At 39.7% G+C, this 144,179-nt stretch overlaps 1 protein-coding gene across 2 annotated transcripts; it reads right to left on the bottom strand.

Moving 5' to 3' along the window:
- Window positions 1–25,069: 25,069 nt before the first annotated feature.
- LOC101466449 (E3 ubiquitin-protein ligase Midline-1) lies at window positions 25,070–116,193 on the bottom strand. Of its 2 annotated transcripts, none has more exons than XM_004552606.4 (10): window positions 116,020–116,193; window positions 65,791–66,584; window positions 50,153–50,248; window positions 43,610–43,717; window positions 36,207–36,355; window positions 35,406–35,533; window positions 32,939–33,082; window positions 28,496–28,657; window positions 27,996–28,203; window positions 25,070–27,379 (listed from the first exon to the last, which is right to left on the bottom strand). In XM_004552606.4, exons 2-10 carry the CDS (start codon window positions 66,514–66,516, stop codon window positions 27,031–27,033), a joined length of 2,070 nt encoding a protein of 689 aa, XP_004552663.2. In that variant the 5' UTR covers window positions 66,517–66,584; window positions 116,020–116,193; the 3' UTR covers window positions 25,070–27,030. The 2 variants fall into 2 exon arrangements, with proteins under 2 accessions (XP_004552663.2, XP_004552662.2); XM_004552605.4 differs by lacking the exon at window positions 116,020–116,193 and adding an exon at window positions 84,911–85,192.
- Between the last annotated feature and the right edge of the window lie 27,986 nt (window positions 116,194–144,179).

Genomic DNA, 144,179 nt, shown 5'->3' on the forward strand with positions numbered 1-144,179 from the left:
CATGGTATACATATTTTTTGCCCTGTGACAATTGGTTGCCAGCAGTTCACTAACAGGTCTCTAGGCCTGCGTGCCTGAGGTCTTATTTGGTAAGGTCAACACTTTAGTGCATAGTACAACTGTTGGATTGATTTATATGGAAATTTTATAAAGTTTCAACAAGGATAAACCAACTTTAATAACCTGAGTTTTACTTCAAGTATCTTCACATATTTGGTGAGTTTTTTTGGAATGTGTAAAGCCTTAGCGCCACTAGGGCTATATTCATATAAACTCATACAGCAAAAAGGTTGTTTTCAGGGATTCAAAGAAATATTTTTTGTTAATACCCTCCATAAGGATGTGCATCGACATCATATATATGTATAAAAGGATTTAGGGGAAAATAAGCATGAGGTTTGAACACTTGCACATTTTTGTGTCTAACATATACACATGGGGCAATCGTGGCTCAAGAGTTGGGCGTTCGTCTTGTAATCGGAAAGTTGCCGGTTCGAGCCCCGGCTCCAACAGTCTCGTTCGTTGTGTCCTTGGGCAAGACACTTCACCCGTTGCCTACTGGTGGTGGTCAGAGGGCCCGGTGGTGCCAGTGTCCGGCAGCCTCGCCTCTGTCAGTGCGCCCCAGGGTAGCTGTGGCTACACTGTAGCTTGCTATCACCAGTGTGTGAATGTATGGGTGGATGATTGTGTATAGTGCAAAGCGTTTTGGGGTCCTTAGGACCAAGTAAAGCGCTATACAAATACAGACCGTTTACCAATTACCATGAACAGTGCCAAGTGCTTCCCTTCATCCATAAGACGCTTATGTTCTCACTTTAATATTTAGATGCTAAATTGTCCCGCAAGTGTCTAAAGGAACTATTACTGTGAGCATCTTGAATTGGATCTAAGTTGAACCTCCATGCATCTCATCACCATCGGTGTGTCCGCTAGTTACATTTTGTGATCATAAGACAGTTGAACGTGCATCCCACCCATCATCCACCCCCACACACATACAGATTCAGTGTTATTACAGTGTTCGACACATCTAACCACAGTAATTGAAATCATAATATTCGGTTGCCTCTGACAGGATTTTTGATGGAGTTTCAGTAGAATAGCAGGCTAATGGCTTCCACATAGATTTGCTCATTACAGAGAATGAAAGCTTGCTTTTGTAGGGCGCTGGTGATTATCCACCTGCTCCATTTGGAGCTGAAGAAAAATTGAACCTCCAATTTCCATGGCTTGTACTCATTTAAAGGTCCACGGTGGCATCAAAGGGTGTGGAGTGGTGCTTGTTCTCCTGTGATGAGACACAAGAAAGCCAATCATACAACTACTCCTATGACACAATGCATGATGATGGTGGCTGATGAGCAATTTGTACAAACATAGGTTTTCAAATGCACTATCCTTTTTGCATCAGATGAACTGCATTAAGACAGAGCATTAGAATAATGGGTCTTTGGATCAATGAGGTAAAAGGCAAAAGAAATTATGGCTTGAAAAAATATTAGAGGTAAAAAAAAAAAACCCAAAAAAACCTGTTTGAAAATTTTCTAAGTTAAGTTTTCTAAGTTAAAAAAAATGTCAGGGGAGAAACAGAAAGCAGGATAAATGATCTATCCCAACAAGAAGTAGATTCCTGAACTTGGCTCACAGCAGTGTGTGTTTGGAGAATAACCAAGACCAGCAGCTAGCTGCTAGCTTCAAAGACATCGAAGCAGGAGGGTGGATGGTAGATAAACAAAGTTACGCTAGGGGTTATTTTTTTTTTGTTTTTTTTAAAGGGGGGGACGTGGACATGGGAGGGGGGGGGGAGACATAAAAGCTTTATTTACTATTAACCCCTTTCGTTTATTTAACTTAACTGTCACTATCTGCTTATCATGCTTGATCGGTATTCCAAAGGTGGTTAACTCCAGCAAGTTTTACAAGCTGCGAGGTATCCATGAGGGGTTGAAATCCCTGTATTTTCTTTGGCTCTTTAGAGTGGAATATAACAGGGCTCACGAGCTGTGCCTTTCCATCCACTGGGCTGATTGGAATAGAGAAGCTGATTCCCTCTGTTTCACTCTCAGCCTAACTAGTTCTCATAGCACTTTGAAGTGCCTCACCCAGAGCTCTGGCAGTCTGCAGGAGACTGATCTCAGACATGGTGAAAGAGGGGTGGGGGGCTGAAGAACAGAGGCATATGTTCGGCACGCGCTCACACTCACAGCTGTAGGATGTGTGGACATAGAAAAATACCCCACCTTGCCTTTTTATATGAAAGTATACTCTTCTGGACATTTTTACTTGCAAGTATTTGCACTTAGCTGCTTAAATAAGCGCCTTTGCTAAACAACCAAAATTTAACCGTTAATGCATATTAAACCCACAGTTCATTGGGATAATAATCACGACCATAATCAGTGTTGCATATTTTATTTGAATTTACTTAAACTCTGGAAAGAGCTGCAAATGAGAAAACTGCTTGCCAATTTTGGGCATTTTAAAGTTCCCGAATTGCCTGAAATGACTTTTAATTGACTCCCAATATGTTGGCGCCCTTGAAAATATACACTGATTCTCTGGCTTGAATTTCACTTCCAGTCGGCCTCATTGCAAATGAGCTTCGTTTCCCCCTAGTAATAATATTACCATCGTTACACAGATGACTACTCCCTCCACTTCTTAGCCTTAAATGCTCTGAAAATCCCCAAATCTCTACCTTGAAATGCACTTCCACAGTGCTACGAGCAATACGCCCCAAGCTACAATCCATCTGGGCAATAATTCCATTACTATATAGAGCTTAGCATATAAGGGCATCGCATCTACCTCAAAAACACACTGACTTACCAGACTGAAATGTGCCCTCAGTCTGCTTGACTTCCTCGGCATTCATCCCCATAGTAACATCTCAAAGGCTGAGCAGACATACACAGTCTGAGGTACAACATACAAGTACAGAGCAAGAGCAGCTGCTGCTTTCTCAGTTTAGGATTTAAAACTTTATTTTTATCTTTTATAGTTTATCTTTAGAATGGGACTTTTAGCATCATATCCATGTTAGATGGATTTTCCCCTACACTTTGGTGTTTGTTTAAACATTTTAATGGTCAAGACCCAACAAATGGAGGCAGGCATATGCTGTTGCTGTTAAATTTTCAAAGATGGGATAACCTAGTGTTAATTGCGCTCTTCAGTTCTGTCAACAGCCATTGTTTTGTCAGCAGTATTTTTAGAGGTAGTTACATTTCAGTTAATAATTCATGTTTAACCTCTCAGAGATCTGACACACCCATGAATAAAAATGAAACAATAAACACAAACTGGTAAAAAGCCACCTCGACCTTAAGTTCTTGAGGTTTTTTTGTTTTTTAGTCTCTTAAATCTACAACATTAACAGCATTCAAAAGCAGGGGACCCACAAAAATTAGTGAAAGTGCTTAGCTTAATCAAAACACAATGAATTATTGATTGTATAAGACAAGCACAACTATGATGGCATCCACTAGTTTAAGGATCCCATGTGTAAACTATTAACAATACTATTGTGGGTGTTGCCATGGAGACTCTTGGGAAGTGACCCGAAGTTACCAAATATAGACGTGCTAATGCTAGCAAGCTTGATTAGCAAGGTGGCTTGATAGACTGAATGGATGGAACACACAGATAAACAAATCTAGTGCTAACTAACATATGAACAATTACACACCATTCGATATCCCCGTGTTGATGTCATTTCTTAATCACCTTAATAATGTTCAGCATCAACGTCAAGACTGACCAATGACATTAGCTTAACATTCATTTAGCATTAGCCAAGAAGCTATCTTGTTTTGCTAGAGAAAGTTTTTAATAGCATTAGGGGAGTAACCTTAATTTAGATAACAGCAACCTAACTTGATAATATATTTGTAATATTGTATCACAATATAACATAATATAACAATTTTTTCCTCACAGTGTTGATCCTGGACCAACATTATTATATAGACACCTTTATGCTTCAGTTTTGGCGAGTGAATTTCAAGTAGCATTTAGACTTTCTTGATGGACTACTGGTAACTGAACACCCAACCATATTATATGTCAGATAATTGCTCCAAAAGACATTAACACCATAGACAGTGTGGAGAAATCCAATTCCACAATGCAAATTGACAGCTGTATCTTTAGACCCAACCGGTCACAGCAGATGGCTGCCTCTCCCCGTTAACAGGTTTCTTCCTGTTAAAAGGGAGTTTTTCCCTCCCACTGTTGCTATGTGTTTGTTCATAAGGGAACATCTGATTGTTGGGCTATTCTCTCTATAATTGTAGGGTCTTTAACTTAAAATATAAAGCCCCTTGAGCTGACTGCTCTTTTAATTTGTTGATATATAAATAAAAAGTAAATTGCTTTGTTTTACTTTTTCCCATCAGGGTCTATCGGGATTGACTTGCAAAAGGAGGCAACCTCTAGTGGCCATTCAGAAAATTACCATTTCTAGAAATTTCACATTGGGGTTAATTTTAATTAATTGTTATTCTACCTGAGGGTAGAATAACAATTAGGCACAAATAAAAACTTTGAAGATGAAAGGGGGGAATTTTTTATTTTTCACCCATAAAACAACAAAAAGTTCAGAAAGCGCCGACGTAAACATGGCAGTGTGTGAGCAATGCTAAAAGGACCATTGTAGCAGGGATTCTGTGTTAGCTGCAGCTATTTAAAGACGTGTAAGTGTGGTGTAGGAGGTTTTTGTTGAAAGAGCATTTTTATCATTCTTTAACAGTGGGAGGTTCATATTCACATTCACTTATTGTGGGTGTGTTGGGCAGCAGCAGTGCGATTAAAGCTAGACAGTCTGATTACCATTTGTGATCGAGTTGCTTAAAGTGTACATGTAAATAAAGGCCCAGAATTCTGCTGTCATGATCAGTGACAGAGCAAATCTAATTATAGTTAGGGGCGATTATTCAAACCCGCCAGTTAGCTGTTGTACTGTCAGCACAGATTTCCTCACAGCTCTGTGGAAATGAACCAGAAGACCTCCACTACAACACTGTCCATCTCACTCTCAGCTGCAGTTCCTCCTCAGAATTATACTATCACTACAGATAACCCTCCCATATGTTCTTTTACCTCCAAATACACTGTGAGTCACCTGAGTGAAACTGCAACTCACCTTTTTTCCCAGAATAATCCTTTCTGGCAATATTTCAGAAGTTTGCTGGGCAGATTGCTTGTTGATACAAATACGTTAACACATCAGCACACACAAGCACCCACATGCATACATGCATGAAATGTTTAGAGGATGCCCAGGGAACCTTACAATTCAAGGTGTTGCCTCCGTATTTATGTCCTTCCCCTGGTGTGCGTTTGACCCATAAAATTACTAAGCCAAATGGATGTTTGACTCAAAACATCACCCGTAGGATGTTTATGCAGCACTGCGAAGCGCAGTCGGCTTCAAATCGCCCTGAAGTAATTGCAGGGCTTTCCAAAAGCCCGTGATTGCTCTTCCAAGCTGTAGCGTTAACACATCTGATTGGGGGCTGAGATATAAAGGTGCTTTGAATGTGGGATGATTTGGGTAAAAGATGGTTGGAAAGGGATCTGTGTGGTTACATAAATCCACACCTTGGGCGATGTCTTATGCTGGAGCTGGAAGGAGTGAGGGTGGAGGAAGCATAAGCTTTGCAAGCTGTTGCACACGGGGACAGGGAAATGATCCCAGGCATCTTGTTTGCATTGTCTTGCGTGGCCATTGTTTGTGAATGTCACGCAGCAGCTTCCAGCTCTCAGCGTGATGGAGAGGGTTGAAGCTTAGTACTATGACACATACACACATGTACGGATATGTGCAGACACACACATACACACAAATACACAGTTTCAGTGTTGCAGAGGGTAGGACAGTAGATTTTTCCCCAAAGCCGCAGTCTGAAAAAGCTCCATTACAGTGTGTGTATCGCCCTCTTCTGTTCAACCACATGAACTGCACTCAGTTCCATTAGCTGACCCAGACTTTCTACTCTTAAATTTGCTTACTGTTTTTCCCTCTATTCGTGTTTCTCAGTCTGTTTTTTAGTCATTAATCCTTAATGGATGGGTGATTGAATGTTCAACTGTCAAAGAAAATGCTGCTTTATGGAGAACCACGCGCTGAATTTTGTCAGCTTTGTGTGTGTTAATTATAGAGGCGGTGACACATCTCGACAAGCATTGCCTGCTTTAGCAGCATACCCTTTTACCAGCAGTATTAGCCAAAGGTTTTAGGCACTCAAGGTTTAGAATCTTATCCAACATCAAATACCATCTGGGCTTCTGATGAGTCCCAAATACATTCTGTACCATGACAACAGGACTAAAAAAAAAAAAAAAAAACTACAAGAGCAAGGACTCCAGCTACAGATGGTGTGGCCTTCAGAGAGGCATGATCTTGACATCTTGGAGTACGGGATTACATGGAGGGACAGAAGGAAGAGAAAAGCAAAGTACTGTGGCAAATTCACCGAGATGCTTGGGAAGTACATGCCAAGTACTTTGGCAAAAGCTGTACCTCAGTAAATGCTAGTTTAAAGGCAAATTATAGTCACACTGCAGATAGTGATGTTTTATGTTTGCAACACTTACACATATAGATATTTAAGATATAAATGTATAGTTTTATGTCTCAGTACAACATAATGGTTACTTTGAGAGTTTGATTGATTGTTTTGTTTTGTAACATGTAAAAATATATATTAAAAAATATTCTAAAAGCATTTATTTTCCATGAATAACTCTACCGCACAATTTACATGCTCAACAAGGAGTAGGATGAAGTATACGCTTACTTAATTTCCCCCCCTAAAAAGTATTTAAGAATTTATAACTGCATAGAACTCCATACTAACTCAGTTCAATTTTATTTATATGGCATATATTGCAATTCAATACAAAACTTGCCTCAAGGAGATTTTATATGGTAAAGACTACAATAATATAGAGAAAACCCCAACAATCAGACGATCCCCTATTAGCAAGTATTTGACAACAGTGGGAAGGAAACACTCCATTTTAGCAGGAAGAAACCTCCAGCAGAGCCAGACTCAGGGAGGGGCAGCCATCTGCCATGACTGCTTGAGTGTGAGGACACACACACAGTCTGCACATAAAACAATATAAACTTCACAAACCAAAACAACAATCTCCATTTTTACATACACCCTGTGATTAAGAGCCATCTAAATTCCAGTACATTGGGAAAATAACCTTTATATATATATATATATATTTTAACTGAGTTCTGTTTGGACATGGCTGACATTTCACACTTAAACTGTTCCACAATTTTACACCATATATGACTATAGGGTAACATTATAAAACAGTTTCACTCAAAACTTTACCCGACACTTCTCAAACATTTTAGGTAAAGAAATGCAGGTAAAAAGTGTTAATGCCAAGGTATTACCATGGCTCTTGCAGAGCAAAAAATCATAACAATAGGGGGGGGGAAGACATGTAAGAACACTTGACTCTGGCAAGTCAACAAACAAACATTTTGACTGAGTTCAAAAATCAGAAAATGCTATCAACAGTCAGGAAAAAGGACTTTTTTTCTGAATGATATATGAACAAAACCCTCCATAGAAATCTTCAGAAGGCAAGACAAGAATAAAACTGGAAAATCTGATGTATGAAAGTTCTTCTGAAGTAGAGATATATGACATTCTGAGATTTCTGAGTGTATGTGGAGATTTCGCAAGAATAAAGAGGAAAAACTCGTTTTTAGACAACAGCATTTAATGAAATACCACCAACTAAGTATGTATAAACCAAAAGAGAATAAAACAAATGAAATAAGTAAAATGAAAATATATACTTTGGATATTTCCTGTATTTTGAGAAAAGAATGATATTTTGGTTCCTGCAGACTATCAAAATATGAGTATTTCTTGTAAATCAGCTATTCAGAACAGGTATCTTTGCATTGCTTTAATCCTGGATTAGCTCTACTGCTGTACTTTCAAAATATTGATTCTTTATAGGTCAGTCGAGTGCTTTGGGGAGCCTTGGTAAAAAAAAAAAAAAAGAGAAAATATACCTTTGTTTTTTTTTTCCGGTATTCACTGAAAAAAAAGTTTAAAAGCCTTTTTAAACCTTAATTAAATATTGATAGTATTTTCAAACTTCAAGTCAGCCTCAGAAGTTTTAGGCCTCATTTATATATCTGTTTTACCCAGTTGGCACAGACCACTGCATGAGCCACAGTGTGATTCAGTGCCACAGTGAAAATACAAGGACCACTGAATTTTCAGCTTATCCCTGTCACCCCTCATCTACTTCAGGCCCACCACGGTTCAATACATGCTGTGTGTATAGAGGTATGTAATTGAATGTTACCTATACCTTTCACTGCTCACAGGTTCTCAGTGAAACTGAAACTCTATCAAATACCCTTCTCAAAAACAAGCCCCCTCCGGTGTAAAGGCACCCATCGGTATGAAGTGAACACTGCAGCAGCAACTTTCTGGTTTTATCTGTGGTGATTCTGTGGAAACGTAAGTGAATCATGTGGCCTTAATTTCAGCGACAAAGATCATTTGTAGGTAACTGATGAATTTAAAGGAGATGTTTATGCTAATTTTAAAGTTGACATTATATCTATTAGACTCTACCGAGGCTCTTTTGCATGATTACAGTTCAAAATAATCTTTACGAATTTCATACTTCACATCAGTGCCACCCATGAGTTCATTCACAGCCTGAAACAAGTACTTGTAGCTTCCTTACCCCTTCACTTTAACCCCTCTGTCTTCTAACTGGCTACCTCTCTCAAACAGAAGGTTTGAACTTGCCTGAGAGGACCATAGTTCATAAAAGATGGGACTAGCTATCATGACATCACTCAATGGTTTCTGAAACCTCAAAATGCGCATTTTTACTGTCAGCATCTTGGTTGCAGAAAAGGGGCAGGTCTGGCTGACTGTAGATAATCCTCAAATTTAAAACATGACCAAGACCAAAAAAATTACAGAGCCTCACAAGGGACATTGGAGAAAAAATTACATGTACTTTTGCAAGATCCTGCAAAAGGGTTGCGAGATCGTGAGGAAGACTGTTTTTTCTTCCTGCATTTATCATATTTCCATCCGTACTTGTGAAGCTGTACTGCAGCTTGTTGTCAATGAATTCAACCAAGACTGCCAGGCACATCTTGCTATGACTCTGTCCCCTTACACTTCCTTTACACTGTCAAAATAAAAACCTATGAATCTTTCCCATGGGTGAGTGTTTTCCATTGCTATGTCGAGTCGCAAAAGCAACTCGACTTCTCGAAAAACGTTTTCAGAATCTTCCTTTTTTTTTTTTTTCTCCAATGTCCCTTGCAGGGCTCAATATGAATCAAAGTGAGTGTCAAAACAGAAAGTCATTTTTCTGTAGACTCTGATGGGGTCGGAAGCCTTTTTTTTTACCATAACTGTGGCCATCTGGTGGTCTTCTGATAAAATGCAGGTTAAGGCAACTTTGGACTGGCTTCCTTTTTCTGACATGGAAGCTAAATCCAGACTCTATACTTATGGTGATCATATTAGGAATGTCGACTATCAGTGACATCATACAGAGCCAAGAGCATAAAAAAACCATAAAACACAACGTGTTTAGAGCACTCTGAGCTGTTGACTCACATGGATTTATATCAGATATGTTGACCTGACTGTTAGAAACTTTGGCCGCATTTAATTAACCATCCAAAATAGTTTAAATACAATGTATGAATGTACTATTGCAATCCTTGTCCAAGTATGTCCACTGTCCTTGCTTTGCTTGCATATGTTCACCTTACTGTGTTCTGTGAATTTATATTTCATTTTGAAGGTTAGTTTCTCACATTACTCTTATTTTCACTCCCCTCCTTTGTTCCTTTCCCTACCCTCTTTATTGTCTCGATTGAGTCCCCTTGTGCCTTGTCATCCCTCTCCCAGGTGTGTGTGTGTGTGTGTGTGTGTGTGTGTGTGTGGGCTGACTCTTTGGAAATGCCATAGTATTTTTGCAACTGCTGTTCCTCCTCCTACACCGTTGACAGCTGGGTCTACACTTAATTATTACCTCAAAGTGTGACAGTAAAAGCATAATAGGTCCACTTTAAGACCTGTACAGTACCTTTTTGATTAGTTTTTATTTATTTATCTATTTTTGTAAGTGTTCGCTGGTATTTTGGAACCACTTTCTGTCCTGAAACAGGGATTTCTGCCAAAGCGCCTTGGCTTTTTATTTGACAATAAAAACATTTGTTGCCTAACATTTATCACCTCTCATTTGTTGCCCAGGTTCAGCTCTTTCAGTTTTTTAAAACAGTCGTACGTGCCAAGAAAGTCCTGGATTTTTCTTCAAAGTACCTTCAAATAAATGAGGGATGGTGTTTAATACAATTCTGGGACAACCTCACTGAGAATTACACATTGTCATTCACTTTCCTATCTCACCTTGCAGCTGAGGTTATATAAATCCAGTCAATTATGAGGAAGGCATTTGCAAAAGGACATATTTCACTATCAAATCAATAAATGTTCCAGCAAAAAGAGAACTCCATTCTCTACTTTCATAGCAAGTGGAATAACTTTTTTTTTAGTCATTACTGCAAAAATGTTTTATTTGAATCAGCGCAAAGACTTCTCTGTACTCTGCACATGGGGATATTGAAAACCCTCCTGGGGAGCAATTGTTGATGGAGGTAACTGTCACTCTTTGAAATCCTAATTTGCTGTAAGACAGAAAGCAAGCTTGTCAACTGAGAAAATTGCTACCTATATTTTCACACTATTCCCTTCTGTTTAACGTAAATGACATAAATGACAGTCTGTCGCAGCAGAGACAAGTAACAAAGCTTCACCACAATATCCATACCTTCAGTAGAACAATCTCCCTGTTTAGCTTGTACATGTGCAGTAATGTGCAAAAGTCTTGAGGCACCTGTCCTTTTTCTTTCTTTTTCTTGTTTATTTTAGAGCAAGACCTTATTTTTTATTTAGTTTTTATTTTGTCCTGATACCTAACAGGCTGTGCCATTGCATAGCCTGTAAAGGTCTTCGCGTCCCTCCATGGATAAGCTTCCTCAGACCATCACCCTCCCATCACCAAACCGGTCATGCTGAATGATGTACACAGGCAATATAACATCCTCCATGTTTTTTAGACCCGTGTACATCTGTCACATGTGCACAGGGTAAGCTGCGCTCATGCAGTGAGCACAGGGCCCACCAGAGGATGCCCTGCCCGTAGGCCACAGTCATAAAGTCCATTTCTCATTGTCTGATCAGAAACAAAGCCCTGTCCAGCTCTCTACAGTTACTGCCTGTCCCTTGAAATATCCTCCACGCTCTTGAAACTGTGCTGGCAGACACAGGAAACTTGTGTTAAGAACACATATAGATGTGCCATTCTGGAGGAAGTGGACTACCTGTGCAACCTCTGTAGGGTCCAGGTATCGCATCATGCTACTAGTAGTGACACTGACTCTAGCCAAATGCAAAACTAGTGAAAAAACAGTCAGAAAAGATGAGGAGGGAAGAATGTCAGTGGCCTCCAGCTGTAGAACCATTTCTTTTTTAGTAGTTCTCTCATTGTTGACCCTTCAGTGAACTTGTTAATTATATTAACACCAAAGCAGCTGAAACTGATTAACAACCTCCTCTGCTATTTAAGTAACCAGACCAATATCTGAGAAGTTTAACTGATTTAATGCTATACTCAAGTGTTTCCAAGTGTTTCTTTGGACATTGGCTGTTTTTTTTTTCTTTTTTATGTTTTAAGCCACTGAACACCAACCTTTGAATCATTCAAGCATTATTTTATAAAAAAGCACCTACCTCAAGGGATGAAGCAGCGTTGTCTACACATACCAGGTAACTTAGAAGAGCACCAATTTAAAATTGCATCTTTAGGCATTTTGCTGCTAGGAGCCTGCTGCGAAAACACAATTTGTTTCCCTCTACAGTTGAATTTATGAGGAAAATGCAAAAATAACACTGTTTGACACACATGAAATGTGTTTTGTTAAACCACCTGACAAGCAAAAAAATATTACCGGTCAGGTACTAGGGCTTTTATGTCTGCATTCTTGAGTCAGTAAGCATTGTTAATTTTGTGTTCATTGCTGTGTATTTGATAAGTATTCCTAACACAAACAATAGCTACTGTTTGGTGTTATGAATTTTATTGGTGCACATTATAGCTCTGTCGGGTATATTTGTCAAGCAAGCACAACCACGTGCTTTGAATAGGCAGACATGAAAAGATTTATTCTAATTGCCCAGTAAACACTTACACCCTCACATTCACATGGTTTGAGCTAGAAATTCAGGGCCCCTTGAGAACAACACAGCAGTTATTACACCTGAAATATATGTAATTGCAGCCATCCTCTGAGGCCTCTGTGCAAATTTCGGCCTCTCAAATCACTGATGCTACACACTTTGTGGAAAAGCCAGCTATATTAAATTGTTTGCAGCACACAATCCATCTGGATAGGATGTCAAGTTGCACAAAAATGTTCCTGGTTTTAGTTTGTCATCTGCGACCTCACGGAATTGAGCTGAATCATGGATGATAGACTTCAGGGTCTCGGTGTATCTGTGTTCAGGCTAAGTTTGTATGTGTGTGCAATGAACATCCCTGACGTCACAAGATTATTTCTTTGTGAGTCAGTTAGATGAAAGAGACAATGTATCCCCCTTGGATCTGTAAATGATTACGGACAACATATACAGATACAAAGGATGGCACACAAGGATGTGCACACAGGAGGCAGAGCAAAAATCAAACCCTCGCTCAGACCGGATATGAACATGATTCACCGAGTCACCTGGGAGTGTCATTTCTAAGTATCTCCAGTGGGACTCGCCTCAGGTAATCCATAAGCAATTATTCTGCGGAGACAACAGACAGGCCTGTCATATCCGTTCTCTTCTCTTGGCAAATGCACTCAGGCAAGAACAAACGGTGCCACGAGCCAGCGCACAAACACACCCACGCACGTACACACGCATCCATATACAAACGTGCATCTTCCTCTCACCTTCACACACAAATACACCTAATCTCACGCATACGCGATGCTCCTTTTTTTGCGTTTCCTGCACAAATTCATCAAATTCACCTTTTTATTTTTTCTGTTATCATATTTTCCCTGCTTCTCATCCTCACTTTTCTCTCCTTCATGCACTCTCACATAGCAGTTACATTTCAGACCTAATGAGGTCTTTTCAATGCTCTTATTCATTCCCCGTCAATGATTGTACGTGCAAGGTTCATATTACCCGTCACAAGAAGTAGTACTCAACCTGAACAACCGCTGTATAATGTTTTTAGCATCTCTGAAAGAAAGATGGGGCTTGTTTCAGATTATCTATAATACAGATGTTACTGATTTAATTTTATTTATTGGTGATGTGCACATTCAAAGTGGCTTTAAATCTGCAGTGTGTAGAGAAGAACTGGGTCTGCAACAACAGCAGCAGCCTCAATGTTGTCATCTTGTGGCCTTTTTTAGCCTCAGAGTAAGTCGAACCATAAATTGTAGTACTGTGATTTGATCCATTTGGCTGTGAAGCCTCAACATTCAAAAGTTTTCTTTTTGGAGCCAGAAGTTTCCAATGTTTGGACAGAAGAGACAGAAGAGGTGGAGTGCTAAGTCATTAGTCATCGATGCTAGCACACCCGGTTTCTAGCATTGATAGATTGATAGTTAGATGGTCTTCACAGGTATAGATACCAGCTAATTAGTGCTAAGCAACATCATAATGAACTACTAAAATTTATCTCACCAAAACTGGAGTATAGGCTTCTTGAACAGCCAGCTAGCATAATTAACTTCACAGCATGCTGTACTGACATGGCCAAATTTAATGCAGTTAGCAGCCAAAGAACTTCAGCACTACAGATCAAACCAAGAAGTGACACCTAGCAGACAGAAAAGGTCAATTACCTACAGAATCCAACCTAGTTTTTGCCCCAGGCTCTAAATATTCCTGCTATAAAGTTAGCTATTTTAACACGGGAGTTTATGGAGGTTGAGTAATTATTAGAGCCGCCATCAGGAACAGGAACTTTAGGCTCTTCCTCATAGGTTGGTACATAAGTTTAACAGGTTTTCGATCAATTCTGACACAGCTTAAACTAACCTTGACTTGGAACTGCGGTTAATGACTTGCCTTATCTTCCTTTATCTTCACCCATCTCTTTTCAGTGTATGTGTTTATGAACCACTCTACATTTAGTCATTACTCATTATTCATCTCTGGCTCTTCTTCATAGAAGAGTGATTTTTGAGGTTTTGTCTCTATTATTGTAATGTCTTTACCTTTCAATGTAAAGGGCCTTGAGGAGACTGTGATTTGGTGCTATATAAATAAAAATGAAGTGGGTTGAACTGAATGTGAAATGGAAGATTTGGTGCTTTTAAAGCATGATACCTTTTGGATATATCTATGCCCACATTTGCACAATTTTCCTATTAAACGTGTGAGGTCGGAGTCATCATCTTTGATGAACCAAACACTAGCATCAAACACTTAACCAGTATTAGAATTTGAGACAAGCAAAAAGTGTTTATTTAGAAAATAATGTCAGTAGTTTTTCATGTCTATCAGTTTGTTCCCCAATTGCAAAGAATTCGGAGAGCATTTTTTTAAAAGATCAAATTTAAATATTTTAATTGCATATGGTGGACCTGAAAGGACTGAAAGAGGGTACTAATCAACAACTAATATTGTTCAAAACCCTCAAGCTTTAACATAGTCAAATTACAGTATAATATGATCCTTTTATGACCTAATGGTCCCATTTTAGAACTTGTAATAATGTACTGTGATAATTACATCTGATTATGAGAATCTGAACTTTGTGATCGGATGTGCGTGTGCAAAATGTTTTGGAAATAAAGAGGAGGAAAGGTTTACCCTTATGAAGAAATGTCATCTTTCTGAAGACAAAAAGATGTATAACACAAACACATTTATTACATTTCTCAATATCAAGGAGAAAAGAGAAATGTGTACACATTACAGCAGGTATGGTCACTCAATTCTGAAATTCATCATTCTCCAGACTTCTCTGTTTAGCTGCTACCAGATAAGGTGAACCTCTCCACTATCACCAATCAGACAACCTGTCCTTGATGTAGTTCGTAGAGGCAAAACTCAGGTCATTGTGCTTATGACTCTTTCAGACTTCCTACCTCAATAAATGTGATCAACTTCAAAATATCCCTCACACAAATTATAATAGGTAGATTTATCAAAAAAACGTTGCACTTCCCAGGTCAGGGCAGGCCATTCTGCTTTATGGACTAGAAAATCTTTTTCTTGGTTGACCACAAGAGCTTTAACCCTGTGGTCAGTCATCAGCAATGACACTGTAACCCTAAGTCTAAGAGTATGCTATCAGAATGTGATTTTTCACCTTAAAAAGTATTCTTCCAAGTCTTTGAAATGAGGGGGAAACTTTCTAACTGACACACACACCAGGTCTTTGCCTTCATATTGTTGTTAGGACTTTTACAGAGATTCCTTTGGGTACACACAACACATGCCACGGCACACACGTTGAGTATTATCATTTGACCTATTCAAATTCATCTGTCTGATTGTTTAATGTTTTGACTCTTCATTCATTCTCTGTGACTTCTGGAAACTTTTAATTGTCTATTCTCCAACAAAATGATTGACCTGCACACGTTTTCAGCCTAACCTTAGAGTGCCATCGCTATTGTACCTCAGCTATTGTACCTCAGCCCCTGAAAGCCTGAGCAGGAGTAAACCTTGAAACTCTTACTGAACTGAGCAGTTTCTGTTATACTTCAAGCCTGCTTGACTGGGTTTGCTTCAGAAGTTAGTGAGGGTAGTCTCTACCCATGCATTTACCCTTGGAAAGACCCCAAATCTGTTTTAATGGTCGTCAAAACCATGTGTTTACTGATACATACTGAGGTGTCAAAACTCGTCGTTAAGGGTACTGGGGATTGTCAGAAGTTGCGTTTTGGGGGAAACGACAACTTCTCAAGACTTTTTTTATCTGCAGTGGTACTGAATTTACCCTTGACTGTAAGTCACTCACAGTACAAGTCAGACAAATCAGTGCCTGAAGTCGTCATACAGAGGTCAAAAGTCATCACCAAGTTAATAGTTACAAATTCCTTAAGACAAATTCCTGCTAATTTCAAATGACAAACAACATAGTACGGATATTTATTTTTATTATTATTTATATTTTTACAGCCTCCTCCAAAGTTAAACAGCCACCATTATGAGCTAAACAGTGATGGCAGTAATGGCAGACAGAGCTTTTAAAGGTGGCTTGGGGTAAAAACATAAAATATACGTTTTTATACATTTTCTCTACTCCTGATTTATTGTCAAGTGTTCTTTTTATTTAATATGTTAAATCTGTTAAAATACACTCAACAAAAATATAAACGCAACACCTTTGTTACTGCTCCCATTCCCCATGGGATGGACGTAGAGACCTAAAATTCATTCCAGATACACAATATAACCATCCCTCCCAAACAGTGGTCACAAATCAGTCCAAATGTGTGGTAGTGGGCACATCTGCTATATTGAGATAATCCATCCCACCTCACAGCTGTGCCACATCAGGATGCTGATCTGACATCATGAGTAGTGCACAGGTGTACCTCAGACTGCCCACAACAAAAGGCCACCCTGGAATGTGCAGTTTTTTGCGCTATTGGGGGTCTGGGGACCCAGAACCGGTCAGTATCTGGTGTGACCACCATTTGCCTCATGCAGTGCAACACATCGTCTTCGCATGGAGTCTATCAGATTGTCAATTGTGGCCTGTGGAATGTTGGTCCACTCCACGTCAATGGCTGTGCGAGGTTGTTGGATATTCGTGGGAACTGGTACACGCTGTCGTATACGCCGGTCAAGCACATCCCAAACATGCTCAATGGGTGACATGTCCGGTGAGTATGCTGGCCATGCAAGAACTGGGACATTCTCAGCTGCCATCTGCCCTGAACAATGTGAACCATGATTCATCCGTGAAGCGCACACCTCTCCAACGTGCCAGACGCCATCGAATGTGAGCATTTGCCCACACAAGTCTGTTATGGCGACGAGCTGGAGTCAGGTCAAGACCCCGATGAGGACGACGGGCATGCAGTTGAGCGTCCCTGAGACGGTTTCTGACAGTTTGTGCAGAAATTGTTTGGTTGTGCAAACCAATTGTTCCAGCAGCTGTCTGGGTGGCTGGTCTCAGACGATCTTGGAGGTGAACCTGCTGGATGTGGAGGTCCTGGGCTGGTGTGGTTACACGAGGTCTGCGGTTGTGAGGCCGGTTGGATGTGCTGCCATATTCTCTGAAACGCCTGTGGAGACGGCTTATGGTTGAGAAATGAACATTCAATGCACGGGCGACAGATCTGGTTGACATTCCTGCTGTCAGCATGCCAATTGCACGCTCCCTCATTGCTTGTGGCATCTGTGGCATTTTGCTGTGAGACAAAACTGCACATTCCAGGGTGGCCTTTTGTTGTGGGCAGTCTGAGGTACACCTGTGCACTACTCATGATGTCAGCTCAGCATCCTGATGTGGCACACCTGTGAGGTGGGATGGATTATCTCAATATAGCAGATGTGCCCACTACCACACATTTGGACTGATTTGTGACCACTGTTTGGGAGGGATGGTTATATTGTGTATCTGGAATGAATTTTAGGTCTCTACGTCCATCCCATGGGGAATGGGAGCAGTAACAAAGGTGTTGCGTTTATATTTTTGTTGAGTGTATAATGAGCAATAAAACTGCATTTATACACATATAGTAGTACAAACATGCCAACCGAGCAGTGGCCGTTATGAGGAACCGAGGGTTAATGCTATCTGAACTTTTACTACTACATTTAGTAACACCAAAGTCTACTCACATATGAGAAATGCTGTCACTCAAGCACATACAGTACACACAAGGAAGTGCAGCCTTGTTTATTCTTCTACTTTCCCGGGTCCGGTACTCCCTCTAGTACTTTTCCGATAAAAATAAAAGTTGATGTGTTGCTCTCCGGCATTTTAAAACCAGATGAGACACATTCTAGCTCTGAGCCAACTTCTGTTGCACATCGCCCCGCTGGGACTTCTTTTGCAAATGCCTGCCACTTAATTTGGCCTTATTCGAAAGAGAAATGAACAGAAATGGCTGAAACTAACACGCGGCCAGTGTCTGCTACCTTTTTAATTCATGCCTTTATCATTTCTTGTTGCTTGGTTGCTTCCCTCTCTTGTCTACCTTATTTTTTTCTGCCAATTACTTGAGTGCACAAAAGCCCTTCCCCATTTGGAGTGCAATAAATTATCGTCTCTTAATTAGGCAGCGAGGCGGTAAAAGCATGTCTGTCCAAGTTTGTTTCAACCCAACTGAAGATTTTATGATTGAGAGGTGCAAACTAATTGGATTCTTGACTGGCTGTCTGGATGAAATTGCAAGACTATTGAAGAGAGACTGAGTGAGTGAAGGTGGGAGAGAGAAGTTTTAAAGGAAAGAATCCCAGGAAAAGAAGAAGCGCTGAGAAAGACAGATTGTCAGTACCAAGAGAAAGGAGAGTTCAGAGGATGAAGGGAAATGAGAGGCAAGAAAAACCCAGGGTAAAGACATGTTTATTTAGAAACCGTGATAAAGAGGCATTATGATCAACCATGAGAGAGTGTGATTTCTTGTAGTCAAAATTACAGTCATAAAGATCACACTACTAATTCTCTTTTTTTTTAATCTTAATATTTGGGGCTTGATGACTGTGTTCAGCTTCCTTGCTAAAACTTTCCAAAACCCTATTATTTTTTAAACCAGTCACTCTTTTCTGTTGCCAATGGCCCTGCCTGATCAATAGATTAGATTGTTCATCACAAAATAATAATAATTTTTAAAAAAAAAACCACCCTTTTCCAACGCAGTAAGATTAGAATGCTAAGCTAGGGCATACATAACAGGTCTCAGATTAAAACCAAATGCATTGAAATAGAAATTAGGGTTTCTGTTCCAAAAAGATTTAAAAAGCGGGTTTTGGCAAGCGAGGGTACATTTGAATATTGTTCGTCAGGTGGCGGCTGGTAATAGGAGCCCTAATAAGATGCTGAGCTGGATTTGATTCTCATTAATGACCCTCCTGTCTGCTGTCCCTTCAGGAGGCTTAGGAATGAGACCAAAGCTTGTGAGAATAATGAGTAAGCCACAGAGATGTTTTGGGGTTTTTTTTTTAAAGAAGATAGAGTTGCTATTAAGTCATGAACTTTGTGGAAAAGGGAAAGAGAAATTTGTTCTTAGAGTAATTGCATTGATCTGCAACAAGGTTTAGCAATGCTGACAAGATGAAAAGCCTGCTACCTCCAAATTCCACAACTGCTAGCCTGCAATTAGTAATGAGAGTAGAAGGGCTAATTACAGGCTTAGGAAATGGAGTAGCCTGCTTTTTAGGGGTTTTCTAACACCAGCTTTTAATAAAGCCAGGCAATGAGTTCTGTGCTTTTAGAGGATTTTTTTGAGGCCATCAGTAGACATGCTTAGCTGGACAGCCTTTGGCTCCTTGTAGCTACCCTACCTCCTTACAGGTGAGACCCAACTAGCAGCCAAAAGCCTTGCAGCACCCTCCCAGATGTACTTAAGCCAAGTGCAGAGCCTCATTCTAGGCGTAAACCAAGCCCGGAAGCACAGTCTCCATTGCCAACAGTCTGGTCTTCGGGATGTCGGCCAATTCCTGGATTCTCAGAGTCTCCAGCTTTGGTGGTCATTAAGAAGCTCAACCGGTAGGTGGAAAACATAGGCAGCAGCACATCAAAAGATATGGTTGACTGCCTTTTGTTGCAAATCTCTGCTGTAAAGAAAAAAAAAGAGTGGGCCTTCCATTTGCTGTGAGAAACAATCAGAGCCAGCAGGGTTTGCAGCTGCCCACATCTCTCTTCACCTCTCTGCTAATGATTGACTTGGAACCTGTTAGCCACAGAAGCTAATAAGTTGTCCACAATAATTATAATTTTAACATCAAAACTAGCAATTATTTTGTCAGAGTGCGTGTTATTTCTCACAAATAGTGTTTATTTAGCAGGTAATGTATAATAACACATTACCAGTGGAATGATCACTTTAGAATAAAAAGCAAATCAAATCACACTGTGGCATCTCTAGATTTGGCAGGGATGGGGTATCTCACTGACAGACACATGATTTTGTTCACTTTTATGGTCTCTAGTCATTTAGAGATCTCAAGTCTCAGAAAGTGCTGCCACTGACTGACCTGAATGACATTCATCTTAGGACTCTATGCCAGACTATTGCATCAGTCCTCGTTTGTCTTTTCGTCGAAGAATGACCATAGCTGCATGCTAGTGTTTATTCCTGAATGAAGTTAGGACCACCCAGATGTAAAAATCTAAGGTGCGTTAATTTAAAAAAAGGAAGTGAGTGCAGGTTGAGCTACGTTTTTTAAAAACAAAGGTCTCCAGTTGGTGAAAAATGAATCCGGGCACCTGTTTTGCATCTATATGTGTATTGGATCTCTACCTGGGGCAGCACGGTTGCACGGTGGTTAGCACTGTTGCCGCACAGCAAGAAGGTCCTGGTGTTCAATTCCAACACCAGGCCGGGGTCTTTCTGTGTGGAGTTTGCATGTTCTCCCCGTGTTTGCGTGGGTTCCCTCCGGGTACTCCGGCTTCCTCCCACCGTCCAAAGACATGCAGCTTGTGGGGATAGGTTAATTGGATAATCCAAATTGTCACTAGGTGTGAATGTTCGAATGAATGTGAGTGCGAATGGTTGTCTGTCCCTGTGTGTTGGCCCTGCGACAGACTGGCTACCTGTCCAGGGTGTACCCTGCCTCTCGCCCTATGACAGCTGGGATAGGCTCCAGCGCCCCCCGCGACCCTGAAAAGGATAAGAGGAAGCGAATGGATGGATCTCTACCTGTATTATCACATTTTGAACGTCTTCTGATTTGAGGGAGGTAAACTTTTTTTTAAATTGTATTTCAAGGGCACTAGCCTTTTTTCCACTAGCCCTACTGAGCTCGAGTTAACTTGACTCTACTCTGGACCACAGTGTTGGTTTTTGTGTACCCATTTCCCTCATTGCTGGTTTTCAAAAACACGTTTCAAATGACTCGTTGAGTGACATCATTGACTAGCCAATCGGTGGCATGCAGTCTGTTTTAAAATATTTTCAAGCAGTTACTAAAAAGTGTCTGGTACGAGGTACTAACTCCTAACAGAACACTCTAAAAACATAGTTGAGTCCAACTGAACAGAGTGGAAAAGGGCTATTTGGTATTTTGAAGTGTAGAAAGGCAGTTTATTCAGAGATGAGTCAAAGATTAGTCAAGAGTTCCACAAGACCTGAAGATCAACACTTTGTCTCTGTGGTCAGCGGCAGGTATTTGGGAACGGTTTTGCTAAGCTAGGGCTGGAGTGGAAAATGTTAACACAAACACATTAAGCCTCCCAAATGAATCCATTTTTGTGAATAAGAAAATGACCGATAGGCTGGTGATTGCATATCGATTGCACAGTCAGACCGCTGCTACGACATTACGCCTGCAGTCAAGCCTCATGACGCAGTTTGTCTGTCCATACGCAAACATAGACACCTACAGCTTCTAATGGTGATACTATGACTTGTGAGGATTAAACAGTGGTTTGGAGTCACAGAGTGACCTGGTGGAGAGCCACACAAGTTACTTGCTCATGCATACAGGAACTTCATTTCATTTTTTGATTTCCTCATTTATGTTTAATGAAGTCTAAATCAGTGAGAAGATGTATTATTTTTTTGGTTTGTTTTCCACAGCTGGACCAGAGGTCTCACTGTATATGAAATACCTCAACTTCATACGCATGAATTCCTTATACATTATTATAAATGCCAATCAATCAATCGCCCTGATCGAGAATACCTTTTTCTTTAATGCCAGTAATGACTCACACACACTCATGTTTGCAAGACTTTACTACACTGCACTCATATATTCATTTCCTGAAAACTCACCTGGAAACTAAGTCTTTACCCATAAACTAAATCCCCAAAAAGGGAAGCTGTGTGAGTAAACATCTTTATGTCCTTGTGTCTGACACACGCACACAAAACACATATACACCAGGTCTAAGTACACAGGAATTCATCTGCATGGTTGCCATTACTGTCAATAATGAAGTGCCATTTCTGTGGAGGTACTTGTGTGTTTATTTTCTTCAATCCTAGCAGTGACATCTGCTGGTCATTACAAGTAAGAGCCCTGTTTGCAAGACTGCACAGAGAACAAAGCTTCTGTACAGCCAAGCCAAAGACCTACATTAGCAGTTAGACATTAAGAAAAAAGGAAAGCTATTGTACCTTTCTTTTTTTAAATTTAAGTGTGAAGTGTATTAGAATTTCTTCTGCACAGAGCTGGTGTATTAAAAGCCATTTTAACATGTTACAAATCAGAATGATGTGAAGTCACTAATGCTGTTGTTAGACTTGGGTTTGTTTTGTCTTTGTTGCTGCTGTGCCTCTGTAAGAAATGCTCTCTCATTTTGTACACCCACTCCTGAGGGAGTTGCTGGTATTGCTCATCTTGGAATTCTGCAGTTGCCTATTTGCTTAAAATGCCAGATTATCAGCAGCAAGCAGCCACCACTGCATGCCCACTACACACACACACACACACACACACACACACACACACACACACACCTCCTTGTATATTAGGATGGCAAAAGCCCATAGAGTACATGTACAGCTCCCCAGGGAAGACATAGGCTGTGTCTTTTTGTCTCTGTGTTGTGGTGTAGCCATGAGAAAAAAGATCCTCATGGGACTGCAAGGCCTCTGGACTCACCAGACAAGTACAGCTGCAGTGCACAAAAAGCAACCCACTGAACCGACTCTGGCCTGATGGCATGTGCAAAAATGGGACAGTGTTTGCCTAAAGGACAGTGAAGTGGTCTTGTGAAGGAAGGTCAGTGGTTCAACTTCCCACAGGGGGGGAGGGAATGAATGAGCAACAGTTTCCTTGTCTTGCTAAAGTATCATCAAGGTCCCCAACAGGCAGCAAAGAAAAGGCCTGAGCTGTTTAAGTACACTAGTTCACACTAGTTGTCATGTGTTAATACAGTGCGACATCACGAACCGAGGCTGTGGAGAAAAACAACACGAGCTCGGCAAAACCTTCCCTTGACAAAGGTTAATAAAATTGGGACTCAACCTTTTGAGGTACATTTGAGGCAAGCAGGAAAATCCCAAGACACATTAAGTTGCCGCATTGATTGTTTAAAATGTCACACAAACTCTTGTATGGCAACGCCAGAGGATGGGTAAGCGCTTTTGGACTTTGCTCAGATTGTATAAAATTAAAAGCTGGGGTCAGAATTTAAAAATTTTGATTTTGCTGAAAATAAAAAGTAGTTTTATTAATACAGAAATAATGAATCAGTTAGCCTATGTTGGCAGAAACATTTAGAATAGACCTCCACATAGAATATCAAGAAAATATCTTCTTACTAATTTTGCACCCCTTTGCATAAAATTATTAATCGATATTGACTAGAGCTATTTATCAATAGAAATAGATGGAATTACCATGAGCAAGCACTTGGCAAAAAGTGGAAAGGAAAAACTCCCTTTTAACAGGAAGAAACCTCCAGTAGAACCAGGCGCAATGAGAAGCAGCCATCTGCCACAGCCAGCTGGTTTGTTGTCCCTCCTTCAGATTGTTTCCTCTTTTATTTTGAAATTTAGAAGCTAGTTCCTTATATGGCTCATGGCGTTGTGCTTTGTTTCTTCCCCACCCTGTGGTATACTATCCTTTTTGCTTGGGTACATTTGGCTTCCTGTTGAGTATTCTCACTGTTGTTACATTCTCCCTGCTGGCGTTCAGAGTTTGGTTTCTTTCAAATTGTTTTTGGACATTCAGCTTACCTGGAGTGCTTTTCATGATCCATGTAAGCTTGGAATAAAATTCAATTATCTTACCTACCTGCTGTGTGCCTCCACAGGTGAGAGTAACATTTCAGTTCAATTCAGTTTTATTTATATAGCAACAAACCACAACAACAGTCACCTCAAGGTGCTTTATGTAGTAAAGTAAAGACCCTGCAATACAATTTTTCCTAAAAAAAAAAAAAAAAGACAAATAAAATGTAATAAAAAATTAAGAACTGTTGGTAAACAAAAAAACTCAGAGCTGCCTATAGTGACACATTATTAAATCTCAAAAATAAGGCTTAAGATACATAGTTACAATACCACAACCCATATTTCCAGCTTGTTTTTTAGTCATGGTGAATTTTATGAAAACAGGCAAAGAGCCATCCTAGCTGTGAATTACAAACATACACTCACACGCACATGCGTGACTCTGCCATTTGGTGACCTGAAAAATTGTCTTTGTGTCCCTTTTGTTGTTTGCTCAGTGGAGCGCTGGGTAAATTAATTTGGCGAGCTCATGCCACTTAACCGTGTGAACGACACACAGAGCTTCAACTAATGCTACACTATAACAGTCTAGCAGTGAAGCCCCACTGAACCCCTGGCGTCTTAGAACAATTGCTCCTGGAAAAATCAGGAAGAGCCCCCGATGTCCGCGGGAAGTTCACGTGATAAACTTGACAGCTTCCTCTTCTACGGGAAATGTGTAAACTAGAGTGAACTCAGCAGGCTGAAGTCTGAACCTTCTGAAGTGCTTGACGTTAGAACATTTTTTGAATGATTCATGGCGTGACAGAAAAAGCCCACGCTGTCAAGTCCCTGTGCAGCATCTGTTCCTATAGAGTGAAATAGCAGTGAAGTACAATGCTGATGTAAGAATATTGATTACAGCAGCTTTAAATGACTGATTCTTGCTTACAGCACCGAGTGCAACACCTGCCCGAAGGGCACCAGTAACTTTATTCAAAACCAAAATGTCACAGTCTAAACTTATTGAATTTGGGACCGCCTGAATTTTCTCAATATGCGATCTTTATTTTTCACCAGAAATGGCTCCTGGCATTTCTCCTGGATATTTTATGAGATCGACTCTTGACATTCTCACACCAGCGCCATATTACTTAACTGGAGAAAAACAAAAGAGCACACTTTAATGTGAAAAGGAACAATGTTTATTTTTCACTCTCGTACAGACTTAGCTCAGACAGTAGTGACGCAAGCTCTCGTACTGTATTATTTTCCCGTAAAAATATCCACAGAGACTGAACAGATAACATCATAGCCTCATACAAAGTTCAAATGGAAACATTAAATTAAACACAATATTTGCATCATTTACAATGAAACACAGAGTTCAATCTATCGCCAATAAACACAGAATTGAAGCTCATTTGTCCTATGTATTGTGTTTTGAACCAACGTCCGTCAAGATATACAACCAAATCTTTACATTTACAATTTTGTAATGCTTAACAATTATTCAGTGGACTCTAACCTAAATTACAGAGCACATACTGTACTCGATTGTGTTTCTTCTGGGAGGTTTTCTTATACAGATTTGGACTATTTATGTATCAACAGCTAAAACTCACGTTGGCTAATTTTATCCATTTAAATTGGAGAAATTAAGGAAAAAAACAAAAAAACAAATAGGACCCGGTGACTGAGTGAGGTGAGTTTACCCTACTGACTTCGTCATTGTGCAACACGTCTGGGGACAGCCCCCCTGTGCGTGGGTGGTTGACTTAATAAAGTATCTTTTTATAGACAGTCTGAATATAGGTTTGATGACCTGAAGTGTAAAAAGAACATGTAAAGCAGTATGTAGAGATGAGAACACCCTGGTTTTGGTGTAACGGTATTGTGGCACAGATGTGTCCCACTAAATATCCATATGCTCAATTAGCAGAACGTTTAAAAAAAGAAGAAAAGAAAAGAAAAAAAGTACACCCAAATCTTCACACATAATCTCCAATAATAACCTGTGTCTACAACTGTAACACAATTCACATATTATGTACCACATAAAATAATAATGACAGGACTTGTATGACTGCCAAAAACAAACTGAACACAATAAGTCCAACACAACACTTTCCCAATATGAATACATGTTAATTGCACCAGAATCCATTTGAATGTTAAGCTACAAAAAGCATGAATAAAGTATGAACAATGTGCAAAGACAAAGTCTATATTTAAGGGAACGCTGCATTTAATATTGACCATAATGCTATTTTCTTCTCTGTCACATTTTAAAAATAAGTCTCCATTTATTCTCGTAGCGTAAAATTTATATGAACAGCAATGGCTACTTTGGTTCCTTTTTAATGAGCAAGGAAAAGATAAGAGGGGTGAAATTACTTTACAAAATATACATCTGTAATTCTGCTCTTTCCAACAACCCTGACGGATGAAAGTATACTTTTTGTGTTTATGTGTGCAGTTTGAGGGAATTTCAAAATGCAATATCTAAGAAAATAATCTAAAAAAGGCAGGTAGAGAGGAAAATAATAATTGATTGTGGCTTGTATCCTAGTTACCATGGTACAAATATGCTCACCATAGCCCAAAGTGCCTTAGAGTAGACTTTTCTAACCAGAGTCAGATTTGATTGAGCAAATTTTAATAATAGACAGAAAATCTTTTTGAGAAGCTTTGACAAAGCAACACGTCATGCAATACGTCTTTTTTGCACAGTAAAGCTGCGCTAGCTAACTTTGCACAAATGCTAGCAAGTTCTGTTGCTGTCTGAGAAAGTGAAGTTGCCGTGATACTCACATAGACATTTAGCCCAAGACAAACAGGGTGTTATGGCATGTATCAAAGGAAGCCAGCTTGTAAAGGAGGAATAAATCAGACATTTGCAAGTCTGGCTTTTTATTAGGACAGTGTGCTTGCTAGCTTCTGATAGAGATGGCATTGCCTCTGGGTACAAAAGTGCATATGAGGAGAATTTATGTTGGGTAAATAGAGCAGAGCTGATTGAATTAAAGAGGATAGATCCCTCTTCTGTTCTCTATCCAAAGATGAGTACTTTCACATCTCTTGCCCAGTGCAGCTTTAAGATACTAAATTTGGGTTGATTTATTTTTGTCTCTGTGTAGCCTTCAGTTGTTTGGTTCCAGTCCCTCTAGATGGTCAGGGATCGGTAGACCAGTAAGAATGGTTAGACACTTGTTCCACACGTTGAACACGGGACACACGGGTTGGATGAAAGAGACATGAAATGTGTGTAGGTGCTGGGAGCCTACAGCATCATAGAAGCTCAGGTATCCGGAATCGTAATCCAGCAGGACCCCAACGCGTCGCAGGTGGGGTGACGGCTCGATCGCTAGCTCCTTGCTGTTGTGACGAACCACCCAGGAGTTGTTGCAGCGGCAGAGCACCCAAGACGCTGAGTTCTTGCCGATCCATTCGTGCTTGGGGGCTGACTTATAGGCTATGCCTACAGCATACCTTGGAAGGAGATAAAATTTCTGTTATCATTATTTGGAAACCAAAGACCATCAGTATTTGCTTAGTTGAGTATCTCAGTATTCTGTTCATAAGGGAATTTGGTGGTATAAGCAGATGAAGTGGTGAACTGTCAGAAGTAATTGTGAAATGAGGCAACGCTTTCAATTTCAACATCAATCTAGGTTCCATCCTTCATTTGTTTCCATGACTGAAAAGTTGGGATTGCGGATACAGCTACCTGCGTAGTGTGTCTACACGCATCTTTAGCAACAGGCTGAGGATCTCAGACATCTCTAAGGACCTGCTCCTCCTTTATGCAGAAAGCAACAAACTGAGGTGGTCCAAGCATCTAAATAGGATGGAGCTTTCCTTTTAGAGGTTCTCTGGTCATGCTCGGTTGGGAGGAACCCCAAAGGCTGATCCAGAATACAATAGAGGGATTACATTTGTCATCTGACATAGGAGGATACCTCAGGAGAAAGAAGGAAGGTTGGTGGGGAAAAGTCTGCTTAGCCCCACAACCTAACTTTGAATAAGTGGACAGAAATGCATAGATGGATAGATGTTATCCTCAAACAGAATCCATAAATTATTACTTAAAATGTGTAGCTCTCACCATGTGCTTCCTCCAATGAGAGCTTCCCAGTAGTGACGCCCACTGTCAATATAGACATTTCCCACAACACCGTAACTGCTCTGGCTGGCGAACCGCTCTTGGCTGTGGCCTTTCTTGGATGTGGTTTCATCTCGCTCCACTGTCAGGTTGTCGTGAGACACTTTCAGCTTCTTGTGAGCAGATTTAGGATCAAGCTTGAACGGCTGGCCTGTTCGTAGTAAACGAGATAAATAGAAGAGTTGATTTACAAATGGTTCCCATAATTTGCTAGGAAAAGACAGAGTATACCTGAGTTCTTACCAACTTGACCATAAGGACCATGTAGTTACCAGTAAGAGATTATAGTGAAGACTTTTCTAGCATATGTAATTTCTCTCCTTGACCTACTTACCACCTATGGCAAATATTTAGCAGTCCACCAAATAAATAGTAATTAGGGGCTGTGTGTTTACAGACAGGAAAAAAAAGACTCAGGACTATTTCAGTCTTTATTATCTTACTGTTTGTCTTTAAAGTCCCTGGTTCACTGCTCCTGCTCCCCGCTTGGTTAATAGCCTTCACAACAAAGATATACTTGGTGCCACTCTGCAGACCGTGCACTGTGTAGTGGTTCTGCTTGATGTTGGGAACAATCATCCAGCTTTCCAAGGAGTTACAGAGACCTGAGAGTGGAGGAAAAAAAACAAAAAAGTCATGTCAGATTTAGTAAATAGACAGTTAATTCACTTAAATTATAATTCATTGTATTTATTTTTTGCATTATGCGACTCTATAGGACAAAGTCTAGAATGAAAATGAAACTGAAGTGCTGAAGAATTCATATAACTGCAGGCATTTCTCCTTAAAATAACTCACAAATAACAGAAAAACTATTTACTTAAGAGTTCCCTGGAAGAATAATGCATCGCTGTGTGAAAGGACGGTGAACAAAATAACTGGTTGTGTGCAACCCCATGCCAGTGGAAACAGGTGAGAGGGTGTGAAAAGGCACATGAGGAAACTATTCACACCTCGTTGACTTCATAGCTGCACTGTGCTCCCTCTGCTATGTGTGTTTGTGTGTCTTTGGTATGTGCTTTTTATTTAATGGCACTTTAGAGCTGCTGCACAACCTCCTAAGGCATATGTGTGTATATGTGGGTGTACATTTTCCCTCCATTTCATGTCTTTGTTTGCCTGCTGATCAGGAAGTTGCCACTGCTCGTTGTTATCCATCCATAGATGGAAACTAGTGTTTTGGGTGTGTGTATGTTTTTTTTTTTTTAAATAATGAGCACCCACAATTTTAATGTCACTGTCACATAAACTGTTATGCCACATTCTAACAAAGACCTCTAAACAGACAAAAATATCATCGGCACTGACACTGAACACAAAGTCGTTTAAATATTTGTTTTACCTTTTAAAATGTTAAAGCAAGAGAGGAAATGAAGAGTCATATTCATTTACGAAATGAAATGGAAGCATTTCTGCAGTTTTGTAAAGATAATTTGCAGCACAGGCCTAAAACTAACCTGTATATTATGGAGCCCTACAAGGGACATTGGAAAAAAAAAATGAAGATGAACTTTTGTGAGATCTCACAAAACTTTTGCGAGATCACGCAAAATAGGCCGCATCCTTCAGAGGCCGCATTTGACGGCTGTCCCAATTCGAAGGCTGCTCCAAATGCATCCTTCATTTCCCCGAATTTGATGGATGGGTCGGGTGTATCCTTCGTGGCCCAATCTATCCCAGAATTCATAATGTGGCCCAGCCAATTCCAGTTTCCAACAATGGTGGCAGCTATTACTCTATCTGGGTCACAAAATATGCTTTCAAGATATTTTCAGGCGAGAATGTAGCTGTGTAAACTTCAAATATCTGCTCGGTTTATCAAGACATTTAACACTTGCAAAAGTGCTCCGAGGTTTTCGGAAATGTCTGTTACCCACCAGCTCAAACCTGACCAGGAGGTCGAGGCCCACTAGAGCTGACGAGAACACCCACTCCCAGTACATTGTGCCTGGACCTCCCGGTCAGCTTCAAGCTGGCGGCCTCCGAAGGGATGCAACCTATTTTGGAAGATCTCACTAAAGGTTTGCGGTAAAAAGTAACTTGAGATCTCGCAAAAGTTCATTTTCATTTTTTTTTCTCTAATGTCCCTTGTGGGGCTCCGCAGTATATTGTAAACTCACATATGCTAGCTTAATTCTTTCAGAAATGATAGGTAGACAGTGAGATAGCCCTGATGACTAACTTTAGCTAACACAAAAACATATCTTGTCAAGGTGATTATAGATGATAGTTTGTTATGTAACATATAATTCATTGATTATGGAAGAAAAAGCATCTAAAGTCAGGCTAACAAAGCTAGCTTAGCATAAAAGTATGATCTGTTAATAATATAATATGGTCTAGTAAAGCTACTTTCAATATTCTGAATTATTTATATTGACAATAATGTGCTTAGTAAATGAATAATCATAATGAAAGTAGACAGGCACCTAAATTCATTAGTTATCAGTTTAGGCTAATACGTTATACATGTATTTGTGTGTACTTTGTTTTTGAATGCAATTTAAATTCCTTTGGAGGAAAAAGAAACAATGAAATGTAGTTAACTGAAAATCCTGAATCCTGAAAATTATTAAATCCATGATGCTAAAGACTAAAGGCAATATTAGTGTATGCCACCATGCAGTTATTATTTAACTACTGAGGAAGCTACTGACACTACAACAGGCTAAAAGACCTCTAAGACTAAAAAGCAGTTTGTGCATGATCTTGTCATGTATTTCCCACTGGAAATTAGATTCAGAAGGCTGTACAGAACAATTAGAAGGATAATGTTTTCACTGTTCCATTCCATAAAATTACAATACTTCTACTTCCTGCATAGTGATACAACTCAATTTCCACAGGGGGGAAACTTCTTGCACATGACTTGAATGCCAAAAGCAACACCTCTGACTTTACCTGACCTGGTAACAAGAGGTGAGAAAAATCATGCTGTCTTCTTGAATGGAAAGAGACAGAAATGTGAAAGCAAGAGAAGAAATGAAGTGTCAAATCAGTTTAATGGCTGTCATTTTTAAATACTCTTTAATACTCTTTAATCTGTGAAGTAATGACAAGGCAATGGCAAAGGTGTAACCTTACATAGATGGGAAGGAAAAAAATAAAGGAAGGGTGTAACCCAAAAGTATCAGGAGCTGAGTGAAAAGGAGGGAAACAAAGCATGGGAACCAAGAAAAGAAATGGAAAAAGGTACTTTTACTGTTATGTAATTCTGTTTGAATGTTAGAAAGGATTTCAAAAAGAACAGATGAAAGACAGAGAAAAGGCAGTTTGATTGAAAGGGAGCAGGGGATCTCGCCTTCAGATGCCCTGACCCCATTTTCTTCCTTGTAGTTGTTGCTCACTTGAGTGTGCTCATGATTGTCTAGGGCTTGTGTGTATTTGAGCAAGAGTGAGTATGTCGGCATATACTGCCTGTCTGTTGTTGCTCTACGAGACATTGTGTCACTTAGCGTGTGTCAAGGATGCTGATTCGTTTCCCAGCTGTCATCCCTCCTGACACATCTCACTCCTTCGATGCCACTTAAACCTAAATGTTTCACATGTTTCAGTGTAAGAACTCTGCGTTTCCAGTGAAGTCTAATCTTTTACTGAGTGCTCTTCATGCATTCTGGATTTGCTATTGTCAAATCTTATCCCTCTTTCATCCTTCACAAGCTACAGTCATTTGATGTGTGACAACATCAGGGTGATAGTAGCATAAAGGCCAGAGGCTTCACTTCAGGAACTTCCACTTCCACTCCAACGCTATCTTAGAAAAGCACTTCAACTCCCATCTGCCTTAGGGGAGCTAGTGGCCAGTAGTAGGGCAGCATAAATGTACAGAGTTGATCTTAGGTCTGACGAGGATGCCTCCTGGATGCCTCTTAGGTGAGGTGTTTCAGGTATGTCCTGCCAGGAAGAGGTCCTGGGGCAGACCCAGAACTCACTGGAGAGGATATATCTTTCAGCTGGTTTGGGAATGACTCGATGTGCCCTCGGATGAGGTGAGATGACTTGTCTAGAATTAGGGTTAGGGCTTGGTTTTGGATGTTTCAAGGTGGATGCATTTAGAAGGCCCAATTGACATTGGTATGGGGCAGAATAGGGCTTTCTGGCATTACTTTGTCTACTTTCAAGGTGCATGGAGAGGAGAAGAAAATCTAAAGAAGTTACAAGTCTATCAACACTTTTATAATAACTTTAATGGCTTGGTCAAGAACTAAAGCTCGTGGCCCTCATTACAGTCATCCCTGATGTCTGTAGTGCACCCGTGCATATAGACAGCTGTCACTGGATTACTCTGATGATGAGTAAAATTAAACTACAATAAAAGAGTCAGCATTCAAGCATAACATGATTCTTAGACAAGTTTTGATCTTCTTAAAGGATATGTGAATGTTTATTCACAATTCAGCGTGACAGATGGAAATTACATCAATCTGTTTGCATTCACATTTACCAAGTTAGTACTGCTAAAAGGATTGCTTTTTTTCCCACAAATTACATTAATTGGATACTTGGGAAGTGGAGTTGTACCTTAATTACTTAATGGAAGCCATTAAGGTGCTTTAAGACCCTGAATGTGGTGCTCAATGGGCCGCTTCAACCTCTCTCCTTCCCCCTGGGAAGTTTTTTGTTATGCAGTTCAAAAAGCTCTTCCCTACAAACGACTCACCATCTTTCAACTTTCTTTTTTATTTTGCTAATGCTAATGAATTCACCCCCATAACCTCTTATTTTCTTTATTGTAGCTGGGACCTTAAAAATAACTACTAAAATAAACTTTGTAGATTGGTTATCTGAGCTGGGTTATATCTTCATGTATTTATTCATTCTTGTGCTTTCAAGATTTGAAAAACCATTTAGTTCTTATCTGATTCCAGCATTCATTTCATACTTACTGGCAATGTTGGACTGTCCGGTGAAAATAGCATACTGGAGCTCATAGGACGTCACAGTGAATTCATCATCTGACGTCCAGTGGGCAGTGATTGTGTCATAGGACGCCGTGCACAGTTCTTCCCTTATGCACGGAGCACTTGGAGCTGCAATGATTGAAGAAAAAAAATCATCGTCTCAGGCTCTAATTTTAGATTGTGTTTGGATAAAATTGCAAATTACATTAGCGATATTCCAAAGTGATGACACACTCAAAGGTTGTCAGCTGTTACAACGGTAGCCTTGATTAACCTTGTACATGTTCATTTGCTTCGATTTATGAGTCTACAAGCTTCATTACACATAGGACTGAGGATGCTCTTTCTAATAGAGTGGTACGCTGAGCATTAAAAGGAAGGCAGCAGCAAAATAATAAACAATTCAGATAAAAAGCAGATCGCATTAACAGCGGGAACAGTAAATGTAACAGCCCTTTTTAGGAGTAACAAATGCGAGTCGTTACATAACCAGAGATGTTAGATTGGCTCTCTTCCACTCATGCATTGATTCATTGGAAAACTTCATTATGTTATAACTGTTTTTGTTCCACAGAGAAATAAATACAATGAATCACTCTTGTATTCAGTGAATGAAGCCTCTCGGTAGAAAGAGATAGAAACAGAATGGACCGAGGTAAAGAAATAAAGATATAAAGGCACAGCTTAAATTGATTGTAAAGCCACTTCCTATCTCTTTCTCTGTCTGTCACTCGCTCCCTCTCCCGAGCCTTCTGTCATGAGTGGCTGCACATAGTGGAGTGATTCAGACTGATTCACTTAGTGAAAAGGCCCTCCAGCGAAGCCCTCATGCATCACAGAGAATAAATACGAGCCAGCCACTTTCACAGACCTTCAAAACCCACTACACTACCTCGTTTTTGTCCCCACCAAGCTCCATAATTCATGCAGTGACATTTTGATGGGGCCTTGCAAATAGGACATCGGAAATTAATGTTGAAAATTAATTTTAGAGTTAATAGGCTGGGGTCTGTTCAAATGCAATGCTTGAAGAAAACCGAGACATCAAAAGATTTTTTTTAAATCCTAAATTAAAGCATGAATATAATCTTAATTGGAGACAATATTTGAGTTTCACAGTCCATGAGAAACTGAATCGTGTAATCAAAGGGCTACACTATAGATTAAGACTATACATTAGGTCATGGATTCAAAGAAAGAAGCCATCAAAAGATGATGATAATGAGGATGAACATGAACAGCAGTTCTCAGTGATTGTCACTACGCATTTTGAAAATTAGTTTCTGGTTAATCAGTATAATCTGTCCTGTCTTCCACCTCTGTTGTTGTGATTTAGCACGGTATAAATAAAACTGAATTGAACTGAATTGAATTATAATCAGCAGACGTCCATTTGATGAAAAATGGAGGTTAAACATAAAGGTTTCCCAAGCAGAAAGTTCTGGGTTTCTGGGTAAAAATAAAGCCTGCAGTTCCTTGAATGGCCACTTGAGGCTATCTTCAAATGCAAAAACTTCCAAAAGGCTGAACTTTACAGCAGAATAATCATCTTTACAGCCTGATACAAAAGACACTTTGCGTCTTAATGCCAAATTACTCCCTTTTGGAGTCACCCACCTGAATTGTATCTAGGCTTATGGGGTCAGATTTAGTTGAATAGGCAAAATAGCACAATCTCTAAACTCCTTGGAAACATATCCCTAAATGTAAATTTTGTGTCACGAACATTAACAAATGCTTTTTACGCTTCTCACTATATTTTGTGTTTTGAGAAATATATATCCAACACAGTTAGTTGCAGATATTCCCACTTTATACATGCCACCCTGTCACTGTCCTCTCTTTGTAAATACTTAAAATTTTAATTTAACCTTTAGGGCCCTACATGGTCAAGCTCCCCAGTACATTTCTGACCTGCTGAAACCGCATTCCTCTTCCCGAGCTCTAAGGTCATCAGCAAAAAGCGCTATAGAAACAAATTTTACTTACTTACTTACCAACAGTATATTTTTCTTCCTCCAATACCCACTCTGCACTAACAAAACACATTAGTAAAGCTGGCCCATAGTCTACTAACCAGTGTTCTAGCATTTTATTTGAATGCTACTTGGCACTAATTAGCAGTGATCTGTATAGTACAGGGCTGCCCAATCCCAGTCCTCGAGAGCTACTATCCTGCAGCTTTTAGATGCATCCCTACTCCAACACAGCTGAATCAAATGGTTTGATTACCTCTTCAGCATGCCATCGTGTTTGGCAAAGGCCAGATAACAAGCCATTCATTTGATTCGGGTGTGTGGGAACAAGGATGCATCTAAAAGCTGCAGGACGGTAGCTCTCGAGGACTGGGATTGGGCACCCCTGGTATAGTACATTGAATGCCTGCCAAGCTTGTTAGCATTAGTTGGTAACATAGCACATCACCCAAACACAGTCAGGCTATGATTTTTACCAGTGAGGTAATCCAGATTCTCCAACAGCTTCTTCTCTCTAGTAAAGTCCAGGGCAAATGTGTCGAAGGTGTCAGTCAGGTGTATCTCAGGGATCAGCACTTGGGTTGATGCAGTAGCCATGGAAACCCTATATCAGGACCAGTAGATACTTGTAATACACTTTACATATGAACTAGTCAGTTTAAGCTATTTTGTAATTGTATATGTATGTGTTAGGGGTGTTTTTGAAGGGTAGACCACCCCAAAATAGATTTTAACTGGACTTGAAAAAAAATGTCATGTCAACATCACAAGTGTTAGCAATACAGTGACAAGCATTTTTAGCATTTTGCAAAGCATTGTACATAACATCCATATACAGAATTAACACCTCAACAGTTGCTAAATAAAAACACAAACTCCCAATCTAAAGAAAATCATCTTCCTAATTAGTGAAGCTGTGCAGATTAGATTCTGATTGAAACACTGCTTTTGTATGAAGGACTAAAGGATAATGATTTCTTTTTTATATCACCCCTTTTGTTTCTCCTGAGGATGCACATATTGGAGAGCAGGTTTTGTTCTCAATTGCCAAATCAATTAGTCAGAGAGCTTAAGCAGGGAATGGAATAAGATTATGCTAAATAGAAGATGAAATCCCACTCTACTTGTTTTGGCTGTTGGCGAAGTTATGTACACAAAGTTTTCAAACTGTTTCTCACCATTTGTGTGGTTGCAGTCTTTAACCTCTCCCTTAAGCTAGATTTTAACATGCTGAGCTGAATAATTAAGGCATGCGGTCAGTGTGTGGGCTGTCTGACCTCTCATTGATGCTCTTTGCTGTCTGCAGAAAGCGAGCATGATCGGTTTCTTTCAGCGTTTGATCGGCCTGTGTTATGAGGGCTGTGGACCTCTCTATGCATTGCTTGCAGTTGGAGATCTGTTGGGCGAGCTTCCGAAGCCTCTGTGCCTAGAAAGTGTGAAAGAGAAAGTCACAGAAAAGACTATCAGGATGAATCGGAATGGATGAAATAGTGCTTATGCAAGTTAAGGTGTTGTGAATCATTTTGGCTGATAACATAATCAGAGCTGATGGCACAAAACGTCCCAGAAATATGGGCTTTTATGGGCGCAAGAAGATGGATGTTAACATTTTGAAGTCACTCATACATGAAAAGGTCAAATCCACGGTTGACTAATGTAGGTAGTCATCAAATTCTGCACGTTTTCTTCTACTGGTATTAACATCACAGAAGGTTAACAAAGGGCATGAACATACCCATCATCCATAAATAAAATCACAGGACATTTAGTTTAACTTTCACTTTACTTGTCTCTTTTTCCACATTCTTTTTGCACCTGACACTTCAAGGTAATGTTTTGGACATAGCTACCCATGATTGGTTGGTTTCTTAAATTCTGTTTTGAAGCCTTGATGAAACAGACTTGACAACGAGATTGAAAAGTCATTAGGTATTGAGCACATTTATCCGCTATTTTGAAAAAAGGAAAACAAGACGTTTGAAATAGACTTTTTATTTTATTCAGTATGACATAAAATTAGTGACTGACCCATCAACTTAGCAGGATAGCGTTTATAGGTGTCATAGGGGCTCATTTGCTTTCCCATAGACTTCTATAGAACGACTATAGAAAGGCTTTTTGCAAGCAGATACTGGCTATCTGGTGGCCTTCGAATAGAATGGTGGTTTAAGACAGCAGTCCCCAACCTTTTTTGTACCACGGACGGGTTTATGTCCTACAATATTTTCACGGACCAGCCTTTAAGGTGTTGCGGATAAATACAACAAAATAAAACCAGTACCGGTACCAAAAAAAAGAAGATTTATTCATAACACACGGGAAACGACCCAGGGAAACTGAGTTAGCGATAAAAACAATAAAAAAAATAATGCTAAAATTGCTGAGAACCATGAATTTCACACCCAAGCCTCAACTCTCACGGCCCGGTACCAAACGACTCATGGACTGGTACCCGTCTGGGGGATTGGGGACCGCTGGTTTAAGACACTTCTGCACTGACTTTATTTTTCCAGCTTGGAAGCTACGTCCATGGTTTATCTTGTGTATGCCAATAAAAATGTATGAATTCAATTATTCATATGAATCATTTTAAGGGCATTCATTCTGGTAGGGAAATCTGAAATCGTGTTCATTATTTGAGTCACTTTACCCTACCTACCTTGTTGCTCATCTGCAAGATGCTTTGCAACCCACCAAACTAATGTAACAACATGCCTCTTGTTTTCTGTGGTTGGAGATATGGGTGTATAGGTCTTATTGCCGCACTAGAGCTACCATCAAAAATAAATTGTTGCATATAAAAAAAACAAAACAAAACATTTTTTCTTGTTAAGATGAAGTCCTCAGAAGCTCCATCTTAACAAGAGAAGAGTAAATAAAGAGCACACAGGGTGCTTGGCAAAATGTTTTCTTTCAGTATCAGCTAATCTTCTCATGCCCCAGCTAATCTTAACTTTTTCAGAGCTGTCAGTGATTCTGCTAAATGGAAATCTGGGATTTTAGATGGCCTCGTTTGCTCCTTGGTTTCATTTTCTTTCCCTGTCAGCAAAGATTTCAGGAGACAGATTTAGGTCAGTGGTTACATTGAGGTCAAAGGACATTTCATCAGCAGCTTGGCTTGCAAAGAACCCAAGATACTGTAATCCTGATTTAAGGGCACTGAAAATTTCAATCAATTGCTAGTCATTATTACTACAGAAACTTTGTCTCAGAAAAGACAGTGTTGAGTTGTTTTTGAGTATGAGCTAACACAAACACCCAAAATCAATTTGTAAGAATTCTGTTGGTCTATAAACAATGATCCATCCATCTGTATCCATTTCTCTATTTGCTGCACAATCCTAACAGCTGAAAGCCTAGATTACATGGTAAAAAAAAAAAAAAACCATCCCTATTGCATTCCAAGTCTCATTAGACGGAGCTTAAAGAAATCATCTGTGTTTAGAGTACGAGAAAGAGGGCCGTCCCATATGCTCTGGGATCTGCTTTTGGGCAGTCTGTCTGTTTTTCCCTTCTGTTGAATATGTGTTGAAGGGTTTGCCGTCTGTTGGAAGAGTAAGGATCAGGTCAAGCAACTGTGATGACGCATTGTGTTGATTAGAAAATGAGGTCTGATGATATCTTAAATTGATATCAGAGAGTTTAAATTGGGATTAATAAAAGCTTGGCCTTATAAGTCAATCAACTCTAGCAAAACACAAGCTCTAAATTGTAGTTAGGTGTCATGTAGATATTAAACACACAGCATGAATGAGGGAATCCATTTGTTTCACAGGTTATTACAGCTGCAGACAATGTTCACTCTCGGAGGATTATTATGTGTGCTTGAGCAGTTGATAGATGGACTGAAGCAGCATTTTAATATTAAATGAAAGTTGTAAGAAAGATTGAGAGAATATGTAGGCAAAGCTTGTTATAAATACAGCATTTATAGCAAACAAATGGTGTCACAGTCCTCGCCCCTCTGAGCGTTCTATGGGCCAAAATCTGTGCCATCAGAAACTGAATTTGAATAAGTTAAATCTGAATTTGAATTGCTCGGATTGAATCTGAATTGTAACTTGAATAAATGCTTTTAAAAACTGAATATGAATTAGCCTAATTTGAAATTCAATTTATTGGTTTGAAAATGATCATCACTAAACTGAAATTGAATTTTATAGTTTGAAAATGAATTCATTTGCTTTGAAACAGTATTTAATCCTTTAAAAATTTAGCTCTCGAATAATTTTGGATTCACTTATCACCATTCAGTTTCAGTTCTACAATTCAATTTCAGTTCCAAAATTCAGTTTTTTGGGACTTACATCCGGTTCCGGTTCAAGAGTAATCAAGCGCAGATTAAATAGAACTACGTTTTACTAGCGGACCGAAAGTGTTACTGATGGGAATCTACAGCGTCTTGAGCTGAATTAAGACTTCAGAAGTCATTCGTCATGTCGAATGACCAGCGGATAAACTCTCAGGTTGGTAATAAATGTATTACATGTATAAGAACAAGCGTCATGTTAACAAATGATAGCCGTACAGTAACTTTTATGCTTATTGTAGCTGTTAGCTAAAAACGCTAAAGTGAATAGTTAGTCTAATTCATTAGTGCAGCATTACTGGATCACCTCTGTTTGAAGTGATATGATACAGTGGGGCAAAAAAGTATTTAGTCAGCCACTGATTGTGCAAGTTCCCCCACCTAAAATGATGACAGAGGTCAGTAATTTGCACCAGAGGTACACTTCAACTGTGAGAGACAGAATGTGAAAAAAAAAAATCCATGAATCCACATGGTAGGATTTGTAAAGAATTTATTCGTAAATCAGGGTGGAAAATAAGTATTTGGTCAATAACAAAAATACAACTCAATACTTTGTAACATAACCTTTGTTGGCAATAACAGAGGTCAAACGTTTACTATAGGTCTTTACCAAGTTTGCACACACAGTAGCTGGTATTTTGGCCCATTCCTCCATGCAGATCGTCTCGAGAGCAGTGATGTTTTGGGGCTGTCGCCGAGCAACACAGACTTTCAACTCCCGCCACAGATTTTCTATGGGGTTGAGGTCTGGAGACTGGCTAGGCCACTCCAGGACTTTCAAATGCTTCTTACGGAGCCACTCCTTTGTTGCCCGGGCGGTGTGTTTTGGATCATTGTCATGTTGGAAGACCCAGCCTCATTTCATCTTCAAAGTTCTCACTGATGGAAGGAGGTTTTGGCTCAAAATCTCACGATACATGGCCCCATTCATTCTGTCCTTAACACGGATCAGTCGTCCTGTCCCCTTGGCAGAAAAACAGCCCCATAGCATGATCTTTCCACCCCCATGCTTCACAGTAGGTATGGTGTTCTTGGGATGCAACTCAGTATCCTTCTTCCTCCAAACACGACGAGTTGAGTTTATACCAAAAAGTTCTACTTTGGTTTCATCTGACCACATGACATTCTCCCAATCCTCTGCTGTATCATCCATGTGCTCTCTGGCAAACTTCAGACAGGCCTGGACATGCACTGGCTTCAGCAGCGGAACACGTCTGGCACTGCGGGATTTGATTCCCTGCCGTTGTAGTGTGTTACTGATGGTGACCTTTGTTACTTTGGTCCCAGCTCTCTGCAGGTCATTCACCAGGTCCCCCCGTGTGGTTCTGGGATCTTTGCTCACCGTTCTCATGATCATTTTGACCCCACGGGATGAGATCTTGCGTGGAGCCCCAGATCGAGGGAGATTATCAGTGGTCTTGTATGTCTTCCATTTTCTGATGATCGCTCCCACAGTTGATTTTTTCACACCAAGCTGCTTGCCTATTGTAGATTCACTCTTCCCAGTCTGGTGCAGGTCTACAATACTTTTCCTGGTGTCCTTCGAAAGCTCTTTGGTCTTGGCCATGGCGGAGTTTGGAGTCTGACTGTTTGAGGCTGTGGACAGGTGTCTTTTATACAGATGATGAGTTCAAACAGGTGCCATTCATACAGGTAACGAGTGGGGGACAGAAAAGCTTCTTACAGAAGACGTTACAGGTCTGTGAGAGCCAGAGATTTTCCTTGTTTGAGGTGACCAAATACTTATTTTCCACCCTAATTTACGAATAAATTCTTTACAAATCCTACCATGTGAATTCATGGATTTTTTTTTTCACATTCTGTCTCTCACAGTTGAAGTGTACCTCTGGTGCAAATTACTGACCTCTGTCATCATTTTAAGTGGGGGAACTTGCACAATCGGTGGCTGACTAAATACTTTTTTGCCCCACTGTATGTGACTATCACTGTGTTTAACTACCATAATAATTCTTAGGGTACTGAGTGCATGCTTAATTAGTTTTTTTTTTTTTTTAAACATACTGCTCCATTGCTGTTTGACAGGCTGAAGTCGTTGGATCACCTCCTAAATCAACCATCTTGTACAGGTGTTTTGTGCCAGAAATGGAGTGTCCACTGAAGACTGAAGATACTGAATTTCTACGCCTTGCCATTGATCCCTCTTGTGCCTTCATCTAGACAAGAGACATTAACTTAACCACTCTCACATGCTCTGTACCTACATCACCTTCCCTGACAGTCGTAGCTAGGCTCATCTGAGGGTGAAATTATAAGAATGTGTTATTTTGCAAAGTGCTCTCTAGGGTTCCTAAATAAAATATGGCATTGAGGTCATTTCTTTTGAATTAATCCCTTCTTCTGAAATATAAGAACCTCTCCTGGTTTTAATGGCACTTTGGATTTCCTTACTTTCTGTTCCACTCCCAACCCCGAATAGATGCTGACACAGTAACATGGAAGAGGGAAAGAAGTTGGAAAGAACTACTACAAATAAACCTAATGCCTAACAATGTAAAATAAGAACAATAATAACAATAAAGGTAAAAGATGAAGTAACAAGTTTTTAGTTTCTTGTTTATTCCAAATGATCATCCAGATGTCTGTGACATGTGATGACAAACACCATAATGGAAGACCTTTGTCATCACATGCTTAAACTCATCATATATTTTTGCATATGCTGAACAGACAGTCAGACATGCTTTAACTGTGGGGTAGAAAACTGCATGAACACCATACGGCAGGGGTCTCAAACGCTGTCCTGCAACTTTTCCATGTGTCCCTATTGCAACACACCTAGTAGGTCATTAGGAAGACTATAGAACTTGACTGCATGCTGAGTTGGCAATTCAGCCATTTGATTCATGTTACAGCAGCTCATGAGTGAATGAACATGGTGCAATAAAAGTATTTTTAGAAGTATATGTTTCCAAATACATACATTTACTTAAATTTACTTGAGTAGGGTTAGGGGTTGCCACCTCAGCATGCAGTCAAGTTCTATACTCTTGCTAATGACCTACTAATTGTATTCAGGTGTGTTGCACCAGGGACACATGGATAAGTTGCATGACACCAGCTCTCGAGGACTGGAGTTTGAGACCCCTGTCATACGAAATATGACAGGTGTGGTTGAACTGCATGAAGACTCTGAAGTGTCTCTTCTCTTCTGGCAGGACAGGAATGTGGCCTTGTCCTGTGAGCCACCTTAAGGGTGTACTTGGAGTAGAACTGGACTGTCACCGGCCTCAGGCTCTTCACCTTTTCAAAGACAAAGCAGTCATTTAGATAAAATATTAGATATTGTTTACCTGTAAATGCACAAAGTAAATTTAGAAATGTAATTCTTGTCAAGAGTGAACAAGCACTGATAGTGTAATCTACAGCTCTGGCCAAATGTTTAGAAACTGAGAAGTGTTGTTTGTTTATTTACATAGTTTGCTGTTTCAGTGATAGTTGTATATCATATTATATCACTTCAAACAGATGTGATCCAGCAATGCTGCACTAATGAATTAGACTAACTATTCACTTTAGCTAACGTTATTAAGTTAGCTAAAGAGTTGGGATGCTGTGTGAGACATAAATAAAGCTAAAATACAAAGGTTTGGACACCGTTTTGCATGTTTCCCTACTGTAGGAGTCTCTGCAAGCATACAGGGCTCTGAGAGGGTACAAGATGACAACTTTGGAATTCTACTAGAAACAGTCGATCATATTTGTTTGTCAAAGCTGAATTCAGGGGAAACTACGCTAAATTAGTGTTTTTAGCTAACAGCTACGATAAGCATAAAAGTTACTGTACGGCTATCATTTGTTAACATGACGCTTGTTCTTATACATGTAATACATTTATTACCAACCTGAGAGTTTATCCGCTGGTCATTCGACATGACGAATGACTTCTGAAGTCTTAATTCAGCTCAAGACGCTGTAGATTCCCATCAGTAACACTTTCGGTCCACTAGTAAAACGTAGTTCTATTTAATCTGCGCTTGATTACTCTTGAACCGGAACCGGATGTAAGTCCCAAAAAACTGAATTTTGGAACTGAAATTGAATTGTAGAACTGAAACTGAATGTTGAGAAGTGAATCCGAAATTATTCGAGAGCTAAATTTTTAATGGATAAAATACTGTTTCAAAGCAAATGAATTCATTTTCAAACTATAAAATTCAATTTCAGTTTAGTGATGATCATTTTCAAACCAATAAATTGAATTTCAAATTAGGCTAATTCATATTCAGTTTTTAAAAGCATTTATTCAAGTTACAATTCAGATTCAATCCGAGCAATTCAAATTCAGATTTAACTTATTCAAATTCAGTTTCTGATGGCACAGATTTCGGCCCATAGCGTTCACCTCACCTTCCCCTCTTTGATCTTGTTCCCGATGATCTGCCTCCTCTGCTGAATAATGTCAATCAGGACGTCACACTCCTCCAAGAGCTTGCCCTCCTGGCGGGACGCGTTCACCTGAGAAACCAATTCATGGCGAGTATTAGACAAACAAAGCGACTGATGAAAGGTGTGGATGGGGTATATAGAGGGATGTATGTTTAGTGATTCCACATCATGTCCACTGAGGGACAGGGTGTTATTTTCATCCATCAGCCAGCCCTCCTGTCTGGAAGCAAACACTTGACGAAGATATTCAGCTATTTTGCCTCCTGCTGGCTAGAGGGCTGAGTGATAAGGAAAGTAAGCGGGAAGCACTATGTCTGTTAGAAAGCACACATGACTCTCAGCAATATGCTGTGCAAGGGTAATGAAATGAGCTCTTATACACGGTACAGTGTATATATATTTGCCTTTTTATATGAGTGTGAGAATTCTGAATGTGAAAGAAATGTACAGTAGGTTTATGTTTTTGCTGTTTTATATATTAAACAAGTACATAAAAAGGTGAAGCGATGTACAAATAGATCTTGTGGAAAATCTGACTCACTGAGCAACTTCAATAACAGAAGTTGCTTTTCAAATTCAACAAAGGGCATTTGTGAACTGTCATGGACATGTAGATATCTATAGCAAAATGCCCAATTCACAGCAGAGATAAACATGTTCACAGGCTGATAAACTAAAGTATTTTTGGTCTTATTTTCCCCTTCATAAAAACTCTACTTCCTAACTCATAACTAGTTATCCATTATTAGAAGTGAGGCAGCTTTTAGAGGCAGGTTGGCTAGCTACAAACTGGATGGCTAACTCTTTGCTAATCATCGGTTCAGCTAATTCAAATCAAAGATCTAAATCTTCAAACTGTGTTTGAGATGTTGGTGCCTTTTGAATCATTTTTAATGCAATTATCTGACAAATAATATGCCATGCTCTTCCACTAATTTTACTAAACAGGCGTTCTATCTATTGTAGCTAACCTAGGTTAGTTAGCTTGTTAAAGAAGCTAACTAGTCAAGAATACTTATTATTCATGACAAACAAAAATATGCAGTAACTTTATTTTTACAGATGCTGTCGTGTAGCATTTAAGGGGAATGGAATATAAAGGTGATTACATCTAAACAGTCAAATTATTCTTTTACAGACATATATACCTACAATCATTGTAGGTATATATTATGGAATTCACAATATTGAATTCCAGTGTAGAGCCTAGTAATATCCTAAGTGAGCAGCAGTATTATAAAAGGAGCATAATCAGCCTAATTTCAGTCTATGGACTGAAACATCTGTGTGCCTCAAATCCCACTGATGGCAGTTAACTTTAATAAAAATGATTTAGTCTAGCTGGAAGGTGTCTGAAAAAGTGCAGCTGACCGCTTTCAAGGTGGTTCTGCCATGAGGGTCCATTCTGTGAGGCAATTGATTCACTTTGCAGTTGGAACCTGTATAGTCTGAGCAGGCTATAAAAGTTGTTCAAGTCCAATTATGAGAGTGCAGGTCCAAACATAATGTGTAATTTCTCATTGTGGTCATTTCCTAGCGGCCCTTTCAGCACCTTGTAAAGTGTTTTCTTGCTGCAGCAGAGCGATAGCACTGGGAGCAATGAAAGGGAAGTCTGCTGTGAGCGTTACTGAGCTGAAGAAAGACTGCACAGTTATTCATGCAAACATACACTCTTACAAGCACACATCAATGCTGACAGGTGTTTTAATAATGACATCATAGGGGCTCATTTGCTTTTCCTCCACAGAGCCAAACGAGGTTGGAGTAGACTTCCACAATATCCTCAGCGTCCCTTCCTAAACAGCATTTATGTGATTTTCTGGGATCATTTTGCCAACAGAAACAATTTTCCACCTGGATTACATCTCAGTGCTTATGTTAGACATGCCGAGCTGAATGCCTAAGCTCTGCTCTATAGCAATGCCTCTGCAACTGTCTTTTCAACACTGTTAATTGGTTTCATCAACATCACTGTGACAGCTCTGGTGAAGCCTGACATTTTTAACAGTTTACTGTATATGTTATCTCTGAGTGGCATTTTGTACACCACTTAGTATACTTATGCAGATGTAAGGTATTTTGGGTTGAAGCCTTTCTTAATATAAACCAAAAGAGCACATGCTGAGGCTAATCTGTTCCTTGGAAGGCAGCTCTTTTCATCTCTAGCCGCATTTATTTAACTTCTGGCACTGATTAATGTTTTGATGTTTTAGGAATGGCTTCCAAAAACTGATTGAAACAGCCTAAAATGAAGTTGGAACAAAAGCCTCAGAATTTTCTGGCATTACTTTGTCTCTTTAGTTTACCAGAAAGCTCTAACTTGCTTTCTCGGACATTACGTGACTGTAGAAGGTGACATCTGAAGGTGTCACTGTGGATTTAAGGTGATATACCCCTCTATGCTTATCTCTCAATAAGATGGCACAGACACAAAAGTAATCTTAAGCTCTTTTCACAGATGCACTTTAGCCCTGAACTTTTTCGGGATTTACACAACAGACATTTGAGAATGCAAAGGTCTGACACATCCTGGATGCTAGCCAGTATGCCCTCTGTGCCCTCTCTGTTCAACTTAGTCTATGTGCTGTCTGAACATGCCCATGTGAGGATAGCACATCTAATGTTCCAATGTATTAACCAATAGCAGGCGGGTGTCACCTTTGCTGTCACCTATATGCTCTATGTCAGGGGTGGGGGAAATCCAGGCCTCAAGGGCCGGTGTCCTGCAGGTTTTAGATGTGTCCTTGATCCAACACAGCTGAGTTAAATTGCTAAATTACCTCCTCAACATGTCTTGAACTCTCCAGAGGCCTGGTAATGAACTAATCGTTTGATTGAGGTGTGTTGACCCAGGGTGAGATCTAAAACCTGCAGGACACCGGCCCTTGAAGCCTGGAGTTCCCCCACCCCTGCACTATGTAGACAGTACCATTGACTAAACCAGTAATTACACTTCTATAAGTGCAAATACATGTATTTATGAACTATCTATGGCTCATTCAGAATAATCAGACTGAAAGGCTAGTCTAAAGGTAAGGTAACCCATAACTGACAAGCATGGTTCTGCACTGGTAGTCCACATGGACTTTTGGCCTTAGTGTATAAGATGATTACTCACAATCGCTCTATCTGCACTACCCAAGATAGCCACCAACGTGTAACCATAAATCCCACATCAAAAAATAATCAAAGTTGAGCATGGTCTAAAGGACGAGGTTTCACAGCATCTGTATTGTCAATTGTTCCTCACATTCTTCAACTACCACTTTGTTTTTGTGTCACTTTCTTACAATAAATTAGTTATTGAGTTATGTGTAAGCTAACGTTAGCAGTGCTTGCATCAGCACTTGATGCTTTTACCTTTTAGCTTTTACGTTGCAAGCTTAAGGGATTGCTCTCATCTTAAAAAAACGATTGATTGTATGTGGCCTGTGTTGGTGTACCACACAACCACACTGGTTAACACAGCTGTCGACTGTCTTACTTTTTAACATCGACTGCTAATGACTTCCTGTGGTGTCTGGCACCATAACCAACTCTACCAATTCTAGTGCATTTCTAGCAGTGGTTACCAATCCCTCAGGAAGCAGTGCATAATTACAATATCTTATCAGCTAGTTTCCTGCTTCAAATCCACTTTCATAGTTCGACAAAGAAAGCTTATTTTCAAGTAAGGAAAAGAATACTTTCTGTACCCTTGAACATAGTTAACCTGTTAGTAAATGGATGTCATAATATAAACAGCAGTAACAAGGGAGTGGCGCAGACACACTGTCATGTACACAGCCACACAGACACCCACACACAATTTGTGACCAAAGTACATGATGTGCTGTGTAAAGATGTGAAGCATCTAATGACTGTGGGCAGAACCCTCTGGAGCATATGATCAGTATGACAGATTATAGCCTGAGAGGGACATTAAGTGATTCATTTAACCACAGAAACACACATGCATGCACACAAATGATTCAAGCCTGGAGGATATCCAAACTTTGTAAAATGTGCATCAAACAAACTTTCTGGGGGGGGGGGGGTGAAGTTGGTCTTGAAGGGCCTATATTCCCTGACACGCATCAGAGGTAACGCTTTCCTTCTCTCTCTGGCTTTAAAACAAAACTGCAAAAGCGCTAATCCTTTTTCATTTTCTTGTGTTCTTTTTCTTTTTTTAATGGGATAATTTCCTTCCTTTCATTTAAATAAACAAACCAATTAACTGCCTAAAACGATCCCTCTTTGAGTATTTATTGCATTGAAACTCATTGTACCTTCACGAAATTATAACTGGGCCCCATTTTTGCAAAAGAAAAAAAACCAGCATAGAAGGGTCCAAATGTTGTTTGGCACTAGATTCTTTGAAAAAGAAAAAAATGTGTCACGATGCCAGCCGAAAAAGAATGCGTGCGTAATTTGGTGTGGGAGCGTTAAATGAAACTGTGGCCACAGCTGAACCACAGCAGATGGTGACTCAGAGGAACCGGGTGTGCAGTCATTTTTTCTTCTTTGTTTTTATTTTTTTATTTTATTTTTTCAAACATGACTCGTTAAGGAAGGTTGCCATTTGCTTGATCTTTCGCCAACATTAAGTGTCTGAGAGATTCTCAGCAGCCATCTTTAGTGAGGCTTTGGGAGAGGCTTAATGTGATGTGAAAAATTCAGAAAGCTCCATCAACAGCACGCCAACCAAAGCTGAGTAACCATCTCTTTTTTTATCTATTTATTTATTTATTTTTAAGCCCTGACATATTCATGCCAAGCATATCAGACAGCTCAGTTTCCTGAGTTCACGTAAGTTGTATTTGTATTTGATGTACTTTTTAGCCCATGATCGTTATTGGTTTTTTGCTTGGAACTTTTTCTAGTCCAGTTCGACCCTGTGCAGCTTGACCTGACGTGCTCTCAGTGTACACCTCAGAGGTTATTTAGGGTTATAGATTATGTTGCGAAACTCCACTGCATGTGTCATAATGCACTGGGGAGAAATAGGTCAAGTGGGTTTGTTTGCCCTTTTCATGTTCATCATTTATTCATCAGAAAAGGATCAAAGTTTTTCTTTCTCCTGTTTGAAATTCTTGCCTCGTCACAGTTTCCCCCTGAGCTTAAAGCTCAGAGGAAGCATATCTGTGTGATGGGAAACATGAAAACATGCTCGAAAAAAAATGTATACAGCGCTTAAATGTTAATAAATCATAATCCTCTTTCCTTGCAGCATGCAAAGACCTTGCCACGCATGCAGGCTGTTCTCCGTTATTTCTAAACTAAGATGTCACTGCCTTTCAACCACTGCCTGTGGCATCACTTTATTTAAAGCTTCTTAGTGGGCTAGTGGAACATGAACAGGCAGGCTTAGCACAGAATTGCCTTCACTCGAGTTAAATGCATGCAGACATTCGCACAATTGGTTGTTATCCCAAAAATAAACGTGTTAGACTGAAACCTGATGATTTGCACTTGCCTGTTTCTGCACTCAAAGCTTTTGGGAAATTTCAACATTTCAATTTCGAAAACAGTTTTTTTAGTGCATGGAGGCTGAAAGATGTTGCAGATGTTACATATATTTGTATATTTATATGTAACCCTTAAAAGATGCTAAAGACGCTATGTTTGTTTGTGTACGTTTATTTTTGTCTGCATCCTATGTAAGATCAGATTTTCGAACGTTCTCTGTTATTATTAAGAATATTTATGTGAAATTAAACAGAGCTCTGCAGTTAATGTAGATGCTAGATACATTTTAGAAGCAGTTTCATTAAAAATATATACTTTAGGAGCGTAATATTCATAATGTATTAATCACTGAAACTTTGAATGTTGTAAAAAAAAAAAAAACTAATATGCTGGCCACACTCCCTGAGTCTACGATGACGCCTCCAAAATAACCTGACGAATAATGAAAAATCTGATTTTCTTGAGTAAACTTTGCTTTACTCGTATTTGTTTTTAATGTAAATAAATCTACACTGTCACTTGTCATGTTTTTCCCTTGTTTCTGGGCAGATAAAAACATATATTAGACCAGTAAATGTGAATGAATAAAAGCAGGTTTAAAAAACAAATCAATGTAAATAATTTTTTTTTTTTGCCAAAGTCTGCTATGTTTACATCTTCACTTTTTAAAATGATATCCATTAACAGTCTCATGAATACATAAAGAAAAAAAGGTTTTTGCAGTGGCATTACAAAATACAAAACACAAATAAAACAGCACAACAGTTTGAGTGAGTAATCAAGGAAAAATGACAAATATAAAAAAACTAAAACAAAAAAATAAATATTATATTAGGTTTACAACATGATAGTCATATTCAGTCATTTACTGTATGTTTTGTTGTCAACTCTTGCTACATGCTAAGCTAAGGGTTAATAAACAATGTTGAGTAACTATACTGTACAGGTTACACAGGAGATGCTACAGTTAAGTCTTAAGTAGTAAAATATTATATTATCCATTCATTTAATAAATTCCAACATACAGCTAACCATAAAGGGCAACGTGGGACTCACCTCTACATGCTGACAAGTTTGAATCAGTTTTCCCATAAGAGACTCCAGCTCGTTGTTCCTCTTGATCAGATTACTCAGGTTGGAATCCAGAGCTTGCTGCAGAAAACAATAACACAAAAGAGACAACGGAGAAACTGAGAGACAAGTAAAAGAAAAAAAAAAAAACAGTCTCTGACGTGAATGTAAAGAAATCAAAGTGGAGAAAGAGCTGTCAATACAAGGAAGATAAAAATGCAAAAAGAACCGCTTTCCCTTTTAGTTTTCTCATGGAAGCCAGAGGGGATGTAAGAATATCAGAACAACGGCAACAACAGAAAAAGTTCTAAAGCAAGTGGAAAAGAGCTGCGTCTGGAAAACACAAGAAATTTAAAAAAAAAAAACAGTTTGATTCCTCAGTTCAAGTCCACAAAATAACAGCAAAGAGAAGCAACGATTTTCTATCATCTCTCCTTCTGCGCAAGCGTCCCCAGGAGCTCCGGCGTTATCAACTGTCTTTTTAAACAGGTGCGTTTGGTGACCATGTACCTCTGAGCGCGGGTGATACCCCCCGTCTCTGTACTGCCTCCTCATACTGCCCCGTCCGAGTCCGAGCCTCTGACAGAGAAGCCTACTCTACGAGAGGATGTGACTGGGACAGCCACTCCACTGAGCACCGAGCCATGCGCAAACCCGGCCAAGCGGCAAATTAGGCATCAAAAGCTTTCCCTATGAGAGCATGCAGCAGCGCTCCCGGCTAACGAACCGGCAAACAGGTGACAGCACGTCAGTGCTGTCCCTTAATGCTCCTCCCTGCTCCCCCCCCCCCCCCCCCCCCCCCCCCCCCATCCATTCCCCCCCTTTTTTTCCTCCTCTCTCTGTTGCTTTTCATCTGCCTGGGCACAAGCTGTCTCTACTTCTAAGACCGTCATATTATTGCCAAACCAAGCGTGCTTAAGCTGCTCTGATGCCACATCTCCTCTTGCCCATTCAAAACTGTTTTCCAGATGAATTTCACCCCAGACTTGGTGAACTCTGAAATTTCCATGTCTCCAAAAACAAAAAAGGTGTGCAAGTTCGCTGGAGCAGCAAGGCCGTGACAGGCAGCACACTTGTCCTAACGCACAAGAAGTGAATCTTTTGCTTTCTTTACAGCTGCTACTTACTCGCCTTCACAAGTGAAGCTGCTGTGAAACAACATTTGTATTTGCTCGACCTTTAACCCCCCCCCCCATTTTTTTTATAGCTGCAGTGTAAACAAAGGCAGTTCTGATGCTACAATAAGGATTAAAAAGGCACTACCAAGAGGGAATATTGTATAAACAACCACGGTAAATAGTGATAGAGATTTGCGTGTGCAAGCATGTGTACACTACTGTACTCGGCTTAAATGGATGGCCTTAATACGGCGATGACACACAAAAACCAAACAAGGCATAAAGGACTCTTTGAACAAAAATATGGCGCTGTCATCATTATCCCTCTAAAAAAATGAGCTCTGAAAGGATGGAGATGAGGACAAGAGAAACAACAATAAGTCAGCAGCTCCCTCAGATGCAGTTGAAATGTGTTTCCACACCCCAGTGTAATGTAGGAAAGGTAAAGTTCATGAAGTACACAAACACGCACAAAAGGGAAAAGGAGCAGCGAAAATTATGTTAAGTTTTCTGTGCCTCTGTTTATGGCTACGTTCCTGTTCATGTTAACATAACCTTTGAGTGTTTGTTTGCTGTTTTATTTGGACTCCACATCGACAGCATCCATTTTGCCAAGTGGCGTTTATCTCTGGGGATTGCTAGCCCTGTCAGGTCACCTGTCAGTCATCCTGCCGGTTTATCCTACCATCTCTCTTTCTCTTTGTCTGCCTGTCCTCTTTTTCTGCTGCCGGTCCAAGCAAGATTTTTACCCTGCATCCCTCCAAAAAAACAGAAAAGTCTCTGTGTGAAATTAATCTGCTCTGAATCACCTTGGCTAAGCCTTTTTGATTTGTTGAGTTTTATTATACATAGCGAGCCGCAGGATTTAGATTATCTTAACATGGATGCAAAATGATTAAATAAAAAATGATGGATACTTTCACATTTGACACTGCAGATGTGAAATATACAGTTTATAAAAATGTGGAACACTTACATGTACTAAAAAAATTTTATTGCTTGAATGCTACAGTGATCTTAGACTACCTTTTTCCTTCTCCGTCCTCCTTTACTAAGTGGTTTTTGTCCTGACACAAAGACAAAGACTGACACAAAAATTTAAAACTTAGTTATTAATTCAGAGTGTGTGACTATAGTTTTATTATTATCATGATATTTTACTTGTTTTTATTTTATCACAGATTTATGCTGCATTATAGCATTTCTTTATTTAAAAATGTGCCAGTATTTTGAAGTTTGGAGGTAAAACTTAATAGTAAAACTGAATATTTGTCCTTACGTTGGGTGAGTGCTGAGTGTTTGTATATGTTTGCATGAGGGTGGGAATGCATGTTTGTGTCATGTGCCTGTTTGTCTGTGTCTATATGTCAGGTCGGGTCTTAGACTCCACCTCTCTGGGAACTCCCAGGCCCTCCAAGGCCTATCTCCCCTCACCACACTCCCTGCCGGTGACTGATGCCCTCAGGGGTCGGCGCATTGGTGGTTCTTGGTGTCCGGGGCTGGGCGCTCAGGTATGTACCAGCTCACTCCCGGTGGCTACTTGGCGGGGCTTGGCGCCTGTTGCTCGGTCCGGCCTCCTCCGGGGTGCGGGGGGCCCTCGGGTCTCCGGCCTCTGGGCCTGCGGCTCGGTTCACTCTGGCACAGCTGGCTGCTGGCAGAGCCGGTGGGCACGCCGGTGCAGCCCCCTCTAGCTTCTACTCAGTGGCTACTGGGTGACGTCTCGTCTGGGGATCCTCAGCCCTTCCCATGAGGGTGGCACGGACGCCCCTCCGGTGGTCCTCCTTGGGCTCTCGCACTCTGAGGCCTCTGGATGTCTGGGGCCTGGATCTCCTCCATGCCTGCTTCATGCCCTGGGGGACGGGGCTATGGCTCGCTACATCCTCTTGCAGACCATTACATGTGGAAACCATTTGAAAACAAGCGCGCTGATCCACACAGGTATGCACATGCGTGTTCACTGCTCGTAGACTTAAATTACACCTTTCTTGGCTGCTACAGTGGGGCAAAAAAGTATTTAGTCAGCCACCGATTGTGCAAGTTCCCCCACTTAAAATGATGACAGAGGTCAGTAATTTGCACCAGAGGTACACTTCAACTGTGAGAGACAGAATGTGAAAAAAAAAATCCATGAATTCACATGGTAGGATTTGTAAAGAATTTATTCGTAAATTAGGGTGGAAAATAAGTATTTGGTCACCTCAAACAAGGAAAATCTCTGGCTCTCACAGACCTGTAACGTCTTCTGTAAGAAGCTTTTCTGTCCCTCACTCGTTACCTGTATGAATGGCACCTGTTTGAACTCATCATCTGTATAAAAGACACCTGTCCACAGCCTCAAACAGTCAGACTCCAAACTCCGCCATGGCCAAGACCAAAGAGCTTTCGAAGGACACCAGGAAAAGTATTGTAGACCTGCACCAGACTGGGAAGAGTGAATCTACAATAGACAAGCAGCTTGGTGTGAAAAAATCAACTGTGGGAGCAATCATCAGAAAATGGAAGACATACAAGACCACTGATAATCTCCCTCGATCTGGGGCTCCACGCAAGATCTCATCCCGTGGGGTCAAAATGATCATGAGAACGGTGAGCAAAGATCCCAGAACCACACGGGGGGACCTGGTGAATGACCTGCAGAGAGCTGGGACCAAAGTAACAAAGGTCACCATCAGTAACACACTACAACGGCAGGGAATCAAATCCCGCAGTGCCAGACGTGTTCCGCTGCTGAAGCCAGTGCATGTCCAGGCCCGTCTGAAGTTTGCCAGAGAGCACATGGATGATACAGCAGAGGATTGGGAGAATGTCATGTGGTCAGATGAAACCAAAGTAGAACTTTTTGGTATAAACTCAACTCGTCGTGTTTGGAGGAAGAAGGATACTGAGTTGCATCCCAAGAACACCATACCTACTGTGAAGCATGGGGGTGGAAACATCATGCTATGGGGCTGTTTTTCTGCCAAGGGGACAGGACGACTGATCCGTGTTAAGGACAGAATGAATGGGGCCATGTATCGTGAGATTTTGAGCCAAAACCTCCTTCCATCAGTGAGAACTTTGAAGATGAAACGAGGCTGGGTCTTCTAACATGACAATGATCCAAAACACACCGCCCGGGCAACAAAGGAGTGGCTCCGTAAGAAGCATTTGAAAGTCCTGGAGTGGCCTAGCCAGTCTCCAGACCTCAACCCCATAGAAAATCTGTGGCGGGAGTTGAAAGTCCGTGTTGCTCGGCGACAGCCCCAAAACATCACTGCTCTCGAGACGATCTGCATGGAGGAATGGGCCAAAATACCAGCTACTGTGTGTGCAAACCTGGTAAAGACCTATAGTAAACGTTTGACCTCTGTTATTGCCAACAAAGGTTATGTCACAAAGTATTGAGTTGTATTTTTGTTATTGACCAAATACTTATTTTCCACCCTGATTTACGAATAAATTCTTTACAAATCCTACCATGTGGATTCATGGATTTTTTTTTTCACATTCTGTCTCTCACAGTTGAAGTGTACCTCTGGTGCAAATTACTGACCTCTGTCATCATTTTAGGTGGGGGAACTTGCACAATCGGTGGCTGACTAAATACTTTTTTGCCCCACTGTACTTCAAAGCACATTGTGCGCTGTCTGTCCTGCGTGCTGCACAACAACATTGAATATTTAGTATTTATTGCTGTTTACACTTAGCTAGATTAATGCGATGGTGTTGTGTTTAGTATGTTGCTTTGTTTTTTTTTTTGCTTGTTTTCTCTTCTTTCTCTCTCAACAGGTGATCCAGGAGATTTTTTTTTCTCCCCCCCTTTCTCACTGTCCCTCTCCCCTTCCGTTTTTCTTTTCTTTCCTCTTTCTCTCTCCCTTTCCTATCCCTCACTCATGTCTGTCCCGTCTGTAACATCTGAAAATAAAATATAATAAATAATAAAAACAAAGGTCGATCAAATGGACCAATACGGCAATGCCACGATGATCCATTTGGCAAAATAAATCCATTGGGTATCCTTGTTGGTCTTCAGACAACAATTCTGATGGCTAAAGAACCAAATGGGACAGGCAAAAAAAACCAAAAAAAACCTGAATATTTGAAACAGCTGACCGGTTAATTTATTTGCAGAAAGGACGCACTAAGAAAGATACAGTTCTTTTCAAAGCCATCAGACAAAAGAGTAATTTTTGTTTTTCGTCCCACTGAAACACAAGTTGCCAGTAAAAACTGAGCTAACCGAGTGAGGCAGTACCAAAAAATGTGTTGCATATAAAAAATGTCATGTCAAAGTGTTTTTTCTCACTTCCTTGTTTGATATGGCTGTTTAATGGGAGGTAAAATTGTAAAAATGCTACAAAATGCTACAAATACTTGTTGTACACCAATAATGATTTCTTTTAGCTGGTTGTTCATTGCCATCTGCTGCAGAGAACACACTGACTGTGGATCAGACACTGATACTACTCCACTGCAACACCAATGAGCCATGCCCAACAGAGTGAAAACAGATTACCCAGTAAAACTGTAGTTGATTTCCAGTACTTTGTGACATCTCCCATGTTTCTTTCATAGAAAATATCAAGAAATGGATTGTGCATCACCATGCAGCCTAAAAATATCAAGGTATGGACTTCTCAGTCCACTTGGTTTCCACACTTTCAGAAAGCTTGTTAGTTTACTCCCACAACCCACCTAGGATTTATGTAAACATCCAGAGGTCAGCGATAGAGGAGCAGTCTTAACCTGTTCTGTAGAGGCGGTTTGATTCAGGCTTTTGTGTAGAGACTTGAGACTTGGCTCAAACTGAGTAAGTAGGCGAAGTGAATGAAGAGCAGTTCCATCAGAAGACGCATAATTCAAGCCTGTTCTCATTCCCAGGGCCTCAATTAAAGCTGTTTTGGCAAAATCACCGGATTGGGGCTTTTGGAATGAAGGTATATTTGGCCCCTGTGCCCGGATGCACAGGCTCACGGTGTTAGTAAGCTGGGTTTAAGTCATTATTTTTCAAATGTTGTGAAAAAGAATATTTTTTTTTTGCCAAACTATGGTCTTTTCTTTAGTACCCACACCTAAGCAAGAAATTTCCAGTGACTAAAACTAAACAAGTACTTTTCAGTACCTGAATCTAACCAAGTAGTTGTCAGTCCCTAAACCCAACTAAGTAAATTTCAGTACCCAAACCCAACCAAGAAACATTCAGTACCTAAACCTATCAAGGCGTTTTCAGTATCTAAACCTAACTGTAACTTTCTTATGCCCAAATCTAACCAAGTAGTTTTAAATGGATAAACTGAACTAAGTACATTTCAGTACCTAAGAGTAACGAAAAAACTTTTAGTGCCTAAATGTAGCCAAGAAGTTTCAAGTGCTTCAGCCTAACAGCCATGAGAGTTCAAAACAGTTTTTGTGAGGTTTTTATATTTCAAAGAAAAGCTTATTCACTCAATGGCATCTGTTTTTAATTAGTAAGAAGGTGTTCTGCTGCAGCATGCTCAGAACTTCTCTTAGGTTCTTCTTAAATCGCCCTAAAAGAATCCACTCTTTGAAACCGAAGCAAATTTTTCATCTCTTTCATCACCTAACATCTTTGTGATGGCTTCAAAAAAGGTTACATGTCTCTATATAACAAGCATCACACTTGTTATCAGTGTATGCACTGTTCATGTGTTCAAAAATGGCTGTAGATGCATGCTGTGAATGAAACAAATCAACCTGGAGCAGTGCTGATAAGCTAAGAATGTATGCGAGCGGATCACACATGCTCGCTCACTCACAGATAGGAAATGGTAAGCAAATGAAGTCAAAACTTCAGAGGACCTACGTCTTTTCTAAGATTTACTGTGACATTGAGCAGGATTGTGCTCTGAGGATTCATCTCCATTCTCTTCCTGGTTCATGAGTTAGAGAGATCAGAGAAACCTCAGTCATGCAGATGAGGAGAGAGACTGTGAGGAAAAGATGAGGAAGAACAAAGGCAGACAGTTAAACAGCAAGACAGACATTAAAGAGGAAGCAGGAAGAGGAAACGGGAACTTTAAAAGAGCCCATGCTTGTTTACTGCTCTGCTTTATAGTCTGTCTACCTGTCCCTACACACATCTATAATGTATTTATCTCATATCATCAATGAAGTAGGCGTTGTGTATTGGTTGGTTTCCACTAGTGAGCTAAGTTATAAATTGGGAACAAATTGTTTGTCTTTTTTTATCAATCTGAGAGAAGCACAGATGACTGCTACAGGAAAAGGGCACTGATTATGAAGCAAAGCACAGCAGAGCAAAAAGAAAACACAGCATGAAAGGAGCATTGTTGTAGAAGAAATTGAAAAAGTGTGTGTGAGAGAGAGAGAGAGAGAGAGAAACAAAAAAGCCCAGAGCGAGGAGAACATTGAGTACAGAAAGTAAAAGTTGTCTGCGAGTGCTACACAATGCACTGTAAATTTTCACAGAGTGGCTTTTATTTATTACAGTTAAAGAGAGAATCTCATATCTGTATATGAGCGCATGGGATACCAAGCATCTTATAACATCCTTGGTTTGAAATGCAGACTCTAGTTTAGGATTTATCTTTTTATCTTCTAAGTAGCTACATCAATACTCCATCTAACAGCAGCAGGCAGATCTTTCGAGGGCAAAATGACTCAAAAGCACTAAACAACAGGAAATGCTAGTAACCAGTTCCGAAGACAAAGAGCCCAATGCACAAACACAGCAGTCTATTTATGCTAACCACAAATAAGAAAAGTATAATAATAATGTCACTATTTCAACTTTACAAGGGCAACAATACAAATGCTAACATCGTGCTTTCACCTCAAACATACCAGACTTTGATATGACCAGAACCAGAGCAGCAAATATCCAAAATGTCGAGGTCCAGGCTCTGGGGAGATCAAGACTGAAAGAGTGGCTTTTCTATCCAGGTACACTTTTACTGCATTGGTGGAGTGTTTGGGATCATTGTCATGCTGGAAAATGAAGCCGTTGCCAATCAGATTCTTCCAGATGGTACTGGATGATGGATCAAAATCTGATGGTACGTTTCTGTTTCATATTTCCATGAATTTGGATCCACATAGTCCGCAACATCACTGGCTGAAATGTATCCCCAAACCATGACAGAGCCTCAACCATGCTTTACAGATGGCTGTAGACACTGTCGTACCTGACCTGACTTGAGTCAAGAAACAAATTTGGATTAATCACTTCATTTTTAGTCTACTTCCTTACAAAATTTGGTATATCTACAGCCTTTTCTCTTTGTTTCCCTTCTTCGTAGACACTTTTCCACCTAGACAATTTTTGACGAACAATAGAACATAAACTGAAGGGCCAGATGCATCTCTCAGGTCCCAAGTCAGGTCTTTGTTGGATTTTTAGTTGATTTCTTAAGAACATGACATTAAAATACTGTTCATCTGGAACAGATTCTTTCTTTACCCTCTACATGTTCAATTTCCTTGTTTTTTTAAGGACACACTGCACACAGATATGCCATGTTTGCAGGTAATAGTTTTTTCAGAATCACCTTGTTAGGACAGAAACACTATTTTATGTTTGTCAAACTATGTTGTGACTGTGCTGTGTGTATGTGACTGAATGAATGTTTAGAAAGTAGGACATTGTTGAAATTCTTTTTTGGTAATGCTCCTTACACTTTTTGTCAGGATGTTGTTGATGTTTTTTTGTGTTTTTTTGTGTTTTTTGTGTTTTTTTTGGGGGGGGGGGGGGTGTGTAGCTGAGAAAGATGATTTACCAACTAACTGACTCTTGCTTACTTGCAAACATGATCCTTCCTCAAGAAGTCCAAGAAGATCAGCTGTTGAAGATTTAAGTGACTCTATACCATAATATTGTAGGTGATAAATATGACTGGCATATTAAAGAATAGCCAGTTGCCCCCTAAAAAACATTGCCAATGGGTTTACTTTTCATCTTGCTGCATCAGTAAAGTGATGCAGAGTGTCCTCTACACTCTGGCATCACTGCTGTGTGGTCAGAGGGAAGAAGCAGTGTTCACTCTCTCTGTTTGAAAGTTTCAAGCTTGTTGAGCTTTTGATCACACCCAGCGGCAGCACCAGTGGAGGGTGTGATGTCAAATTGTACTGACACACTGTATGCTTTTGGCTGTCAGCATATGTATTTTTAATTTAGCTTTTTATTGCTGTTTTATGATCCACTTTAAAGATTGTTTGCCAAAGTCAAGGTTGCATTTTAAAAAAGGAAGAAAAAAGGTCAGGACGATAGGATGGACTGTCAAAGCATGTAAGGGAATAAGTATTTTTTTAATGATATAAAAGATGAATGAGGTGGCTGGAAGACATGGAGCTAAATGTCATGCTTATCACCAAGGTTATGGTTCAGAAGCTTTTGTGTCTGCTCATGTTTTAATGTGTTTGTACTTGACAGCCCCACGTATTTTTTAACACTAAAGGGCAGCTGATTAACCAAAGTGGATTACAACAAAACAGAACCAACCTGTGATTTGAAATTACACACACAAAGAGCAGCTGCCATCTTTTATCCTCAAGGTTCTTTCTCCTCAGACCCAGAGCCAAGGACTTTAAAAGCTATTCCCAGCTGCCTCCTCTGTGACGGGGGTAATTTTATCTCCGAAAAAGGATGGGTGTTCCCACAATAACCTCCATGGCTCTTATCAGACACACACCACCACCACTGCCACTGGAAAAAAAAGGAAACTATTCCAATCATCTGATATTCTCCCCCGCACCCCCTGTGGAGTGGGGATATCTCAAACTCCAGCAGATCAGGGCAAAAAGTGATATGAATGAAATGTTCCAGAAAATATGACCAAAACAGTTCCAAGTTGTCAGACTTTATAATGAAAGAAAAAAAAGTGAAAAATCATATCTAAAGAAAATTGGGTGACCTGTAACAGATTGAGCATTTTGGCTTTAAGCTATTGGAACTACCTGACAAAGTGAGGCTACGTGCTGGACCTCCTCGTCTAAGAAGTCTCCCCAAAGTTTTCTGTCTTTATAAATTAAATATCAAATGCGTTTTTCACCATTAATATTGCATTGCACTTTACTTGGTAATTCTGTTAGACCTCAATTTACTTCCTACCCTGTTTCTGTTTACCACGCAACCTGCCTTTTTAAAGCACAACACATTCACTGTATACTGTACAATGCTCATAAAATCTGAGGACAGTCTGTGTCTAAATGTACTTGTGTTGCATAATCATAGCTCAGCATTGCTTTTATTTATTTATGACTATATGCTGTCTGGTTTTAATGCATTGTTTCACAAAATGCTGCCATGCACAGATTAGAGAAAAAGTAATAGCTTACAGAAATGAATTAAAGTTAAGTGACGTGACATGTGTGGTGCCTTGAATCAGAACTTATCCTGAGGCAGAGATATATTTTAAGCCTCACTCTTACTGAAGACAGCAAAACAAGCCAGTGGTCTGAAAAATAAAGTGTGGCTTTTAATGTGATTAGCAATAATCCGTCTTTAACTTGAAGGATAATGTATAATATTCAGCTCAATGGGCTTTTTTTTTTTTATCCTGGACTTAAAGTCGTGTTTATGAATGATCAGAAATGCTGTTGTGTTAATGTTCTTTTCTACTTTTTTGAAGAAAAAACCCTGGAATTTTCACCTCAGTAACAAACAGTCAATTTATCAGTTTGTAAAGTGATTGCAAATTTGATGTTCTCACCATCTAGGCACGCAAAAATGCAATTTCTTCACAACAGCTCAAAAGAGATGACTGAAATTAGTTCTTTCATTTTTTTAATTGCATACCCTTCACCATTTCATTGAGACAAAGTGCAAAGACAGTTCATTTCAACTTGCTACCAAAACAAAACAAAACACAAAAAAGCTAATATCATGAAGCTGCATTATACTGGCACACCCCATTAAATATAAAAGAGTGAGTAGATGTAGCCAAAAGTACATGGCATCAGCTCAGTGGTGGCTTATAACATTATGTTTAGCTAATAATAGTAGCTTGCTAACACAGAGCAAATGTTAGCTATATGACAGCTAACACAAAACATGGTAAAATAATCAATTCAAATCAATTTTATTTCTACAGCTCCAAATCATAAAAACAGTCACCTCAAGGCGCTTTATATTGTAAGGCAGACCCTACAATAATACATACAGAGAAAAGCCCAACAGTCATATGACCCCCTATGAGCAAGCACTTTGGTGATTTTTAAAATAAACTTTCAAAGTTATGTTGCAAAGCACATGGTTAACTTGAAATACAATATGTAACTCAAAATTTCATGTCATCTTCTCTGAAATGTGATTTACAATGTTGAAAATGTAAGATACCACCAAATTACCTGAAATTATGACTTATAGATAGCAAAAATGTTTTGTTTTGTTTTTGCTTGGATAGAAATGTCCTTCCTACTGGCCTCCCAATTCATTTAAAAAGCTGCCACTAGAATACTGCCTACACACCAAGAAGAGAGAACACATTAAACCAATTTGTTCTGGCTTCTTGTGTAATACAGCACTGAACTTCAGGACCTGGATTGCAGAATAAAAAAACAAAAAGCAGACACATCTCTCAGACCTGCAAGGACTGGTTCAAACCAAATCCAACAAACTGACTTTAAACCAGTGCACAGTTGTGATTCAGCTGCATTTGGGGCCTAGAGCTGCCCCAACTCGAGCTATGTTTAAAGCCAAGCTAATGACTTTTTTCTACTGCTTTTACTTAATATGGACCTTGTACTTATTTAATAAATTCAGATTTAATCTTACCTGCTCATTCATTCAACTGGTTCATATTTTATTATGTTATTTTCTTTGTCTTTTACTTTTTTCCCCGTCTTTGGCTTTTAAAGTGTTCTGTTTTAAATTTGCATTTTAATATTCTTATGAAGTTTTCCTTTCTTTTAAATATTTCAGTAGATTATGGAGAGCCCGTTGAAATGCCTGTGTGTATAAACTGTGTGTGTCCGTGTGTGTGTAGACGTTAGTGCCTTCGTGTGTATGTTTCCTTTTGTGTAAGTGTGCGAGAAAAATCGAGCGAGCGCGCTCACAAGTTAATGAAGCAGTCACATATGCTTTGTTTTCCCATCTGTTGTCAGTGTCCTCACAAGGTACTCTGAGTGATGTCAAACAGCAGGAGGACTATATATTTCAACAAGAACTTCATTTAACCAACGAGCCCTGTCAGAAGTAAATGTCAAGACGTTTGGGGGGGAAATGACTGAATAACAAAGTTGGAACATGTGACAGAAATCCCTCATTTGGTTTTAGACGTGTATCCTCTCACATAACTGTTAAGAAACGCTTGAAACTTGGGAATGCACATGAGCTGCAGTAGTATTGCTCACGCGGATTCAAAGTATGACATGGTTTGCTTGGTCTAAACAATTTGTCTTGCACACTTTCTTGGCTTACACAGGCAGTATTTAAAAACCTCTGCGCAAGTAGGAGACACGAGTGCCATCCAGTTGTTTTGTTTTGGGGGGGGGTTGTGTTTTTGTTTTGTGGTATAGGCGATAATTAGTTTGTATAATAACTGCAGGGTGTGCTGACCTGTGCTATTTCTCTCTGGTTGAATGGCGGGAGAGCGGGGAGAAAGAAAATCATGATAATTAGATGATGCACTAACCTGTAGCCTTCCTGCTAATTTTTCTTCTCTGCCTAAATTTGCTGAAACAGGCAACATGAGGCGGTAGAGGCACCCACATTAAATCTAATGACAAAGAACATCAAGCCCATCACTGGAGGCAAAGCTGGTTCTAAATCAAAACAATGATAAACGGAAAGGCAGGAGGGAATGTTTGTAGGCATTTTTATTGGGTGCACACATATGTAATCATAATCACTGATTTTAGTTAGGTTCAATTTCTCTGATTATATCACTGCATGCCCTTTCTCCAAGGACATATTACCAACTACCAACACATATTTCAAAGCCCTTGTAAAAGGAAAACCACGCTCAGTCTTGACATTATATTTAAGGGTGCTTAGCAAGGCTGAATAAACACTATCTGTGTGTGTGTGTGTGTGTGTGTGTGTGTGTGTGTGTGTGTGTGTGTGTGTGTGTGTGTGTGTGTGTGTGTGTGTGTGTGTGTATGTGTGTGTGTGTGTGTAGTACGTGGCCAAAAAATGTCCCCTGGTGACACTTTGGAAAAGTTACATGTATTTCCCTGCCTGCTGCTTTGGTGCGGTGGTGGGGAATCTCTATTCTCCCTGTTGCACGTATGCTTGTGTGGACTTATCAGCGTAAAAGCTCAAACGTTGTCTTTATTCAAATCATCAGGCTTGACCTAAGTGAATGCGCTTGTGCTGGACATTAGAGGTGACACAGCTGCAACCTACAGTAGATGCATAAATGGGTATACTTAGGATGCACCAGTAGGGATCATGATGATTGGGGTCAATACCAAGAGGAACACAGAAATAGCACAAAAAAGTCAGTTCCTCCAGCTGCTGCTTGAGGCTGCCTCCAAAAGCGAGTCAGTCCCAGTAGATTAGCATCTTAAAATGCCCAACTTTAAAGCAGAAAAACATGTTTACAGCCCTGTGCTCTATAGCTAATTCCCACTTCTAAACAACTATACAGCAGTGTTTTTGTTTTCTTTTAACATGACTCATTTTTTCTGGAAGAGAGTTTTATACAACCTAAGACACTTTCCTCCATATTTCAAAGCTATGACATCACAAAAATGTGACTGGTCAATGTTGATCATGGAAAAACATTATTAATGGGATATCTCACAGACCCATTTGTGCTATAATCAGCTAATTTCAGTTCATGTGCAGGAGGAGGAAAATGTGGTGATAGAAACAGTTTTTTTCTTTGATAGCACAAAGGGACAAGCTCATGATTAGTCCAGGACAGAAACAAGCACCGCTAACACAATCTCAGTTCTTTTGCAACCCTCTACACAAAAACATGCTAACACAAAGCTAGTCAAGAGCACAGAATGAAGACAAAGTTAATCGCATGCTGGCCCCAGCCCAACAGCCAGAGTCTGAAGTTCAACAGGTAACAGAGGCAGTGACGTTGTAGCCTCCATTCCCTATTTGTAAAGTAGAATTACCATGGCGATCCCTTTAAAGTCTCTTTGAGTTTGTTTTCAACTTTGCTTTGTGTTCTTGGCACATTACATACGTACATGCTAAAGGAAAGATTGTATATGTGTCTCATTCAGACAGTCATTTGAGTTGTGTGCAGAACTGTAGCCTATGGTTGATATTCCTAACTTGTAAGTATGAGACAATTTATTTCCATTCATTTTACTTAGATGAAAAGTACTGAGTAATGTGTAATCTGTTACTTGTTTTGAGTAAAGACTCCAACACTGGTTATGCTTCAACAAAGCTAAGCTGAAATAGTGATAGTGTATCTGTATGTGCCTATATACTGTTTTACATAACTTAAATAATGTCTAATTTTCAACTTTAACTGAAGACAAAGACGCATTCGAAAACAGAAAGTGTTGTTGCAAACTGTTGACCTGTTGACCTGCTTACTCTAACTGAACAGAAGAAGTGATGTGTTCATTGTGTGACATAGAAGGCCGTTTGCCAGAGAAAACTTTCTCTGTGCTGATCTAAAATCAGATTACTAGCAGCCTAGTAGGACCACAAACGTGAGGTAAAAGTGAACTTACATCATCAGGGGTGTGATGTGGAGACTAGTGATGCGTCTTGCATTCATTAATTCAGCTTTGTAAATGGAGGTAACTGCATACTCCTAGTTTCTGGATTTTGCTTTGTACTATGAAAGCTTGGCTTTGGACTGAAGTCGCTATACCTTGGCCATTTCTACTTTGACCTATTTTTTCCCTTTTTTGTCTCCCTTCCCTTTTATAGAAGCCATTAAAATACTCCAACATTATGCAAATGTAATCCTAAATCACTGGAGACACTCTCCAGCAAAGTGCTTATATTAGTCAAAGGCAGATTAATAGAAGAAACCATCTGGTGGACATCCAAGGTAACATTTACTTCTGCATGATCTTTGCTGTAAGACACACACACGCACAGACACACACTGCCTCCATCTCCATTACCAGCACATTGTAATAGCCATGCTCAATTAAGCACACCTACACCCAGCAGGCAATTGGTGCTCGTTAACCTGCAACCTCATTAAAGACACCATGCCTCGTCACTAATGACACTCCCCATATTCGCTCTGTGTGCTTGCTTCTGAACGCCCTCCTGGCACAGTGGCATGGCGCAGTGATTATGCTAATTGCTTAATTATTCAGCAGAGATAATAAGTCAGCACATGATAATCTCACATGATAATCGAGTGAGATACCTGGATAAGGATAATAGAAAATTTCACACTTTTGAGCAGAGTAAAATTAAAGTTTAATATTCATTATATGGGTATAAGATAAAGAACAAAGAAAGTATAAGCTTATCTGTCATTAGAATGTGATGGATCTTGCAGGTTTTAATTAGAAAATGGGGATTTTTAGAAGATTTCAAATGTGAAATAACTTCATTAAAATCAATTAAGCAAACATAAGAAGGGTGAGAAAAAAATCCATTTCTGTGCTTACCCTGAGTTTTTCATAGCGGTCGCTCAGTGCTGCCACCTGGTGGTCCCTGTGACGTCCAACTAACTTGCAGAGTGAGCAGATGAGCTGGTCGTCAGTGACACAGTACATGTTCACCTTTTCCTCCTCGTGCTCCAGGCACTGGAGCCCTCTGAGGTGGCAGTCCGGCATAGGCTCGATGAGCCGGTGGCCGGTGAACGGCTTCTTGTTGGGGTGCGTCGCTCTGAGGCATTCGTCGCAGTACGACACCTCGCACGTTACGCATGTCTTAACAGCGTCCTGTGGCGGGTCCTGCTCGCAGAACTGGCACTGGACCGGCTCCGGAGGTGTGCTCGGGCTGGACATGGCAGCGCTGAGGGGGACCAGGGCCAACCGGTTGCTACCTTCCTCGCCGGGAGAGTTGGGCCCACTGTGAGGGGCAGGCAACGACAGCGGCAGGGGGAGCCCGGCTGAAGATGAGGCCCGTTGAACTCTATCAATAATATTCTGCAAGGTCACGTTTCTCTTAAGTCCTTCTAGTCCACGCTCTGGACTCAGGGAAATGACATATCTACAGGTGGGGCACTGGAAGGCGCCGATACTCTGAACTGATTCGTTGGTGGTGCAGTGGGAGACGAGGATGCGGTGGGCGCAGCCGAAGCACAGGCTATGGGCACAGGGGAGCAGCAGTGGGTCTTCAAAGAGCTCCAGGCAGATTGGACAAGTTAGCTCTGACTCCAGAGTGTCCATCCTGATTAAAAAAGGCCAGGCGGGACCAGGCGCAGTGTCAGCGAAATCCAGAAGAGCCACTCAGCTGTCTGGAGGCCAGAGAAATAGATGGAGGCGAGCAGAGAGAGGGAGAAAGGAAAAGAAAGCAGGGGGATTTGTGATTAAATGGTGTGAAACAGCTTACTTCTCTGCGCTTTCTTTGGAGGGCTTATATCTCAATGGAGCAGACCACTGAGTTGACTTAAAGTACCGGGTTTTCTACGTCTGACTGAAGACTGAAAATAAGATTAAGCAAACAGATTAATTAGCATGGCTCAGCATGTTCCACCAATAAGCATTTAGAAGTTTAAAATCAACACCTGACGATAATTTGGCTGTGGAGCTTCTACTTTTGTCCACAGTATTAAGTAGAAAGGAGGCACAGGGGTCTATAAATTCCAAATTGTTTATATACTGCCTGCGACAGTGGCCTCAAGGATCTTTATTTTGTAAGCTACATACCCTTCAACATTAGAGAGAAAACCTCATTTATTAGACAGTTCTCTATGAGCAAAAATGTGGTGATGGTGGGAAGGAAGAACTCACTTTGATGAGGAACAGACAGCCATCTACGGAGCAATGAGGTTAAAAAGAAGACCGAAAAGAATAACACAGCAAGGCGACAAATAAAAGACAAGGCAAAACTACAGGAGAGATGCTCAGTGCTTGATGGGAGGTTCCTCATCATGGTTCTGGGTCATCTGACCCAGCCCTAATGATATCCTTTATCAAAAATTAAAAAAAATCTCAAGCTTAATCTTGAAAGTGAAAATAGCTGGGAGCCTATTAGCAAGATTCAAGACAGTCTAAGTTAGAAAAAGGTGCATTAGTATCAAAAAACAAGCTGAGGAGAATGTTGCTAGTCAGTTTGGAGGTTTCTTCCTGTTAAAATGGGATTTTTCCTTCCCACTGACACCAAGTGCTTATTTATATGAGGCCATATTTATATGGCCTGATTGTTGGGGTTTTCTGTTGTGTATTACTGATTTGGTGCTTTATATATACATTTCAATTGTACTAACAGAAAACGTAAAGACCATTCTGTAGGCTGAAAGTCAAACATATAGTTGCTCTAACAAATATCTCATGGTCTTTATAGCAGCCACATTGCAGATGTGCTGTTGACCCACTTTGTGCCCTTTTGTGATTCTCATTGTTGTTGACCGCAGTACGCTATAGGTTTCCCTATGCTTGGATTAACAAGATTACACACCATCAGCAGCAGCTGCTGCCGTCAAGAAGCATCTGTCAGGCTGGACTTAAAACTACTGAGCCACAAGCCAGTAATGCAACTTCTCACTAATCAGATACTTTATGTAACTAGTGTGCAATAGTGGCAGTGAGGTTTGCTTTATCCCTCGTTCTTTACCATTAAGTCACTGTACAGATAGTACAGCATGGAAGCCCCGAAAAGACAAGTGACAGAAAAGGCCTTAACAAAAGTCTAAGAGCAGGTTGAAGACGTCTTTTTTTTCCAACTTGCTCTTAAATGGGTGGGATTATGGGATATATGTTTGTGCTCTACTCATTTTGGCTACAGAAGGCTGATCCCACTCATGTTTTCTCAAATAATATTTAATTGCCTGATGCATGATAAACACACAGAGTACATTTTGTGCTAGCACCTTCTGTAACATTACTATCTTTCTTTTAGCTATGCACTAGAAGGGGTATAATTTTCCCAGCATGCTCTGAGTGAGACAAAATAATTAGTGTTCCAAGTCATCTAGAACATCATGTTCTAGCAAGAAGCACTGCAAGATCAGATAAGGGTAGCCGACAAATGTTTTAACTAGCTACACTGAAAGTTTCAGAACTCATCCGAAACTACTGTGTTCACAGACTGAATGAGGCTCGCACACAAACTCGACATAACCTCTTTGGCGGAAGTAATAATGCTTCAAAGAAATTACTATAGATTGTTCTTCTCACCTGGTTTACATTAAAGAAAGGAAAGAAATGAAATGAAATTTGATGAAGCTTGATGATATTTTTAATGGGTTTTTATGTCTTTTGAGGCGTCCGTACATTCATTTCAAGCTATTTCAAGCTTACTTTTGCTCAAATTATATAAATTCAACTTTGATGCACCTTTACCACTCGAGTTGAAATGGGAGTCTTGTTTTAACATTGACTACAGCTGTGGCTCCATCTGCCACATCTGGAGTCAGTTGCTAATTAGAACACATGCCAATTCATTTCTCCTGCAGAGCCGCTGACTCTGGATTTCCACGTGAACCTCCGTGCTGTCAACATGTCTCCAAGAGACTCAGGAAGAAAATGTAGAAGAGGCTCAAACTCAACTCAAATTTAGAAACACAAAACAACAAAATGTAGCAAGATTTACTGTTTTATAAATTCCTGATTATGTTGGAAAGCATTAAAGGGGAGCTGCCTGCTAATTAATATAACTAAAAGTGCTCAAGTAAGCTAATAAATAAGTGTGGCTCTGTTTCCAGTCAGTTCTAATAAAGACAAGTTACCTCTGAGACTTTGCCTCCAAGTTAAAAATTCAACAGTGCATGCTTTCTTCATTTCTGAACTCATAGCCCTAGGCCTTTTAATACACTTTTGGTTAATTTTAAGAAGATAAATTGGATTTTACTGTAGCTGAAAATGTCAATGAAAAAAAATCCCTATTTTAGAAGTGAAATAAAAGTGAAACCAACCCTTAGGGCTAAAAGGATCTTTGCCAGTTTCAGGAAATGTGTCACAGCACAAAAAAAGAAAAAAGAAAGAAAGAAAATGTCAGATTAGCACACAGATAATTCTGAAAACAATGAGATTTGAAAAATAAATGATTTTGAGTATGAATGCATTTGATTATAATGAGTACGTAAATTGATGTTATAAACCATGCTCCAATTTCTACACACTTTAAGCATAATAACGACAGTGACACACACACACACAAAAGAAAAATGCAAGGAATGAAATGAAATGCAGGAAAGAAATCCGCTCTTATCTCCATGGTGCGGCCCTTTCAGCAGATGTCACTGTTTACTGAGATTAAAACTCGTGTGAGTGGACTGCTGCACTCTGAATATCTCCTCTTCATTCTCTAATCTATCTTTATGCATGGCTTCCTCTCATCCTCTGGGGAAAAAAACAAAAAAACAAGTGCTGCAGATAAACTGTCCTCATATGAGCTCAGCACAGTCCAACCACCACTTTTAGTACCTGTGATATTTGAGATCAGATATTTACTGTGAGACCTGATGAGCTGGTGAAAGAGATGGGATGGGGGGAACTGTGTACATAGACGTATTACCAAGCAAGCCCTTGATCTCTTACATTTATATCAGAAGGGAAACGCCAAATGCTGGAATCAAGCAAATATGGAAGGATATACAGAGGAAAATGCAAGTAATTGAATGTGGGAGATGGGAGTGATTTGGCAATCGCATGCTTTAAATGAAACGGAATGGGTATGTGTTTGCTTGGACTGTTAAAAACAAACACTCAGAGAGACACACTCATCTACACTGGCATCGCAGCATGTGCACACACAGTGATACATACTCATTAGCACAAAACACCTACTCTGAAACATCTAAGAGCCTCTCTGAGGTGCTTATAATGGCAACTAATCTGTCAGTGAGACCCGAGCTTTCCGACTGTCAAATAAAACTTGGAGGGTTGAAAGGGTTAGCGTATACTGTTATTCTTTTGGTCGAATTGCCTTTTCATAACAGCATCGTTGGATGTTAGCTTACAGCAGCTCTGAAGCTAAATAATCACTAAATGAGCAGTTTCAACATGAGGGAGCAAAGTTTATGTAGTAGGGTGAGATGTAATCTTATTTAGCCCAAGTATTTGACAGTATGCATCTGCGGTCATGTATGTAAACACAAACTTAACACACAGACTTCTCCAAATGTAAGATCATGGCAGAAGAGCTCCAAATTCACTCCTACCTAAATGCAAGCAATGTAAGATTGGGACAAACCCAACTCTTTCAACTTTTTTTATGATTTTTTACAACAAGAGGCTGCGACTTGTGTAGGGAAGAGTTATCATCAATCTCTGTATTTTAACTCCTGTCAGGTGTGTAAAGTTTTTTGTGACAACAAAAAATCTTCTTAAATCCTACTTTTACCTGGCATGCAACCAATAGTAGCCATACTAAGTTAGCAACTAGCTTGTGGCTAAAGATGCCTAAAAGCTTGATAAGTAATTTTCTAGACAAACTCTAGAACTTGAACTAAATGCATATGTTGCCATTTAAAGCCAAAAAAACAAGCCCTTGAATAGCTGTACACCATTAGCCTAACAGTTGGAAGACTAAGCTAAGTTAAGCTAACTTAACTTGCTGGTAAGACTGAAAAGAGGTCATTGTAACCTGTTAAATCTGGTATCCTCTTTATTTTAGCTTAATTAGATATGATGCATTAGCCAAACATCTTTTTTTTAACTTTTTTTATAATGTTCTACTATAATAATAAAATAATTTAGATATGTTTATAATACCCTTTGTTTATTTGTTTATCTATGGATTCTAATATCTAATATGTTACATATGTTATTTCAATAAAACTAATGAAACCCTTAAAACTTAATCCTAAAAACATATTTTGTTAAATCCTACTTATAATTAGAAAAATTAGATGACACATCTTCCCTCCTTCAAGGTGATTTCTTTGGATTTCTGCTATTGTTGCAGGACAGGGTCAAAATGACCAACCATGGCAGTTGTGAGGGGAATGAATGATGCAAGTGGTTCTAGTAGAGCCTCATTAGCTAAAGTGAATGATAACTATTTACTGAAACATCAGCTTTTTTACTGTTCAGTGCACTTTTATGCAATCTAGTAATCATCAGTTTATAAGATACTAAAATATAAAACCATATAGCATTGTGTATCAGGTGATTTTTTTAAAGTATTCCTATAGGGCAGCAAATTATATTTGCCCTATTTATTAATATCTGTAATGAGTTTTCAATAATAACTGGGCATTTAAAGCTAATGTGTTTGTACAATCTTTCTGCACATGTTTAATAATTTCCCCTTTTTCTATCAGTAACAAACATCTCAACGTGACTCAAGCTGACAGAAAAAAGGGCCGGCACAAACTGGCTAAGATTAGCTGGCAAACTTGCAAACATTTATCCTTTAAATTAGTTTGAGGCTTGCATTTGTTTTTAAAAGATGTCAAAAAATGTGACAATCCAACCACGTTGATGAAGTTAATATTAAAAAATGTGTGAGCTCGGCCAATCGGATGTCCTCTAACTGGTTCATTATGTTCCACTTGTTCCACACTGATAGCAGAGGACTATTGATCGACTGTTGTTAATTAAAAGATGAACTAGATTAAATAGCTCACTGAAAAAGACCACAATCATCCAATATTACATTAAAAAAAGTTCTATTTAATTCTCAGGTATTCTTGAAGTGTAAAACAGTTCCACTCCTTCTGGAGCATGCTTCCTTTTGTTAATCAGACTCTCTAGACTTATCACAATGAGGTTAATACAAAGCATAACCATTAAAACAAAAGAAATCTAATGCATGAGTGTTGTCTGTTTGAAGGTAATAAAAGTGCATAAATGAACTAAATATCAATTGGACCAGTCTAAGGACTATTTTTTATGCACTCCATTCCAGCACACAGCTGTCAGCCAACTAACAAACAAAGTAGAGAAGGTAGATGCAGGAAAAAATAACTTCCTGACAAAGCCAAAAAAAAGTTAGACATTGACGAAGCTCTGACAGGTTTGAAAGGGGAGGGAGGAAACCTGGAGGCACGAAAGGATGAAGAGAAAAAAAACCCTCAGTCTGACAAAAGAACACACACAAATCTAAATCTGCGCTTACATATAGACATGCATAGTTACACAAATCCAAATTGGCAGGTGAGACAAGATGAAATGCCTCTCAACACACCATAGGTGACACTGTTGAACCATGTTTTGAGGTGACAGAGCACGAAACAGAAGAAGAACGAGTGGAAAGGGGATGTAAAGAAGTACTTTCAAAAAACTGGAGGCAAAGAAGAGAAAGCAAGAGAGAGAGGGGGGAGAAAGGCCATTGAGAGTGGAGGAAAAACTTGATGGAATCAGAGTTGTTTATTTTTCCCACCATCACTTTGTGCCCCATGACTGTCAGAGCTGCCACTATGTGTGAAAGACTCGTCTGCTGTGCTGGAACCACTGAAATGTCAGTACCAATAGCGTTCAGTGGGGGGCAATACAAAGCTGAATGAGCGGTGGAAGACTCCTCCGCAGTCATTTCTCCTCTGTTTCTCTGCAGCTTCAGCATGTGAAGAAAATGTGTCATTCTGAACAGGAACTGTTGTCCCTAACATTACTTGCAGCTATATTTTTATGGGATGCTGGATAGTGCCTCATCCAAAATGACATCTATCTAATTTATAGAAGTCTATGTATAAAAAAAGGAGAAGGCTCATTATATTTTTGTTCTTCATCTTTCATTAAAATGCTTAACAATTTTGTGTGTAGACTAAAAATGTTCACAACATATTTATCTAGTTTATCGAAATGTTCTGTAACAGCTGCTTTCAAAGAAGTTCTAAATGTCGCGTTTCATTAAAATAATCAGTTTTTCTCTGTCTATATTCATCTATCTGCTTGGAACAATCTGCAATTGTTATTCATTATTTAACTATTTAAGGTTGTGCAAAAAAACCAGATTCATGATGTTTTGAATTTTAGCTTATGTTAGCAGCTCTATCCTGCTGTGTAATGAGTAATAATGCCATTGTACACGTTACACGATACTTTAATCGTTTGCCTTGGTCATACAGTGTTAGCTATTAGCATGATACTATATAGTCTTTAATAAGCTTGAATGATGTTTTCACTTTTTAAAGGTGCCTGTTTACAGGTGAGTCATATTTCAACAGGAAACTGTTTTCAACCAAACTATACAGCTATTATAGGTTTAGCATTAGTGCAAACAAAATTGCTAGCAATAATCATCATTATGTCATGAAACTTTGCTAGTTTAGGTGTAGTCTCAACCAGCCATTATGCAATACTTACTTACTACTACTTACTAATACTTACTAATTAATAATTACTACTGCCAGTGAACACTATGTACTGTACGTGGTGTTAGCTCAGCTCAAATGTTTAGTACCCTGAAAAGCTAAAAGACCTTTTTAAACTGCTATTTAAGCAGTTATAACATTGATTAAGATCTATTGTTTACTGACTGTTTACTGGCTGTTTGTTGGTGCTTGCAATCAGTGCATCCCTGCTTCTGTCTGTAAAATAGCTACTGTCTTACATTTTTGTATTTTCAACCATTCCTCAAAGAGGATGCGGTTATTGAAGCTGCTGACTGTTACATGTAGGGGAGCCTGCAAAATGATTTTTTTAACTCATTAACAAGGAAGCATTTCAACAATAGATCCTGCTCTTTCAGATACATTGCTAATGTAATGATACCAATTTTACTGCATCGTGAAAAGGCTCGTCATGTAAAATCAACGAATGTTCCCACGAAGAGGATTTTGAGAGTGTACAAATCTCAAGGCAAATAAGGAGGCAGTTTAATTTCATTGCTTTAACCACGAAAAATTCAGTCAGAAAGCACAAACTGTAATAACATTCAGTGAAACTCTCTCAGTGACCTTTTCCTCAGAAATGGCAATATAATATTCAATAGATATGATAGGCTCAGAAGGATCAGATTGACATTTGTTTATCTCAGTCTTCCTCCGTTTCTGTTTCTGTCTCTACTCATCTCATGTTACATCATGACACAAGCCCAAAATGCTGCATTTCTATTTTGAGCAGGCACAAATGTCATTGCCCCGATGCCTCGCTGAAATGCCTGCTGTTTTATTTTGAAAAAGAAAAGTAACTTTCATATGGTCTCTGATCCATGAATGCCAACACATAACCTTTTGCAACTGGCCGTTATTTCAGCGTTCACTTATTCAGTGAGGGTTAAATCAAACCCAACTTTTATCCCTGTGATTTCTAAGTACTCTAGCTAATCTACTTTAACCCTCATCCTAAACCAAACCCTAAGTATTTAAAGAGACTACCAAAGATTTGGTGTGTGTAGCAACGAGTGTTTGTTGAGACAGACAGGGTTGGGTTAGAGGTTAAAGTACTTTTTAGAAATGAGTTCATATTTAGACAAATGCTCACTCACGCCACATACAAATGTATCTGAAAATAACTAATTTTAACTTTTGATCTCCCTTCCTGTTTATATTTGGGCCCGGCTCTCCCCATTAGTCTGCATTCGACTTCTAAATCTTTCATTAACGTCAGGTCCACGAAGGTTGCCGCTTTCCTTTCCCCTTGTAGTTTGAACTGTTAAAATTTTCATAGGACCTCTTTCTTTTCTCTCCATTTTCTAAAAACTGATTCAACAAGAGAATGATGCAGACAAAAAAAATCCCCAGATGAGTGAGAGAGAGATTCTGTGTTGGATTTAAAGGGAAAGACTGAGCGCTGCACTTTTACATAATGTACTGAGACACTCATAATGAAGATGATAATTGTTGCTAACTGCAGGTCTAAACACTGATATGTTTTATATGTTTTTGTAATAAAACTTAATTCGTGATCATTTGTTCTCTTAAAATGTTGCTTCAGGGAAATTTGATTGCATTGCTTTTTCAGATTTTTTTTCAGCACTATGAATTCTTCAACTGCACAAAAACCCGAAAAACTCAACTGAAATGAGCGACACTTCCACGTGGAAGTGTAGAGAGATTCCATTACCAGATAGCTTTGAGTAAATTGCATAAAAGAAATTACTCGGCAATAAGCACCCAAAAAAGCTATGAAAAAAACCTCACATTTGGGTGCAGGGTCCATTTGGTGATTTGACGTGTGCGACTGTGGCAGCGCATGGAGCAGAACTGAGAAGTAGGTCATCCCCATTGACCTGGCTCACATAATAAGCATACACACTGCATGTGTGTGTCACTTTATGATCTCGCTGTTCCAATTTGCTCTTAACTCAGAGAGGCAGAAAATAGCAAACACACAGCGAAATGTTAGAACCGCGCAAAAGAGGGCAAAGCATCAGAAGCCGAGCCAAAACATGACGATATCTGGCTGTCAGCCTTTTTAATGTTACATTTTACACGCCGCAAAGTCTTTTCCTGCTCAAACTTCAAAATGGAAATTGAATCTGTAATAGATTCAAAATGCGCTCAGGGTAAAGGTGACCAGAACCTGTCCGCGTTGGATTGTCAGGTACCATTTTGCCTAAACTGCCCACAAACATCGCCTACTTTAGCAACTGGGACAGAGAGAGAAAAAGAAGCAGCTCTCAATTATTCACATTTTTATAAAAAAGCTGAATAAATTATTTACATTTTTGTGAGCTCTTCAGTGCAACCTCTACTCGGCTTCGCTTTTTTGCCAACATCTAAACCATTTGACACCTCACATACACCAATATGTCAAAGAATTTTAATGATCCCTCAAATGTTTATGTTTTTCCCTGAATTGCAAATCCTATAATCTGGTTTCATAGGAGGGCTGGAGAGCTAGAGAGATTAACCCTCAACCTCGTGCGGTTGTTGAGAACAAGGAGCCTTTTCGGGGGCTTTCTCTCCTTGCTAAGGTCAGAGGAGATTAATATTAACTGTGCACAACCAAATGTTTTAAATTACACAGATTTTTTATTAAATGTAAAATCTAAGTAAATGTTTTGAACTTCCTCTTTTTGTTTAAACGTTCTACTTAATATACAATTTCATTGTACTTGGCCATCAATAATTAACGGTCACATCCGGGAAGCTCTGGAATTCCAGGTCCAAATTATTACATTAGCTAAAATATTTAGTTGTGCTACAAGTGTTGCATTATGTTCATACTTTATATCAGAATACATGCCTCAATACTGTGCTCAGTTACTAAAGTATGTTGCAGTGTCCGTGACTTTCACCATGACAAAACTGTAAAAAGTAGCATTTTATAATAAACTTACAAATTAAAATGTAAATTCTGTTAACTGAGAATTGTTGAGCTGATACATCATCATGTTACATAGTATCTTCCTGCATCCAGCATTTTTCTACAATGTTTTCCTGCACTATTAGCCTTCTGGCTCGTCTTGTATGTAATAAATCTTGAAGTCCAAGGAAATTAATTTTATATATTCAACAGCCTTGCTCACAGGTGTAGTTGTCATGAGTCCAAATAGGACAGAGGACAAAAAAGTTGGGTGAGGAACATGCCCAGAGTTGAAGCTAACGAAGTCCAAACAAATCAGTTCGCTAAATGTAAAAAAAGCTTTTTGAGTGTTCAAGGGAGGATTAGAACTCAAAATCTTTTTCCCATTTCCTTTCCTTCCTTCCTTCTACCTCCCTAACTTCTCCTTCATGTTCACTACAGTATGAGACTGGATATTTAACAAGTTACCAACAGTAGCAGTTGCCACACGCACGCACATACTCAAAGCTTTTGTCTGATTCCAGATACCCTGCATGCTGATCCCTAACCAGCTTCCTACAATACTGGCTGTGACCAATCCCGGCCTTTCATGTTTCGAAGCGGTCAGTCACACCTAACAGGATTGGCTGGTGATAGTCTGGGATGCAGAGGCTATTAGTGATTATAATAAAGGGTGACATTTGTGAATGTGGTGTGGGTGCGTGTGTGAGCCGGTGCGTGTGTGGCAGGGTCTGTCTGGGATCTCACTTGTGTGACCCAGATTGGGTACAGTGGCGCATGTGAAAATGGAGGGCGGTAGGGGGGCGGAGATTATGTTAACAACTCAAAAGCTGCTGTTGTCAAGGACAGTTTTTGTCAGGGTGAATGATCTGTACTCTCCCACCGCATGCAAACTGTCACGGCGGGGTGCGCCGATGTGTGTGGAAACAGGACCCAAAAGCAGATGAGGACAAGGAGTAGTAAGGTCTTAACAGAAAGGTGAGGCTTTATTAAAATGACGGCAGGGTTAAACCAGGAAACCAAAACGAACTGGCAAAACACTAAGAAACAAAACACTAAAGGTACTAAGGCCAAAAACTATAACTGAGGTGGAAATAAACAGGCTAAGACTATGACTAACGTGGAAATACAGACGAAGACTAGAACTATGACTGAGGTGAGGTAAACAGACGACCCGACAATGACATGCAGAAAACAGAGGGCTTAAATACATACACGAGGTGATCAGGGGAAGTGGAGACACATGGGGGAAACAGCTGACTGACATAAACCTAAATGACAGGACCAGGAGGAGGAAAGCTAAATGCAATGAACAAAGAACACATGACACTGTCAGAATAAAACAGGAAATACTAAAACTAGACATGACAACACAACTTAACAGACCTAATACGTGAAGAATAATACAAGAGCCCAAAACATAGAAAACCAAGGGAACAATAATAAATAACAGCTTAAACTAAAGCTAGATAGGAAATGACACAAAAACTAATCACATATCAAAATGAGAAATATACAAAAATGAACTCAGAGCGCTGGGTCAGAGACCCAGCCTGTGACACAAACATGCAAAGGTGCCTTTATCATCTATTAGTAAAGGATTTCTATATCCTATATAACTTTTAAAACCTGGTGATCTCAACATATTGCCCATAAATTCATGCAATAAACAAATGTAAAACATTTTATGGAAAATTAATCGCAAAATCCTCACTGTGTGCCAAAACAGTTAGCGCTGTTTTAGGCTCTGTGGCCAAAGGTTCAACAATAAGCATGTGTAATCAGCAGCTCTAACCACTTTGTTTTTGATTTTTTCTACTCTCAACTCTAAATGATGTCACAGGGGTTATCGCTAATGTGGTCTGCCAATTAGAAGAAAGTTGACTTAAAGGAAAGGGAAAGGCAGCTAAAACACTCAGAGATGAAGTGGATGACTGCGCCAAGGCTCATCATACATGAACAAGCGTCATTTTGAACTTTGAATCACGGAATGTGACTTTAGTAGAGTCCAAGAGCAAAAATACAGAGCTGAGAGTGTAATAGTCATCTTTTTGAATTGGGGTAGAAAAAAACACCCTACACTTAGCTGGAAACAAAATGTCACACTTTTCTGACACCTTTTGATAATCACACATCACACTAGCTTGAATTCACACTGTAATAGAATTCACCACAGCAACAGTTCAGTTAAGTGCCATTTACTGTCCCATCCTTAAAAGCTGATGCACTTCAACGTTACTTCTGGTTCACTTTTCAAACTGTACAGTAAGATCCTCAGTTGGCTATTTGACATAAGACTGACTGCAGAAAAGAGAGCACTCACTGAACCCTCATATGCTGCATTTCCAGACACTACAGGTTTAGTTAATGTCTTCTTCCATGAGCACAATTATTCTATAATGCCTTAATGCTGCCTCAAAATGTGTGCTTCGGATCCCCTAGTGGAGATGAAAGTGATTAAACTGTGGTTATGCCCTGAAGTGCTAAATTATCATAGCAACTTTGATTGGATAATGAAATGTTTTCGATGTGAAAATGGCCCCAGAGAGCTGGTAAAGATTAGGTAAGCGAGTGTTTGCATGCATGAACAGAGCACTAGTGGGATAAACACCACTCATGCAGCATTTGCATGACTCATGCAGTGTAGCATGCAAAAAGATCTTGTTTTCGGGAACTATTCAGGGCAATTAAGATTACAGATGCAAAATATCCTTCTTATCGAGTTATATTTACATGTTATTAAGGCTTTCCTACATAAAACAATGAATATCTTATAGTTGTGCACAGATCTCTCTGTGGAAAAACTCAGATTTTCTTTTGTGTTTGAAGATTTTTAACTTGTTGGAAATTAGGATTTCATCTTGTTGAGAATTTGTTAAGTTGTTGTCAAGCAGTCACCTTGGACGTCTGCTTCTTCAAGAAAAAGCTGATTACTTCTATATAAATTCAGTTTAACCTGCCTGAAATGTCTAAATGACCCTGTTCCACAGGGCACCTTGTGTCATGACACCAGAGATGTGGAATATGCTAACAATTATACTAGATTTTTAATACAAGGCTTCAAGTCATCTGTGTTTATGTTGAACTAGAAGGTTAGGAATGTCAAAAAGCATGATGGTATTCAACCTATCCAAGACCTCAAGAATGATGGATATTCCAAACACATCTGCCGAGCCGCAGCTGATTGAGTAAGTCCCTTGATGCGTATCAAATGTCCGCAATGTTTTTTCAGAACCGAACACCCCAACCTGACACCTGTGAAGGGGTGTTTTTTCAGGCAGCATGCTGAGAGGATCACTGATTTTGCCTTCCATTAGTAAAACTGAAACGTCATGTTACATAAACAATTTAAAAGCAGTGCTGATCTTTGGGATCTTCATTTTTGTTTCTTTTTAATACTCTGAGAAAGTATGACCTACTTGAGGATGGCTCCAAAAGTTAATTCATGCTGCCCACATAAGACAAAGACTCCAACCTACCAAGACTCTAATGCATACCTAAGAGTGAGTTGATGGATGCCAGTTGAAGTGACAAAATTATAAAGACATTTTAAGAAAAAATTTTTAAACAGAAAATGTTTACAAAGTTTACAAAGACTGAAAGCAGCATTTAGAACTTGGGAGAGGTTAACTCAGGGCATTCAGATTTTTAATGCATGGCAGAAATCATTGTGTGCCAACAAAGGCAACTGTACCTGATTGCTGCCTGCTAGCTTTACCTCCTGCTAACCTAAGTCGCTGAACTGGACTTCTGAACACACTTAGCATTTTGAATACAATGATGTGACAAACTACATTGTTTTCTATGTTGCTAAACCAGAAAGTCTGCTTGAATTTTGGTGTAGCATATTCAATATGTTACTTAGCACTGATTAGTAGTTATCTTTAAAGCTTGCTAATCAAACTGCTTAGCATTCGCTATTAATGTGATAACTTCTGGTTCCAGAAAGCCAAGATGGCAACAACTATGATGCTGGAATAATTAGAAATCCATAGGTGACAATATCAGTGAGTGTAGTCACATGGCTATGTCCATCTTTTACAGTCTATGGATTTAGTTTAGGTTTTGTGTTTTTATTATTTCATGGTGAAATAGTCAAAGGTTCTTAGCTGATAATATGTGGAATCAAATGACCCAAAAAGCAAAAAAAATGCCATTAACAATGTGCAAAGAGACTTACAGAAATTGAACTGATTTGTTTAAGGATGCTAGATTAAATCTTTAGATTTTATCCGTAAAATTTCAGGCTGTTTTTATCATAAATTTGACCACACTAACATCACTCTGCTCCATACTACAGACTCTTATCAGTATATTTTTTAGTTATGATTTCCAAATTCACCAGGCAATACAACAACTACTTGTTCAGTGGGGAAGCATCATGCAGAATGTGTGGCCACTCATTAATTTAGTCAGAGAAGCAAAACTGTCATTTACATTTAGCGAACGAGACAAGGATTTAGATGGTGAAGAAGAGTTCGACTTCAATTATTTATTTATTTATTTTCATTTTTCTTCTTCCATTTCTCTGTGTTTCTGTTCAGAAAGATTCAGTATCACAGGTTTTACTGACCATATTGCCACATTAGTGGAAAGTTATTTGCAGTGCTGGGTCACTGCACCGTGGTATAATCCTCCACTCAACCTTTTAGTATAAACATGAATTATTTCGACTGCAGATCAGACAAAAAGGCTACACTTCAGCCTCCATTAAGTAGAACAAACTGTGTAATAGCCTGATAGTCGTACAAGCATTGTCAATTTCATATTTATATAGTTAAAATTTTGAAACTTGTCTAATACCACACTGCAGCACACTGTTGAGGCTCCTGACAACTTTAAAATAAAAAGTTTGAGGAACCACTTATCCTCTCCACAGGACTGCACAAGCTGCCAACTCTCACTGAACCGATTGTGCTCATTGTCACCGTTTCTGATGTTTCCATAGCAACATTGCACTCTCATCTTATCCAGTGGGTGATTAAAGAACGCACTGGGGTGGATAAAATGAACTGATCTGGAGTGGAAATAGAGCGAGAATTAGAGAGAGAGAGAAAGGAATCCAGTATGTCTTGTCCCTTTTGAAGCGTGTTTAGATAGCAATTAGCAGTTCACCCCTCGAGCGTCTGAAGTAGGCAACTGCTGACGCTTTGAAGATCAAATTAACCAATTACGGGCAGATAAGACTCTCAGGAGTTCTACCTCCCCGTTTTATCATGGATACTACATGCTTGTGAGATAACAGAATATTTAGGGAGTAGCACTGCTGTCTGCTTGTCACGGCATTAGCCACCAAAGTTTTTCTGGAATACTATTTTTTCTTCTGATCAAAGCGTTATTGTACTTTCTTTGAAGCTAGGTCATATGAAGTGCTTTTCCATAATCGGTACCTGTACCTGCAGCATGCCCCCACTTTGGAGAAACTAAGTAGTGTGCTGCTTTATACACTGTTGCTAGCAAAGCCTATTTTAGCACTAACAAAATAACAGCAACCTAACCACCAAAATCAATATCCTAATTGTACTTTTGTAGTGCTTTACCTTAGACTCCGATCATTCAAGGATTTTAGAGATCCTCATCAACTGGTGCCATGATTGGTTAGACTTTTTAACAGATTCAAATGGACTTAGTGTTACGACTCCTAGTGAAGACACATGCAAAGTACAGCGGTCTTGAGTTTTGGTGATATTCATTAGTCTGACACTTGCAGTAATTAGCAGATACAGTATCTGTCTGTGCATTGCACTCAACAGTTTATGGATACAGCTGGCTAACCACGCTTGCAAACATTAGTTGATAATTGAGCACATTACTCTCTTGTCCAAATATGCTAACTTCAGGCTAAGTAAAAGAAAACAACATGGAAACAGCCAAAAATGTTAAATTTGAGGAACTTTGACGAACTCTGATGTCAAACACTGACTTTGGGCTCCAGAGTGGTTAGGCTACGAGTGGAAAAATTATGTAACCAAACAGCTTCAGAAAAGGTAAAGTCTAAAACAAAAGTAAAATAGTTTAAAAAAAAACAAACATGTTTCCTAACTTGAGGCCCTAACTACCTCAGGAGAAGACAACAATAAAATTTTAAGAGGAGATGGGGTTTGTGATTAAAAATGACTGTTGAGCTGGAAGTGAGAGTATGTTGTGAGAATACTAAAGTCAAAGCTGTAGTTGATCAGCAACCAGTGTTCTGGAAGAAAAAGTAAGTTATTTTTTGTCAAGGGTGTTTCTGAAGAGGTTGGCCTCAGTACCTCATCAGAAAGGACTGCCATACAGCGAGGTAAAACGGTGACACAACTTACCCTACATTTTCTTCATCTGTGGGTCTCGGATTACAATATATTTGGCTTCCAACCCTGTCAATAGCAGCACGTTGCTTAGCTTGCAGTCCATTAATGCTTCCTGCTTCTCAAAACTAGAGGCTACACTGTCTATAAATACCTCACACAACTCTTCTTCAAAGAAACCAAACCATCCGTTTTACATCAGCAACGCTCAAAGTTTAAGAGTGCACCTTATCCCTGAGTCAAGTTTACATAAACTGACAGATGTGCTCCAAGAAGGAAAACAAATGAAAAAAAAAAACAGCATTTGCTATATTTGTCTATATAGTTCCCACGCTCAGTCTTCATTCACGGGAGAGAAAGGGGGGTTTGAAACCTAAGATGCTTCAGTCAAGCCTGTCCAGGCTGACAATGTCTCAATGAAACATGTCGGGGGGAAACAGGAAAAGAAACCGTAACAATGCTATTGTTGCTATATTGGTCGGCAAAGTGACAGCTAAGGACCAAGTACAGAGAGGGTCTTTTTGTTTTGCCTAGTCTATTCATGTCAATGCAGACTTTGTATATGGCAACTTATGGTGAGCACATAAGTACTGCTATATTTGGATGGATTGGATAATTTCACTTCCATATGACTTCCATAGACAATGGTGAACAGTCTCTGTGAAAAGTGCTACACAAGCCGAAAACTATTTTACAAGTGTTTTCAGACAAGTTGGCATCTTCCAAACAAACTATGGACAACTGTGGTAATCTGCTGGTGACCAAACTTTGACCTGTACGTATCAAAATACGTGGGTTTATAAATCATAGCAATCATAAACTATTTACTTTTTTCCCCACCAAAAAGTTCTATTTTATGAAGACTATATGGTTAGGGGTTAGGGTTACTTTACATCAGACCTCATGAGGTTAAAGCCATTTCCAACTTCAACATAAACTATCACTAAAAGTGAGCAGCACCTAGTTCTATTTAATGCATTTGATTGCTTACTTAAGGCCTCAAGTTAGGCTACAGTGACCTCCCCTTCCTCAAGTTCTCCACTGTCTCGCAGATCAAACATAGAAACCTGGATTTCCTTGATCTCGCTGAGCCACCGCAGGTGAGAAAAAGCACTCGCAGCCCTGAGCCCGTGTTATCCAGCTGTCACCCACATGATTCAGCACGCACAAGATGCATGCACGCTCTCACACACATGCACTGATGTGTACTTAACACGGCTCAGCACAGAGAAATTCAATAACTTGACCTCTGGGAGGCTTAAAAACACAGAATGAGCGACTTGTGCGGATGTGAACAACGTGTAGAGCATGTAGTGCAGCTAACCTGTATACGAAGGTGTTTTATCCTATCTGCACATACAGGGCTTTCAATAGAGGAGGAAGGAATTGGGGAGGACAGTACAGATAAACATCTCCACTTTCAAATTAATGCTGTCAAACTCCCTGCACACTTTAGTGGAAAGCAGACAAAACATTTGGGACCTCTGAAGCTGCTCTTACACACTCAAGTACTCAAGTACGAGTGCACTTTTAACCATCCTTCAAGGCACTGTCTCCTGTCTCCTTTATGTGTGCTGGCGCTTCAAGCAACCACCAAAATATCCAGTGGCTCTTTGAATTTGGGTCACAAAAAGCCAGACTCACATGCTACGTAACAATGCCCACACACAGACTTTTTTGGTAAGCTGCCAAAGTTTTACAGCTAATACCTGTCGACCTCTTAAAGTGGGATCAGCTGATTTGCTCGTGTCTGTGGAAGCTGCCACACTTCAGGGAGGACCACGAGCCCAAATTAAAAGCTGAAGTTCTTCAGAACTCCTCGCTATAAATGTCTGTCTAGCAACTGTTTCTTCACAAGTTTCTTTTCAACCACCATACAGACTGGCTCCACACTACTCGCTGGCTCCACACTACTCGCTGGCTCAGTCCTGAAGCCACCGCTCTGTCATTATCATTCCAGCAATGCTGGCACTGAATGCTTCCACTCCTTATTTCCACTGAGAATACAGTCTGATCTGAGATGGAGGGTGAAAGCATGCGGGAATCCCCCAGGGACTGGGAGACTTAAGTAAACTACTCTAAGAAGAACTCCCTCTGAGACAGCCCACACCTCCCACACCTCCTTACAGTAAGCACACACACATACAAAAAAAAATAAAATACAAATCAAACTCCCCTCTCTTCTTCCTGTTCCTTACCTTCCACATGATTAAAATCCCATCATCCACAAACAAAAGTGAAAAAGAGAGGAAGAGAGAGAGAAGTGGGAGTGGGGGGGGAGGGAATGTCAGCTATCTTTGGCTCTCTCTCTCCTCTGTGGGATGCAGAAACAGCAGCAGCGGCGGCAGTGGCAAAAGCAACAGCAAGCAGCAAACTTGGGACTCAGAGAGGATGTAGCTGCGTCTCCGTGGCTGTGTCATCACCTCTCATGACATGTTTCCTCCCCTGCCTGTGTAAGCCTTTCCATCCTGACCCGGCACAGAGAAAGAGAGAGAGAGAGAGAGACGGGACAAAGTAGTGTACCGCCCCCCTCTCTTTATCCCCTCCTCCTCTGTCCATTCCTCCCTTTCTGTTTCCCTGTATTCAAATCTGCCAGCGAGCTGCTCTGTCTCAAAGTAGGCCAATCACTGAACTGCTGGGGGGTGGAGTCAGGGCCCGCTGTGTGTGCAAGTGTCCTTGCAGTCATACAAACAGACATTGGGTGTGCATGTCTACTTATCCTTGCAGTAATATGTTTTGCATGCAAATTCATATTCCAAGTGTGATGAGCACAAAAAAAAACATCCCGTAGTTCTCAAGAGTGGATTTTCAAATAATTGCTTAGTCTCAGATGCAATAATTGAACAAATAAAAAGCCAGACTCCAGATTATTTTGCTGGGTTTATGTTTTCGTCTTGCAAATATTTACTGCATCTCTCAGTCACTTCAAGTGCCCTCTAAATGGCCAAACCTCCGGGAGTGAAAAATGAAGCCAGTAACAGCAGCTCCAAGAGTGGTTACTTGAGCCTGAAATGCTAGAAAAGACAAAGTCCCCACAGGCTCTCATGTTAAAATGCCCAATTTCATAGCATTAAAATACACGCTTACAGATACATGAAGCATTTGGGGTGTTTATGGATACTTTCCCCTTTCGCAACAGCCTTATAGTAGACACATTTTTTTCATAACTTCTCCTGTTGGATATTTTTAAGGCTAAAAGTTAGAGGTAGGGCTGTTTTGATTGGCATAGATGATAACTATAATACTTTTAATCATGACAGATATGGCTTGCTTATGTGGCACAGATTGTCCAAGAACTTTCAGGTCTATTCTTGGTATATTAAAGTGCAGCACCATATTAGCCCATAGCTTTGCACCAGTTAGTGCTTCCAGCACATACAGATTATGCAGCTTGTTAATTGAGCTAGCTTATATTTACACCCCAGTCACTCAGGCCGAGATTGTCGCCCCAGTTGGCAACTGGCTGCCAACCACCATTTGGTATAGAAAAAAAAACTTCCTGAGTGTTTGCTGTAGGCAGCTGGAACCCTGAAGTCTGAGTCATCCAGGTTTAGAGTCCATCAGTGACCGCCCAATAGCCTCTTGTCACTGGAGAAAATCTATATTTCGCAAGTAGTTGGCAAATGGTTGCTGGAGGTTGGTAGGTGAAATTGTTTGCTAAGCTTGTTTGTTTACAGTGCCTGGTGAACCAAACTTCAGATTGCCACAGTTGTCCATAGTTTGTCTGAAGATGCCTACTTGTCTGCAAACACTTGCCAACTGCTAGTAAAGTGGTAGTAAAGTAGTTTTCAGTTTGCATAGCACTTTTTACTGTTGCAACATTAACTTTTGCTTTAAAGGCATCACAACCCTTTCATAGTTTCAGGTATTGTTTGGTAGTTAAGCATAATGGAGGACATAAAAACTGTTGTAAAAAACATTGCTAAGATTACATTTCTGATTATAGCTAATTTGTTTGGAGATTTGCAATGCAAAGTCAGTTCTTCAAATGCATCTGCACAGGTAGCATGCTAACACGAAGGAAGCCAAGAATCCAGAGCCCGAACTTAAACTGTTCCACAAATCACGTGTTGAGCTGTCAGGATTTAAGGCTCCATTTTCTAACTGTGCATGTTTCTAAAGACGAATCACTGTATTGATCGGTTACGCTGGTGCCAGTACTGAAAGAAAGACCTGATGTGTGTCCTCATCAGGATAGGGATTTGTGTTGACGTATGGGCCTACAAGTTTTACATTATTCACTTCAAAATAATAATATGTGTGTCTGACTTTTGTTGAATAAAAGTTACATAAAACTGAATTGCTTGAAATACAAGTGCAGCAAGAAGATGAGGAAATCTCTTATTACATATTACATACTGACACTATGTTTATCATCGTTGTGGTAAAGACACCAGTTGAATTTGACATTTAACTTTAATTTATACCAGCTGTGCTACAGTTAATAGCAGTTAGTGAGGAAGAACATTGTTTATGCTAGGGAGCTTAAAACCACAGATTAGTATAAATGCCGTGACCCTGATTTGTTATTTACTAGGAGAACAACAAGCATAGTGGAAGCTGTACTAAAGGCGAATGCCATCAACAGCAGTTCAAAGTAAGAACACTTCAACAAATATGTTAAATATTTGTCAAATGAAGTTCTCTTTGTATTGGAGATGAGTAAAATCCACTACACATGAGACACCTGTGTATTACCTTCCATCTGTCCACCCCTGACACGTCCTCAGCACAAATTCACCCTCTGTAATTTATTTAAATGCCTCCCCAATGTCCCGATGTCACTCCCTCTCTCCCTCCACCTTGAAACCTCAGCTGTTTTGGCTGCTCCCCATAAAAACAATCTCCTCCTTTTTTTTTTCCCTTTTTTTTTAACACAGCCCACAAGGAAAGCAGCTTAAATTAATCTCCGAGATGCAAGTCAGTCGCACACGCAGCCCACGCTGGCCTGTCATTACTGCAATCTTTGATCCAGAATCTTCAGCTGCTTGGAAAGCCTACCTATCTGAAACGCAGTGGACAGTTCATTTTGAGAAAGCGATTATGTGTGAGAAATGGCAGAAAGTCTGAATCAAAACCATTTTTGAGAAGTCTACAGTTTATGTTTAAAAAAAAACTTGATAGCAAGCAGCTCATTGCTAGCTTATCTGAAATAATCCCTAACATTTTTGCCCTAGAGAAGTGACTCCTCTAGTTTTTGAGTGTAGAACATGGTTCCTGCTCTTGCAGTGGATTGTCGGTTTAACTCTATCTTGCATGCTTGTATGGTTTGGCGTGAAAATATGTTGAATATGCCAGATAAACCTGTTTGTTTGGGTCTGCTAAGTCCCAAACAGCATGCCTAAAACTGTCAATGCTTGGCATTTCGTTTCACTGGCGCGTTTAACAGATTCCTATTAGATAATGTGTTTTTGGAGTTCTTATAAGGTCATTTAGAGCCAAAGTGGTAAAATACGCTTAAAGTGGGAAAGTATGGCATGCTTAGTGAATTTTTTAAACATCAGGGAACATTTTCATATTCCAAACCCTAGACTAAGTTGACTAAAGTGTATGTGTATGCTCAGTGTGTGTGTGTGTGTGTGTGTGTGTGTGTGTGTGTGTGTGTGTTGCAGTTGCAGGATTCTGGTGTGTATTTCTGGCGGTTGGAGTGGGATCAGTCGAGGTGAGGCTGCTGCTAAAGAATGCTCTTTTGGAAAAGGACAAGGAAAGAGTTTCCATCTCGGGTCAGTTGCCGGCAAGAGAGCAAGACCACTCACTTTCTGAACACTCTTTACCAGGCCGGCAAGATGTGAAGTGTTCCCTCGCTATGTGAAGAAGGAAAAGTAAAAGCACATGCAGTTAGTAAAAGAAAAAGAAATGTCAAAGGAAAAATATGACCCTACGATCTAAGAACTAAGAATAAACATGAGTTGACTGGTGAAATTGGAAAATATGTCTCGCTAAAGGTTGGAGTTTCAGGAGTGCCTTTTTTAAGTCTCAGATATTAGCTTCACAGAGATGGCAAGCATAGTCAGCTATGCTAAGTAACATACAAACACATTAATCGAATTTCTTTCTGCTGGTTAGTGCTGGTTAGTGTGATAGAGTGTGATACAATTACAGTGTGATGTAATTGTAGCAAAATTCTTAAAAAGCCCACCTAATAATGAAAACTATAAGAACTTATACATTTTAAGATAGCTAGTTACAAAAGTATCCTGCTGGTACCACTGAGGAAACTAGCTATACACATACCAAAGCTGTATTCTTAAGTAGACGTTTAAGCTTGATTGGGACTTCTATGGAAAATCTGGGTCCTAACTTACGTCGTAACCTGAAACTCCTTTTAGTCCTACACCATAACCTTCCACGCCACTCAAGTCACTGCTGGCTGCATCGACCCAGCGTGTAGTTACATTTCTCAGGAGGTGCACGTCAGGTTACATATAAGGTTACGGTGTAGGGTTAAAAGGAGTTTCCGCTCCTGATGGACGTTGCAATGTAGATTTCCTGCTGAAGCATAAATAACACAAAACTCTGTTTCTGCTCTAAAGTTGGGCCTTTTAACATTTGAGGATTGACATATTTTCAGAGTCAGACCCCATTGGTCATTTAAGGAACTGCAGTTTTTCACAATCAGCATAACGTCAGTAAACTTGTGTACGATCGCCAGTTCCTGTTGGAATTACGAACATCGACCAGTTCTCAAGCAGTAAATTCATCAGACCATATCTTTGTGATGCTAATACCTGCATATAGGTCCCTACTGATCAGAGAAAAACTCTTTGTGAGGAAGGTAAGTTTGGTCTGAGGGATTAATGGAAGTCTAACAGAACTGCTTTGAATCCACGCAGACATGTTCTGAGCTGCTGCCACTGATAATCAGCACACTAATGTGCAGGAGTATGCTACATCTGTATCTGCCTACATCCATAAATGCACAGAGGACCTCTGTGTCATAAAGAACATCCCCACTAAGGCCAGTGAGAAACTATGGATGATACAGGAAGTACATGAAAAACTAAAAGTACAGAATGAACCAAGCTCAACTGTCTACAGGGGATGCCATTTCCTCTGCTTTCCACCGGAGCTTGGCACTTGTGGAGGAGAAGTCATGTATGAATGCTTCTTGTTGACTTCAGCTCAGCATTCAATACAGTCAGCAGATGGTCAACAAACCAACACCCAAGGGTATCTGGACCCCCATGTGTAACTGGCTGCTGGACTTCCTCACCAACAGACCTCAGTCAGTAAGAGTGGGAAACAGCATCTCCAGCTCCATCAGCTCGCCTCAGGGCTCTGTTCCGAGCCCACTGCTGTTCACGCTGCTGACATATGACTGCAGTGCCGCATCTGCTTCTAATCACATCATCAAGTATGCAGATGAAACAACAGTGGTAGGTCTCATTAGGAACAGCAATGACCTGTCCTATAGAGAGGAGGTGAAGCGATTGGTGGAATGGTGCAGTGTTAATAGTCTGTTCCTGAACACTGAACATTAAGAGGAGCAAGGAGATTATCATCGACTTCAGGAAAAAACAGCCCAGTCATTCCACACTTGTACTTGAGAACAAGTGCTGTGGAGGTAGTCAAAAGCATCAAGCTTTTGGGGGTAGAGATAACTGACAGCCTGGACTGATCATTTTATACAGGATCAGTAGTTAAATGGACTCAGCAGTGTCTGTACTTCCTGCTCCTGGATGAGGAGAGCATACCTTTGCCCTCCCATCCTCTCCACTTTCTACCGTGTCACTGTCGAGATCGTGCTGACCAGCTGTACCTCCATCTGGTTTGGCAGCTCCAGGGTCCCAGAGAAGAAGTCGCTACAGAGAGTGGTGAGAATTGCTGAAAAGATCAGTGGGACTTCTCTTCCATCCATCCAGGATATCCCACACAGACGCTGTCTCAGCAGAGCCCGTAACACCATCCCTACTATTCAAATTGCCATTATTCATTTGATTGATGTTAATCACCAGTCTATTTTGCCATCTGACTATATTTTGTTCTATTGTTTTGCGTGAACAGCTTTTACCTATTTCTTTAAAAATTGCTGCCTACTTTTGAACTTACCATTTATTCAGTTTTCTGTACCACTAAAGTGAGAGTTTGCTTTCCTTTGAAACAAAGTTTTGTCTTTGAGCGTACACAGACTCAAAATGTTTTATTCCACTGATGCAACACTGTAGACATGGATACTGTATTGTGTTGCATTGACAGGTCGTCTGTTACTTTTTTTCCCCCCTTGGAAGTTATCCAACAGCACTCTTTGGAATTAAAACATGAACACGAGGACTCTTCATTCAAGTCTCTCAGCACACACACAGTAGCTAAAGCTTTGTGTGTGTGCTGTAAAGCAGCGTGACTGATTTTCACTTTGAACTATATATCCCTGTGATGCCCCTGGTGGTATTGTGATTGTGCTTCAAATGTCATTGTGGAAAAAGACAAAAGGGTGCTGAGTATTAGAATAATAATGGCTTCATTTTATAACTTTTAAAGCAAGAAATAAAAAAAAAAAATTTTTTTCTTCTTTTTTTTTTTTTTAGTAAAAACACAAAATTTTCCATTCTGTTCAGAAATGTCATTTCCGTGGAGATGTTTTGACACACACATAGAAACACAGATGTATTCACAAACCAGAGAGACCGAGAAAGTTTGACTCTGTTTGTATTCAAGGCTGCGGTTTTGTTTGTACCCAGAGAGCTTTTTTTTTTTATCATCAGCTGTAAGAAAACATGAGACAGATAATAAAGTTAGTGACGGTAAAAGCTTTTCTATGGAAACCCAAAGCAATATTTCCAAGCTTGATTTTTATCGTCTGCTTTATGAAGGCTGCTCCATCTTTTGGTAAAATATAGGGTCTGTACTCTTGCCTTTTCATTTTCAAGTGTCCCATGACGACTCTCAATTTGGGAAAGGTTGGCCTCCGCTCAGAATTTAAAGAGGCTTTACTTTTAACTACCAGGAATGAGCGGAATGCAGAGGGGTCTGTCTCCTCTCTCGGACCATTACAGGGATAAAAGACGACAGGGTTATGACCAAGACCTTTGCAGAGGGCAGCAACGCCATGGGTAGCCTGGGATTTGTAGGATTTACCTCACGTGTGCACTTCAAGGTATTTAAATAGACCCTGGTCAACATCCTGGGTGAACGATATGCAAAAAGACAAATTCTGTAGAGTATCCAACAATGCAAATCCTTTCAAACCCACCAATCCGTGCTAAAAAAAAACATCAGATCCATCTGCATATTATCTTCCAGAGGCACTTTTACGACTTGGATGGAGAGCATCTTAAAACCTCCCCTCTTCACTGATTGTTATCTTTAACAGTATTTACTGTATGACTCATGTGAAGCTTGGGAGATATTCTGTATAGGCCTTCTTATGTTTGCTCTCAATTGCAGACCTTCTTGTATAAGACCAAAAGAAAACACGGGGCCATCTTTGTAGTTGCAGTAAAAGCCCTTTTGGAAAATGCCAAACAGATTTCCCCTCAAGCTGACCTTTGGCCCTTTTTTTAAGAGCAAGTTCACATGCGGTCAGCAGAGGACTGGTTTTAATCAGGAAGTCGAAGACATACAGCTGGTACCAGCTGAGACATTGTCTGCTTTGAAGTGCAGTTTGGGATTTAAGAGGGTGTAAAGTAGGAATGAAGTTGCATTTTGGTTGTGCTCCTTTGTGTCTTTTGGGAGATACTCTTGTGGAGCCTGGAAGCTATCTGTCTCTGTCAAGTGACCTCAGTAAATAAAGTGATCTAATCTGCGAAAAACTAATACACAGAAAAGCCTCGAAAAACAGACATTAGGAAGGGACAAGAGGCAAGACAGACAGATTAAGAGATAAAGAAGAGGGGGGGGGTAGTGCAGGAGATAAAGAAATCAACATGATAAACACTAAGTGCAAAGTCTCTCTTTTCTCAGAAAATGACTATAGATCAAGAGTAACCTTTCTGTGTCAGCAAAGAGTAGTTCCAATAACAAACAAATCAGATGTGGGGCCTCAATTTGCTCTGTTAGTACACTCCATGTAGTGCACACTATTTTAAAATAAATTATATTGCATATTATGTGAGTTTGTCTCTAATCGAAGACAGTGAGTTGTCTTAGTTTTAACTAATTTGACCCTACACCTGGTATTTCAATGAAACGCTGCTGCTAGCTAGTGACCAAACTCAGTGATAGGTTGCTATGCAATGGCTAGCTAAAACTGCTGTTATCCTATGCTCTTCTACTGGAACAGCAATGTTATTCAGGTAACCTGTTAGAGCAGGGGTGTCAAACTCAAATACACAGTGGGCAAAAATTCAAAACTGGAACAAAGTCGCGGGCTAACGTTAATATTTATTGAAATATATTTATTCCTCCAGATATAAGAATGAATCTTTTCTTATGGACTCAAACACGTTTTGCTGAAAAACTGTATGAAAAACTGTAAAAATATGGAACAAGCAAAGCTTAATACTAAACAATATATATATTAGCTGTATAATACCAGTAGGCCAGCTCTAATAGTAATTTGGTATGGCTTCACGGGCCAAATGTAATTAGGCTGCGGGCCAAATTTGGCCCACGGGCCAGAGTTTGATACCTATGTGTTAGAGGATGTTCAGATGGTGAAGGTTTTATTCCAAGAAAATATCCTCCACGCCATGACATCACCACCACCAGCCTGAACCACTGACATAAGGTGGCTCCACACTTTCATGTTATGCATGCCAGACTCTGACCATACCATCTGAGAGTCATCAGACCAGGGTTCTAACCATCTATATTCCAAATTTAGTGAGACAGTGTGACTTGTAGCCTCTTTTTTCTGTTCTTCACTGACATGTGGCTCCTGGTGTGCTCTTCTGCTTAAAGGTATGATATCTTGTGAACCATTTACAGATGCTCTTCTGCATACCTGGGTTGTAACAAGTTACTGTTGCCTTCTTATCACCTCAATGCAGTCTGGCCATTCTCCCCTGACCTTTGGCATCAAGACGGCATTTTCCCCAGAGAAGTGCTGCTCATTGGATAGTGTCTCTTTTTCAGACCATTCTCTGTAAACCCTAGAGATTTTGGTTGTGTGGAAAAAGTCCAGAAGATCAACATTTTCTGAAATACACTTATAAAATGTGTTCAATGTGCAGCCCATTGTGTTGGATTGTCAATGCAACCCTCTTCTCCCATTCTTCACACACTGATAGCAGCACCGCAGGAGAAATGCCAGCACAGGCATCCAGTATCCGTACACAGCAAAATCTCCAGTGTTACATTAACAGTAGAGAGTGTCTATATGGGTCCACACTTCTGAGTGTTAAATACAACACTGTTGAGTGTTAAATTAACACTTTTGAGAGTGTTATATGTTTAAAAGTAACCTAGTCAGTTTTGAAAATTAACAATGGCTAACACTGAGCAGTGCTGATTTTCTAACACTGGAATATTCCTAACATTTTGAGTTATTTTCCAGTGTTAGAAAATCAGCACTGGGAACGTGAGCATTAGCCGGCTCTTGGGCGGTCGCTGTCACGCACAACCAAGTTTGTTTCTCTGTTCAGCCATTGTTAATCTTCAAAACTGACTAGGTTACTTTTAAACATATAACACTGTCAAAAGTGTTAATTTAACACTCAACAGTGTTGTATTTAACACTCAGAGGTGTGGACCCATATAGACACTCTCTAGTGTTAATTTAACACTGGAGATTTTTCTGTGTAGTTTCAGGTGCTGCACATCTCGTATCTTCACACCATAGACAATTGTCTTCAGATGACCCCAAAGATAAAAGTCTAAGGGGGTCAGATCGGGAGACCTTGGGGGGCATTCTACTGGCCCACGATGACCAATCCACTTTCCAGGAAACTGTTCATCTAGGAATGCTCGGACCTGGCACCCATAATGTGGTGGTGCACCATCTTGCTGGAAAAACTCAGGGAACGTGCCAGCTTCAGTGTATAAAGAGGGAAACACATCATCATGTAGCAATTTCAAATATCCAGTGGCCTTGAGGTTTCCATTGATGAAGAATGGACCCACTATCGTTGTACCCCATATACCACACCAAACTAGAGATGGCACGTTACCACTTTTTTATGTCCGATACCGATATCATAAATTTGGATATCTGCCGATACTGATGTGAATCCGATATAGTGTGTTTTTTAATCAATAAAAATGTTTTTTTAATATCTTGCTGCTTTTTGTATAAGTTCATACTCAAGTTACAAAAAAACAAACACTAAAGCTATTCTGTTATACCTGTATGTAAAAATATTTCATAGTTCAGCAATACTGATCAATCTAATAAACTTAAACCTACTCCATCCTCCCTATTCTGGTATTTTAAAGAGTAAGCAACCTAACTAATAGTGTTCTAAAACTCCCAGCAAAAAAAAATTTAAAATAGGGAACCCCCCACCCTCCACCTCATGATGCTTAATCGACGTAATCAACTTTAATTTGATGCAGTGTGGGGAAAAAAATGCACAGAACTCAATTATTTTTCAAGAATAATTAAATAGATTCAGCATCTTTCTTCAACAGAATTGCAGACTGCACAGATGGAAAAAGTACAATAGCTTACCTAGGGTATATTAGACTTAATAGTTACTATATACAGTAATGGACTTCTATACATTTTTTATCAGATTAAAACTTTGGGTGTAAGATGCGGATAATTATTTATTAAAAGCTACACAATTTAAATGAGAATAAGAAAGAAAAGTATGTCTTTGTGCCCCCTTTTCCCTGTTAATGCCCTATCGGCCCCCCTGGCTAAACTTTGCTAGATCCGCCCCTGCACAGTTAAGATCCTGGTGTAAAAAGTAATATTAAATAAATTCTAACAACAGCTTATCAAGCTTAAACGTGCTGCTGTTGTTCAGCCGCTGGTTTCCTCTTTCTGGTGCAAAGTGGGCCAAAAACAAAGAAGAGAGACGGGAGTCGCGACAGAAAAGCCGATCAGCTGATCATTGATCAGTTTCATGATTGAAGTAGCAGCAGGAGAGGCAGGGAGAGAGAAGAGGCAGTTGCTCCATATATCGGTTGTTAAGCTTAATGCGGGAATGCTTTACAAACATTCAGAGATGGACTTACACACTTGCTTTATTTTTCTCGGGGATATCTTTGTCGGAGATGAAATTCCGGGTTGGTAGCGAAGCTCCAAATGCTTAACCAGACCACTGACAGGTCTCGCACGCCACAGCCGCTCTATCACGTGACGCATACTGTTCCGACGTGCTAAAGTTATAAGGCGAGTTACAGCGTGTCGCAAGTTTTGTGAGGTGCTTTTTTGATATTTAACGGATCGGATTACATTGTTTATTTCTCTCCAGTAGTTTAGGTCAGTATCGGACCAATACCAATAAGTAATATCGGATCGGTCCATCTCTACACCAAACCATGACTTTTGTTGTTCCAACAGTCTTGGAGGGATCCATCCAATGTGGATTAGTGTCAGACCAATAGCGGTGGTTTTGTTTGTTAACTTCACCATTCACATAAAAGTTTGCCTCATCACTGAACAAAATCTTCTGCGTGAACTGAGGGTCCTGTTCAAATTTTTGTTTTGCCCATTCTGCAAATTCCGTGCGCCGATCTGGGTCATCCTCGTTGAGATGCGGCAGTAGCTGCACTTTGTAAGGGTGCCATTTGTGAGTAGCTAATATCCGCAGAAGGGATGTTCGACTAATGCCACTCTCCAGTGACATGTGGCGAGTGCTACGCTTTGGGCGCTTGCTGAATGAAGCTAGGACAGCCACTGATGTTTCTTCATTAGTGACATTTTTCTTGCGTCCACATTTTGGCAAATCCAACACTGAACCAGTTTCACGAAACTTAGCAAGCAGTTTGCTAACTGTAGCATGGGAGATGGGTGGTCTCGTAGGGTGTCTTGCATTGAAATCTGCTGCAATGACCCGGTTACCGCCAGATATCAACACAATTTCGATCCGCTCCTCACGTGTTAACCTCTTCAACATGTCAATGGCTGTGAACAAAGAGAAACTTGTAAATAACTCGTGAAAGAATAAAGTTATGTTGAAACCAAGCACACCATTGTTTTTCTTGTGCCATTACCAATAAGTTTTATGTGTCACATGGCCCTCTTCTTATTGAAAAAACAAAAGTTGTATCCAAGATGGCCGACTTCTAAATGGCCACCATGGTCACCACCCATCTTGAGGAGTTTGCCCCCTCACATATACTAATGTGCCACAAACAGGGCTTTAATATGCTTCAGGACTGTTTCCACTGCACAGACTGGGATGTATTCAAGGTGCAGGACACTGACAATCGTGTCGCATTGGACAGTTACACCTCCACTGTCTTGGACCACATCTGTTTCTGTGTGGACAATGTAACAACTTGGAAACGATTCCGTGTGTTCCCTAATAATCCACCCTGGATGACACACGGAGTTCAACAACTTATTCGAACAAGGAACAACGCTTTCAAATCCGGGGACCAGGAGGCATACAGTGCTGCCAGGGCCAACCTGAGAAGAGGCATCAAGACTGCCAAGCAGCAGCACAGGAGGCGTATCGAGGCCAGGTTTGAGAACAACACAAACCCAAGGCAGGTCTGGGAGGGCATCAGGGCTATCACGGACTACAAAAGAAGAACACCATCACCCTCAGCCGACAGTTCTACTCTGGCTGAGGATCTAAATCTCTTTTATGCCCGTTTTGACAGGGAGAACACCGACCCTGTCCTGTCCCCTCTCCCCTCAACCGACCCTGCTCCGGTCCTGAGCACTCATGAGCTGAGGCGTGTGTTCCGGAGCATTAACACCAGGAAGGCGGCCGGGCCGGATGGAGTGCTGGGCCGGGTGCTAAAAGACTGTGCTGCGGACCTGGCAGACGTCTTCACCTCTATATATAACACCTCGTTGTCCTGTTCACTGGTACCATCCTGTTTCAAAGCAGCAACCATCGTTCCCATCCCAAAACAGTCAAATGTCACATGTCTGAACGATTTCAGACCTGTGGCACTCACCCCCATTCCCGCCAAATGCCTGGAGAGACTGGTCATTAAACACATCAGAGCTGCTTTTCCACCATCCCTGGACTCGCACCAGTTTGCATACAGGGAGAACCGGTCAACCGAGGATGCGATCGCCACAGTGCTGCACACATTACTGAAGCACTTGGAACACAGGAACACCTATGCACGGCTCCTCTTTGTAGACTACAGCTCGGCTTTTAATACCATCCGGCCATACAAACTCCGTCCCAAACTCCACCAACTGGGACTTAACTCCTCTCTGTGCAACTGGATTGTGGACTTCCTCACTAACCGTAGACAGAGTGTCAGAGTGGGTAAGAACACCTCTTCCACCCTTGTGGTCAACACCGGTGCCCCTCAGGGGTGTGTTCTGAGCCCTCTGCTATACACTCTCTTCACCCATGACTGTATTTCCTCCTGCGCGTCCAATCTCATTGTTAAGTTTGCAGATGACACCACAGTGCTCGGACTTATATCCAACAATGATGAGACAAACTATAGGACAGAGGTGCAACAACTAGAGTCATGGTGCCACGACAATAACTTGGTCTTAAACACCAAAAAGACCAAGGAGATCATTGTAGATTTCCGGAAGAGGGGTCATAACAACCATCTGCCTCTCTTCATTGGCAGTGAGGCGGTGGAGAGGGTGAGCAGTTTTAAATTCTTGGGGGTAACTGTGACCGAGGACCTGTCCTGGGGCAACCATATCACCTCAGTTGTACGGAAGGCCCAACAGCGCCTCTACTACCTGAGGAGACTGCGGAGCGCACACATTCCCAGATCTCTGATGTTGAACTTCTACAACTGTGCCATCAGCAGCGTTCTGACGTATGGATTTCTAGTGTGGTTCCCCAGCTGCACCAAGGCCGATCAGCAAGCACTCCAGCGGGTGGTGAAAGAAGCTGGCAGAATTATTAAGTCTGCCAGAGATCAGTAATATCTTCCCCACTCGCTGTCTGAGGAGGGTGCACAGTATCCTGCGGGACCAACATCACCCTGCGCGCCACCTTTTCCATCTGCTGCCCTCAGGGAGAAGGTACAGGTCTATACAGGCCAGAACATCCAGACTGGCCAACAGCCTGTATCCACAGGCTGTGAGGCTCCTGAACTCTCTGCCCCCCTCTCATGGACAATAACCATATCCAACTTCTTAATAGCAATGAACTGGTCTGCATTGGTGCATCATATCTTTATTCTCTTCCCCCTCCTGCCCCCCCCCCCTCTTTCTTAAATAGATAACTATCATATCTGATATCATATCTCACAGTACAATAATATTGAATGGGTTGCATTGTTGTATTTTGTCATGTTTCTCAGGTCTTTGTCTGAATTTCTACGAACATTATTGCTAAGGATTGTTTTATTGCATTGGAGTCACACTGGGTTAAATATGTACACTTGGGTTTTAAGGGGTATTTATTATTTTCTTCTTTTTTTGGGGGTTGTATGGAAGCCCCAAACGCAATTTCATTGTTCTTGACAATGACAATAAATAAATAAATACTAATACTAAATACTTTAATATCAGCAACCACTCCCACCAACCATTGTTATTACGGTGTATCCATCTAAATGGCCCACCCTGTACTCAGACCAGCCCAACTAGGCCCAAAAATCCTTCCACTTTCAAAGTCCCTTAAACCAGCTTTTCTTTCCCTTTCTGATGGTCAGTTTGAACTTAAACAGTTGCTGATTAAACATTGGTGCTGACGAGCAGTTGAACAGGTCTTCCTAAAAATGTGTGCTCAGTCTACATACTATACTTACATACCCATATGTCACTGCATGTACATGAATGTACCCATTCACTCAAAATAGCAAGAGTACATATGGACATATGCGATTTGAGAAACAAGAAGAATACTGAATGTTGCACATTTACAACATGAATCAGCAGATAGCACAGAATCAGAGGTGAGTCTGCACTCACGTCTATTTGTGTACGTGAACTGGATGAACTCAAGCCTGACATACAACAATATTTTGATTCCCCGCTGTTTGTGTGTTCTGAACAAAAAAAGAATGAGACAACCGAGGTCAGGCTGAGTAACAAACTCTGAACCATGAGCAGTTGTGAACATCTCCTTTCAAGCGTGACATGGCATTGGATGTGATTAAAAACAGGGTTACAGTTAAATTAGACTCAGAGCAGTTCTTTTCCACATTATTCATGTGGGGTACTAAACATCCTCTCTTCTAGATCCATTGTCTAAATCTGGCACATTACCCAACAGCTAGAGCTCAAGGTCATTCTGTCACCACTGGAACATCATCTGGGCTAATGCAAACATGCCCCTATGCACAGAGAAGCGTGCAAGCATAAATGCCCCAAAAGCCTGCACACGAATGTGCACCCGTATTGCACACGGGCAAACGGGGATAAACATAGACATGTGCACATAAGTGTACTCGCACACATGCATACATATGGGTGTCAGGCAGCATCATCATTAGCTGTCAGCGGACCCAGTGTGGCCTCAAACTGTCACTGAAGGACTCCCGTCCCCGATGCTTGCCTTCAACCCATTGCAGTACCAGCTGGCACGCTATGACATCACATAATTTCACCAAAAAAAGACTAAGACAAGAAATGTCTGTATCTTTAAAACAATAATAATAACAATAATAAAGGTCAAAAATGTTTATTTTGAACAAAAGATTGACAGCGTTTTAGGAGTTTAGCCACAAAACTAAAAAACGAAACCACTGGTTTGGTTCATAGCCTCCAACGGTCTTGTCTTTGTTCAGCATTTCAGTTCAACAGTTTGAATAAATAAGAGCTGCTTATTACCAGCAGGCTACCACAACTTCATTATTTGTTACAGCTGGCTGTGCTGCATGCATTGTGCCTGGGCAAAAAAGAAAATCTGTCTTGGCATATAAGACAAAATCATTTTAGCTCAAAGTCAAAAAGCTTCGGCTTTACCGGAGCTTTCGCCTGCACCTCATATCATCAGCAAATGGAAGTCATTTCAATTTATAATGCTAGTCACAGAATAAAGGCCTGTATAAAAAAAAAAAGAAGTCAGGGAGCTTCATAATATAAGCATCATTTTCACATCAGTAAATTTTAAATGATACCCAGCACCACTGATGCTAAGGCGTATTTCTCTGACCTGCCTAAAGGCTCAATCCAGCATTAATACTCTGTCAAACGTAATAAAGTTGGACAGTTTTTTGACCAGGCTCTCATAAACCGAGACACTGAAAACTGTGTGGAAGACCTCCATAAAACGGGGCTATCTTTAAGCCATTTGTTATTGATTCATGAATCAGCTTAAGGGTCAGTAACATCCTGCTTTTTTTTAAGTAGCAAAGAGCAAAAAAGATCAGATCATTCTGCCTTTCTTTTTTATATTCCTATTACTAATACCAATCCAGTTTTATTAGATCAAGATGCAACTTGGGAAGGTTTAAAGAGGAAAAAGCATCAGCTGCACATAATAGGTCACTGGATATTCTGCACCACTTGGTGAGCATTAGCCGGCTCTCGGGCGGTCGCTGTCACGCACAACCAAGTTTGTTTCTCTGTTCAGGCATCGCTGCATTATCTATTAAAATTCTCACATGGGGGCAAGAGTACCGCAGAGTGTGTCTGCCATCTTGAATGAGGGTGTGATGAGGGTGTGATGAGGCATAAAAATTCTCTTCACTCCTCCTTCCTTTCAGCCCAGGCTACAAACGAAATCCAGTTTAAGATATTTGCCGTTTGTGGCCGAGAGGAAGGTCGGCGTGTTTTCCCTTTATTGTCCTGTCAAGCACAGCTGAATACCACGGAGCTTTTCAAACTAAAATCCTAATTATGCCCCCGTGTAACCCTCTAATTAGTACATTAACACATCCGTCGATAATGCTCTACTTGCATGTCGCACCCATTCAGCTCACCATTCGTCCTTGCCTCATTGTATAACTCATGAACCGCACATTCTACAGTAAATGACGGTCTTTACAAACTTGGATGATAAAGTACAGCAAATGTCAGTGCCTCATAAGCACTGAGAGTACAGCTGGTAAATTGCTAGTGTTGATAACATTTTATACATTTTTTATGCTACCATAGATGACATGAGACAGTAGCAATTACATGTTTATAACCCTGGTACATTTTAATATATGCTATATTTTGTATTTGTTGGTGATTATCAAATGTGATATTTATGAAAAAGATTTCAACAGTCAAATACTGTTGTTCAATAAAAGCCCCTGGCAATTCAGATCAACACTCAGGGTCCAACATAACTGATGAAACAGCCCTAATTGCCTTTTAAGCATAGACTGTATATAAAAGATAGACAGACCACCTACCGGTTTTGGACTCCACATTTATCTCAGTGGCATCCAGATGGGGCCAGAAATTACCACATCTGGAGGTAGTACTAAGAAGTAAATAATAAACCAAGGCTAAGCTTTACCACCATTGCCGTCTAGAAGATGTGCAGCACCTGAAACTACGTATACTGGATGCCTGTGCTGACATTTCTCCTGTGGTGTTGCTATCAGTGTGTGAAGAGTGGGAGAAGAGGGTTGCATTGACAATCCAACACAATGGGCAGCACACCGAACACATTTTATAAGTGGTCAGAAACTTGTAAATAACTCATGAAAGAATAAAGTTACGTTGAAACCAAGCACACCATTGTTTTTCTTGTGACATTACCAATAAGTTTGATGTGTCACATGGCCCTCTTCCTATTGAAAAAACAAAAGTTGTATCCAAGATGGCCGACTTCTAAATGGCCACCATGGTCACCACCTATCTTGAGGAGTTTGCACCCTCACATATACTAATGTGCCACAAACAGGGCTCTAATATCACCAACCACTCCCATTTTATTACGGTGTATCCATATAAATGGCCCACCCTGTAGATCAAGCACTGAGCAATGTAATTAAATAAAACTATCAACAGCTGCAGGAATAACATGCATATGATTCGAAAAAGAGTCATTTCATGAGTATATTTACTTTAGGTACATTTACTAAATATTAAATATATTGGATTATACAACCTGTGAACTATTAGGATAGCCTTTTTCCATCTTGCAAAAGGAATATCCATCACAAGATTATGGAGCTCTACTTTTCACAGAAATCTGTCAAAGAAAGAAGCCGAAACGCGTTGGTCAATTATTAAAGTTGTTCATCTTCCCTTAAGTGTTGCTGGTGTTCCTGCATTGTGAATTTTCCCACTGGGTCCACAGTAAAAAATAAATAAATAAATAAAAAAACAATTAACAAAAATGTTCAGTTTAGTAATTACCGGGGCGCTACCAGAACTTTTTTTCTGTAATTTTACACATTTATTTATTCATGCTAACAGATTTATTTCATTTTCCACAGCAGCATTTCTTGGATATGTGGAAAAACTCAGAAATGCTGTTAAAGCTGCACTTCTTTTTTCTTATATTAAGATATCTCAGGAATTTAAAAGTGTAGTTAAATATCTTCACAGTGACAGAAAGGGTGGTTTCAGTGGTTTGGCCCACTTACGATGGGTTGCATGTGGCCCCTGATGTAAAATGAGTTTGACATTATCAATCTAACAGATGGTTTTGATTGGTTACTACTTCCATGAGATGTGATCATGTGACTGACTGGTGATTTCAGATGGAACCACTGTGTATATTATTGTCTACTTATAAATTCTTTAAAACAAGTATTGTATTACTTGGATGGAAATTATGAAGTATGCTGTAAAGGGTTATTAAATTCTGCAAACCGCATCTGTTAAGTTTTATAAAAACATTTGTAACTTTACAGAAACTACCCAGACAAAGTTCATAGATGCATTAATTAGGAAACCTCAACTGGAATAAAAACTACTTGGAGTAAAGTTAAAGAAAACTGCAAAAAAAAATAATAAAAACATGATGGACAGATTGAAAGTGTAACTGCATATCATGTAAGATGACTCTCTCCAGACTGGCCAATGATTCAATCAGCCAACTATGACATCACACCAGCTGGAGCACTGATACCGACTGTGAGAACAGAAGTGCACACCTTACTTTGGGTTAAAAATAAAGAAATAAAAAATTGCAGCTCCCATCATTTGAAGACCTAACAGAGGTCATAGGAAATTCTATGTGGAGATGATTGAGGAGCAAGTTGTCATTTTAAAGTCAAAGGCTTCTTTAGCTGAGCATTCCCACTGTGAAAAAAATGGACTTTTTCACAGGTGTGCCGAATGACTGCGTGAAGCATGAATAAGTTATAAGTGAAAGTCAGGCTCTCCAACCTCCCTTTGCTCTTGTACCCTGCAGTGCAATGCTGCTCTGTGATTACATGTGTGTGTGTGTTCATGTGTGTGTGGTAGTTAATGTAATGCAATAGTTAATGTACTATAGTCCACCCAACAGTGAGAAAATACTCTGATTTATGGGACTGCCATCGCCTGTGACAGGAAGAGCACACATTTGCGCGCGCACACACATCGGGAACAACTCGCTTTGCTCATACCGCATAAAAAAGTACACATCTTCTATGGCAATAAAAAGAATCCAAGATGCTAGCTGGGGATGCAGATGACTATGAAATAGAGTCAGTGAGAGGAATCGAAAGCTGTAACATTAATCAAAGAGCATGCATTTTGTATGAAGGAAGGTGGGGGGGCCTTAAACAATGTGATGGCAGCATGGCAGTATGAGACAGTGATTAATTATGAATGGAATAAATGATGCTCTCAGTTGGATCATTAATGGGCTGAATTATTAATTAAGTCGTCTGGGCTTTAATAAATCCTAAATATATTTTTGACAATGTTTACAGCTTCAAGGCACGATATGTGATCAAAATGTAAACACACAAGTTTGTTCTGCCTTTTAAAATTTAAAGAGAAGTATACAACATTTGTTAATCGTGTTTGCTTGTGAATAAATTTTGAATTGGTATTAAAGTGGAACTGACATGATGGTGGGGGGTTCAAATAATGAGGTGATGCTCGTGAGCCTAAAGCTTAAAGTTCAGCCTTCAGGCTGCTCTAAATACTCCCTGTCTGGTGCAAAGACACCACTTGCTCTCCAAACCTTCTTTTTGAGGCTCAACCAATCAGAAAGTTACCCTAAAGCGAGAGGAGCTAATGTTTGCTTGTTTCACATGTCCAATGGTTGACAGCGAGGGCCAGAATAAGATAAATAAGAGAGATTTTGAACAGTTAATTCTCCAAAGTTGCTCCAGCAGAGTGCAACAATAACAATATGGAGTTCCAATAAAGAGAGATGGATTTTACTTTATTTGTGTTGCCATTTCATCTCTCGGTCTTTTGATGAATGATGATTGGTGCAATAGCAAGGCATTGTAAACTGCTGCAGGTACTTATTTACTCTATTACTCGTGGAAATGCAGACACATATGTGCACATTATGCCCCACCTTCTACTGCCAAAAGGAAAGTAACCAAACATATTTTCTTGCAAATGAGTAATATATAATCTTCTACTGCTGCTTTAAGGGGGAATCACAGTTGATCATCTGCCTAATGGATAAGGAATTGCAGAATTATCAGAGACTATAGCCTATTCCAGTTCTGTGTTTGAGGGATTCGCTTAGACACATAAGGAATATTTCGATTTTTTTAGATTGTAAAAGTAAATCAATGAACCAAAAACCTGTCCACATAAAATAGGAACGTGACTTTGGTCCCTTTGCTTTTCAGCTGTTTATGGGGAAGCTGGACAGAGACAGACCCACCTATTTAAGTCACTTCGAATGCATTATTCAGACAGGGAGATAAACGGGAGGTTTTTGTTTGCGCATGCAGGTGCATCCCAGGGGACGATGCTTCTTAAAGCGAATGACATTTGCTTCCAACATGGTTGCCTGCCCTCTCTACGTGTCTTGTTTCTCTATCGTGCTGGAGCTGTCCCCTCAGGCTGGGCCAACACCTTGTCTCTATTCTTCTAACATCAGCAGAGATAAATAGTGCCAGCCACAGACACGCAGGGCCAATCTCACGAACTCACACCAGCACATACACACTGACCTCAGAGGTTTAATCAATAAACCACCCGCAGCACTTTTCCAAAGCTTACAGAGAGACACTGTGGGACTACTTATGTGTGTGTGTGTGTTTTGTTGCCACTATCCAAAAAACTCACCCAAACATGCCAATCTATAAGCCAATAGCAGCACTGCATCCCTTGGAATGCACAGTTTTGTATATCTCAGTTCATGTTATCTGTTTGCACAAAAGAAATCCATTCTCAGCTGTGACGCTAAAAGAAAGTGTTTTTTTCAAGTGTTTGACTCTTGCTTGGAAGAAGCATCACCTCCCATTAATACAAATCGACTACCTCACAAAAATTTAATTCAGTTTTGTAGCACCAAATCACAACAAAAGTCATCTCAAGGTGGTTCATATTGCAAAGTAAGGACAATAATACAGAAAACTACGACGGTCAGACGATCCCCGTGAGCAAGCACTTGGTGACAGGGGCAAGAAAAAAAACTTTTAACAGGAAGAAACCTCTTTCAGAACAAGGGTCGGGGAGGGGCTCCATCTGTTGTGATTGGTTGGGTGGTGAGGGGAATGGAGTCATTCAAAGCTGAATTTGTTCATCCCTGTTTATTGTCTTGTTCCTGAGAACCAGGACATGTTTCCATTATTGGTTGGAGATCATTATGTAGGATTGTTGACAAAAGTTGTGGTTTGTGTCTTGCGATCACTGGTAGCCCCTCCCAGTAGCCACTGATGTAAGTGGGCCCATCAAATTTTTCATCCCATGGTGGTGCCAACTTTTTTGTTTGTGGCTCTTGATTGTTGGTAGAAAACACCTAATTGTCACACAGATTTTTTTAAAAGTGAGAACTTTACATATCAATCTGCTTTCTTTAATTGTTGTCCAACTAGGTTTGGGGTCTGTAGCTTATCCCAGCTGAGATTATGTGAAGAGCTGGGTACACTTTGGACAGGAAAAAGGAAACCATTAAAATATTCAATTACACCTTGGACAGGTATATTGGATAAGCAGTCACGAGGCTAACACACAGAACAAGCCTTCACATTCAAAATCACACCTTTGGGCAATTTCGATTAATCACTAACTGCATGTCTCTGGACTGTGGAAGGAAGGTGGAGGACCCAGAGAAAAGGTTGCAGCCAAGACCTTCTTACTGTCAGGCAACACTCAAAGGTCTATTACGAGCTTAAATACGGGCTAGTATTTCCACAAGATCAGTGGCAATTTCTGGGGATATAAAAAGTGTTATTTTGTTCTGTTTATTGTCTTGTCTTGTCTTTTTTTTTTTTTTTTTTTTTGATATTTGAATCAGGGAGGTCATTTTCTTAAAAAAACAAAAAAAAGTATTTTCTTTATTTTAACATTATATGCTAACAGGTAGGGATGGGTATCGTTTAGGTTTTATCCGATACCGGTGCTAAATCGGTACTTTTGAAACGTCCGTCATCACTACATCACTACACTGGCAGGGCTAGGGGCCAGGACTCTCCTCTTCGGGTTTTTGGGGGATGTTGCTAACTCCGGGTCCGATAACAGGCAACCCACCCGCAGTAGATGTGCTCGGTGTGAGGTCTCGCAGCAAGCTATCAAATACGGCGCATTTCTCGGCTTTTTAAAAAAACGCTATGCGTCGCCAGGTGTTTCATCGGATTTGAGGTGTTACCTCCTTTGACAGTATCACAGTATCAGCTTAAAGCACTTGTTGCAGGCTGCTGAGTTTGCATATTTTGCTGTGAAGTACAGCCAGACTTTTGACCGCTTTGCCTTGGGCATTTTAATCTGTAGCTCTGCTCTAAAAAAACGTACGTACCTGGACCCGCCTACTATCCTCGGAAACGTAAAATGATTGGCTAGAAGTGTATCACAGCTCAGGAAAAAAAAGCACCGAAATAAAGCACCGAAATGTGCGCTGCTTTTCGGTCTGGTTACTACCGTTTATGTCAGAACCGGTGCCATCATGGCACCGGACACCGGTACCCATCCCTACTAACAGGTCAAAATCACAATATCAGTTAAAAGGGTCGATATCAGCAGATACCAATATTACGCTGATATCTAGGCATCTTTTTAATCACTTGCAAGGCACCAAATCACAACAACGGTACCCTCAAGATGCTTTATATTGTAAGGTGAAGACCCTACATATCGATAGGACCCACTAAAATACAGTTCTAAATATTACTTATAAACCTCACTGAATTTATTTCAGGAAAACATGCACCATAATTCTTTTTGCATTCATGTATGCCATGCTAATGAATGCAAATCATAATAAGGTGAATTAATATCCAAGAAATTCTCAGCACTGTGTGACACGGATGAACCTGTAAAGACGAAATTAGGCTGCATAGGGAGTACTACTTGACACAGCTCCTTTTTGGAGCAAAGAACACTAATGTCACAAACTGGTCCCACATCAGCATCCAGCAGAGAAAGACACCCCCACATAAAAAAAGACCATCCTGATAATTTGCGGGCATTGGTAGTTTAAACAGTGTTAAAATGTGTTTGTTTTCAAGGGTGTAAAGATGCACAAATGCATTAATGTATTGTACAGTGTATTAGCCAATACAATACAATTTGAGAGACCTTTCCAGTGCAGGGAAGGGATGTTGAACTAGAGCAAACTTTTTCTTTCGTTCTGCTGCATTTTTCCAACATAGCTTGGCTCCTACATGACTGTGATACTGTTCACTAGTCACATTCCTATTCTGGTTTTCCCCTAATGCAGACCAAACAAAATGAAATCTGAGTCGCAAGTCTCTGGAATGGGTTTTGTGTTTGGACAGTGTAATCCTTTGTTATTCTTACATTATTGGTTGTCGTATTGACAATGAATTGGCGGGTACACCACAATGTTCAGATTGCACTGTGACAGTAATCTCCATCCACCCACGGGTTATTCTTCATTCATAGTAATGAATTTATAGTAATGAGTAATGAATAATTTAAATAAATATTTAAATATATTTAAATATTTGTTTTCACTGAGAAATATATACACTGGCTCTCTCACTATTTTACTTACAAATCAGAACTCTACAGTTGAATACTGGCTCTCCTAAAAGTTGGGGGACCTTTTAACCAAAATCCACAATGTGATATCAGGATACAGTGATAATACTGCCTGTTTCTGACCATATTTTTCTTTAATGTTCAGCTGCTCTTTTTAGGCTCGGAGAATGGCTACTTCTGCACCCCTCTGCAAGTTTATGAATTCTCCATGAGGACACATCGACCCCCTTCTACTTGTAGTCCAGACACCGACTCCGAGCTTCAGCTGATCAAAGAGCCAATTAATGCTGGCAGCAGTATGCGCACAGTGTTGCAGTGCTAATCAATGGCATACTAAACTGCACAGGCACAAAGACTTGGTAAACTAGACAAGACAAACAGTGTCAGGTACTGCTGGAGTCACTCCGAATTACCTTCTGTTGGTATTTACATGGTCTCTTTTATTTTATTTTATTCTCATTTTATTTAAAATGAAGGGGGAAAAGGCTACCACAGAGGTTTTTGGACTGCTGGTTCCATACATGCACTTTTCATGTCCTGGTGAACATTGAAATTATAGTTTATTTTGATAATACTTCAGCATAATTGCGAGATGAATAATAATAATAATAATAATAAATTTTATTTATGAGCGCCTTTCAAGTCACCCAAGGACACTTTACAATAGGATAAAACACCTAGTAAAACAATGGCAGAATAAGAACAATAAAATAAAAGCACAAGATAAAATGAACAAACAGTGGATTCACAGTGGATATGCAGATTTGAACAGATGAGTTTTGAGTTGGGATTTAAACTGGGGGAGAGAACCAATATTTCTTATTTCAGGGGGCAGAGAGTTCCACAGCCTGGGAGCAGAGCAGCTGAAAGCTCTGCTTCCCATGGTGGTGAGGCGGAAGGAAGGTACAGTAAGCTGGATAGAAGAAGAAGAACGAAGTGAACGGGCAGAACAAGTGGTGGTTAACAGGTCAGAAAGGTAAGAAGGAGCGAGGTTATGAAGGGCCTTGAAGGTGAGCAGAAGAAGTTTGAAAATTATCCGGAATTTCACAGGGAGCCACTGAAGTTCCTGAAGAACAGGGGTGATGTGCTGGTAGGAGGGGGTTCTGGTGATAATGCGAGCAGCAGAGTTCTGAACCAGTTGAAGCTTATGGAGGGATTTTTGGGGGAGACCATGCAGAAGAGAATTGCAGTAGTCAATACGGGAGGTAACAAGACTATGTACAAGAATGGACGTAGACTGGGTGGAAAGAGAAGGAAGCAATCTGTTAATGTTACGTAGATGGAAGTAGGCAGAACGGGTGAGATTATTGATGTGAGATTTATAGGAAAGTGAACTGTCTAGGATGACACCAAGGCTCTTAACCTGAGGAGAACTGAAAACTGGAGTTGTGGAATGCGCAGTGATGTTTCAGAATCACTGACAAGAAGCCAGAATTGCTTCTAGAAAGAGTTTTTGTTTGTCAGGCTGTCCACTGTGACTGTCTTGTCTGGACGCAGGCAAGTACTACAAACAAAATGGACAAGAAATCATATCAGAATGGGTGCAGGGACAGTGTTACTTGAGGAAAGCTAAGACTATTGTAATTATGTGAAAGCAATACAGAATACCTGAGAGCCTGACTGCATTATATTGCAGTACATGTGTTGAATTCTCACCTGGTGCCTGTTTGTTATGTTTTTATTAGCAGAAAAAGCACAAAGTGATGCACAGAACTATGCAATAAAGCTTATGCCTGAGAGACTGGCCAAGAACACAAGTAAATATACAAATACATGATTAAAAATTCATTTTCTTAGCTAGGAGTGGCTCCTGGTGTGGTCTTCTGCTACTGTAGCACCTGAGATGCTCTTCTGCATACCTTGGTTGCACAAAATAGTTATTTGAGTTACTGTTACCTTCCATGCATTAGCTCAAAGTAGTCTGACCATTCTCCTCTGAACTCTGCCATGAACAAGTCATTTTTACTGAATGTGTCTGTCTTTTTTGGTCTGTTATCTGTAAACCCTAGATGTAGCTGTGCTGGAAAATCCCAGTAGTTTTAGAAATACTCCGACCAGTGTGTTTGGCAGCATGAACCAAAAGTTCAAAGTCATTCAGATCGCCCTTTTTCCCGATTCTGGTACTCGGAATGAACTTCAGCAGGTTGGCTTGACCATGTCCACATTCTTAAATGGACTGGGTTTCTGCCGTGTGACTGGCTGATTAGAACGAATATGCTCACTGTGAACTTGATGCCATGTTTTCCACCCTGTTGCATCCATAAACTGTACTGGTGCAACATACAGACAAGCCTGCAAATGATCTCACAGCAAGCCGTATTTTTTGATAATTACATTAAAAATACAACAGCGACAACAACAGCAGAACCACAGTGGTCAGGTCTGGTATAGTGACATGAATGGGATGAAGTGAAACAGAGAAGACAGTGGTTGACTACAGCTAGTACCCCAGTTTTTAAGCATTACCTGTTTTGCAGATGGATCCAACAAATGCTTTGTGAAGATCTCTTTTTTCAACTTTTTTCAGTAAATGTAACCAAGCAGTAAATCTAAACCCAACCAAACAACAAGTTAAACTGAAACTAAATGGTACATAAAATCAATGCAAATTACAGTGTGAAACATAAAGTTCCCAAACAGGATACGAACCCTGGTTTCCAGGTTAACAATTGTTTAAAGTCGCTTTCTGTGGATGTTCTCAAAGAGATAATGCTATCTATAGAAGGTTCCTAGCTTATTTAACAATAGTAAAACTTTATGATTCATCCTCTCTCAATACATCTTGTATTTGAGCCAGCCATTACATGAGAATAGCAAACACAGCCAAAGCTGCAGGCAAGCAAAAGCTGTTAAACAATGACGGAACAGAACAGGACACTTGACTGTAATTCGCAGTCCATCTCATTACTAAGTGTCTTTGGCTCGTCTTAGCTTTGTCGTTATGCAGATAAACATTCAAGTGTCATGTTTGGTCACCCGTAGAACAAACCAATCCTTTCATCCTGTCCCGTATCCTCGGGGTGAATAAAGGGGGCCACTACAAATAAAAAGCTTCTACTTGCATTTAACCTCCCTCCTAATTCTCCTCAAACTCAAGCCTCTGTCTTCTCTCTTTATTCAAACTGATCTTCTTGAGCTTTAGTGTAAGACAAGGAGGTGGCTATGAGCCAGTATTCTGCTGTTGGGGAGCTGAAACATGAATGCCAAGATGGATGGGATTTTATAGCTGGAATGTGGGGGGTTTGGCTGGGCATGAAAAGATTGGACACACTGGCAGTCGCTGATGCCAAGGCCTTCTAGCATGAGACCCTGCTGGGTTCCAAATATGGCAAAGAGTGTGTCAAAATTAAACTTCAAAAGGAGAAATATTTTAGAGAGTTTCATGCCACATTAAAGTAATATTCAATTGTTTATTTTATATTTTCATAGTAAAAAAAAATCTGTTTCTGACAGAAAAACCAGAAACTGTAGCGGAATATAGCAATAATGAATAGCTAGCATTAACAGACTGTTACAACCTCCAGAAAACATATATACAAGAGCTAAATATCACCCATTGGTTCATAGATTCAAGCTTTTAAACCTCAACCTTAGCATTGTGACTGGTCTCATATTGTTTTGTGTTCTTTTGCATTGATTTTTTGTGTGTGTGTTTTGCAGCCCAAAATGAAACGTGTAGAAAGGTTAGCAACCAGGAAAGTTATCAGGTAACGCTATAAGGTTTTGATTGCAAGCACTGGACAAATCATGGGACACAAATGTATATTCCCTGACAGGCTGTGAGTGGTTGCTGGCTGATGCTGACTGAAATTCGTTGCAAAGAGAGATTGGCTGCTAGCAGTTTACTGTTCTTGCCCACAGTTTGTATATCTGCAAATACAAACTTTACACTCCAAGCACTTGCAAAACTTGAAAGAGTGCAACATAAACTACAGCCAAATTATTTCAATATTTTTAACCAGTGCAATTGCATGGAGGCTTTTGGTGTAGCATTGCATAACTCTTTGACATCAATTCCATGCTAGCGACTGCCAGCAATCTCTAGAAACCAACTACAGAACACATTCTTCCCTATTACCCAGCATTTACCAATGGGTATCTGATAGGCCTCTTCTTCTTCTATCCAGCTTACTGTACCTTCCTTCCACCTCACCACCATGGGAAGCAGAGCTTTCAGCTGCTCTGCTCCCAGGCTGTGGAACTCTCTGCCCCCCGAAATAAGAAATATTGGTTCTCTCCCCCAGTTTAAATCCCAACTCAAAACTCATCTGTTCAAATCTGCATATTCACTGTGAATCCACTGTTTGTTAATTTTATCTTGTGCTTTTATTTTATTGTTCTTATTCTGCTATTGTTTTACTAAGTGTTTTATCCTATTGTAAAGTGTCCTTGGGTGACTTGAAAGGCGCTCATAAATAAAATTTATTATTATTATTATTATAAGCACTGTTTGAACAGGCCTTTAGCGCTCAGTTTCACAGCAGCTGCCAGAATCTGTAGTAACCACTCGCAACCAGTCAAAGAATACACTTTATTCTCTCATTATTCTCTCACTGGTTCTTGCTAGATGCTCGCTAGCTGGCCTCTAAGTCTGTGTGACTAAAGTCTTAGAGAAACAGAATTCTAGGGGTTCATTCACCACTCACCACTCACAGCTGTGTTTTACAGAAAGTCATATCCCTTACTGCATAATTTCATAAACAATGTTCTAAAAGGCATTGATACCAAAAGCATGGTTTAGTTCAGTGATTCAAATTAGGGGAGGTGCAACATTAGCTACTAGCTAAATTCACAAGCTTTGGCATTTACTTGTCAGTCAAAACACAAAGACACCAATCAATACTAATTTAAACTTTCAGCCTTAATCGAAATGGGTGACTAATAAAAAAATTTCACTACTAGTCTAGTTGTCATGAAGGTGGAAATTAGCAATATGGAGAGACCTCTTACACTTTCAGAATTACCCGGAAGTGTCCAAATGAAGAACTGCACTTTTTCATCTTTGGTTTCATTTTACCTATGGCAAAAACGCAAATGCCTCTACTTTTTAATTCACTCACTTGCCATCTTGGGTTTTCTCCCAATACTTGTACACTTCACTGTGACAAGCCAGGAAAGTCACACGTTTGCTCCAGGTTTGTGTCACGTATCCAAACCTAACTCATACGGTTTCACCTCATTTTACTTCAGCGCTACTAGCTCCAGGTATGCAACTGTCACATCCTGCTGCATTCACCAGCACCTCCCTCTCCCCATGTCAGCACTGATAAGGGAATTGAGTGCATGGCATCTATAATGGGGGAGGGAGATAGTAGGAATGTTATGAAATACAACTACTTCCACAACCAAAGCAGTAATAGCTACAGAACGCTGTTGGCTCAGTTAGAAATGAACAATGACACATTTCATCCTTCTTGAAGTAAAAGGTCAATACACTAGCAGAACTCACAAAAATCTCATCTACAGAAGATGAGCAGCATTGGAGCCTTCTGACTGAATAAAATATGCAATTCTTCAAGAACAGAGAGTATAGCTGCTCTTGTGGGGAATCATCTCAGCAATTCTAATGTTTGTGATTGTCAAAGAATGTCTATAAGAAAGGTTTCAGCCTTTCAGTTTACTACTATAGCTCAGAAGATGTTTAGATTATGTAAAACACCCAAAAGACATAATTCTTGAGAATATAACTGAATTGCTAATGTCGTTTTTGGACCACAGTTAAAACAGATTCCATTTATCTCGCAATGTAGTAAACTGTAGATACACTTTGCTCAATCGCCCACAGAGAAATCCTACTAACTGAATACATTTTACATCATTATTTAATGTTAACATCTCTGTGTGTTTGTATGCCGGTCTTTAAAAAAAGGCAGTCATACCCTCAAACCCTAACCCTAACCCCAGTGCCAACAACTCAGCCCCAATGCCTAAACCAGGCAATAACAAATACAACCAAAAGATTAGCATAGGTAAACACACATTCACTACAGTTTTCTGTGTTTAGCATTCAGCTTAGCAAAGCTGTCTATAATTCATAGCTGTGTATGGGCACTGTTTGTATTATTCATTATCAATTTTCTGTTGCACCTTCCTACAGACACATTGCATTGCGGTGACACATCAGAGGCTGTTTAATGCTGAAGTCTACACAAATTTATGCAGACCTGAGGGAAGCTGAACTACTTATCAGTTTCAAGTTGAACTGTACTTTTTAATCTTTGCAGAAGGGTGACTATGTGTGATGCACATCGGGGTGGGAGAACGCATTACAGAAGAATCTGCTTGAAGAAAGGTTCGCATTCCAAGGAACTAACTGTTCAAGCACAATAGAACACATAACTGCTTTTGCATTGCAATCATGGCTTACATTATTTAGCATTAGCAACATTTAGCGCCTAGAAGACCCATTGGCTTGACTTGTCTATCTAAATAATTCCTTGAAAAGCAAAGACTTTCATTCATTCGGTGCTATATGTACTCTGATGGGCTTTTTTTTTTTTTTAACAAAAGCAGAAGCTACATTTTAACTTGTAATACCCAGAGTCCAAGAGAGACTAACGAAGCCTACAAACTAAGCCTATTACAATGGCTAGCAGGAGATTTAGCATTATAATACATACAGGGCATCCAGTTCAAATGTGGAACATTGTTTTCCATTATAATTGAGTCCAAACAAGCAATTTGTCCACTGGCTCTTATACATGGAGAAAAGGGACTAAATTGGCTGATATTATGACATAAACAAAGGCCTCTTTGGGTAAATGCAGGGTACAGCTAATAAGCTAATAATAAAATATGGTCTTTATCAACTTTCATCAAATTTTTTTGTTGTATAGGATTACACAAGTTAATAATCCACTTAAATCCCTAATTAGCAGTTATCTTTTATTCAAATAATTCTGTAACAGGTACATTTTTATTAAGTTTGGTTTTTTTGTGTTCTCATACTTGCCTTTTATTCTTGTCTAAATAAGTGCAATACTCGCAGTAAATCAGTGCTACACTAAAGCATGTCAAGTTCACAGGCAATACAAAGCTACTCAAACAGGCACAAACCAAAGTGGAACCAAAAAAATCAAAAATGCCACTTTAAAACAATAACATCAGCATGCACGTGCATTCAACTGCCACGCTTAGACCACATGGAGGAATCAAGCCCCCAACACCACCACCCCACCTCCGCCCCCCACCCCATTTTGACCCACTCCACCCCTCTGATGTATGACATCCTATTGTGAATGTGCTATGAGGTAAAAAAAAAAAAAAAAAAAAAAAAGAACGAAAGAAAGAAAAAGACCCTAAACCTATTGCCTCTAAAGGATTGGTCCTGGAGAAAGTGAATTAAGCAACAAAAGAGGCACTTACGTTCAAGAGCCTCACATGGTCGTCCGACAGTAAAGAAGAGAAGCGGGCAGTGATTCCAGCCTGAGACAACAATAGTGAGTAACCTTGAAGAGAGAGAGATGGAGAGAAAGTGAGGGTGGTGTTGGTAGTGGTGGGGGGGAGGAGAGACAGTGAGTTAGAGAGATGGGAAAGAAATGTGAGCAAGAGAGGAGACAGATTGATGCGTCCACACACCGCGGCATAGACGCAAATCAAAACACTTTGGATCTTTTCTTGCATCTCCCCTCCTCTCCTCCTCCCGTTCAGTTTTGCCCCCCCACCCCCACCACCAACCCGTGCCTTCGGGTTCCACATGTGTTCAGGCTCAGGCAAGCGTGAAGCGAGCTGAGGAAATCAGCGCTGCAAGTGCTTTGTCCAGCGGTTGGGAAACTCATGCTTCCATTACGTGGAACATTGAGCTTTCTGGCTGCCTTCTGTGGGTCTGATCCGCAGCAGATGGATGGAGAGGCAGGAGATGATATCCAGCATCTTGGCCCTTCTATCACACCTTTCCTGGAAGCTTGCCCTAAACATAAGATTTTATTTATTTATTTTTTAAAACCTGCATGTCCTCTGGAAAATGCAGATAAATCTCTTTCAGTGGCATGTGTCCAGTTTCCCCTACAACTCTGTTTCTGATCATACTGCACTTTTTTTTTCACCCTCTTTAAAGAGATGATGCAAACTGCTTCAATTTTTAGAACTGTCTGCAGTTTTCTACAGCTTTGAGTTGCTTTTAACTTTTAACAGTTTCCACCCGGGGGAACGACAGCAGAGCGCAGCAGGATCAGCAGTTGTTTTGCAACTGAAAAAATACACATAAACTATGAGCACTGGAGTCTTTAAAAGTAATATCAACAGTTGGTTGATTGCTAGTTTTAAAATTTGATGTGTACCCCTGTCAGAGAAAAAAGTCTTTGATGAATTTAATTTTAATAGGAAGGACAGGATCATGACAACAGGATCCAGGTATGGTATTGTTCTAATCCATTAATATGTTTTTAAATCCAGCTTCAGTAGTTTCATTCTAATTGCCTTCAAATAAATGGCTTCCACTTACATTTGCAGGCATATTCTACTTTTATTCTACTTTGTTTATCAGCACTCGGCTCATTTCAAATGAAGTTGGGTTACCATGGAAACACACCTCTTACTGGCAGCACAACTCTCTGTATCATTGATTGTAACATGTCATTTTTTAACTGCAGATCTTCAGTCAAAGCTGTGTTAAATTGTATATAGATATTGAGTATATAATGCATAGTATGGAATTTTGGATGCAAAGTAAGCCATTTTTCATTATATTATCATGTATACACTAAAAAAATAAGACGGTTGAAATAAATAGTAAAAAATGCGCTGGGTCTTGGAATCTGTCACAGACTGAATAATGGAAGGGCGTAGCCTCCATAAACTCATTAACAGATTTTGAACTTTGCATTTTTTAAACTCAACATTGTTATTTTGGCTATTTGCATTATGCCAGAAGTGACCCTACTTTAATGAGCAAGTGCTAAGCTATCAGCTAATGCCAGTAAGCTTGGTTAGCAAGGTGAATTAACAGTGGGTGCAGCACACATGTAGTTATTCATGCTAGGTGACCCATGACAACATTCAAGAGTTTAACTTACTAAAGTGGAAGTACGAAGCATGATATTTATCAGGTGAATCCAAAAGTCACAAACACCATGGAGAGAACAATCTCAGGGTGGAGTCCTGTTGGCTGAGTTGAGGTCTGGTAATATCAAATCACTTACAATGATGAGTAGCCAAAAAAACCCAACTAAAATTAACCCTGTGTACAACTTTGGCTTCATTTTGTAGCCAAGGAGTTTGTACCTTGTATGTATGTTATAGTAATGACCTTTGTTAATAATACTTTTGTTAAGATTAGCAAACAAAGTTATCCATATTTGTTTGTTTTTAGCTTTGCATGTCACTACAGGGAGTGCAGAATTATTAGGCAAGTTGTATTTTTCAGGAATAATTGTATTATTGAACACCAACCATGTTCTCAATGAACCCAAAAAACTCATTAATATCAAAGCTGAATGTTTTTGGAAGTAGTTTTTAGTTTGTTTTTAGTTTTAGCTATTTTAGGGGGATATCTGTGTGTGCAGGTGACTATTACTGTGCATAATTATTAGGCAACTTAACAAAAAACAAATATATACCCATTTCAATTATTTATTTTTACCCGTGAAACCAATATAACATCTCCACATTCACAAATATACATTTCTGACATTCAAAAACAAAACAAAAACAAATCAGTGACCAATATAGCCACCTTTCTATGCAAGGTCAAAAGCCTGCCATCCATGAATTCTGTCAGTGTTTTGATCTGTTCACCATCAACATTGCGTGCAGCAGCAACCACAGCCTCCCAGACACTGTTCAGAGAGGTGTACTGTTTTCCCTCCTTGTAAATCTCACATTTGACGATGGACCACAGGTTCTCAATGGGGTTCAGATCAGGTGAACAAGGTGGCCATGACATCTAACAACAGAAAGCTGTTATTTTACAGTGTTCCTAGACCCAGCAGTCTTAGCTAATTATAGGCCAATCTCCAACCTTCCTTTCATATCAAAAATCCTTGAAAGAGTAGTTGTCAAACAGCTAACAGATCATCTGCAGAGGAATGGTTTATTTGAAGAGTTTCAGTCAGGTTTCAGAGCTCATCACAGCACAAAAACAGCTTTAGTGAAGGTTACAAATGATCTTCTTATGGCCTCTGATAGTGGACTCATCTCTGTGCTTGTCCTGCTAGACCTTAGTGCAGCATTCGATACTGTCGACCATAATCTCCTATTAGAGCGATTAGAACATGCTGTAGGTATTACAGGTACTGCACTGCAGTGGTTTGTATCATATCTATCTAATAGACTCCAGTTTGTGCATGTAAATGGAGAGTCCTCTTCACACACTGAGGTTAATTATGGAGTTCCACAGGGTTCAGTGCTAGGACCAATTCTGTTTACATTATACATGCTTCCCTTAGGCAGTATCATTAGAGGACGTAGCATACATTTTCACTGCTATGCAGATGACACCCACCCATCTGTACATGAAGCCAGATAACACACACCAATTAGTTAAACTGCAGGAATGTCTTAAAGACATAAAGACCTGGATGGCCGCTAACTTTCTGCTTCTTAATTCAGATCAAACTGAGGTTAATGTACTCGACCCTGAAAATCTTAGAAATATGGTATCTAACCAGATTCTTACTCTGGATGGCATTACCTTGGTCTCCAGTGAGGAACCTTGGAGTCATTTTTGACCAGGACATGTCCTTCAATGCACATATTAAACAAATATGTAAGACTGCGTTCTTCCATTTGCGCAACATCTCTAAAATTAGAAATATCCTGTCTCAGAGTGACGCTGAAAAACTAGTTCATGCATTTATTACTTGCAGGCTGGACTACTGTAATTCATTATTATCAGGATGTCCAAACAACTCACTGAAAAGCCTTCAGCTAATCCAAAATGCTGCAGCAAAAGTACTGACAGGGACTAGAAAGAGAGAGCATATTTCTCCTGTTTTGGCTTCCCTTCATTGGCTTCCTGTTAAATCCAGAATTGAATTCAAAATCCTGCTCCTCACATACAAGGTCTTAAATAATCAGGCCCCATCTTATCTTAATGACCTTGTAGTACCATATCACCCTATTAGAGCACTTCGCTCTCACTCTGCAGGCCTACTTGTTGTTCCTAGAGTATTTAAAAGTAGAATGGGAGGGAGAGCCTTCAGTTTTCAGGCCCCTCTTCTGTGGAACCAGCTTCCAGTTTGGATTCGGGAGACAGACACTATCTCTACTTTTAAGATTAGGCTTAAAACTTTCCTTTTTGCTAAAACATATAGTTAGGGCTGGACCAGGTGACCCTGAATCCTCCCTTAGTTATGCTGCAATAGACATAGGCTGCCGGGGGATTCCCATGATGCATTGAGTTTTTCCTTTCCAGTCACCTTTCTCACTCACTATGTATTAACAGACCTCTCTGCATTGAATCATATCTGTTATTAACCTCTGTCTCTCTTCCACAGCATGTCTTTTATCCTGTCTTCCTTCTCTCACCCCAACCGGTCGCAGCAGATGGCCGCCCCTCCCTGAGCCTGGTTCTGCCGGAGGTTTCTTCCTGTTAAAAGGGAGTTTTTCCTTCCCACTGTTTCCAAACTGCTTGCTCATAGGGGGTCATATGATTGTTGGGTTTTTTTCTCTGTATCTATGAAGCGCCTTGAGGCGACTTATGTTGTGATTTGGCGCTATATAAATAAAATTGAATTGAATTGAATTGAATTCCTACAGAGAACTGTAAAAATATTACAGTACTGTTTAGTATAGATTATAAGCTGTAAAGTATAGCTTTACTTCATCATGATTTCTTAGTTTGTTTGGGTTTTTTTATGTATAATTTTCACAGTTAAATGTTTCAGATCATCAAATTTATATATTAGACAAAGATAACCTGAGTAAATACAAAATCTCATTTTTAAATTATGATTAAATTTTTTAAGAGAAGCCTTTCTAAAACTACTTTGGTCTATTTGAACAGGTAACTGCCCACCCTGATTAGCCCCACTTTTAGAAAGTTTGATTTTACTAGCTACACCCCAGCCTGCTGAATCAAGAAATTGCCTAAATCACTAAAGAGATGTAAACTGACGAGGAACAAAGCAAAATAAACACAAATACTTATCTTAAATTTGACAAAAACATCTTGCTACACAACACTATTGGGAAAATATTGTGGACTGAAAAGACAAAAAACTTTTTGGATGGTTTGAGTCAAACTAACACAGCATTTCATTTAAAAAATATATACCAACAGTCAAACACGGTGGTGGTAGTGTTATGTTCTGGGACTGCTTTGCTGCTTCAAGACCTAGACAACTTGTCATGATTAATTGACCCATTTCCTGAAGCTCAAGCACATTTAGGTTATGCAGCAGGACAATGATCTGAAACACACCACCTCTAAACAGCTCAAAAAACAAAGAAAATGAAGGATTTGTAGTGGCCAAATTAAAGTCTGGACTTAAATCTAAATAAGATGCATTACCTTAAACAGGCTGTTCAAACGCGAAAAGCCTCCAACGTGGATGAATCAAAACAATTCTGCAAAGAAGAGTGGCCCAAATTTCCTCCACTGCAGTGTGAAAGACTCTTTGCTACTTATTAATAGTCAAATGCTTGATTACAGTTTTTGTGGCCAAATGTGTCAAAACCAATTAGATGTAGCAGGCACACAGGGCGAGTTAGGTTTGGATAACTTTTTACATTAAGAAATTAAATCATCATTTTAAAACTGTATTTTTTATTTCCTTATATTAACTTTGTCAAATATTTACATTTGTTTGATGATCTGAAACAAGTGTGACAAATAGGCAAAAAAGAAACAAGTAAAAGGGCGTAATATCTAGGTAATATTAAGCTAATACTTAATATTAGCTAGAAAAATAATACAGTATCTTTCTAGTTAACATTCATATCAACATCAACATTTACAGGATTCAAAAGAACGATATACCACGTGCAACATTTCATGCATTTTGCAGCAATTTGTTGTATGTAATTTTGTAGGTTTTTGTCCAAGGCTTTATCCAAAGTAAGACGACAAAATAAATGAAGCCATAATATTTGAAGCATCTTTGAAAATGAATGAAATTTAATGTTTGTTTTTGGGGGGGGTTTCCTGAGTCGAATTATAAAATAGCAGTTGTTCTGAAAGGGTTTCTGGCCATGTTTGCATGACTGACAGGTGTCTGAGGCTATCACACTCAGCTGTGTTGTTTATACCACCTCAGCTTCACTTAGTGTCTGGATTATTTTGGTAGCCACAGCAAAGGCAGTGACAACAGATGAACCCAAATCCAAACCCCAACACATCTGAAGCTAAAAACTGTCAAAACTTCAAAACACTCCACTCTTTGGCTTTTCTGGCACACACTCAATAACATGTTTGTGATGACAAGAAATGTAAGGTTTAAACATCGAGCTGAAGGCTCAGTATGGGTGTACACCGGGGCAGTATTATGAAAGAAAACACAGTTTCTTACAGTCATTATACACTCAGAAAAAAAATGTCTCTGGAATGGCATATGGCGAAATTATAGAGATTAATTTTACCCATGCATTGAGTAAAGACAGTCATTTGAACTCTCCCATCTGACAGTGGGTAGGATTTAAATGACCTAAGCTCTTCCAGTGGCCCTTAATAACATGATCAGCAGCTAAGTCAACCTCCACAAGGGAGTGTAAGTCCTGCAGATGATGACAGACTTGCCTAATCATCGTCTGTTTCAGTATTATGAAAAAACAACAACAACAGATTAACATGAACATTAATAATATGCTTTTGAGTGACTATTTCATGCTCCATAAAGATTACAGAGGACGTGAAGCAGATTTTTATGTCTGTATCTTCTCTCTCTTATGTCTCATGGACACGTAGGGAGATAATTTTGCGATGCTCTATCTTGCGAGGCAAGTGGAAGGATAATCTTCCACCCAAGAGATGTTCTTTAATTTTTATGTGTATTACCTTACTCATAATACGAGCAGCAGTGTTTTGTTGTGTGTGTGTGTGTGTGTGTGTGTGTGTGTGTGTGTGTGTGTGTGTGTGTGTGTGTGTGTGTGTGTGTATCTTAATAGAACAACTCTCTTGCTGCACATTTCTTTGCAAAGCTATTTTGGTGCACTTTAAACAACGTTACAGTACCGATCATTGAGGGAATAATAGACACTGTAGGGCTCCCGTGAGATTCAAATACATTTCAAAGCTGTTTAGCTGTTGTGTTTGGATGTGGTGCAGCTGTATTAATGTTTCCCCTGAGCTTAAAGTTCATTGATAATATGTTCCACACTCTGGCACTTTTTTTAGTGCTTTCATCCTTTCTTTTCTGCAGTGGAACAAATTATGAAAGAACTGTTTTGTCTTACTTTTCATCACTTCAACAAAAATGTTAGCCGACCATTCAACAGCCAGATGTTGTACTTTTTAGTAGTGCTGTGTGATACTGCAAATTCTGGTATCAATCCTATATCAGGTAAATACAGGGCCAGTATTGTCGATGCTGATTCTGATATTTTCAGTCTATAAAGGCAGCTTATGTTGGGGAGATCACTGTGAGATGAATCATCATCAATTTGCACATTCTGAACACATTTTAATGCCCACTAAGTCACTGATTTTTAATTGCCATAATAATTAGTTAATAACAACAAAACTGACCTGGAATGTAAATGTGTCTGTCTCTAAAGCACTTTGGGTCAACTTCTAAATAAATAAAAGAAATGTGACAGTCAACACAAAAAGGTTCAGTTATTTTTCATAGCACATGCTTGAGGTATAGCTTTACATTTTCTAAAAATATATAATTCAAAGTGGCCTATAAACCTAACTTAAAACAAAATATCGATCCTATCAAGCTAGTATCATCCCAATAACAATACCAATGATGGTATCCATACTGTCAATATTTGGATTGACCCACCCAGTTCTACTTTAAAGCCTCTGTTAGTTAGATAAGGTTAGAAGTAGTAGGGGGGAAATACATGCAGCCTGTATTTTATAAGACAGTGCAAAGAGCAGACATTAATGTGGGAAAAACACAAAGAAACTGATCTTCAGTACATGGACCGCCTGCTTAACCAGGTTAGCTATAGTAGACAAATCGGGCATTCAATGTCTTCATGGTGAACACGGAAGCCTAACGGTTTAATATTATTAACATCTTGTAACTATGATGTAGTATTTATTTTTTTACAGTCTAATAATAGCGCCATAGTTCTGGCATTTAAGTTTCAAAACTCATACAAGTGGCTTACAGCTTCTTAACACCAAAATTGTTGATGATTAAATAATAGGGGATTTTTAGTCGCCTGTTTTATGTTACAAAAATACCCAAAGCTTGACTTTTTTCACTGATTTAACCAAAAAACATTTTAATATAAAATAAATTTTGATTTTGAGATGGGGGCAAATGCAGAAATGTTACTTCATTTCCAAGGTTTTAACCCTCACTCCTGAGACACTCTATTTGGTCAGCCTGCTGCCCCAAAGGCTTCTCTCTGCATTCAGTGAAAGTGATGAAATACAACTTAAACACACCTCATTAAAATGAAATGCATTAAGCTGGAATAATTCCGTAAAGTAGAAACAGATTTGGCTCTAAAAAGCCATTTAATAGATAATATATCACCAGCTCAGGATCTTCAAGCATAACGTTTAGCTTAATTCAATACTGTTAGAGCCAAAAGATGCCAGCAATCACTAAATCGCATCTTGATCTTTGCCATCGATCTCCATGGATCCATTTTCTTCCGTTGCTCAAAATCAGGGTCATGGGAGGGTTGGAGCCTCTCCTTGGACCAGTTGTCAGTCTGTTGCAGGGCTAAATCTCTCTAAAAAATTAATGAAATAAAAAAAAAGCAGAAAAGGAGTTTCTGGGATGCAGCGCCTACCAAAAACCTGAATGGAGACCAGATTAGTGAGGAGCTGCTTAAAGAGCCTACACATACAGTGTGAAAAGTACTGATCAAATAAATGTATGTGAGCTAGTATTAGTGCTGAAACAGAAAGAACATGATATATAATTCCCTTTGCTGATACCAGTATGATACAGTATGATACAACCCCCCCCCCCCCCCCCACACACACACACACCAGAAAAATACGAAAGTACCAAAATGGCATTCACTGTATTGCATTGCTGGAAGCATACAGGGGTGTGTCCGGAGGGGGGCACTGGGTGGCACTGGTCCTTCCAAAATGTTTATGCAATATAAAACTATTTTTATATTGTTCTGCAATGCTGCTTTATGTGCATCCTATTAGGACACATGAGCCAGAAACTGTGCCCAATGTTTTATATGCACCTGGAAGAAGAAAAAATATGTGTTGCCAGATTTAGTTGACCTAGTGTGGAAATGAGTTATAAAAACAGTTGGAACAGAAGCATCATCACACTGGGTGCCGCCAGCTACGAGGTGAGGGGAAGCTTGAAAGGACCCTGCAATGTAACTGAAGTTTAATTATAATGTGTTAGGTGCTAATTTCAAGTTACTCAAGTTTTACAGCTCAGTCCTCGGCTGCCTAAAGTTACTAGCCCACCTTCATCCAGCTGTAGCTTGGCTTATAACCTCCACAGCACATCAAAGAGGATAATTAATTGGATCAATATGTTCCAAAGTGAGCTGATGTGAGGAATTTACTTCAGTTTCAGTGACACATGTACATCCAGATGTGTGCCGTATATGGGCTGGATGTGAAACAAACAGGTCAGGGCTGCTTATAAATTGGCGTGAGGAGCTTTCCTTCCGCTCAGTCTATGCAGCCAGGAGGTCAGTTCAATACCAGAAGGGAGTCACTAACACACGTGCACCATCTGTTGACCCACTTAGCCCATCTGTACAGCAGAAATGGCACACACACACACAAAGGTACATTGCTGGCATTAGAAAGCGACAGTGTTGGTAACAGGTCACTGCTCCATCTTTATCTCAGAAGTGAGACAGCCTTTTGTGGTGTCATCAAAAAGTTGCTCACATTTACGGGGGGGGGGGGGGGGGGGGGGGAATCAAGCTGGCCACCATGCACTGAGATGTTTTATTTCCTGTTTGTTCTGTTTTTAAACTGGTTTTGGGATTCAATTCAACTCAGTTTTTCTTTATATTGTAAGATGAAGACCCGGCAACAATAGAGAGAACACCCAAACAATCAATCAAAGGACCCCTTTTGAGCATGCACTTGGCAACAGCGGGAAGGAAAAACTCCCTTTTACCAGGAAAAACCTTCTGTTTTTTCATCTGCTTAATCTTGGAGTAATTTGCCAGTTATTTGGACCTGTGGATGATTAAGTGTAAACTTACAGCATCAAAAAATGTGAATAGATTTTATTTTCTACAATTCTAGAATTCCTTACAGCAAAAGCAAACAATTCTGTCAGCATAACAAAGTCAAATAAACAGGACATACATTCCTCTTTTTCCCTTCAGGGCATGATGAAATTATACCAATTATTTACTGTTGCTGCATACATAGATGCAGGGTTCTAAGCCATACTGTACTCTCTGAGTCATTTCATAAATATTCCACATAATGTCTTGACTGAAACAGTGACAACAAGGTTTGTTTTCCTATTTGGGGATTGAGAGCATGGCTGACTGGAGAGCCATCAGAGCATCGTACTCAGGAGGGGGGTTGCTCGTTTCAACAAAGGGAAGTCTAAGTGGAAATTAAATATTTGTTAACACATTTTTCCTGTAGAATTGTCAGAACAAAGACAGGGATGTTTTACATAATATGCTCTACCAGGCAGATGGGTCCATAATCAACAACAACTACCCACTTCCTCGCTCAGTCCCACGAGAACTTTCCTTATATAACGCAGAGGAATCAGAGGAGTCAAAGGGTATGATAGCTGAGGGAAGATAGAAAGTGCAGACAGTGCAATGTCTGGAGGGAGGAATCACTGTAAGCATATTATCATATTAAAGGACAAATGAGTCAAATTTGATGATATTTAAGAGACTGGGTTGCTTCTAGCCCATGTACAAAACATTCATGACCTATTTGCGTGTAAAAGTACAATCTGGCTACGCTTTCTTTTTTTTTTTCCATGCTGAAAGCTTTATTTCCTTTTTTATGATATCACAATTTGGAGGCTTTTCTAAGCAGAATCAATTGAATATTTTTGGTAACTTTAGTGTATAAGTACTCACTGCATTACATAAAATCTTAACATTAAAAAATATTTGTATCACAGTACTGTGCAAAAGGCTAGAGCCACCCATTATTTCTGTATATTTTGTTAGAAAAATGGGCAATATAAGCAGCAATTTATTGAAACATGTACAAACATAGATGTAAATATAGCATATAAGGTAAAAACAGGGCTTCTACAACTGCCAAGCCAGGGCTGCTGGTGTTACATTGTGTGTTTCTATATCCAAGCAGTGGTTTTGGGATCATTGTCATGCTGAAAAATGAAGAAATTCCCAATCAGACACTTTCCAGGCATTCGGGATTTGAAACTTTTGCACACTGCTGTATATTACATTTTTATATCTTTTAGAATTATTGACATGGTCATGGCAATAACTAGTTGTGTAGTGATGTGTCTAAAATGAACTGCAGAAAAAAATTAAACCGCAGTAAGAGCTGGAGTCACAGGTTTCATTCTGTCATTATGGCTTCTTCAGTCTGTTAGACAAGCCACTTGTATATAGAAAACTGCACTTGTATGATTGTGTGTGTGATCAAATGAATGAGACTTATTAGTAGTAAGAAGCACTTTTCTACTTCCAACTGTTTACCATTCAGTACTGGGGGAAATAACACCCTCTGAAATCTTGGCAGCTGTCAAAGGTAGCCCATGTTAGTTAGCAGTAAACAAACTTTTAAAATAAGAGTGGTGACGCTAGTTTACCAGTAAAATGGTGTTAGGTTCCAAAAGTAAAAACAACAACAATAGAATTTTCTTAAAAATGCCAAAAAATTAATTGCCGCATATAGTAGGCATTGTTTGGAATACATTGCTCAAGGGTAAGTTAATACTATGGTCTCCTACTGATATAAAGGAAATAATAGAATTTAATAAATGCTTTTGTTAAACACACTTGCTAGCATTAGCTGCTAACTTTGCACTCCACACTTCTATCTAAATTTGATCACTTCCACATTAAAAAACACATTAAAAAAACACATTAAGGTCATGGCCAACATGCAGAAGGCGAAGCTTTAAAAATAGAATTAGCTGTGTACTTCTACTTTCAGTGGATTGAAATGGTGAAGTACAGAGTCATTCAATAGGCTGTTTATTTTCATCCGCTTTCTCTTCTCAGGTTATGAAAGACTGGAACTTATCCCAGTTTACAATGGGCACCAAATCCCTAAATAACTGGCTAAAATAATCAAGCTAACCCTTTGGCTTGGTTGTGTTGTGGTCATGGTATTTTCCCAAATCTGTGAACTAACTTTGGTCGATATGTGTTGGCCATGTCATTCACAGGATTCATGACTGTGTGAGTTTGCACTGACTGTTGCCAATTACGCCAAGCAGATGGACTAGATATGATTGAGGGAATCCTCGGCTGCATGGAAACAGGGGTTATATTGTGTCCCGACCTCTCCATGTCCTGTCTGTTTTTGGCATCGCTCCTCTCTCTCCTCATTTTTCCTTCCCACCAATGTAATGCAACTCCACAACAGAAGCTGGCATTTCCATTCTGCCTCTGCGTGCCCAGTCTTCTGTGGCTTTTTCTACTGGCCATATTACTGGATATGCACATGCCGCTTCCCTAAGCCGTCATGACCTCTGGCAATGCCTGGGGGCATTAGAACATGTGCAGTCGGGGGGAAGGGGTGAGCATGTCTTCGTCGAAACATCTTCCATGCCAGCTTCTTCTTGCTGACTCCCTCGACCCCTTGGCTCGCCTTTAATTATCCTATACATGCTGTGCTAACAGCAGGCCACGAGACTCAGCTGTGAGAAGCAAACAAGCATGCTGACCTGGAAAAAGCATGCCTTTACACTTACGGGCCCGGAGGGTTTAAAGGCCACTATATAGGAGAGCGCGCCGGGCAGAGCTGAAAGCATTGGCAATGTCGCTCCCATCAGCCCTTGCTGTGTTTGTTTGCCATGAGCTGCTGTTTTGAAACTCGTGTGCATGTCTTAGACGCTTGCTTTCACATGAAAATTGGAGCTGTGCTGCAGTTTCGCCAAAGACTTTGCTTTTCTCAACTAAATCCTGATATTACAGCAGTAAGTGAAGGACTCAGAGGACACATAAAGACCTTTGAGCATCCTCTTGGCTCTCATTCTCATTAGATAAGGGACTGAATGCTTGCAACACTCCATTTTACAAGGGGCTATTTCCTATGGCTTCCTCCTCCAAGCGTGCGTAGTAATTTAATTAAGCCAACTGACTTTTCTAAAGGGCAACTGCTAAAACCAACACAATTAATAAAATGGGTGACTCCTCTGCTCTTTGTTGCTCTTTGTTCCCCTCGCCTCATTTGAGTGGCTCAGCACAATCCCCTCGCGGCCCCCCAACTTGATTTGCATTTAGAAAAGTCAAATCTGGCCTTTCTCCTGTAATTATTCATAAACTTTAGGTACACGGTAAATAGCACACAAAGAGCTCAGCGAGCAGAGTTCTGAGAAAACTTCTCTTTCAGAAGTTTGTATAAGTGAAAGCCACATAAGAGTCTTAACATGAGAAGAAAAATAATGGAGCTTCACGGGCACGGAGAAATCATTTCTAGGTGCTCTTTCACGCAAAAGCACGCCGTGCTACACTGTGATCACAATGTTATTTGGGCTTTTTTTTTTGTTCGTGTGTCATTGGGAGTCTACTTATTCTTTCCAAATGTCAGCATTTAACCGATGATGCCGCTTCCAAAACGTTGGCTCCTCTTTGGGATTTCTCTCTAAAGCTGAGGGTTATTAGCAGGCTGGCTGTAGCTTGTAAGATGGCTCCGGGGTCCCATAGGACAGTTCAAAGTGTAACGAGGTTAATTAGCAGGAATCATGACCTAGACTAAAGAAAATTTTTTATAATGTATATTATAACAATGGTGGGTAATTTAGAACCTTTTAATTGGAGACTTTAGACAAAGAACTCCATAAGTCAGACAGTATACTTTTATCAATCTGTTCCAAGTACAGGCTTGAAAAGAAAGGACATTTCAAGGCCATCGCCAATACCTCTTGGGGGATACACACTACTGAAGGGAATTTATATTTTTGTGAGGTGTCTTTTTAGTTGTACCATAAAGAAAACCTCATATAAAACTTGTATCTATTCAAAATGCAAGGGAAGCAAGCCAATTATACAATTTGAAAAAACAAAATACCAAAAACCACACACATACACACAAATATTTAGCCATGAAAATGAATAGTCTGTTGCTTGGTTTCCAACAGACAAGTTATTAAATCCAGCAGGCCTGGAGGGTATTATCACTGTCTACCACTAAAACTGCCAACTGTGTGACAAAGTTGGAGCAAATACCTTAGATGCAGATTTGCAAGGAGATAGCCCATATGGAAAATATATATATAAATCTTATAACGTTTGTATCTGTCTTGTGTGAAACTTGTATGAAAAGCATACAAGAGTGAAAACAGATATAAGATCCCTTGAAAAATTATATAAATTAAACTTGTATGTTTTGGATACTTACTAAAACAATATATGAGAGTAATGAGAAAGTGGCCACTTTCATGAGTAAATCATATAAGCCTTATATGATTCACTATATGAAGTAGGCCACATCTTATGCGAGTTTTTACTATTTCTTTTCCATATGGGAGAGCAGGGAATCTAATCCTCTTGTCATTAAGATCACATGTGGATCAAATTAAGCGTGATGAAAAAGATGTTCATTCATAACATTTTTATGGTTCATTGTTTTCATATTTAAACATTATTTAACTCAAATTCAGGTTGGCTAATAACATACATATGCTAGCTTAATGACTAGCTTAAAGAAAAGGGGGGGGAAGCAACATAATATAAAGATGAATAACTAAATGCTGCTAGTCTAGACTTAACTGTGGGGAGAAACTGTCACGATCTGGCTGGGGCAGACCGTATGTGTTGCAGAGGAGGACTCAAACGCAGACCAAAACGTAGTGTGGATAAACAAAACAAGCCGTTTATTGAGGCTAGCAACGAGGGTAAAAATAATCGGGCATCGGTGAAAACTAAACAATAACCTAAACTGGGTGAACTAAGAACAAAACATGAAAAAGCTTAACCATAGTGAACTGACATGGGTACCTGGAGATGAGACATGGATGAGCAGACGACCTGACAACAAATGACTGAAAGCACACGGACTAAATACACACAGGATGATGAGGGAAGTGGGAACACATGGGGAAACAGCTGGCACACATGAACATAATGACGTCACAGTGGGAGAGTAAAACTGAACATGATGAACACAGAACACCAGACCTCTTCACAATAAAACAGGAAACATAATGAGACAGACATGACAACCCGAACTTGACAACGTAAGACACAGACATGAAACGCATGAAGAGCAGGGGAGATTTAACATGGGTTGGAAACACAAGGGGAAACTAATAAGCAAATGAACATAGGACGCCTAATGAGCTTAACATACTACAAACATCAAGATGAACTAAAACTCAAAACACTGGGTCCTAAGACCCAGGATCGTGACAGAAACACTTGAATGATGTAATTTCTTCTTACTTTTTTGTTTGTTTGCTTGACATTTTCTATTTGCTAACTTAGTAAGAAGAGTAGCCTGGTGTGTTGAGCTTTGCTAGCCATGATTTGACCGACCATGACTGAAAATCAGTGGCTGGGAGTCAGACTTGAAAGGACCTGTTAAGCTCACCATTCTCATCCTTACGAATGGCACTGAATGATAAAAGTGACATCACATCCACTGGAGAAGACTGCAAATCTAGTGCTTAAATGTAGTACTCATTTGCTATCAAGCTAAAAAATGTAAAAGCTAGCTTTAACAGTATTAACAGTCATAACTTTGTCTTTTGCATTATTAAACATGGTCTTTGCCATTTCTGGGGTAACCCTTTATAAGGCTATTGATTTTGGTGTCAGTTTGTAACCAATAATGAAGAACAATGCTGTTTAGAGTGGCCCTCCTATGAATTTTTGCCTAGGACCACTAACAGACTCTAGGATAGCCCTTGCTATTGGAAGGGTCAGTAAGTATTTGTGTAGGATTCTCAGTCATTCAGGTCAAGGTTGTCTTAAGAACTTGAAAAAAGAAGGCAACTGCACATCTTTAGTCAGTAAGTGCCAGACAGAAATTGTAAAACCTTAACTGGGCTACTAGGTTAATCTTTATGCATCACAAGTCTATGGTAGTTTAATTATTTCCCATTTATGTTGAATAAAAGACAATTGTTTAGCTCAAGGTCTCAAATGTACATCCTATATATCCATGCACATTTCCTTGGAAATCTGCAGTTCTAATCAAAATCCTTAGACAGTCAGATAAATCTTATAAATCCACAAGGGTTAATAAAAATCTGGGCTGCTCATTTATGCAGCATAATTTAACTAAAGGTCTCCACCCACACACATACCGTCCATCCGCGGCTCAAGGATACACTGGTCATGCAGCCAACGTGTGAAGGTCAGTGTCTGGAGGACGTTCCCCACAGCAGCAAAGAGAAAAGGTTTTAAGGTCAAATGCGAAGAGAATATCACTGATGTTTTCATATGTTTGTGTGGGCGGTAGTTCATGTAAATTGTGTTTCATTTGTGTTTGGTCCTAGTTTTTTTCTTTACTATCCCCCTGCTTTTTCTGCTTTATGACTTCCCATGGAACATGTTGAGAGGATCATTGGTCTCCAAACCTCTCAGTATACCGACATCTGTTTTCCGTTTGTCTTGAGTGTCCTCAATTACAAATCTCATTACTTGATTTTAACGTACAGCACACATGTTATGTTGTAGCGCAACATGGGGAGGTTACTCATGTACACTGACTTTTTTTCTTTTCAGTTCCTTTTTTAAAATTTCTTGACGTTTTCTTTAAAAAGCAGAATATTTATGTTATTTTTATTCCGTCTGCTCCCTTTTAGCAACAGAAAATCTTTTCAATATGACATATCAAATAACAGCTCCTTTGCTTTGTGAGCTGCACTAAACAGCCGATCCCTTGTTCCTCTATCCAAGATCCATAAAGGTGTTGTGTTCTCTGATAAAATGAAATAGCATTTCTATTTTTTGATTCACCATCTGCTTCTAAATTCCCAAATGCGATCATGTTGAGAGCTTTTCAAATAAGGCAAAACCACAGTCCTCACTTCTCTTTATATATATTTCATGTTCTCTGATTCTCGTACTGTATTTCTACATATGTAGAAGTCTATATTTCTACTTTTGCCAAAAACGCCCTCTGAACAATGCAGCCTCTGGCTCTTAGAAAGCATTAAGGTATGTCAGATGAATCGGAAAAAAATCAGGCATTGAAAGGGAATGAAAAGCTTTCAAAAGCCACATGAAATCTTAAAGACTTTTCAAACCTTTCCTTTTTTTTCTTTTCATTTGGAGAGCAGCTCAAACACCGAACAATCTTAAAGGTTTCGCTCAGTGGGTATACAGCACTTTGCTGTTTATAGTTTGTTTGACTTGTTTTCCCACCAGGTGAGAACTGCGAGACAGTCAACAGGGCCGAACCCAGAAGTGTCAACACAAGCAATAGCTGAATGAAAGAAGCTTGGTTGTGTTTTTGTCACTGAGAGCGTGAAACCACTAAATGTGCATGCTTTTGTAAATAAATGATAATATGTAGTGCGCTCTGTCACATTGTTGCACTGGAGAAACACCTTTTTTTTCCTTTTAAAACCACTTCTTAAAGTATATCGAGGACTGAACGAATGTGTAAAACCTGCACAAGTAGAAGCATTTCACTGTGATATCATTACACATTATATATTACAGACAAAGTGGGCGAAAACTAGACGAGATTGTTTGTACCTTTACCCTAACTCCTGCCCAGCACTCCAACATTAGAAGGACATTTCAGAGTGCTAAGCGGACAAAAGTATACATACACCCCATATGTATATGTGGTTAAATGCACCTTATCAAGTAGCAGCTATCTATTGCAGCAATATCAGCAAGCTTCTGGCTAGATATTTGACCTCTCTTTTTGACATAAATGGTAGACTTCATTTAAATTAGGTAAATTGGTCTGTTCCAAGAAACCAACCAAAATTAAAAAGATGGAAGAGGCTTGTGGAAAAAGCCCACATCTGAAACAGAGAAAAACTTTACTGTGTTGACTGTTACAGACAAAGATCAAACAACTGCCACACGGGATGTTGTGATCAAGACCCTCCAGGAACAAAGCAGCCACCCTACTTCAGAGCAACATGTGGAGTCTTCTACCCAAGCCACAGAAGCTTCATACAGACCTGAAGTCTGACAAAGAGGCTAACTTTGAGGTCCAATGCAGTAAACAACAAGAGCAGATCGAGCAGCTCCAGCAGAAGCTCCTTGAAGCTCAGTCACAACTGCAGCAAAACACAGAAAGTCTACTCTGAAATCAATGAGTTTATAGCCCAGTTCTGCTCCAACAAGGTCCGTCATGATTTCAAGGTAGAGGAACTGGATCCAGAGGGGAAAATAGCCAAAGCTTTGTACCTTAAAGTCATGCAGGAGCAGAGCGAATAAAGTACCACCATTGTAAATCTACTACAAAACAGAGGAATTGTGGGGTCTTTGCAGGAGTCTCTGCAAGGAAAGCAAGACATCAAGGAAGTCAAGCAAGACAAATAGGATTTAGAGCTGGAAATTTTGATGGCTCTCAAGGAGTTTCTACAAGAAATCTAAGAGAAAGAAGACATCTTTACATACAAGCTGGATAAACTCAGTACCCAAGCTAAGTCATGTTTGAGAAGAACTCCAAGAAGAAGAAGCGGAACTGCCTGTTTTGACTATTCACCTCACTCTAACATACCGAGTCATTCAAGGATTCAAAGTGTTTATTGTCATGTGTACAAAAAAATTGCATTTCTCTGTGCAATGATATTCTTCCTTTGCTGTCCATACACAAATGCCAAGTTAGGTAGGGTTGAAGGAACAAGATAAATAAGGATAAAAATAAGGATAGTACAAAATAAGTAAATGAAGACAAGTGAAGTATAGTGTTGTCAATGTAAAAGGATGTTCAAAGGAGCTTAATGTGCAAAATGAACTTAGTGTGCAGATTGTCCTGATGTGCAAATTGCAGTTGAGGTAGGTCAGCTGTTCAGGAGTCTGATAGCAGTGGGGAAGAAGGAGTTGTTGAGTCTAGATGTTCTGGATTTCACACTTCTAAACCTTCGTCTCTTGGAAGACAAGATGAGCCTGGTACATGAACGGATCCAGGGCGGATGAACTGGGAAGTCATCTTCACAGTATCAACAAAACATCAAATAATTTTTTTTCTTTTTAAAAAAAACAGGTCAGTCCCTTCATATACAGTATTTCATCTAATTGGTGTATAACTAGCAGTGTTGGCATCAGTTCTCAAAAAACCATTGTATTACACAATACTTGTTCTTTTTTTTAAGTAATAAATTACATTACTTAGTTACTTTTCAAGGAAAGTAATTCATTACACTCCACATTACATTGCATTTGTTACTCCACAAAATGATCTGAAACACATCATCACATAAATATTTGTTAACAATATAAACCCTGGGCTACAATTCCACATACCAACACAGTTCCCCGAGATAGAAAAGTGACTCCAGACAGGACCCATCCCAAATCTACCAGAGGCTCCGCAACAGATCCATTTACCAGGTTCAGATTAGCATGCACTTGCATGGTGGAATGGATCTGGAACGCATCAGGACCAGATACAATTCACATCTGGTTACTTCCCAGTTCATCCGGTCTGGATCCCTTTTGGATCCGTTCACGTACCAGGCTCATCTTCAAAGAGACTATTTTACCCTGCACTTGGATCGACTCTTTAGAACCTATCCTATCAACTGTCTGTTGGTTATATAAGAACATTGATAATCATCCCACCCACCTCACAAAAAGAATCCAAATCTGTGGGAAACATTGAGAACTTTGTTTGATGCAAACAAACTGCTTCACCTTCTGTTTGCCATCATGATCATTGATCCATCTGTTTGTCTGGTTTTTAGGAAAGTTTACACATGTCCAACAAAAAAAAAGGTCTGACACTAGAAAGTCCTCCATCTGAATCTATTTTGTTCAAGTAAAGCAACAGTAAGGTCATCTTCCTGCACAGGGACATTAGCACGTCCTGTATCTGCTGCAGGTTGAAGGCTTTAGGATGTCGTCAGTGACACTTTGGGAAACATGACTCTTACTGTAATCACAAAATGCTAGCCTGACTCCTTCCAGTGATGCATAAATCATATTACTTAATTTGCTTATTTAATAATTTTCTTCAAGTTCTGCTTGAGGACATTATGTTGCTTGGTGGAAAAACTTCAGCCTGATTCCACTTTGTAGTTTTTCAGAACCCCAGCCCGTGAAGCTGACACACTGGTCTCAATCAAAATGATTACCGTTATTACTTTTTTTTTAACGCAGTCAGTTTATATGTCGGTTTGATCACAGCATTACTCTGTGGCTTCATATGGTTTTAAACATTATAACTTACAAATGAGGGATGTTGTGGATTCATCAAGTTGATTTTTTTCCATATTTTTCCCCTTTTGATTTATCTCCCTCCAACATCTTCATAAAGCGTGGTTGAGGATTGCAGCCAGGGAGGAAATCTATAGTAAGAGCAGAGAGAAAGAAAAACTAAATTCCTCTCAATACCATATAACACACACAATAATATGTAAGTAATGTGTCCTCTATATGCACACATATGTGTGTGTGGGTGTGTATTCCTTTTGATGAAGCTGGCGAGTATTTCAATGTGAAAACAAGTAAAAAGTAAACACATACTAGAAAAATGTGGTGAAGTTGTTAATGATTCTGTATCGCTTTGAATTATTCTTTGGTTATTCTTCATTTTCTTCCAATTTGGGATTACTTTGAATATGACTGTGTTTTGGATAAAGCAAGTGTCTTGTAGTGGAAAGAGACAAATTATGAGGGACATTTCTAAAGGGAAAAAAATCCCAACAACCTTAAAGTGCACTTGAAAAGCTCACACAAGAAGGCTAACCTAGCTTACCTTGAGAAGGTAAGGGAGCACACTCAACCCTCATCCCTAGAAAACAGAAGCTAACCCCAGGCAAGGCAGCGTGATGCCAACAGGACGGGGATATCTACATAACTGTGTGAGTCAATTGCCTTCAAAAAGTTTATCAATTCACTTGAACCAAAATTACGAACACCCGGTGCTGCAAGAGTTAATAGTCTCATTGGGGCCAAGATATACATTTTATAGTTGCCTGGTATCAATGGTTGTTCATCTGCCTTTATTTATTTATTTATTTATTTATTTATTTATTTATTTATTTATTTAAAGAACCCATAGGTGGGAATGTGAGTTGTCTGTCTCTGCGTGTTAGCACTGCGACAGACAGGCGACCTGTCCAGGGTGCAGAGTATGGTAGCTGGAATAGCAACATACCCAAGGATAAGCAGAAGAGAATGACTGATATGATGAAACTGGGTTTTGTTACACTTAATTATTGCAAACACAACTAAAACTATAACTGAAACTAATCAAAACTAAACTGAAACTAAGGATTTTCAAAAAAATAAAAACTAAACTAAACTAGCAAACAATTGGTAAAAACTAATTAAAACTGATATAAAATTGAAAATCTGAAGTCAAAACTAAATAAAAATAAAAACTAATGAAAATTGCAAAACTATTAAAACCCTGGTAATTATTTTAATGCTTTGTGGTTCATACTGCTGTGTACAGTCTTTAAATGGCAGAGCTGTTAATCTTTTAGCAGCTGAAATGATAATTTCTGACCTAGTCCAAACATTCAGAGGACATTTGAAAGCAAACAATATCCATTTAACTTAAAATTGTGTTGCTTTCTTTCTTTAGTAACTGTCAAATGGTCCACTCTTGGTACCTGTGAACTTTATTGTTCTGCTCTTTGGTCAGGTTGGTACAGCTGTAAATGAGCCTGGCAAAAGCAGAAATTGTTGCAAAAAAAAGAGAAGCGCCCTGTCCTAAATGAGCTCAAAATGTTCAGTCAGATGTTAAATTTGTGATATGTCACTGTGGATGTCAACTTCCAAATTGCACGCAGCCATCCTGTCCATTGTTGCTATAAAATATTAACATGTGTAGCTTTGTGACAAAACAAATTTCCCACGTGTGGGACTAATAAAGGTTATCTTATCTTATCTTATCTTAAAGCTCAATTTGGTCTTTGTTTCCGCTTGATACAGCTAACACATGCTCTAATCTTACGAGTGTTTCAAATATGCACACATTTTGGTTGACAATTGGGGTTCTAACACAACACGTTAGTAACTTTTTAATTCAATTTTATTTCAAAATACCTAAAACATCTCTTTAAATATTTTGCAAGCCTGTCCTAAAAGCGTTGAATTTAATGAGCTTATATTTTGTTGTCCCTGATATGTAAATGTATTTGGCAGATGGTGCTCCGTGAACTCGTTTCTCCAGACATTACTGGTAACACGCAACATTACCACAAGCTGTTTTCATTGCTGATACAGAGGAAACACCGACACAAGGACATGTTTTCATGTGCACGCCACAAAGAAAAGGTGGCCTATTTGACGTGGAACTTGTGTTCAGATGCCCTTGTGAAGAAGCAAAACATGTGTTGAATTACCCAGCACAGTATTGTACCTCTGCTCCTCCTAAGCATGTGGACCCACAACACTAAGCCATTTGGTTAAAAAACAGTCTCTGAAAGACGAATGACAAACAAATTATGAAAAGACTTGAAGGCAAGATCTTTCAGTGAAGCCATCTATCAGTGATCAGACCAGACACTGATGTTCATGAGGATATAATCCTTTTGTGGCTGATCCAAAAATGGGATTGAGATCTGTGGTTCTTTTGGGCAAGAACACACGCACACAGAGATACACACCACCTTAGTCACTTTTTCCACTCTATTTCCAGGAGCCTGTGGCTGTCTTAAGCAGCTTTCTGGCAAGTCTAACGCCAAACGGTCCTCGTGTGCTCCAACTTTCCAAAAGTAATCTTCTGTCTGTACATGTAGAGTCCTAAACATGAGGAAAAATTTCACAAAATTTAACATGTCTGTTCTTTGCAGCAGTATCACTGATATAACTCTTAAACATCATGATTTCAGTGAAGATTTTTAACAGCAAATTTGGTTGCGATACCATAAATACACAGGTCGGCATGACTATCAGTAAGAACAAAAAAGATGTAAAAAGACATGCCTGCTCCTCATGGGACGCAAAGTTTGCTTGTCTGAAAATTAGTTTAGCCACACTAGGATGGACTAGCTGGATGGACTGCTATGAGATGTGGAACAGTCAAAATCAAAAGGATAAAGTAAAATACTTTGGTGCTAAGAACTAGCGGAAGTACCCATTAAAGATAAATAAGTAAATCTAGTCATTGTGAACGTGTTTGCAATCTAAAGTTAGCATTAAATGTTAATCGACTGAAATTGGTTCCTAAAGCTCCCTAGACACCAAGTGGTTCCCTAGTAGGGATGGGTATCGTTTAGGTTTTATCCGATACCAGTGCCAAATCGGTACTCTTGAAACAGTGCCGGTGCTTAAACGGTGCTTTTTAGCAGTCTCTTTTTTTCCTGCAAAATGATAAGCACCGTCCAGCCCCACGCACGGGGCGATCCGCGCTAACTTGCTAATGGAGATTTACCACACCCGCAATAGATGTGCTCGGTGTGAGGTCTTGCAGCAAGCTATCAAATACGGTGCATTTCTCGGTTTTTAAAAACAAGGCTATGCGTCGCCAGGTGTTTCATTAGATTCGAGGTGTTACCTCCTTTGCACAGTATCACCTTAACCCTCTGGGGTTGATGGACGCGCCGGCGCATCAAAATCATATGACCAATTTAAGATAACACAGCTACAAGATGCAGCGATTCAGAGTCTCCATTTCAACTTGGGTCGAAAGTGTGGAGTTTTTGAATTGTGTCGATGGGCCATGTAAAACCAGAGTTATGATAAAATATAATTTGTGTGCCTTCTTATTTGATGCAGCACACTTGATTGTTCTGTAAATAGATTTAAATTACTATATAAAAAACGCCTGAGGCCTTGGCTTCATTTTTAGGTAAATAGTACCACATAACTTTTGTAGAAATGTACAATTTCTACTTGCATTTCAAATTAAGAAAATGCTTCGTTAAATATGTTTGTGGGTTTTATAGTAAAAAATAGAAATTTTTTCTACTGGGATTTTGAATTTTTTGTCTGGATTTTGATCACTTGTGCTAATATAGTATGCCAAATTTCAGATATTTGAGGTTGTGCTGAAAATAATGATACCAAACAAGGCAAGATAAACAGTTTTTAAAGGTGAAATATAGAGGTAAAATCAAAGTAGTCAAAAACGGCCAATTATACCCTGGACCCCAGAGGGTTAAAGCACTTGTTGCAGGCTGCTGAGTTTGCATCTTTTGCTGTGAAGTAAAGCCAGACTTTTGACCGCTTTGCCTTGGGCATTTTTAATCTGTAGCTCTGCTCTAAAAGAACGTACGTACCTGGGCCCGCCTACTATCCTTGGAAAGGTAAAATGATTGGCTAGAATTCAAAGTGTATGACATCTCAGGAACAAAACAAAGCACCGAAATGTGCGCTGCTTTTTGGTCTGGTTACTACCGTTTATGTCAGAACCGGTGCCATTATCGGTACCCATCCCTATTCCCTAGTAACCTCCAGTTGCTAGGAAAAAGTTGTTCTGCGACTGGTTACTGGCAATTGTTGATGCTAGTCAGAGGGCGTGTCCAAATTCATAGGCTGCATTTGTAGGCCGATTATGTCATAGCAACGCGACAAAGGCTGTCCTAATTCATAGACTCCTTCAAATGCAGCTGACAAATGTGTCCTCGGATTCCCCAGATTTTAAGGATGGGTCGGGTGTGTCCTTCATGACCCACCAAACCCCAGAATTCATAGCGCAGCAAAAATGATGCTGATTTGTCTGCTAGCAAACTACTGACCAAGCATTAGTGGAACTTTGAATAGTGCAACATAAACCAGAAAGAGAGTCTGTTCACAAAGTAAAAGCTACAAGTAATGCTCAAGTTGTGGTAAGGCCCAACTTTTACTTTGAAGGCAAATGTTCATCGTTTCCAGTTTTACTGCAAAGGATTTGAGTCTCTCTTCCCCTCGAGGTTACCAACTATCATGTTTCTTGCTTGTGACAAATGCGTGATTAATCGTTTCATGCTGCCAGATAACAGATGGCATTAATTATTCATAACTATCGTGTATTTGCAACACGAAACAAGATTGGTCAAGACCTAATGGTAAATCATCATTAACATTTCTACAACAAAGTTGGGAGAAGTGTCACACACAGTCCTCCTTTAAGCAACCAAAGACAAAAATATTTTCATCCTTCTCCTTTTTATTTATTTTTTAATTTTTTTACTTTACATTGCTTTTATCAGTATTGTGTGTATGATGGCTGTTCACCTTAAAATTAGCCCTACACTGTTCAGTTATACTGTATGTGTTTGTGTTTCTTAGCAAATACAAACGTAGCCTAGTAACAATGCAAATACAATTAAAATCCTGTTCATACGTGATGATAATTTATCAGACTTGAGCCTTTAAGTCTTTTGAGAATTTTGATTATCATTAATAGAACTAAAATGTTTTTGTAAGCAGAGCAAACAACAGATTTGTTTAGATTCACCAATTAATTAATTTGGGTATTGTTGTAATGTAACTGTGGTAGCAAAGAAAGATTGTGTGACAGGCACATGTTATGTGTTTGAAGCACTGCATTGTGAAATTTTTAAAATAGCAATATAGCTTAAAGCTAAAAATCCTGCAACTGCAACTTTATTGTGACGTGTGCAATGTCCAGATGGGACCAACAGATGACCTTACTTGCTGATTTGTTGAGTGAGTGTGTTCATGATATTAGCTAGAAGCAATGCCAGGTCTTAGTTTAAAAAAAACAAAAAAAAAACATTTGCTATTATTATGTATAAATTTGCCTGTAAGAGCTGATGAATTCATAACTCATTAATTGAAAGTGTCAGAACGCCATTCCAGATTGTTCCAGCCTACTTCAACTCCCTTACATACTGTCACCTGATTAAGATGTGATATATTATTAAGCATGCAGGAAAATATGCTATCCATGTCTACAATGTGTTTGCCCTGTGCTGGAAAACATTTACAGTAGTTGTGTCCAGGGTGGGTTTCCCAGCATGTGACATTTTGTTAAGTACAAGCTTGAAACAATGCAGAAAAGAAGCTATTTTACAGGAAAATACACATTCTGTGGAGTCCAAAAGACTCTTTCTGAGTCATTGTGCTGACTCTAAACAGAGAATGACACAGCACACTGTCCTGGTTTTAAAAAAAAACGTGTGTTGGACACAAATTGATAACAGATGTAGTTTGAAATTGGTGTTTTTTAGCCTCTAGACCTCAACCAAGTGATATATTTGGATTTCCATCAGCAACTGACAGACTAAATGCTTGACATATTCACAGTAACAGCACTATACTACCATGGTCATGGTGAAAACAATGAAGCAGTTGCTCCCTCTCAGGGAAATGGAAAGAACCGTATGCTGATGCAGTCATTTCTGACGTGGTGAAAGGCCACAGCTGTGGGCGGACACGCCCTGCACAAACCACATGCTGGATATTTCCACTCACTGAGGACATCAGGAATTTAACTGGACTACTGCAGGCAAAACTGAGAAAGTAGGCCAATAATCACAAAACATTAGCACAGATGATTAAAATGGGTAAAATTGACTTTTTTATGGAAAAAGAAAATCATCTAAAGCCTTTTGGGTTCTTTTTAGAAAACTTGGTAATGAAACAGCAGGACAACATGTTCAAATCAACCCTGGTATTGCTGTCAATCGTAATCCAAGTTATAGAATAATGTCCTCGTATATATGGCAAGAAGTATTTTGAAAGTTCATGGAAATAAAACCTATGTGACCCTCCATCAGCTTTAAAGATCCAATTATTTCCCCTTAAACTGTACAGTTCAGGTTAGTTTGCAGGTAATATTTTATCTTTAACCTCTAACCTATCGGAGGTTAGCACTTTATTTTAGATATTAATGGTATTTAGTTCTTTAAACCGAAACCTCTTCCCCTTGTTTTCCCTTGTTAAAAGCCTTTCCAGTTTAACTTACTAACCTAAACCCTAACCCACATGGAAACCTGATGGACGCTTCTCATTTTAAAAGAAAGCACAAGTTGTGTGAGCCTAGATGCTTCTTTAAAAGCTAAAAGGTACGATCAAGCCAGTGGATGTGTTTGATGATGACAACATAACTCCTATACCTGTATACACAGTAGATTGATTTTCTGCTCACTCTGTTTTTTTCTTACTGACAAATAGAGCTGTCCACAAAAGTTGTAATTCATTTGGTGCTGTGCATAGTGCTTTACTGTCAAGCCATTAATTCTGAGACTTTTGTAACATTGCTGTCAAAAAAACAATACCCTAACCATTAGTCTTCTACCACTGAAATTTGCTGGTTTCATTTATTCCTTACAAATTCAGTTTTTCTTCAGGCCCATGGATCAAAAACAACCTGATTTGTAACTGCAGAGTTTCATATTCACATTGGCTGACCTTGTCCTTGTGAATCTGCTGCCAAAGGCTTTTGTCATCTACTGTCCTTGCTCTTTCTCTTTAAGCCAAATATAGGAGACATCTATCACAATACCTGTGCTGAAGAAGAATATTTAGGGGAAAAGTGCAACTAAAAATCTTTGTGCAAAGCTTTCTCTGTTTTCCAAATGACTTTGTCTTACATGACTTATTCTGAAGTGCAGGAAGAATTGCATGAACCTCTTGACATCAACCAGGTTAACCACTGAGGCATAGAGTTAACAAAGGTTGCATTTTCACCACATCCTAAACCAATCATAGTTTTAGAAACCAAAAAGTTGATTCTGTTCATCTGGACGTAGCGTTTTCAGCGGGAGCAACGTTTCATCATCATCCAAGTGGCTTCTTCAGTGTCAGGCTACGTCCACACTAGCCCTGATAGATTTGAAAACAGCGTATGCGTCTGAAAACACTCTGCGTCCACACTAGCGTTTTCAGTCGCTTTCACAGAGTTGTGCATCCACATTGAAACGGCCGAAAACGCTTACGTTCCAGTACTGCGCAAGCGTGAAACACAAGACGATTCGACCTGTGTCATTTCTGTCTGTCGTTTATTTACTTTCCAGCTCTTTGAGACGTTGCGGCAAAATGTCGAGGAAAAGCACCAAGTTTTTTAAATGGACTAACAATGAGGTGGAGTTGTTGCTGCGAGTAACACAAAAGTACAAAGTTGCAAAAGAGAGTGAGAGTTAAAGAATTTGAATTAAAGTTATCGCATATGTGGGCGGTTACATATAATTTAAATGATTCAAATGCAGTAAGTATACACGTTTTTCATATAACTATAGTCTATAACTTAATCATTTTCTGTAGCCCACATAATTAAACACTTTAGTTACATAAAACGTGAATTTTGATGT

Source organism: Maylandia zebra, linkage group LG23, assembly GCF_041146795.1.
Source record: "Maylandia zebra isolate NMK-2024a linkage group LG23, Mzebra_GT3a, whole genome shotgun sequence".
In the NCBI taxonomy this organism is placed as follows: Eukaryota; Metazoa; Chordata; class Actinopteri; order Cichliformes; family Cichlidae; genus Maylandia; species Maylandia zebra.

Excerpts from the sequence above, each read along its gene's own strand:
- LOC101466449 (XM_004552606.4), bottom strand. The coding sequence starts at position 66,516 with ATGGACACTCTGGAGTCAGAGCTAACTTGTCCAATCTGCCTGGAGCTC. Across the intron at positions 28,658-32,938 it reads CGGACAGTCCAACATTGCCA|GTCTCTGTAACTCCTTGGAA; the intron begins GTAAGTATGAAA and ends CTCCACTCTCAG. Across the intron at positions 27,380-27,995 it reads CTCATTGGAGGAAGCACATG|GTATGCTGTAGGCATAGCCT; the intron begins GTGAGAGCTACA and ends TCTCCTTCCAAG.